A 134,421-nucleotide genomic window follows, 5' to 3' on the forward strand; every position below is an offset into this window, starting at 1 on the left:
TTTTTTCTGTTGGCACATGGCGGCGATGGACTGCTGAAAGCGAAAATCTGCAGTGGCGGTTTCCCGAGCGAGCTGAATAAGCAACACGTTAAAGCTAACGCAAATTACAACGAACGCGTTTCACAACGTAACACAAACTTGCTTATTTCTAAATTTGCCACCACGCAACTCTTTCGGAATCTTCGTTCTTCGTACCTGATAATAAGAACCACCACGACGACGACAATGGTGAGAGCGAAGAGAATTGCGGCCGGCGTTGCATCGCCGATCAGCGTCTTCAGTGTCGGTCGTGCTGGTGAAAGGGAAAGCAAGAAGGCATACACTGTGAACTCGACCTGTTAGCATGTTTGTGTCTATAGGCTGTGTGTAATAAAACAATTCCACATACTCGTTTATGCTTTCGCCTTATTAATACTCCAATGTAATGGCAATTCTCATGTTCGGAAAATTATTACCTGGAACTTCTTACCCGTATAATCACTAGGCCTTTGTGCGCGCCGAAATGTTTTAAAACAAGTTATCACAGCGTGTGTCGCCCCTAAGAAGGGGTAAAGCAGGGTTCACTTACCTCTTCCCTTATTTTCTCTGCTTGGCTACCATGGAGACGCCTTAAAGCGTGATTGATTGTAGGGTTTAACGCAACGAAGGTGATGAGGCACGCTGTAGTGGAGTAATCCGGATTGATTTTGACCACCTGGAGGTCTTTAACGTGCGCCGAAATCTCGTACTACGGGCGTTTTACTGCAAAGCAGTATATGTCTCACATATACTGCAAAGCAGTATATGTCTCACCCCCCCCCCCCCCTTTTTTTTTCTTTTAAATTGGTAAGAGATTTGCTCGGCGCCGTTCCGGAGCTCCTCCTCGCCACCACCGACCCCTCTTTTACAACGGTTATCACAACGATTATTCCCGTCGCCACGAGTGATGCCTCTTTCACAAGTTGCGCAGTCGGTTGACAGCGGCGGTAGCGCCGTAATCAGATGATTACGGAGAATGTACACCAGCGCGAATGGGTGTAAAGACGCCTGAAAGCCGCCGCCACCGCCGTCGCCGAGAAAGTAGCCGCGGCAGTTGCCGCTACAAATTCCACCCCGCCCACTAGCTGCGCGCCCCTGCCGGTTGAAAGCAACTTGCCACATTGAACGCCGGTGTGAACACATCATTCTTCTTTAGCTTGAAAGCCATTCCAAGCAACATTGTCGCGTCGGTGGCCCTCGTTGACCAGCTGGTCTTAGCTCTTCTCGCGGAAGAATAATAATAGATCTTAGTCTGGTCGCATATAAAGTCTCTCTCCATTCGCCAGTGTATTTCACGCCTAATTAGGCACCTATCCCCCGTTGCCGGTTTAGGCGTGCACGGGTTGGGATGGAAGGAGGGGGAATCCACGCACAGCAGGGATCAATGCCGCTACCGATAACATGCCCGTTGGGGTGGTGGGAGATTTAAACGTGGCAGTCTCATGACTCAATGCGCCCAGTCAGCTGTACACCGCAATCGAGCGGTTTGGGTCTGGGTTGGTGTGTTGCACAGACAAAGAGATGCCTACGATTGGGCAGAAGAAAGGGACACCCACGTGTGTTTCCACTAGTATAGAGGTCGAAGCCTTCGAGGTTTTAACTCGCTATGCCCCGCACGGGGCACCTTGAGTAATCTTGGTGACGGTACTGGCGATACCGCGGACCCCGAGCCCCCCAACATAAACTTGTCCTACCGTGGTGATGTGTTTTTAAGGTGAAGGGTAGAAACCTCTAACGGTGGCCGTCGGAGCCCAGGTCAAGCTCCGGCCGATGGGCTCCCTGCCTGTCTACCAGGCAGGGAGCTCCGGGACCTCTTTGACTACCAGGGTAAGGTCAAAGGAGAAAGTACCCCCGTCTCCCTGCTTTCCAATGTATCATATGGCATTTTCAAACCCCCCCCCCCACCCCCCCCCAGACGTGATCGGCCCCCGAAAAGGGGCCGCACCGAAGTTTCCTTTCCACCCCTACCAACTATCAACGTTCCCAAACATGACAACTATCCCCGTTTTAAGTGCGAATGCACTTCTTAAGCGAGCCTGAAGCGTCCGCCGCCGTCCGCATAGCAACAGCTGCGGGTGCGCGCGCTCCTCGTCTTCCTTCCCCGCACGGGGCACCTTGAGTAATCTTGGTGACGGTACTGGCGGTACCGCGGACCCCGAGCCCCCCAACATAAGCTGTGACCTACCGTGGTGATGTGTTTTTAAGGTGAAGGGTAGAAACCTCTAACGGTGGCCGTCGGAGCCTTGGTCAAGCTCCGGCCGATGGGCTCCCTGCCTGTCTACCAGGCAGGGAGCTCCGGGACCTCTTTGACTACCAGGGTAAGGTCAAAGGAGAAAGTACCCCCGTCTCCCTGCTTTTACCTATGCCATATGGATAAATCAAACCCCCCCCCCCCCCCAGACGTGATCGGCCCCCTAAAAGGGGCCGCACCGAAGTATCTTTTCCTTCTTTGCCTTCTATCTCGCTCCCAAAGCCAGATAACTACCCTCGTTTTTTGATCATGGAATCTGTGGACAAATCGAAGCCGGTTTCCTCTCAATCTGTATTTCTTGTTTCTAAATACCTTGAAGGTATCATCGGCAAAACATATGACGCCAAAAAACTCAGAACTGGTGAAGTGCTAGTTGAAGTTAAAACCCAGCAGCAATCCACAATCCTCCTGAAACAAACCCGCATGGCAGATCTGGAGATCAGGGTCACACCGCACCGCAGCCTCAACAGTTGTCAAGGTGTGATCTCTGAGGCAGATCTCCTAACCGAGACAGAGACTGATCTGCTCGAAGGCCTAAAAGAACAAGGCGTGACAGCAGTAAGGCGCATCGTCATCAGGAGAGAGAACAAAGAAATAGCCACCAAACATCTGATCCTGGCTTTTGACCGCTGCACACTGCCCGAGCATGTCAACGGAGGTTTCATCCGTTGTTCTGTCCGGCCGTACATCCCGAACCCGAGGCGCTGTTTCAAGTGCCAGAGGTTCGGGCATGGTACCAACTCCTGTCGAGGCAGAACAACATGTGCCAAATGCGCCCAGCACGATCATCTCTCTGACAACTGCACTGCAACCAACTTCACCTGCCCGAATTACCAGGGTCCACACGCAGCATACTCTCGTGCTTGTGAAAAGTTTCATCTTGAAAAAAAAATCATTAACCTTAAGACAACCGAAAACATCACCTTCCCGGAGGCGCGAAAGAGGTTCGCCTCCTTCCCTCTGGGCAGGTACGCCGACGCAGCTCGCCGGGGGGCGGAGCGGCGTTTGGTTTCGGCGGGGACCCAGTACCGCGAGTCAGACTTGGTCCCGCCCCCCCCCCCCCCCTGGGTTGCCTTAGGCAGCCCAACCCGCCTCCGCACCGCTCGCTCACCCAGCAGCGGCTGTGGTGGCAACGTCTGTTGGGGATGCCGCTGCATCCACTGCTTCCTCTCCACCGGCCCAAAGCACACGCAAGGGCACGGAGATGGAGACGGAGGCAGTCGCAGCGACCCCCTCCCCCGCCTCACTGCCTGTGCCACCTGTGGTGCTCCCCACGCCTTCGGCACTGGCAGCGCAGGCAAGGAACACCCGAAAGGGTACCACGTCAAGGGGGCCCAGTCCGCTGGGCACCCCCTTGCCATCAGATGACGACATGGACGTCGAGCCCTTCCGGCTTTCATCGCAGCGGAACGAACGGGCTGCGACGTCCAGGTCAGTAGAGAAGGTCAGAAAACCCCTTCCAAGAGTGCAAGCCCCGAAAGACCCTACATAAATAATCACACTCCAGTAGCTCTAACACATCATAATGGGAAGAGAAAACATTGTTCAATGGAACTGCAGAGGCCTTCTGAATAATGTTGACGACGTGCATGAGATTCTGCATGCCAATCAACCAAGTTTAATGTGTGTCCAGGAAACACATCTTAATTCCAAACACACAAATTTCTTGAATAGTTACCTGGTATACAGGAAAGACAGGGATGGCTGCACACACTCTTCTGGCGGTGTGGCCATAATTGCCCGCAAATCCTTAGCATGCCACCCGGTCACCTTGAACACTGTCCTTGAGGCTGTAGCAATTCGAACAATAATATTTAATAGGTTGATAACGGTATGCTCCATATACATTCCTCCTGATGTCTCACTTTCGAGCTCTGACTTCGAGGCGCTGGTTGACCAGCTGCCCGAACCGTACATCCTTACAGGCGACCTTAATGCTCATAACTCTCTTTGGGGCTCTTCTCGCACGGATGCCCGAGGTCGCCTAATAGAGAAGTTTTTAACATCCTCTGGAGCATGCCTTTTCAACAAGAAACAGCCTACATACCATAACACAGGTCACAACACATACTCACATCTTGACTTGGCTATTGGTTCTGCAATTCTCTTTCCATGCCTTGAATGGGGCGTGGGCACAGACCCATATGGTAGTGACCATTTCCCCACTTCATTAACGCATATAGGTACAGGCCCGAGCAGTCCATCTTCCCATAAAAGGTTTAATGAAGCAAGAGCTAACTGGAATACATCTACAGAGACATCCAAACTACACCACACATCCATAGGACACTTACACGTTGAGGAAGCTACCCAACTGCTCACGGCGCACATCCTCGACGCCGCCGAAAGGTCCATTCCCCACGCCTCTGGTGCCCCGCGCAACCAGCGGAGGCCGTGGTGGAATGAGAACTGTAGGCGGGCGCGAGAGGCCCAGAACAAGGCGTGGGGTATCCTTCGTCGGTACCCCACGTCGAGTAACCTCCTCTTGTTCAAACGGGCCAAGGCGTTCGGAAAACGTGTGCGCCGTGAGGCAAAACGCGATAGTTGGCGTACATTCATAACATCAATTAACTCCTACACAGACACACTGAAAGTATGGACGAGAATACGTAAACTCAAAGGACAACAAACACACAGTCTGCCTCTGGTCAGCACAACAGGGGACACACTCGAAGACCAGGCTGACACACTCGCACAACACTTCCAACACGTTTCTAGTTCAGCACACTACACAAACACTTTCATGAAACACAAACAAACGGCCGAAAAGAAGCCTATACTAGATAACAATAGGTCAACATCTTATAACTCAGAGTTTTCACTGCATGAGCTGAGGGCTGCTCTGAGCACGTGTAAACCCTCAGTTCCAGGCCCAGACAACATCACATATACAATGATACAATACCTACACGCAGACACTCTTCTAACACTCTTACACCTATATAACAAGATATGGCTTTCGGGGCACATTCCAAACTCTTGGAAGGAGGCTATAGTTGTAGCTTTCCTGAAGGAGGGAAAGGACCCGTCGTCTCCCTCAAGTTACCGTCCTACTGCCCTGACGAGCTGCCTGTGCAAGCTTCTCGAGAAGATGATCAATCGCAGGCTCGTGTATTTCCTCGAGTACAATGGTCTTCTCGAGAGCTGCCAGGCAGGCTTCAGGGCGGGGCGATCCACGAACGATCAACTCGTATCTCTTGAATCGTATATAAAGGATGCCTTCGTTCATAAACAGTATTGTGTAACTGTGTTTTTCGACCTCGAGAAGGCCTACGACACCGCTTGGCGGTACGGGATCCTCAGTGACCTAAAGTCATTCGGTGTCTCGGGTAACATGTTAAACACTCTTGTCAGTTACCTGTCAGAAAGAACGTTTCGAGTGAGAGTCGGTGGTGCACTCTCAAGGGTTCACGTGCAAGAAAATGGCGTGCCACAAGGTGGTGTGTTAAGCTGCACTCTCTTCATAGTAAAAATGAACTCTCTTGGTAAGGCACTGCCACCCACAATCTCTTATTCCATGTATGTAGATGACGTCCAGATATCCTATAAATCATGTAATATGTCAATCTGCGAACGTCAAGTCCAGCTTGGTGTAAAGAAACTTGCCGGCTGGGCAGACAAGAATTGTTTTAAATTGAATCCTGCAAAAAGTTCCTGCGTTGTGTTCTCCAGGAAGCGTGGGGTCCATCCGGACCCAGACATTCATCTTAATGGCGTGTCGCTTCCTGTGAACAAGGAGCACAAGTTCTTAGGTGTGGTGTTTGATCACAAACTCACATTCATTCCCCACATCAAGGAACTTAAAAATAAATGTCTCAAAACAATGAATATACTTAAGGTTCTCTCCCACCAATCCTATGGTTCCGACAAAGAACTCTTGCTTCGCTTGTATACTGCTTTGGTTGGGTCTCGTTTGGACTATGGCAGTGTGGTGTATGGGTCGGCGACTAAGACAGCCTTGCGAATTCTTGACCCAGTTCTACACCTGGGCCTTCGTCTTTCGTCGGGTGCTTTTCGCACTAGCCCTGCTGAGAGTCTTTATGTTGAGTGTAATAAGTGGAGCCTTGAGAACCAACGAACATACATGGACTTGCTTTATGCTTTTAAAATTTCATCGCTGAATAATCATCCTTTTTATCCTGTCTTTAACGACACATCCACATCTCTGCTCTTTGTAAATCGCCCATCCGTTCCTCTGCCCTTTTCACTTAGAGTGAAAGAGCGAGCCTCGGATCTCAGTGCTTCGTTTTTAGATGTGTACAGGTCATCCTTTTCAAACAGTTTACCGCCTTGGCAAGTTCGTCCTGTGTCGTGCGACCTTTCTTTTATGAAACTTGACAAAAATCGGGTACCGCGAGCTGCAAGACTGCAGCACTTTCTGTCTCTGCAGTTTAAATACCCACTTGCAGAATTTTATAGTGACGCGTCTAAAACCTCCACCATGGTCTCCTGCGCTGCTCATGGTCCGGATTTCAGTGCAGCCAGAACCATGAGCGTCCACACAACAATTTTTTCAGCAGAAGCATATGGAATTTTACTGATTGTACGACACATACTTGAAAATCATATTCCAAAGTCTATCATCTACACAGATTCCTTGAGTGTTGTTCGCGCACTGTCCTCGCATACACCCCCCAAAAACCACATAGTTAATCTTGTATTTAACACTATAATGTCTGTGTATGCGCAGAAGCATCAGCTGCTCCTCTGCTGGGTCCCAGGACACGCTGGGATCGCTGGAAACGAGTTGGCAGACGAGAGGGCAGCTGCTGCTGCACTCAGGAACACTGTAGACATAACAACCGTACCATATACAGACCTCAAGCCACACATAAGACAACACTTGCGTAGAACATGGCAAACACACTGGAGTGAACAGACAGACAAGTTACACGCTATAAAACCACGCTTGGGACCATACACCACTGACACACGCAACAGACACACAGAAGTCGCCTTGGGTAGGCTGCGGATAGGGCACACCCATGCAACTCACTCGTATCTGCTGACGGAATCTTCTAGACCCCAGTGCAGCAGGTGCGGAGAGGCCCTATCCGTAGTGCACATACTAATCACATGCAAGGCACTTCACACAACACGACACAAACACTTCAGAGAACTCTACAGACAACATATTCCCCTACATCCATCGTTTTTCCTAGGTGATGATGCCATTGTTTCCGTGAAACGTGTGTTTGAGTATTTGTCTGACGCCAAGTTTTTAAACCTCATTTCCTATCACGCATCATGAAATCTGGCCCTATACACCAGCCATGCTCATTGTCGTTTTGTGACTTTACTTTTGTTTTTGCTGATTTTACTTAGTGTTTAAGGTTTCACCCCTATCATCAACTATTGTTTTGGCGCTCTTTGCCCCAGTTGGCCTTGCGCCATAAACATCCAACGATCATCATCATCATTTAACTCGCTATGGGACGGACGCATGGCGCTCGCTTGGAGGAAGAAGAGCGGAAATTTAAGAAGCGTCAGCCCGAACAGAAGTGTGAATGGGAGCGAAACCCACGGAAAGCCTCTGCTGCCGCCGTTGCCGCTTGAAGTTCCAGCTGGTCGTGTAGCTGCGAATCCCTCCCGAATTCACAGCAACTGACCCGCTTGGAACGCCGACGTGGGCCAATATCACTCGTTCAGCTTAAAGGGCTTTCAGAGCGACATGTTCGACAGTACCAAATTTCACTTCTAAGAACCCGCTCATAAACGGTTGCCGGTTTATGCGTGCTCGTGTTGGGGGTGGAGCGTAATAGGGGGAAGGGGGGCGGGCACGCGCAGATATAGGTTTCACACCCTTACTGATGACATGTGCGTTGTGTTGGCGTAAGGTTGAACGTGGCCGTCAAATAGCCCAATGCGACCGGTCCGGCGTCAGTGGATTGAGTTGGCGTGTTACACAAACGGTAAGATGCCTACAACGAGGGAGGGAAAGAGACAGCTCTGCGTTTGTCCGCAAGGATAAAGCTCGGGTCTGTTCCAAATTTCATTCACGTAATTTGCTAGGAAGTATTCTCCGTCATAAATTACCCTTCCTTCCGTCATAAGTACCGTAACCTTTTGCTACGGCAAAAGGTTAGCGTACTTACTCCAGGGGGTTATACGAACGATCCGAACTTATGCTATTCCATTCCGTGCGAGCCGGTGTTGATAAATATTCCGTGAATCAGGCGCGCGTAGCTCTACCTTTGTCATGTTTCGGCCCATCGGAGCCTCGGCCATCTCCAGGCTGGGGCGGGAAGCGAGTGTGTATTCACGCCAGGTTGGCGCGTCACGTTAGGGAAGTGAATACGACTCTGGATGTGATCGCCAGACGAGGTGAGATGGAGGCTTCAACTTAAGGTATACGCATAGCCGGGGAGTCGCGCTTGCACGATATTTGAAAGGGTGCTTGTCGCTTCTTCGCTCGCGGTCGGCGTGATGGGGTCTGGGTGTACGGTGTAGCCGGGTACACCGGCCGCTGGAGCGGTGAAAAGCATTTCTCGTTCCGGCGGGGAGAAATAATAACACTCCAAGCCAGACTGCTCGGCCAAACAAACATTGTCGGCGTCGGCCACGGCTTGCAGGCGTACCGTGGCCAGCGTGAGAGCGCCTATACCGCATCCGCGCCTCGCTCCTAGTTTGTGACGCAATAGCTACGTCACGAAAAAATGAAAGGGAAGCGGGGGAAAGAAATGCCAGCTTTGTTTGCTTATTTCTTAGCAAATAACGCATCGTTGCTCGTCGAACAAAAACAGAGAGAGCTAAGAAACGCATGATCTTTCAGTTGAAACATCATTCAGTCTTTAGTGTCCCTTTAACGACGCGCGCTCTTCCCGGAATCAGGGCTCTCTGGGGTCGTGTTTCGAACGGCGCGGGACTTTAGTGGTGACCGCATGCTTAAGCACACACAGCGGGGCGTTCAACGTCATTATTCTGGCAGTTGTTAGATGTGTTGACCGAGAAAGAACACAATCACAGTTCCCACTCTCTCCCTCAAATGTGTTTCTTTTTTCTCAGTCCCTTCGATTGGTATTTGGAATCTTTTCGCTTGTAGAAGTTGATATCGTGTCAATGGGCTCTCTCTCAGAAGTAGCAATACCAGCCGACGAGATACACGGGCGTGAAGGAGTACGTATACACTCACGTTTCTGGCACAATCCCGCCGACGTGGGCTCGAAGGGCTTCGGGCAGAGGCAGACCTCATCGATACAGCGCATGGGGTCGCTCGTGTGGCTACACTCCTGGTGAAAGCGACACGGCTCGTACAGGGACCGCGCTGCGAAGGACGACGCAGAAGACGTTCATTTGATTGTAGAGCTATTTTAATTTCGAAGGTTTAGGTAAGCGTAGGCAATTCTCCGTGATCCCACTGCCCTTCCACCTGCTTAGGAGTCGTGGTTGTTAGATTTTCAGTCGTCGTGTGCACAGCATCGAAGACATAAAAACAACTCCCGGAAGCTGAAAAGATCACTGGGAAGGTGTTTTTTTTTTTTTTCGCTTTGTGAAGTTTGTAGAGGCCAAGCATTGTGAGTATGCACTGGCACGGAGGAATATGCAGAATGTGCAGCATGCCGTTTTCTTTTACTCTTTGGTTTGTCTCAAATAGGCATTTAAAATTTATTGTGTTAATGGATCACCAGTCTGTTAGTTAACACACTTTATTGCTGATAGGCAGAGTACGTATAGTACCTTTTAAGTTCGGGGCGCAAGGGGTCCTGCATGTGCGGTTCAGTGGAAGCCATCGTCGGTACGCCACAGCCTGTCTACAAATACAGCCTATGAAAGCCGTCAAATTCTGTTTGTTTAAAACCATTCAAGCTCTGAATTTAAAAAAAATCTTTTCTGTGTGCTTTCTTTAATATTAGGACATCATGAGCTTACAAACGAAAAATTAAGCTTGTGCTGCAAGTAATTAGCGATTTACAAGCATGACACCTAATTAAGTTATCAGGCAAGGAATCTTATATTTATTAAAATCTGTTTTGCTTGTTTTCATAACCTTTGGAAAGCATTAAGCCCACATAGAAAAAGAAAGATAATGTGGGTAGTGCAACAATTTTCAGATTTACAGCAATATAATCAAACTAGGATATCGGTCCTTGGGTCACCCTGGCGTAAATTTGACCATCACTGCAATGCATTCCTCTTTCTAGCGTTCAGGGTTATCAAAAAATGAACAATGGTGATATCCATCGAAAGTGGCATTCTTGACAGACTATTTCTCAGAAAACTTGCTCTTTTAGTTTTAAATGCAGAGCATTTCAGTAACTCACGATGTCACCCGCGTTGACGCCCGTAGTCGTAGTCCGCACCCCTCCCCCTACACTATATAAAAAAAAATACTATCCGGCACCTAGTTTCGATCCCTCGACCCTGCGGGCGGAACGCAATGTACATGGTGCTCTACCCACTGCGCCACAAAGCCGACACAGAATGGGAGGCTACGAACGCGCCTTATATCCTTGACTCATTCAAACTACGTCAAGAAGCTGCTGATACAACGCATTCACTACCACCAACTCCCCAAACACTAAACGTTAACGCAATACACCCACCCCCTGTGCGACGCATTTACTCGAGTCCCCCTCGCGGGGAGATGGGCCCAATTTTTTGTTCTCAAATTTCTAGAAATCTTTTGTTTCATGTCCTAAATTTAGGATGCCAGGGCCGAAAGGCTGAAGAGCGAAAGCTCTATTACTCCAGGTACGAACAAAGAAAATGTATGGTTCCTCGTGCCGTCAATCTGACCTTCAGGCTCACCCAAGGTCAAGCCAGAGCATCCTGCAGTTGCGCAGTGAGAGCGTTTAATCGTTCATTCGTTCCAAGGGCAGCGTAGCGGAGATGAAGTTAGGGAGAAAGAGGGAGGGTGCGCGCTATCAGAAAATGATACAGCGAGGCGCTGTGTGCATCCAAGTTCGCTGTCCGTTCACGCCTTCTACACCCCCGACTGCGTCGAGCAGAGTCTGTGTCCGAGCTATCGGTACAAACTTGATTTAATCGCGCTCAACCACGCCATTTTTTTTTTTTTTGAGTTCGAATCGGTAAGGATGTGTGTCGCTCCGGGTGGCCATTTTCCTGCGGTGCTGCTCTCATTTAGGCAACGCCTAACGCTCGTTCGCCACTTTTCGCTAACTTTGCCCTCGCAAGCTTCGGCGTCTTGTACAACACTCATTATTTTCATCACCTTCTAGCACGCGGCACTTCCGCTCTGCTTGACTCAACCTACCTTGCACGTTTCTTACTCTACGTAGTACGCCACTGCGCCGATGCGGTTCGAATCCGGACACTGTCCGCATAATGCGGCCCCTTATGGTTACAAGTTACTATACAGCCCCCTTCCCCTTAAAGTAAACGGAGGCACAGCTTGGCGTCGTTGCCCGTATTGTTCAACCCAAGGAGGTTAAGCGTCGGTACCGGCCGGTGGTACATGTGCCCTCCACTTTCCGGAAATACTGCCAGGTAGTGCAGGGGATAGAGACGATACGCCAGGAAAACGCGAGGAGATAAGGCAACAGACACGAAAATCGGAAGCCGTCTATATGACAGGTTGTACACACGACAGGCACAACTTTCTGAGGTCAGGGTGCTGCCAGAACTGTCCCGCTAAAACGCGCTCTACAACGAGTACGTTTGAGCGCCTCACCCTGGACGCATCTGGGGATTCCCCTGATGTCGACCCTGACCGGAGTCTGTGGCTTGCAGGCGCAAACCCATTCCACGCACAACAGGCCATGGTCGGCAGCGCAGTCCCCATCGTTGGTGCATGGCAGGCCCAGTCCGAGCTTCTGACTTGTCGCTGCAGTGTTGAAAGGGTTGCATCACATAGCTACATGTGCTTACTTGGTAAACGAAGAAAAAAAATCTGATGACCGCCGCGTGAAGGTATTGCGAAGTTCAGCGAAAGCCTGAAACTGCAATGGCGTAACGGGCTCATATTGCATCTACTGCAGCCGTCTGCTGACTTTAAATGACGCATCACATTATTATGCTCGTTTCAGGGATCACGGCAAGATCGCAATAACGCCCTCAATGGCGCGCACACTTGTGCTCTCACAAGGCCTCCTCTTCTGTGTTATTTCTTGCGTGGACGCCCAATCCTGAGGCCCCCTCCGACACTGAGGGGCCGACAAATTGTCACAGTAACAGGGCACATGTGTAGTGATGCGCACTAGGTGGCTATAGCAACAGATTGCGCAACAAAGTCTACCTGTCTGTTAAGTCGTGGACAATCAACGGTTTTCTAGCTGGGCTCTACTTCACTGTACCTGGGGTAACGTTCAAGAACTTCAGCACAAGTGTCCTGCTTACAGGTCACGCAGTAAAGCGCTGGTCACTAAGTTACAAAATGCTTGTGGAATATTTAATAAGTTACCACCTCGCCTTCGCCTCTCGATTTCCTTTTGCCGCGCTGTAGCTTAATTCTAGCATTTTTTGCCGGAATTTCTTTACCTCATTAATTCACTGAGCCACCTGTCTCCATTTTTCTTACCTCATTAATTCACTGAGCCACCCGTCTCCCTTAGTCCTGACTCTCGGTAGACAGTCTGTTAAGTTTTAGTCGTTCACGGCTCTTACGGATAAATGCGATCAAATTAGCATTTACCGAACTAAGCCAATGTTTGCACAGGCATCGTGTTCTGCCGTTTTTGTCTCAATGGCTTACTTCCTGCGCACAGGTGATGATACAGCGCTTTCAAGAAGCAGGTTTTCTTCGCAGTTACAGCAGTGGAAATGCTTAATTACCGCTATATAATCTGCCGCATAAAAGCAAGGGAGGCTATTTGCATGACGTGTCTGCTGCGTAGAGCCAATGGCAGAGGATCGTTTTCTGCAAGCGACAATGCCACGTCCGCAGTACCGCCTTGCACAAAGGACAGGAGAACGCCTTAGGACTAATCTCAAGCGCGGGGCATCTTTTTTTTTTTTTTTTTGTCCCGGCATATTGTCGTAGCTCATCCGCGGTCACGGTGTCATGCGGCGTCACGCACCCAAAAAGAGGCTTCGACAAGATACCCGCTTGTCCCTCGATTCAGCCTTCCGGAAAACAATTAAGAGGATACATGGACGAGAGGTTTATATAAGCAAAACCGTTCGAAACTCCTGGAGCCTCTGGCACTGGTCATACATGTCCCCATTATTTAGCGCAAAGAGAACTGCACTTCAATTTGAGACAAAATATATGGACTTAACCGGAAGTCCCCGCATTAATTTAGTTCGGGGTGCTCGTTGGGTTAGTGTTTCGATAGCAAGCGAAAAAAAGTAGCCACGGAAGAAAAAAAACCGACGCGTTCAAAGCAGCGCGGAAAGGCTCCAGCACGTGTGATATGAAGGAAAGCACAAAAAGAACAGAACTCGCGCTCATGCTGTTGAAAGTAGAACAAGAAACAAACGATAAAGAAAAGGATGCGACCTGTCCCATGACAAGGCGCACGAGCACTGCGACGGCGGGAAAATTTAATCGCATTGATCAAACCTCGGTTCAGTTCGTCAAGAGGGTAGTGAGACAGGGATGCTAAGAGCGGGGAACGGCACCACAGACCCGATGGCGAATCATTGCTCCGCACTTGACAGCTTCCACGTTGGGAGGAACTGCCTAACTTTTTTATTATCTCCGGGCCCTTTTTGTAAGTAAAGGGGACAACACACTCGTTTCAAACATTGTTTTCTTCTACTTCCAGCCTATTGCCGCCTTGGCCCAAAGTGGTTTATGGAGAACTACTCTGCACCACAGTTAGCTATGAGCAGATAGCGCGAGTGCCCGGCATTCACTTGAACAGTTTGCGTCCGAAATTTCAAGATGTTGCCAGATTACACACAATTCACGGTTACAGAAAATTGCGTTGCGCGCGGTTCGTCGCCAGCCAGCTATATAGATGCCCCCTCATAGCGGAAAAATATAGTGACTGGTGTTACACCTTCCTCATTCTTCACTCCTATGCACTCGCGCCGAAAATTGACGATTGTGTAGTGGCGGCATCGTATGTCTTTGGCCCCGCTATCACCATCATGAGGGCGGGACACCATCAACACCAGCGGCGCGTGGCCCTGAACGATCATGCGCCAGATCAGGTGGAACACGACGGCGCCTGTCGGCGTTGACGTGACAACTCGTAGCTTTAGAAATGCTTCCCGGCGAGAGGGTATAAAGCAGAGCAGGCAGATGGATTGGCAGCACGACTTAACGCTAATTTTCGCAGCTCCTATTTGGCCTTTCTATAAGTCAGGTCACGCACAAATCATGAAGAACAAGATCAACAAACCAAGATCAAAGACTCAAGAATCAAGTAAAGTTCAAGAACAAGAACAAACAAGACAAGACGTCTACCAAGGATCCAAGTCGACAGTGAAGATAAATTTTTAGAACTAAGTGTTCTTAAGGTTTAGTGTTTGTTATTTTTCTTTTAATACTTGTGGATTTTTCTGATTTTTCGTTTCAAAGAAGGAAATTGTCCTTTCATGTTAAAAAAAAGAAGCCCGCTGATAGGTTTCCCGTTCCCGGGCGGTGGTCGCTGATCTATCTTCTCTTCCCCATTGCCCCCTCCTTTTCCTGCCCCAACCACCTTTCTACCACTACCTCAACCCATATTTCTACCCCCTTCCCTTCTCTCCCTGCGATACATATGGGGTGCAGGCTGGGAACCTCTTTCCCTCTCACAGTCACCCCCCCCCCCTCATTCACACACCACATTTTTCTTTTCTTGGGACTCCGATAGTGTGATGCGGGGATTTCTCTCGTTAGAAGCAAAAACGAAACCTACTTGCTGTGTTTTCGTTCCCATTATCTTCCACGCTGGTGCGATTGACTGTTGTCGTAGTTCTCTCTGTTGGCTCGTTGTCCGATTCGTCAGGGAACCTGAAAAAAAAAAACGAGGGTGAAGCGTAACGAGTCGAAGTCGGCGTAAATACCCTATTTAGTCTGACGACGTGTCATTTTGCGCACAACTCGAGCTAAACGTCGAATTCAGGAAAGTTTACGAATTGTATGCAAACGGTCGTTATCAGGTAACTGTTGAAAAGGTTTCGAAGTTTGCCAATACAGACAACAAAATTCTACAACGATTTTTTCGAACAATCAATTATTTCAAGTTGACCGTCATTAGAAAGTCCATTTAAGAGCCAACTAACTGTGAAAGCTGCTGGAATTAAATAATCTTGGCAAGAAATAGCCGCAGACAAGTCAGAAAAAGTGCGTTATAAAATTGTTTAAACTTGGTTGACATCTCGTCTGTTGGCACCAACAAGTCCGCGCGCATGCGTTTGCAGTCACGGTGAGGCGAATATTGGCGGTGAGATATTTGAGTGGCGCCCCCTGGCTCCTGACGTCTGCTTTGAGACACGCGCCGCCGCTATCCCCTCTTTTCTTTTCTTTTTTTTTTCTTCTCTCTCTCTCTCTCTTTCTCTCTCTCTCTCTCTCTCTTTTATTCCTGTCTTTCTCTTTCACACCTTTTCTATTCCACCCCTAACCTCCTCCAAAGTCTTTTCACCCTATTCCACCCCTATTCCACCCTATTCCACCCTATTTCTATTCCACCCCTAACCTCCACCAAATCACTTCTCTCTCTCTCTCGTCTGCTACACGCCGCTTGTAAGGGCATCGCATCCTGTATTCTTTCAATGCCAAACGCATCGCACGCTTTGCAATGGGAGTGACTGGGACACCTGTTTCGCCACATGTCGTAAGGTGGGGCTCCGAGCATAACCGGGATTTCCAGTCGTGTCTCAGACCATCACCGAATTCGAGAGAGGCTTCTGCCCGGTTGCCAAGGTAACCGATGTTAGATACCGCCGAAGTAACTCGGCGCTAAGCACGTTTTGTGCGTAGCATTCTTTTCTGAGTACCACCAAATCCAGGACCGTGTAACGTCATGCATTTCCACAAAAATGCAGATATCGCAGAAGTCCCACCTGTAATCGTTATAATAGCGTAAATGGAGACAATTGGTCAAAAAAAATTTAAAAACTAAGTAATCACAAAAATATAAAAAAACACCACTAATGCAGATTTCGCGCAAGTTCCCCCTGTAATCTTTATAATAGCGTACGTGCAGATCATTGGACGAACGAAATTTTGAAACACTAAAAAAACATAAAAAATTGCGGAAAATGGCGAACCGTGTAACTCTCTCCACAATAATTCTTTGCCGGGCATTCTTTGCCGAGTACCCCAAAGCCAGGACCGTGTAACGCCCTGTATTTCCATAAAAATACACATATAGCGGAAGTTCCACCTGTAATCATTATAATAGTGCTACTGGAAATAATTGGTCAAAGTAAATAAAACCAGAAAATAAGAATGTAAAAAAAATTATAGAAAAAGGTGAACCGTTTAAAGCCCTTCATTTCCATAATAATGCAGATTTCGTGAAATTTCCACCTGTAATCGTTATAACAGCGTAAACGAAGGTAATTGGTCGGACTTGGTTGTAAAAAAAAACAACAAAATATTCCGCTGTAAAGAACTCACACTCAAGACAAGCGGCATAAGAATGCTACGCATTTGTAGACAATTCTCTGAATTTCTGCAGAATGTTTTTACCTAAACTGCCACTTTCCACCTCACATCGCCCCAAGATTAACCGCTCACGTGAGTAAAGCACTAAGAAGGGTAGCAGTTGGGAAAGAGTGGTCGGAGTAGAAGGAAAGGGCTTGGTTGGCCGCTCGGTGCTGATGCGTTTGGCATGGACAATATACAGGAGCAAATGGTTAGGGGCAGCAGCGCCTGGGCTAGAAATGGCCGTTCTGACGCCTCGGTGCAATGAAAAGCGATTTTCCAATAATTCGGTTTTTTTTCCCAGGTTCTGCCACCTCTGAATACTTTCAAGCTGCATCCCGCACAGGTTCGCAACGCATGAGGACAGAGTGAACAATTTTCTCATGAGCGTGTGTAACTCGCCCTTTTAAGCTTATTTGCGAGGTTCTGTGCCAAGATCTCCTCAGTAAGTATTCAAAATGAGTAGGCTTCCCTAAGTATTTTTGAGATGCTCTTATGACGACTCAACAATCTGTAACGCTATGCACCGAGTAGCGGGCCCCTACACGGGTATCAGAAAGCAGGAAATAAAACCTCTGTCTTCTGTTTCTTTCGTTGTCGTTGATTTGTATCAGAAAAATGTTTTTTGTTGTGTGACCGACGCTTTAATTTTTCTCCGCCATCATAAACGTCTTCGTAGAAGGTTGTGCGATTTTTGGAAGGCTCACATGGTTTGCGTGGAAATTTCCTTCAGGCTGTGAGGCATACATGCTTTTCTTGACAAATTGACTTTCCTCGTGGCTGCGTGAATTCGCATGCAAATTCAATTAGAAGGTTTGTGTTACGCCACTGCAAAACGGCGCAGACGACGTTGTCCAGAGCACTCAAGGGCTGCTTTTGAGGCACGAATTTCTATCTCAACCATCGTTACGCTACTCTCAACCCGAGCGGTAACTTGACGTGATTACGCTGTTGAAGGCTTGATGTACTCGCAAACGACCGCAATAAATAGTGTACGGGCCGGTTTCCAAGAATCGAAATCGATGAATATGTGCTAGCAGCGTAGAGAAAAAATCCTGGCCTACTCCGAGGGGTGTTCCAAAAATTAAAGAAAATTATTCTTGCTCTCTTAAATGCAATTCTGCTATAATCTGAATATGCGGAAAATATGGCTGCGGGAAATGTACCGTATACATATCCCTCCAGGTCTCAACAAACAGTGTTACTGTATTCTTACCTTATAAATGACAGGCAGACGTGTGCGTGTGTACGTGTGGGTGTGGGTGTGTGTGGTGTGTGGGTGGGGGTGGGGGTGGGGGTGGGGGTTTGTGCGCGTGCGCGTGCGCGTGCCATAGCGGAAAAACATGTTATTGCGGCGCACCTCCAGAAAAGATGAAGACCGACTAGCACTAGCTCCTCTCCGTTCTGACGTTTTACACTCCGTACTGTTGTTTTATAAGAACACAAAAGCAGTAATTAAAAATGGGTGGGTCATTCTTAAGTCTATGATTTCGTTTACACCTACAAATATCAGACGAGCTTGAAAGTACGATTTATTGGTAGATGAAGCTGATATGGCGCCGTGCCCTGTATACGAGCACAGCCTCCGAGCTTGAACCGCGACCACCTTATTAGTATCGTGCTCAATCGCTAATGTTTTGCTCAATAAACCTCCATACTGGTTAGAAGTCAGGTATAAAACCAGCAGGCACATAGGCGTCTGCGCACACACACAGCACGTTATTTCGAAGTCAAGCTACATTTCTTATCCCCATGGTGCATGTGGGCATACTCTCATGCCATGATACAACTCTTTCGAGCATTCGGCAAGGTTACAAAAACTATTCTACCATCTCGTAACATACAATTACCGGCAATCGTAATGCCTTCTGCCAAATCCGACAGCCAAAAAGGCACGTAATTTGTTTTTGGCTTGCTCTTGTGCTGTTGACGGTTATAACTTATTAGCACCTGGCTGTTCCCTTTGTTCGAAATATTGCTCGATACGAAACTGAAGCCTAGGTCCAACTCTTCGCGCTCCACACAGGACCGGCTTCGCAAGGAATGGGGCGAGACCGGAAATGTTTCTTCCAGAGCGGTATTGAAAGCTGCTTTAAATCACGCCTTAAGCTCTTTGTTATGACAAAAAGTTACGCACACGAAAACTCTGGTGAGGACAAGCATAAAAATTCAACCGAGCTCAAAGAAACATAGCAAGCCCCAGTGAAGCAGACGACAAAGGCAAGAATCCCTAAGCCGACGTCACGGTGACGCGGTTCCTAGCGCCGCCCGTGAAAGGGCTCACCACCAATACGGAGCAAGAGAGAATGAAGGATAGTACTGGGATTAAAAATATAAGGTGCTGATGCCTTGACCACGGAGTCCGGACACGCGCTGTTCGTGCGTGCGCTGTCACACATGAACAGCAGGTGGTGCCGGTGGCTCAAGCCAGCGCTCGCACACCACGGGCGTGCTTGCGCAGGGTTCAGCCTCCGCCTCCCGGCCTCTTGTGCCGAGCTGGCCAACCACCGGCGGGGAGCCACGCTTGCGTAGTGGGACCATGCAGTCAACTGATCGAGTCATCGGCAGGATGTCGTAGAGACCAGAGTGTGCGCCTACGTACATACATGGCCTCCACGATGAGCAACGGCGAGGCGTCAGAAATGAGCGCGGAGGCCGTTGTATGCGTTTTCACTACGTCGCAGGGATCCCGAGGCATTGCGAACATTAGTCCTAGTTTCGCGACGTTGGGTGAAGATGTGTGTTTACACACATAGCTGAATGCTGAGTTAGCAAAAAACAAGAGAGCGCCTCTCTGTTGCTAGGCAACGCGACGGCAAGTAAAGATCGGCACGCCTGCTAGGAGAAAGAATTCCGAGCCGCTTGGAAAAATGAGAGCGTGCCTTTGTTTCTAGCAGAAACTATCCTTGCATGGCGCTGCCGCTGCCTCGTTTGTCGGCCACGCGATAATTAATACCTATGGTTAAACCGGTTTGATTCAGTTAGGTTTGTTTGGATATAAGACAGATTGCAACGCCGAAGTGATACGTGCCACTTGTGAGCGGCTCGCGCTAAAACACGGGGACCACTCGCTACACTGCAGTCGCAGCGCACTGATGGCTTCTTGTGCAGGTGTGGGAATTGTGCCTAGGGGCTTAAAGTGGCCATGCAGACAAAACACAATTTTGGTTCATTCGAAAGATTGCCTCGTTGGAATCATAATGACATCACTTTTAATGCATACTTCGCGCAAATAAGCTACATAATTATAGGAAAAAAGTAATGGCCATGCGACCCACTGGCTCGTTTATCGCAGCAGAACCTATGATGTTATATTCCAGCTGAGGCCGGGAAAAGCAAACTCAAATTAGGCAGGGCTTATAAGCTTGCCGAGCGAGCTATTTGCGCTTAAATGTAACGCATATTGATTTTACAGCAGTAAAAATGGCGCGGTAAACAATTAAACTTGAGAAAATACACGTAAGCATAGAAGTACCGATGCGCACTGCTGTTGGTACTGGGCGCAATATGCTCGTTTTATGTGCACAGCTGTCCGCCGCTTTGGAGTTGTCAAACACGACACTGGCCGATTGGCGTAAACGACGTTGTCTTACGTGTCCCTGTTTGTTGAGGATACCCCATGTTTCCCGAAACTATTACTTTCTACAGTAACAAAAACAAGCTAGGTAAAAACAAAATTACCCCACCTTCCCGCGAGGGGAACCCTGTGGAAATTCGACGCATCTTGGGCGGCTTTACGCTGACGAAGTTCAGCATCGGCCGCTCGCTTCTCGCGTACGGCAGCGGCTTCACGCTGACGAAGTTCAGCATCGGCCGCTCGCTTCTCGCGTACGGCAGCGGCTTCACGTTGACGAAGTTGAGCATCGGCTGCTCGCTTCAACCGTTTGCGTTCGGTATCACGTTTGCGAAGTTCGGAATCGGCTGCTCGCTTCAAACGTTTGCGTTCAGCATCACGTTCACGCCGCTTCGCAGCCTTGTCTTCAGTGGTGCTAGCAGTCCTGTTATCACAGTGATCGGTGCTTGTTACGGTTGCGCGGGCGATAGCAGAATTGTTAGGCTCCATTCAACGCATCGATGGAAATCGGAACGCCGGTGCTGGAACGACCGCGGCTATGACGCAACGTGGCGCGGCTATGACGCAACACAATCCAACACAATCCACTTTAATCCAATCCAATCCAATCCAAGCCAAGCCAAGCCAATCGAATCCAATCCAATGCCCCTCGCGAGAGAGTGTTCGCCATTGGAGAGGAGAGGGGGTGAGCGGCGGAGAGAGCAGCTCGCGCGGCGAGGAGAATGGGGGAGGGGTGTGGACGGACAAAAACGACGACGTATGGAGGGACAAGGCGAGTGAATGCGATGCAGTCGCATCTAATACAGTCAAAAACAAAGCAACCGCGGACAACGGTCCGTGGCTGAGTATGGTAGCGCTATTTGGGAGGACTGACGGCAAGCAAGGCTGCAGAGCCGAATGACGCAGTTGAAGTTCGCTTGAATACGCTCATTTATGACTTCATTGCTTACGTCACGGAAACACGATTTACCGGGACAATCAAAATTTTAACCTAAATTGATTAATTTCTCAGTGAAGATGGCATCATTTGCCGCCGGACAAGCGCTGCGGGCACTGTAAAACACGAAATCTTTCGAATAAAAGCTACTATCATGACCGTACGCGATAATATTGCATTACACATCTTGAGGACCAACCTAAAAAAAATAAACCCAACTTACATTTTGTCTTCATGGCTCCTTTAAAGCTTGCGTGCGTTACTGGCGCGTTGAAGAAGAAACGGGTAATGTGGAGCTAAAGCGAAGCGGTTGTTTGGGTTTTGGGTGCTGTTACAAATCGTCGGTGTGTGCGTGCGCGCGCGCTTGTGTGCGTGTGTGAGTGCGCATGCGTGCGTGTGTGCGTGCATGCGTGCGTGTGGGTGTGCGTGCGTGCGTGTGTGTGTGTATGCGTGCATGCGTGCTTGCACGTGCATGCGTGCGTGTGCGTGTGCGCGTGCGCGAACACACACGTGCACATGCCCACATACACATGCGCGCGCGCGCCCGTGCGTGTATGTGCGTGCGTGCGTGCGTGTGTGCAAGCAGCTTCTTAGTTTCAATCTAGGCTACGTTGGGTAGACCAAAGTAAAGACAGCAGTGGAACAGCCAGAAGAAGAAGAACTTAAAGCAGTCATAAATGTCGTTGTGCAGTAATAAAACGTTTGGTTAAGTACATTTCACTTGTCTCTGGTTTCACTCTTTGTAAAGCTCAGTGTGAGAATTCAAGTTACGTCGCATTGGTAGTCAGTTGGGGTGCCGTCTTCAGCTTCGCAGTCCAACTACGTTCACAGCGTGGATTGGAGCCCAAATTTTTTGTATTTTGCCGAATTACATCATTTGTGAAGATTAGCGAACTTTTAGCGAGCTTTTAAAGCACTGAACTTTAAAGCAGCTAACTTTATTTAGCGAACTTTTAAAGCAGCGAATGTAGGCGAAAAAATCCAAATAGAAAGATGCAAAGCAGTTTGCAAAGCTTCCGAACAAATAGTTTCCGTAGTATTTTTCAGATCACTCATGCATGATGTCGCAATGAAAAAAACATCCCCCTCGCGAGGGGCACGATCAAATGCAGAGCATTTCCGCGGGGGGCGCGCCTGCAGGTCGTATGGATTACGTATTGGTTGTTGTTGTTGTTGTAATTGTTGTCTTCCAGCGTAGACATTGTCGATGAAGTCGATGGTGAAACGTGAAACGTGCCGTGAACCCCCTGCCGCGGCTATGACGCAACACAATCCAACACAATCCACTTTAATCCAAATCCAACGCAATCCAAGCCAAGCCAAGCCAATCCAATCGAATCCACTCGAATCCAATCCAATGCCCCTCGCGAGAGAGTGTTATAGCGCCGAAATCGCGCCACCACACGAACGCGTGATGTTGACGTCACGATCACGCCACAGATGTTAGCGACCGGAGAGCGCACGAACGACATGTGTGGTTTAAGCGCGAAGCGACCGCGGCGAGAGAGCGCTATGCGAGCGCCCCCACCTGTTCTTGCGCGCGAACCGGCTGTTTCTCAGCGCGAACCCAACGCGGCGAGAGAGGGTGTTGCGCACGTCCCCACCTGTTGTGCGCCCGAACCGAACGCGGCGAGAGAGGGTGTTGCGAGCGCAGAGAAGGCGAGGAGGACGCGGGGGAGAGGGCGCTCCTGTGGCCGACGGTTGAATGAGTCAAGGATATAAGGCGCGTTCGTAACGTTCTATTCTGTGTCGGCTTTGTGGCGCAGTGGTTAGAGCGACGCGTACCTTGCATTCCGCCCGCAGAGTCGTGGGATCGAAACCTGGCGCCGGTAAGTATTATTTTTTTATATAGTGTAGGGGGAGCGATGCGGACTACGGACGCCAACGCGGGTGACATCGTGAGTTACTGAAATGCTCTGCATTTAAAAAACGTGTATTTTGTCCACGTGGCCCCTTTAAAGAAGAATAACTAAGCGTGGCTCTACTGCTTTTTCGTGATCAAGGCGAGTACTCACAGAATGTTGTAGTGGACGCGAGGGTCCGCATAGACGAAGCTGGCGTGAAAAGCAAGGACGGCGAGCAGGGCGCGCATTGGGACCTGCAGAAGCAACAAAATGTATTTGGCATTTCTGTCAGCTGTAAACATGTCTCTGTCAAAGAAAGACGCGAAGGATCTGCGTCAGTCACTGACGCTCCTTGCGATGCATACATGATAACACAAGTGGCCAGTGTCTGTCCCGGGCCACCGGAATCATGTGCCGTACCTGCAGTAGCCGGGGTGGGGGGCTACTCTCGTCTGTAAAGTAGTCAACCCACATGAGCTTTACATGAAAATTGGTCAGGTATCTGCTTGATTCGCTGCATATATGACGACTGGGGAACTGCGCCAACTAATCCGCCTTCGTCCACATCCCTCTCCTCGCCACTTGTTTACTTCATGAGCCTTCCGCCTTCCCAGCTTCACCCCTCCAACCGTTTCCTCCTTCTTGCCACCCCCTTTTTGGCACCCTGCCCCTGTCAAATCACGGCCCATGGCCCTGGGTGTTTCGTCCTAACCCTGCCACAAGCCAAGGTTAGGACATTGTAGGACACTGGTCGGTCTCTGGAAGGTTGGTAGCAATTTGTGGTTGGTCCACTGTGGGTCATTAATTGGCAGCCACAGACAGACAGACAGACAGACAGACAGACAGACAGACAGACAGACAGGCAGGCAGGCAGGCAGGCAGGCAGGCAGGCAGGCAGACAGACAGACAGACAGACAGACAGACAGACAGACAGACAGACAGACAGACAGACAGACAGACAGACAGACAGACAGGCAGGCAGGCAGACCAAAATTTACATCATTTATCAGGCCCACGAAAGCCTGTGGCCTCGCAGGAGGCGCCTAACTGTACCACATGAAGATCGTGAGGCCGCCGCCTGCTGTTTCTCACACCATCCTGGTTACATAAAAAGGGACCTCATAAAAACCCCAACGGCAGTAGTTTACTCCGCTAGACGGCTCGGACGTGACCTCAGAATGTCGCGTAGAGGAACACACGAGTTGTTTTTCGGAGATAAATGCACAGTCAACCGCCGCTGTTAACCGCAGAGCAGCTCAAGTGGGACAAGCTCAAAGATTCAACAAAGCGATTGTTTCCCTTCAGAACCCGGCAGCTTCTCCAAGACTGCGGAAGTTGGTCTGATATGTTCACCACTAGAACGTGAGGTGAAACCACAACACGCTATTGTTCTTCCTCGCAGCTACGAGCTAAAGGTTTAGTAGTAGCGGGGCTGTAAGGATGCTATCAGCAAAAATGATGACCCTGTTATCAAAAAGCTTTCCTGGGGATTTCGAAAGTGAATTGTACAGCTTACTTGGAAGGTGAAGACCGGCTAAACATCCGTGGCCTCTAATCTTCTTCCTCTTCTTCATGCCCGCGCACGGAGTCGCGCGTGGCAGGATCTAAAATTTAGAATACATCTATTCTTCGATTTCATCTTCGACATAACGAAGATGAAATAACCACAACCTAACCAATGGTCCATAAGAACTCCGTTTTTTACTCTCTCTCTCTCTCTCTCTCTCTCTCTCTCTCTCTCTCTCTCTCTCTCTCTCTCTCTCTCTCTCTCTCTCTCTCTCTCTCTCTCTCTCTCTCTCTCTCTCTCTCTCTCTCTATCTCTATCTCTCTCTCTCTCTCTCTCTCTCTCTCTCTCTCTCTCTCTCTTCTTCAGGACGAAGTTGGTCAGCAGCTGCACCGATTGCTTATAGGTAATCTTTAACACGCACGAAAAAAATCCGCTTTCTCGTCGTTTGCAGCATGGACTGCCAGCATGGCTGTCATTACCCTACCACATTGCTCCGTGGTATTTCTGGCCATAAGCCTTAAGGCCCGTTCACATTTGCGATTGGAGCGACCAAAAGGGACAAAAGCGACGCGATTTCTGTTGCTCTTGACGCACGGCATTGCTTTTTTCGCGTCGCCTTCGTCGCTCTCGTCCTTTGGCGAGGGTCAATCTTTGTCGCCGCGACAAGAGCGACAAGAGTGACCTGAGCGATGCGACTAGGGCGACAGCAATCGCGTCGCTTTTGTCGCTTCATTCGCAAGTGTAAGCGGACCGTTAGTCGTAGGTTCATCTTCGGCATCATTTGTCACAAAACCCAACACATTCCCTCTGGTGGACTGGCCAGCGATCTTGACGACAGCGACCAGATGCTCGCGCCAGGTTCACTAGGTTTCATTTGGCTGTGACGTCACCGTGCACACCCACAATTCACACGTACCCACTCAGTCAGGTTGGCCAACGATAACATTAGCTGACGCGACTAGGTAACGATCATTCAGAAGTTCGTTGCAAATTCACCAATTCCCTTTTGCCCCGACGTCAACACAACCACCCACACATACGCTTTCACAACTAAAAGCTGATGCTGAGCATTCCGACATCATAAGAAGCTTACGTGCCCTGTAACTTTTTTCAGCGGTCCAATTCGCCTAGTTCAATCTGCCAGTTGTCACTCCCTGTCGGTGAATGAAATAGGGACATAAACATTTCTTAGGAGGTGTGAGCGCGAAGGCATTATTAAGGCGAAGCTTCCTAGACCTCACTGAAACCGATTTTGCACAGAAAGCACTGCAGGAAAGCAAACTTCACACAGCGGGAGGACACATGATGGTGAGGATGATGAAACTCGAACAGGAAAGCCAACTTTACACAGTGGGAGGGCACGTGATGAGGGTGATGATGAAACGCGAAGCTTTCTCCGATACTTACGCTGTCGACAGTGCAATGAGCCAAAGTACAAATCAAAGACAACGCTGAGCTAACAGAATAAGCACAATCAGATGACCCAATCACAAACTAATAGATAAAAAATCACCCCTTCACATTCTGTTAGCTCCCCGTTGTCGGAGATTTGGACATTGATTGGAGTGTGGACTACGCATTTGTATAGGAGTAAGCTTCACGTTTCAACCATCTTTCTTCCAGAAAGGAGCGTTAGATTTTTTTGTCTTTTCCCCCGCGCTTCTGAGCGCTGCTTCAAATTTTGCTCCGCGTTTAATGTTGTCGAGGTTTCCTACAGGGTGTGTACTTAACGCACGAGGCCAAGCCCCTCGTTGCCAATCCCCTTGAGTGGGAATGCTGCAGCCGCAGCCGAATGGATTGGCGTCGATATGCCGAATAGATCGGCCACATACTCGGAGTCGCTCTCCCGAATTACGTAATAGGAAAGGTCTCTAATACAGCCCTACGCATCTTACGCTCCGTCCAGCCCCTCGTATGCGCAACGTGCAAATAATCTGGACAACGGCCCATGCATCTCTCCCAGGCAAACCGCGAGCACATGAGGCAGCCCGAGGTTTCAGCTCCCGGGATTGCCCTGCTGGCTCGACCAGGGGGCTACGGACAAGCTGGTGACGTACCGGGACATCACTCAACACTATCGCACGGGGCAGCGCATACCATGCCCAATAGACGTCCCTCTGTAGCCTGGCGTCAGCTGCAGGCTAATTCATTCCCCAATCTTTCATTATTCAGCCACATTTATCCCGACCTTTACAATGATCAACGCAAGTTGTGCACCCAGCGAGCCACGCTCACTCACATGATTTGGGCTAGTGATGCTTAGCCACGAACACAACGAGCACGCTTACGAATTGCCAGTGCGGAGCAGTGGGAGACCTGTTTGCTTAGCTCCGATCTCGAAATACAGATCAAGGTCGTCCAACTGGTCGAAGATGCTGCTCGCACCCAAGGGCTGCAGGCCGCCATCTGAAGGGAAAGGATTCAGGTAGGCTCACACCTCCCCTTCCTCCTTTCACCTATTTTTTGGGCAAAATAAAGTCATCATCATCATCATCATCATCATCATCACGTACTCGGACAGGGTAGGTATGCGGCGAATCGCATTGGCTAGGCGTGAGAGCATTGCGGGTGAGCATGAGAGCATTGAGAGCGGGTGAGCATTGCGTGAGAGCATGCTGAGGGTGGAGCCAAATGGTAATCCCTCAACGTTGAGCCTTAACGACTAAGCAACGTCGAAATAATTGTACGCCGAGATGGACCGGTGCCAGGTGTTGAAGTTTTCCAAGTCCAGCGCATTCATTTTAACCACGGAGCTGAGACGGCGTTGGGGATGTGTACCGGCCTCGAGTTCCAGAGGCCACGAGTTCCATTCCCATCCAGTCCCCATATTCTCCTAGTCTTCTTTTCAACTCAATAACTTTACTTTTATTATATTTGTGTCGCGGCCCTTTCGGGGCCGTTTTAAACTGGACTGGTAAAAGGTTTATTTGTCTTTTATGAGTGGTTGGTCGGCACTCCACCGGGGTCTTGTGCCACGTGCTACAGTTACCGACGAAGTCAGCAGGGGTGGCAGTCTTCGTCCAGTGCTCCAACTGCCTCTGCTGCTTTGCGTGCCCGCTGAATCCGACCGACCTGGTCTTCACGACAGTCGCTGGCCACCAGTGCCTCCCATTGTTCAACATTAGAGTTTGTGATGTTGGGGACAGCCGTGGTGCTTTGGCATTCACATCTGGTGTGGTAGAGGGTGGTGTTCAGGGTGTCGAACCGGAACCGGAACCGAACCGAAAACCGGAACCGAACCCGAATTTTTGCCCGCAACCGGAACTGAACCGGAACCGTATTTTTTCCGCCATTTTGGAACTGAACCCGAACCGGAACAAATCGAAGGAACCGTTCCGAACCGGTTCCGGGGCCTCAAAAATGCGATTTCTAGTTTTCCATTTCGGTACCCTACCTTGCGTCTGAAGATATTTTGCCACTCTCCAGACAGAACCATGAAATATTTTGCGTAGTCTGCAGTTCTCAAGGCCCATCATGTTCTCTTCTAATTATTGCCCTCAATTTAATGTAAAGTTGTCCGTATATACTATCAGTTTGCGCTAGGTACTGCCCATCTCTCCCAATTATCTTTTACATTTAGCATAACTTGAGTTATAACGCACATTGGGAGGCAACATATCATGGAATATTCTTCATGGTTTCTACATACATGGTGCTTAAATTCGTGTAAAGTTTTCAATGTGTTGTTAATTCGCATGCATACCTGTCCACTTGTGAAGGCCTTCAGGGACACCATCAACAATAAATCCATATCTTCCACTTATTCTAGTTTGAATGGGCAGTTATATACAAACAGCACTGAGACACCAACACTCGACGTTCTCAAAATTAACGTCAATTTTTTCTTGTATACAGTGCCGTTGTGTCCTTTGGTTACTGCTCTAAGAGAAAATGAGATATAAAACAATGGGGAATCCTAGTTTCCACTTTTAAAGTATATTTGATAGCATTTTCATGTTATCTTGAATCTGTTCAACTTTTAACACGAACCACGTGGTAACACACGTGGTTCGTGAATCAAGAGTTCGAGGCGCCTCGCGCGCACAATCCCCAGGTCTCTCGCTTGAAAAAGTTCGAAGACACCCAGCCGTGCTCAGACGAGTTACACTCGACGAAGCTAAATAAATAAATAAGAGGCGGATGGACTGAAGTCGATTAGTGTGGGTTAGCGGGTAGACTGGGGGGAATTAGGTGAGTGAATGAGCTAATGTGAATTAGTGGGATTTGGAATAAAGGAATTAGCGGGTCAGTTAAGGCATATTCGACGGTCGTAACAAACATGATATCTTTGGGGTCCTTGGCATTTAGAATTTTTGCAGCGTTCTTCTTCTCGACCAATCAGGAAATTTTGTCACGCACAAAGTACCCGCAAAGTTATATGACGACGCCTGAATGCTAAAAAAGGTATTTCTTTATGCCCGTATTGCGCTGTTATGTTTTTGCTATATTAACATTTACATCTCGGACTAAAGTTAATAACTAATTGCCTAATGCATATTTTATATTCATCAAAGGGTTTTTAAAACGTGTGTATATATATGAGGGGAGACAGTTGGAAAGAAACTAAACTCCAAGAAAAAAAGGTAGGAACGATCAACTGGTTTGATGCAAAGACGCCTGATAGCATTCATCAATGCCTTCTCTTTGTGTTACCGTTCTGCAGCCTCCCACACGTGTAGCATCTCAACCCCCGAACACAGCCAACTCTAAGCTGAGGGAATGGCGATAGCACGTGCGCTTAGCCAAAGCGGCGCCAAAACTCTCATAACAGACTCTTAGCCCAACATGCAATCGACCGTTGGCCCAACTTTGCCAACGGTCGATTGCATGTTACAACACTTCTGATGATCAATCAGATACCACCAACGTGACCAGTCACGATTGTATGGGCACCAGCTCATACTGGCATCCCCGGCAAACAAGATCACCAACCTCGTGGGTCGAGATTTGACTCGCTTAGCCAGCGCTGATGAAGCCCGGCCCGAGTGCATGCATCCTGCAGTCACTGACCAGGAAGTTACTCAGCACTATGGCCTCTTCCATAGAACGTATTCCTCCCAGCACAAATTGCTACCGATTAATCAGGAAAGGTTACTCCGCACCCTGTGGGCATACACCTTCCCACACAACACCAGACTTCACCTCTTTGACGGGACACAACTCTCTCCATTTCGTTGCTTCTGTGGAGAGCCTGGGAACATCATACACATAGTAGGCGGCTGCGACAAGTGTACCGTGGACCCACGCAACCTCCACGTTTCCATAGAGATTTGGCAGACAACCATGGCCAGCTCAAAGGCCTGGAAGACTAGTTGCTCTTGATGGAAACGGCTGTCGATTCAGCCCCCTCGAATGAGGTCGCCTCTCTGAAACTTTGCCTAGATTGAATTAACTTCATTTTCCTCTCTCTCTCTCTCTCTCTCTCTCTCTCTCTCTCTCTCTCTCTCTCTCTCTCTCTCTCTCTCTCTCTCTCTCTCTCTCTCTCTCTCTCTCTCTCTCTCTCTCTCTCTCTCTCTCTTTCTCTCTCTAAAGTGATCATTACTGCTGCTTGTGACTTCACTTGGCTATCATCTTTCCTAGAGCCCAATTGCTGTCACCAGTCGCTGAAGGGCCATTAGCAAGTTCCTATCTCCGGTGCTTCCCTATCCAATGCCGTCCTATACACGCCGTCCAATGAGTCTTTGTATCCATTCTTTCTTTCTAACAGCTCTGTTAGCAGATAAAAGATGAGCAGAAGAAAATTTCTCTAAATGCCACCTCCCACTCTTGGCAGTCGGCGCCACATACTCGTCACACTACCATAGAAAACATTTTTCAGGTACAGTTAAAGGACCTCTTCAACACTTTAGATAAACTCGCCGCGGTGGCTCAGTGGTTAAGGCGTTCCCGGCCGCGGCGGCAACTTTTCTGATGGAAGCGAAGAGCGAAAACGTTCGTGTGTCCGAAATTTCGGCGCACGTAAAGATCCCCAGGTGGTCAAAATTATTCCGGGGCCCTCCACTATGGCGCGCCTCGTCGTCGGCGTTGCGTGGGCGCGTTAAACCCAACATTAAATAAATAAATAAATAAATAAATAAATAAATAAATAAATAAATAAATAAATAAATAAGCAGTAAATAAAAAAATCAACACTTTCTATATACGCTGTCACTCTTCTTCGCATCTGGAAGCACTATGAAAACTATAGCTATTGCCAGCAGAGAGCAACATTGCGTGATTTGCTCTTCGCTGCAGATACACCTTCCGTTTCTGCTTCGCTTTTGTGGCTTTTTTTCTTAAGTGTCTATCAAATGCGTTCTATTCTGCAACTTAAGAAAAGCCGGCAAACAGCCGCTACACAACTGTAATGACGTCATTCAGCGGTCGAAGAACGCGAATACCGGGAAAGAGAGAAAAATATTTTGAGCAAGTTTCTGTGTTATCTGACGAGGAGATAGCAGTAATTTTTGGCTGAGGCACATTGCGACCCCATAATTTAATGTGTTGGTTGACTACTTTCTGCAAGCACTCAAGATTTAGAAAAAAGTTGAAAAAAGTGTTGCAGGGTCGCATTAGTTTGGCGAAGGCAAAATATTTGGACAAAGGAACCTTCATTATGACTTTGTTTTTATGCCGACTTGATAAGGAAACGAAAAACGAGCAAAAAAAACTAACAGAAAAATCACGCCTGCTTTTTTTCTTCGAACCCGTTTGAACCCGCTTGAACCGGTTCGAACCGGTTCGAACCGGAACGGAATGGTGCTCTGGAACTGAACCCGAACCGAACCCGAAAGGCTTGAACCCGAACCCGAACCGAACCCAAAAAAATTCCGGTTCGACACCCTGGTGGTGTTACGATTCGGCCAGCGCCGCCGTACTGTCCCGCATCACTCCTCGGCTGTGCGGCGAAGCTCCTGCGTGCGCCTTCGAAAACAGGCGCAAGCATGTCAGTAACAAGTTGCGACCAGCCGCGTCAGACGCTTCGCTCTCGGCGCATTTCAAAACTTCGGCGGTTGGCGGCGAGGCTCGTCTCCACGCTCTTCAAGGACATAGAGGCCCCGTCGATCGCAACGGAGTCCTCTCTCCCCTCTCTCGGATTCAACGTGCCCGAGGCTATGAACGGCTTACGAACTCTGGAAAGAGTGTTGTGTGTGTCTGTGACTTTCGTGGCGTGTTTCCGCTTGTTGCGTTTGACCGTTATCGCTTTTGGGTATAAATAGAGCTGCCCAAGCGTTGTAACTCATTCCTGTTAGAGCAGCGAATCGATGTTGTCGCTCTGCTCGAGTCCTGTATTGTAACCTCGCCCGTCGGGGCATTGTTCTTTGGCTTCGGCTCACCTCTCGCTATGAGGTAAACAGTTTACGTTGGCCTATCAGCTCTGGACCTCTTCACGGCTGCAACAGCGGCTGGCCGCTCGCATCATACACGCTACCACTTGTATGTCGGAGACCACGGAGCTCGGATCGCTCGGATCGGGTGCCCCCACTCGGTCGCAACAGTGGGTTTGTGATTGCACAATGGGCATGCGTCTGCATATCGGGTCGGATAAATTTGCTCAGCATGTTCAAGTTTGAAAACTTGCCTGTCTGCAGCTGCCCCCAGTCGGTGGCTTCTGCCCTCGTCAGGGATGCGTGTGGCGGAGGGTATCTTTTCATGATAACCCCGTAGAATTCCAGTGTGGCGGAGTATTCCGGGCGGGACTGGGGTGGGCTCTTCGATGTCGGAACCGTCGGAGCATAGCCTCGAGCAACCCTGTCCGCGACCTACGTTCCCCTCTATTCCTGACTGTAACGATGCCCACAGGATACTTTGTTGGATATTAGGTGGGGGTTCATGGTGTTTGGGTACGCCGAATTTAGCCTGGAAGAGTACACGGAGTGCCCGGTGGATTACTCGTCCATTCAAAAAGTGTCTACAGGCTTCTTGCGAGTCGAAAATTATTGTAAGTGACCTTCCACCGCTGCCAGAGAAGCCTTCCACCGCTGCCAGAGCAACACCTAGCTCCTCAGCGTCTGTCACGGTACAATGACGTAGCGAGCCACAGGTGATCATACGGAAGTCTTAGTCTATGACTACAGCCACCCCATTGTACTTTACATGGATCTTGTGTGGCTACGTCCTCGTACACTGAGTTGTTCTTGGAGGAGAACGTGCAGCGTATGAAGTCCACTCGTGCTTGACGTCGGCCTAATGGAGGTTGGGGTCCACGTTTTTAGGCATGAGAGCCACGTGGAACTTCCGGCGGATCTCGTCAGGAATGTCTGCTGTCTTCGACATTTCTCTGGTTTAATCTGTGGGCCCCAGCTGGCGCAGGTCCGCGATTCAGAACCTGTCCAGCAGCAGTATCGTGCACTTCTGCAGCGCCACTGCCTTGCCAGATGTGCCTACCCGCCGCCGCACCAGAAGCTCACCCGAGAGAAAGCTGTAGCCTCAACTACAGACTAACACATACCCCCTCCTCCCCCCTTAGCTTCTGCATATCATACACCCCACAATATATCCACCAACATGTCAACACTGCAGCGCACATACAACACTATACCACCCCACGTAGCCTTGCAAAAACACACCAGCAGCCCCCATTGTTCGCACCCCAACCCTCGAGCAGTGGGAGTCCACGCTGTGCAGTTGGTACCCTGAGGACAAGCGACAGCGGGTGAACCGGGCACGCAGGACCGCAGCTGCCGCTTCTCCCGCTTTCAAGCGCGAACCTGTTTTACTTTAAATAAATGTTTTCCCGCCACCGAGAAATTTAAAATCGCCGCTCGTTTCTGCTAATTTTATCTACTTAGAAAACACTTCCGCACCCTTGTTTACAGCGGGAGATATATTTGCCTTTTTTAGCGAAATGCGGCGGCGAACGCCTGCAATACTTAAAGTTATAATGTTCCTTAATATACAAGAGTCAGTGGCCAAGGAGCTTGTCGTGCGATTCGCACTCCGGCAAACCTCCGCACGTGGCTGCCGTAGGCAGGGCAGCCAAAATAGGAGGCAGTCAGGAGACGCCGAGCGAAACACGGAAGTGCACAAAGGAATTTATTATATATCCCCTCACCCCTCCCACCCCTTGGCGCTCCCGTAGTCCTGACGGCCCACGTTCGTTCCGGCGATCACAGACCGTTCCACTCAGTCGCAATGGTGGCCGAAGTTGGGTCAGGGCTGGGGCGAAAGAAAGCAGTTAAAGTTTAAATTAAATTCGTGAGCATTCATACAAGCACTTAATAATGAGTAAGCCTGTACCTATGTCCGTGCGTAACGCTTCGTGTTACTTCTGCCTCCCACGAAAACATTTAAAAACGCTCTAGGCCATTCGCTCTTTGATATCAGGTACCTTATATTGCCCCTTACCAAATTGCTTCCCACAGCAAAGCCGACTTAATTGGGGCTCGGTGTATAGCGTTTCATAGGGTTGTGGAATACAATGTATGTATGATGTAAGGCCCTGGGGCCTCCCTAAAACATATCCTCGCAGCAAATCTTTAGTGCATAGTAGTGAAGCCAACTTTAAGGGGACCCGTTTATAGCCTTGCACGGTACATGTGGGTCCTCAAAGAGGTAGTTAATAAAAATACCTACTTCGATATCAGACTTTTTACATGGCACATGAAAAAATGTCTCCCCAGCAATGCACGCGTATGTAGTAGTGCAGCCACTGTATGGAAGAACGGCTTAGGCATTTATACCGCGAATACCACAGCGGAGTTGCTGCAAAATGATTTTTTTTTCTTAAATTTGGAGCAGGGTTTATAATATTGCCTTTATCTGATTAAACATGCTTTATTTAAAATGTTCGAGGTGAGGAAAACAGTTATTGTAATTTTTGGTAGTTAATTTGTGCCGAAAAGCGTGTCAAATTTGCTAGTTACGCCAGCCATGTCAAGTAAATAATGAAGTGCTGAACACAGGAAAGCTTTGCCATTCATAAATTAGAATAAATGAATATGAAGTACACAAACAAAGAAATGCCTGAAAAACTAAATAATGTAAAAGAGTACTCGTTTTCACCGCATTCCTACAGAGCTGTAAAGTTAAAAGAAATTGTATGGATTTCATTTATCCCTCATTCCAAAGATCTTTATGGGACGAATGAGCGCGCAAGCTTCTATAAAAATTATTCATCCATAAGATGTTAAAGAGAGATTGCGTGACATGTGGTGCAGCAAAATATTTTGGAAAGAAAATGTACATAAAGATCTCAAACCACGCGAAAGGTAGAGAAAACAACACATAGAAATCTTAAATTGGGCCGGGCCTCCTTGTAAATTCAAAAGTACCAGGATTTATAATTATACACAAGAATGTTAATGATTTGCGGAATCGCTGTGACTTAGATTACGGGGGATTTACCCGCCGAGCTCCACCTGCGCTATCACGCGCGTCGTAGTGGAGGGCTACGGAATAATTTTGACCTCCTAGGGGATGTTTAACTTTTGCTGAAATCTCGTCACACGGATATATTTGCTTCTCGCCTCCGTCTGAAAAGCGGCCCCCTGGTCGGGAATCGAATCCGCGTCCTCCGGCAGCACCGCTAAGCCTTATAGCCACTGAGCCACCGCAGAGGGTAATCGATGCGACTTAGTGGCACCAGTTTAGTAATGCGAAGGCAAGGGTTCGAGATCTCCCTGTAACCTCCAAATTAATCTTATAGGCGCCGGACAGAGCCCAGAGGGCGACACGGAGCCCACGTCACCCAGCGCCCCCTTTGACAGATATGCGCAACACTGGGTCGGTCCCCGCAAGCCGTTACGTTCCTGGCTGGGGGCCCCTCCTCTTTTTGCAGCGCGGACGAACCATATCAGTCGCCCCGTTTGGGTTTAACACGAAGTAAGAGATTGTATCGTAATCCTGCCACACAGTGTAGGTGAATGCACAGGGATTTATTCGGTTGAATTTACGTATGGGAAGGCGTATAAACGCCGCATATGCGTGATGCGCAGAAGAGAAACGCTTGTAAAGCCTGCCTGCGGCAAAACTTTCTCAAGATCAGAATTTTTGCTTCAAAACGAAAACGTAATTTTATTGTTCAATCCACAAAAGAGGAGGCTTTGTCTGCAAATGTATCAGACGTTGCGCGATGTTTCCGCGCAAGGTATTCCATCCATGCGAGTGCAGTTGCGGCTGCAGAACTACTATCTGGACCACGGTGTTACATAGGGGTATTTGATCGGAATGTGATTCTCCATACATGTAACAGTATGAAATTCACATTTGTTTGTGCATAGCGATAGTGCTGCCGCTAATAAGTGCCCGCTCCGCCAAGAAACCTTTGGGCTTCCAGGTGTAGCCAACAACGCCAGCTGTATATAAAAACACGCCCCGAAAAAGAAACTCTTCACGAGAAGACTATCACAAGAAATTCCATTGGGCGAAGAGGGGGGGGGGGGGGGTGTAAGGGTAGCGCATCGGAATAAATTATTGAATATTCATATTCGGGTATTTTTATCTCTCCACGCCAACGGGTCCGGTGTGAGACCTTTCTTAGAAAGATACAGTACCGCTTTCATTACCGTCACAACCTTTGCACCAAAAGTCACACGGGAAAAAATTAGTTCTCTGAGGACACGCCTCAATGGATTGGAGTGACCAGAATCACAACGGATGGGATAAATAAAGTTTGTCCTCCTCCTCATCCTCCTCCTCCTTGAGCCCAAAAATTTCGTCCTGCGTTTATATATTTCGAACTTTGATTGCGGCACGTCTTATCTCTATTTTTCTTTTCTTTTCAGTGGTTAGACGACAATTTCATTGTTTCTTTTGCAAGAGAAGGCGGTGATGTTATGATATCCAATCGCTCGCCAAACATTTGGGAACGTTAACGCCTTTAAGTAACCGCCCAATATGTGTTTATATGTATTTAATACGGCGATATAAGCACGTGAAATATTAGATGAAGCAGAGTAGAACCGCTGGGTGATAGACTACGCTGCTATACCTTTGTTTGGGGGCCCTCTTTGTTACCAAATTTAATGCGCACTTATGTGTATTTACCGCCTGCTAGCCACCCTACTAAAAAGCTGCTCGCACACCACGGCAGCATGTAATCCCCTCGCTTAGTGTGGGTTTTTAAAGATTGAGTAACCAGGCTTTGTATCTGCGAAAAAAAAGAGAGAAAAAGACTCCGTGAGAGAATGCAAAGCTTTCAAGCACGCTCCCCAGTTGGGTCAACCTACGGCTCGGCAGCAATGTGACAGCACTTTATCGACACCCCGTTTTATTTGGAAGTTTCCGCCTACTATAATACATCTCTGCATGATTTTGTTGCAGTATGTAGTAGATATACACGCAAATAACGTCCCGACATATTTTTGCAAAGTTCCGTTCACGGACGCTGAAGGCGGTCTGCGCGGCGGGACCGACTTAGAGTTGTACGGGTCTGCCGCGGCTGGCGCTGCGGTCGCCCGGCAAATTTCGCTGTCCGGAGCCTATAGTGAGGTTGATTTTCATTGCGACATGTTTATGATTGTCAAGATATACTTCAATTTTCAAAACGGAACAACTGCCGCACTTTAGCTTCTGCAAAAGCTGCGAAACGAAGCCTAACCAACTTAAACAACATTCATTCAGTGTATGACATCCTGGCATTGTGGCGGTTTTAGATTCTAAAAAAAAATGTGGTGGTTGATCCCTCTTCAATAGATTCTCCACGCTAAGACTCCGCTCAGCCTTGAAGATGCGGGTCGTGCGTAGGTTGTTTGCAGGTGCCGCGGGTCCTTTTTCTTTCAAGCGCCTCACGAAGGTTCTGCCTTGCTGGGCGGCCCGATGCCTGAGCTCGGATATTGCGTTCTGAGCCAGAAGGGGGCTAAACGCAACCTATTGCCTTTCCCCAGGGTATTCTATCATTGCTAGCACCGCAATTATGCGAATAAACAATGATACTAAAACGTTACTATGCGTCCGGCCATGCTCACTGTGAGTGCAAGCTTCCCTAAACTTTTTGTGTTTTGTTTTACTGCGTAAGGCAATTTTTAGGCTATCAGTACAGGCTGGTATTTGGAGGCAAATAATTCACGTTCGGAAAAAGTTTTTTTCTTGGAACCAGGCGTTCTCCAGGCATTGTGTGATGATGATGAGGAGGAGGAGGAGGACGCGGAAGAGGACGAGAATGACGCGGTGGAAGAGGAGTATGGGGGAGGAGGAGTAGGACGAGGAGGAGGAGGAATAACATTTGTTTTTCAAGGGAAACGCGAAGGGGAAAGGCGAATGGGACGTGGCCTCAGACGTGGCCTCCTTCCTTCACGCCCCCTATAAGCCCGCGCCCGGGAGATCTGGACCTCGAGCGGGGAGGTGGTCAGCCTATGCTCCCACTGCAGCAATGACGGTGATTGGATGTTAGACGCGCTCTTACGTCTTATACCACTATCGTCGGGAACGCCTACTTTCTTGTTTCCTCCTCACCCATAACTCAACACAAGACCCACGAACCTGGCGCCGAATTCAAACACAGGCTTACTACAACGTGACACTTCTACATCACATCTCTCCTACTGTGATGGAAGAAAAAAAAATCATGCGGCACTCAGCAGCAGATTTTCGGAAACTTTCGGTGCAACTCATACCATATCTAACGTGATAGTGTGCTCGCTCGTGTTTCTCTGGAAAGCCACCCAGGCGAGCTTGTGCAGGGGCATGGCGACGGTCTCCTCGAAGACATGAGACTTCAGTGCACCGACCCTGCGAGATGGAGGCAAAACTATGTTTACACAAACCATCACGGTTGCTGTAAATATGGGCCTCCAGTTCCGCTCAATGCAAGCGTGCACTCCGTTCCCGTGATTGCTTCTATATTTGAGTGGGGACACTGAGACAGACAGGAGGGTCACTTTTCTCCATAGCAAAGAGCAACTTCATGCTTCCGTTTGCATGCATAACGCTATCACGACAGGAAAGAATTATTACCAGCATCAGTTATCAGCAAATGCCAGGTGTGAGAACCTAGAGAAACCCCGGTTTTAAAAACCAGGCATTCTCTTATAGAGACGGCCTGCACCTCGCTTGTCGCTATGGCGGTATTTTCAAATGCTGCGGGACACTCTAGATTTCATAATTTGATGAAGAGCACGGACATGTAAGACATATAATGGCGATTGCACCTAATGCTTGTTAAATAATTGTTTATTCGAAAACCAGTTCAGTGTGCCGTCATCTGTGCTTTTTTCACTTAGTTGAAGCGCCATAAGATAGGATATGGCTACGACAGCCCCTTGACTGACACCGCGGAGATAATTCCGTATTGCGATCGCAGCGCGACGTCACCACGCCCGCATAATGTTATGGGTCAAGGGGGACTCACCTCATCACAATTCTATGGACTTGCTAATTAATGACCCATGGGCGTAAAAAGCGTCGCGTTCTGATACAAGTTTTACCAATTCACAGAAATGCTTCTAACGGCCTAGTCTGCTTCTTTTAGACATATATCCCTTCTTCGCGGAAATAAAAAAATAAACAAAAAACGCATTTTTGTTTATCTAGTTTTCACTAGATGGCGCTAACTGCCTAGGAAGCAAGGGTTTTATTTTTTTTTTTTTTTTCAGTACAGACGTTACATATCTTTAAAGTAAGCAAACTAGGCCGTTGTTAACGTAGATATGTACCGGCGAACGATGGTTTTTCAGTCGCTGGGTCGAGAAGTAGCAAGTCCCATAGGAGGCACACTTAATCTAAAGTTTTGTGATCAACGGGGAATGTACAAAAAGGAGAGCTTTCCCATTTAAACGTTCTCACATGTGCGGGCGTATGACCACAGTTAACCTTACCTGAAATTCATATCAAGTTAGGCAAAACCACCTCTTGATTGATTGCAGGGTTTAACGCGCCGACGCAACGCAGGCGATGAGGCGCGCCGTAGTGGAGGGCTGCGGATAAATTTCGACCACCTGGGGATCTTTAACGTGCGCCGAAATCTCGTACACACGGACGTTTTTGCTTTTCGCCCCCATCAGAAAAGCGGCCGCCGCGGCCGGGAATCGAACCCGCGACCTCGTGCTCAGCAGCGCAACGCCTTAGCCACTGAGCCACCGCGGCGGGTGCAAAACCACCTCAGTATCAGTTCAGCGGCGCATATCTTGCCTCAACTTCACTTGTTATTCGCCAGTGCTGAAGAAGCTTCTTTTTAGTGCGCACAACTTTGGCGGCCGCTTCTGTAGTTTGACACCGTCGTCGGCGTCGTAACCGAGAGAACGAAGGCAAAGAAAACGGCGGAGGAAAGTGTGAGGGGAAGAGCAGAATGCCGAGCCCGCACGAGTCGCTCCTCGGCGGCGACGCATTGCGAGAGTGTGAGCGGGAGGTAGTGGGACATGCTGGGCCGTCGACAGCAGTGGGCGAAGTCTTCATGAACTGAAGACCGATGAAATTAGGCTCAGGTCCACAGGAATGACAATAAGCTTACGGTTGATCGAGCAAATCCAGTTCGGGGAAAGAAGGGGGCGAAGAATTAAGATTGCCGTATATTTTGCACATATTTTGTGGGGTGCCGGTGTTTTCCTCTCACTCGCCAAACGTTTGGAAGGCGGCAACACGGTGTTTCTCCCACGTACGTCGCACACCACTCCAAGAGTGTGTTGCGTTGTAACCGTTAACGTGATCATTGTAACGGTAAAGTTGATTCGCTTTAGCAGCAGAATTTGCCGCTTTTTGTTCCGCTTGTTGCCCAACAGAATGGACGTTTCGTCGCCGTCACTGCCAGTGCATCCTCTCTTGCCGCCTGCTCGGCCCTGCATTCGCTGCACGCTGCAGCGGAGAAACGGCGTTCCGAGACGCTGTGCGAGGGGCGCGTCGCCCTTGCTTTGTTGGACTACACGTAAACCCCAGCAACACTCCCCGCACGTGCGCTAACGTTCTGTGTCCGCGGATTGACGGTGCAAATTTCGACGACGTCAGACATCTTTTGTTGACGTCATAATATGCGTATACACCAAGGAATGCAGCGAACAAGCAACTTAACCAGCAGGCGAGCGGTTGGTTGAGGGCGCGACGTCGCTGCTGACACTGCGTGGGGAAACACCGCGCACACGCGAGCGCAAGACAACGCTGAGATCGGTTCATGGTGGAAAGCTTTTCCATCCTCAATCGGTCTCTCCACTACTATGAGAACGCTGATTCTCCTCGACGCTAGTTCTTTTTATTGACAATTGTTGCTGCTTTTACCCAATTAGATAGACCACTTGTTTTGTTTTTATAAATGGAAAAAAAAAACAACCTCCATATCTACAAACTACAGACAGGGACGAATTAACACAGCGATCCCCTTGAACAGTTGATGCCGCATGCAACCCGCGCACTATAGTGTGCATCAGTTGTCATGAGACAAGAGAGTAAAGCAAAACTGATGAGGTGAAATCATGACATTTCATGGACCCGCCGCGGTGGCTCAGTGGCTAAGGCGTTGTGCTACTGAGCCCAAAGACGCGGGCTCGATTACCAGCCGCGGCGGCCGCTTTTCTGATAGAGGCCAAAAGCACAACTCCCTTATGTTCGAGATTTCGGTGCACGTCAAAGACCCCCAGGTGGTTAAAATTAATCCGCAGCCCTCCACTACGGTGCGCCTCATCACCTGTTAAGCGTCGGCGCGTTAAACCCCTCTAATCAATCAATCAATCAATCAATCAATCAATCAATCAATCAATCAATCAATCAATCAATCAATCAATCAATCAATCATGATATATCATGGTTCTATTTCACCGCTGTGCTAAAAAGTGCTATGTATATGCACAAGAGCCACTAACTTTGCTGAATAGCTGTATGAAAAGGGGGAAATACGATTGCGAGCGAAAAATTCCCCATTCACAAAGGCAAAATATGCACACCCATGAGCTAATATGCAGGATTCATGCAGGGGAAGAAAATGCACAGAATTTTTGTGCGAGCTCGTTTGTTTGGTCTCTAGTTGTTGGTCTAGGTTAGAATTCTTAATATCAATTTTAGGAGCAGTATAGCAATTCCGCAGCTGCAGACCGATTTTATGGGCAAAAAAATATGGCCCGCGAAATGTGAAAAATAGCGTGGGAACGCGCTCGCAGTTCATACAAGTATATAGATGTGCGGCGATGTCAATCGTGGCGCGCCTATGGTCGTTCCCTTGTACACATACAATGAGCGAACCTTCGTTTCAATCTCTCTGCCTCCCAATATCTCCCTTTCGAGGTAAGAATTGTCACATGTAGCGCATTTTTCTCCACGTGTCAAGGCAACTGACGGCGGCTAACAGCCACACAGATATGTAAGTTTTAGAATGTGTTGGAGCGCACTTTAAACTTACATACAACCTCAGCGTCACTCATACTCGCAACCTGAAATTGAGGCCAAGACCTCGAACGCTACTCAGCTGGTCGCGGTGTCCGACGACTACAAAGTTGCATCTTATCGGGAGGTTTGAGGTCCATCTGAGCTTGCAAACGTCCCATGCTCTTGAAACTTCAAAGGCTTGACAACCCAAGGCCCATGTCATTCTTCCTGAACGACTGGAGGACCCTTAAAAGCTACGAAGTCATTCACAAGCCGCAAGCGGGAATTCTTTCCGTTGCTCCCTGCTACAGCTGGTGAACCCTCGGCTGCGTGCGCCATAAATCTTGTGTGTTTGTGGTCACGACGCTGCCACGCTCAAGTGTCATTCTGACTGGACACTGTTCACGAAACTCCGGATGTCACATTGTATGTATAAAAAAGGGTAGCTGCAAATTTCTTACGCGACTGGTCTTCGTTTCCTTGCCGTGTTAGAAACCACCGTGAAGCCCGCGGGAGCCTGGACCGTAAGCCGGAGCCTCGCTGTCCAGCCGTCCTCCTCGAAGCACGGAAAGGCCGCATGGGCGCGCAGAGGATGCAGGCGCATCCGGACCGTGCTGCGTACGGTGAGATTGCGAGGCAGTTTGCAAGGCTATCTGCCCAAGAGAAGGTTACAGTGTTTTACCTGATTCTAAGTGCAATGACTAGCTCACTGTGAGAGAATCCTGTCGACATGCACTGTACTGGTAAAACGAGAAAATGGATTGACGAGGACGGCGTAAGATACATTTGCGTACGCAAAAGTTCTCAGTAACTTTCCAATGGCGAAATGTATATCGACCCCTGCGAGATTAGCGCTGGCGCTCCCTAACGTGCCCTCAACTGTTCTGATCTCTGTCCTTGTAAGAGATATTGGCGGGGACGCGTTCGAACCGCAATGTGCCTTGTATATCACTACGGACAGATCGGACCGAAATCTTCACAACGTACAAAATCTCCGAAATGCTACCAAAAATCTTGCTCCTAACAAGTGTCACGGAATTAGTCTCAATTAGGCGGGTCACACTAATTTTTCTCAAAGTGGCTTGAGCCTTAAGAGTTGTCAAAGCTTCGGAAGTGAGCTGTTTGGTTCTGTAACACTTCTGCCGCGTGGAACCCGCCATTTTTTTGTACCATGATGTGTTTAGTCATGCCAAGACAAAGGGGAGGGGGTCTAACCCCTTTCCTATTTACAACAAGAGGTGCTCGAGCCCCCTTCCGAGTCCTCCACCTCCCCTCGCCCTCCGCGAGCCCATTCGCACGGACATTTCGCCTAAATGCATCGTACGGAAGCCTACGTTTCGGCGGAAGACGCCTTCAAGCACTCCCCACGTCGCCAATAAATTAAAGAAAATGTGTTGTTGAGTGTATTACGGCGTTGGATTAGGATTAGGAAAAACTTTATTTGTGCCTGCAAAACGGAGGTTTTTAAGCGACGCGACGCGGGCCCGGCGTCGTCCAAGGGCAGGGGTTTGAAACACGCGGCCCGCGGGCCGCATACGGGCCCCGGACCTTTCAACTGCGGCCCCTCCCGCTCATAAGTGTCTTCATTCATTTACTTTTATTGGTTTTTTTTATAGCGCACCCAATGCGGTCAGCATTTGCTGTAGCATCACCATAAAAGAAATATTCCATATTTCAGAATCGGCATCCAGATTTTAGTCACCCTACAGATCAGTATCGATATGTTCTCCAATCCTGGCGCCAAATTCCATTCAGAAGTGACCCGGCATACTTACAAGGTTTTGGAAAAGGGGTGTTTCTTTCAAATGGCAGCGGTAGCTGACATTTTGTTACCCCGCCTTTGTTTCAACCTTTTTTGCTGTTCCGGCCCTTGCGGGACTGAATTTCGTGACTGCGGCCCGCTCACTAATGTGAGTTTGAGACCCCTATACTGGGATTTCCCGGCGCAGCGCCAATGCTTCCCGCTGCCGGGTCGCCTGGTCTATGCTTTTTGAGCGCACGCCGGACTTAATTTCCGGACGGCCCAGAGTTGCGTGTCCTTGTCCTTACTGCGTGCAGCGTCCTGGAGCTGCGGCGGATAAGTCCTTGATTGAGCTTCGTTTGGACGCTCCAGGGAGGCTGCTGATGTGTGGTTACACTACTTTCTGAGCAGGCGTGCTGCTTCAGTTACAGTCGAAGGTATATTTGTAATTTATTTTTTCTCGTCGGTGTTGTCAGTCTCTAATGAGATAAGGACTTTCGTCTTTAAGCAAGCGTGTTTAAAAAATAATAATTTTGGAAAGTGCACAGTTCTATATCGATTATCGTAATTTTGCCGCAATCCTGTATAATTGCCAATGTGTAGGGTTCGGTGGCTTTGTCAAGCTGTCACTGAACGACCTCTGCCTTCGGCCTTCTACCTTCACATGTGACATGATGGCTGAAGTAACATTATTTTTATTATGCTAGCAAATAGCACCCTTGAGGAGCCTCTTCGTATTCCGCCTCTGTGCGCACGCGCAAACCAACGCTTTCTGAATTTGCTCCGTCGAAGCATCGTGTATCCACTATAAATGAAAGGAAGGTATAATTCTTTTGAGGCCAGTTTATATACTCACTCCGCGCCGATCAGGATGGGCGCTGTCCCGCTGGTCGGACTGCGGTATTCGTACTCCACGACCAGGGTGTACGTCTTCCCCTCGATCAGGGTTTCCCTCACGCACACGACTAGGAAGGTCGTTCCCGGGATCGGAGTCGCCGACAGGATATCGAGGGCCCTCTTCCCTGTCCTGGGCGCAGCCGGTTCCTCGATGAGCGCCATCCTAAACGCGCTTAGCGTGTGGGGGTCGGCCCGTAACACGATCCGATCCACGTCATCCTTGGGCGTCAGCGGGACGTCGACGCGACCTGAGATCTTCAATCCGGAAGCTGTACCACCTTCGGGGAAAGATCGGAAACCGGGAGTTCGTCCAGCCTGCTGACGGTAACATGCGTTAATTAAGGCACCTTCCCTGCTGGGGACTAACGCTAGTAACCCAGTCGCAGCAGCGCAGTCTTGGTAACAAGACATTTCGGTGCCTTACTTCGCATCGCGGTCCTCTTTGAGAGAAAGTCCTCTGGCCTAATTACAGCATCTGAGCCCCGGGCTGTACCGCTTTTAGAATCGTGCCTAACCATCAAATGACCCAAATGCGAAGTGGCCCTAGCGGAGTTGGCATGAAGTGGTCATGTGACTACTCAGGGAAATTTCGGGCTTTTAATTAAGGCGGTGTTGCATCTGGGAAAGCGTACCCGAGCCGAGCTCCGTCGCCTCCGAAATGCGTGTGGTCGCGTGGTGAAGCGAGCGGCCAACCAATGTTGCTGCCCTGAAGACCAGAAGCCGAAGACAAACTTAGCTTGTTTACTGCATGGCGAGAGATGAGCCGAAGCCAGGCAAGAACAATGCCCCGACGGGCGAGGTTACAGTACAGGAGGACTCGAGCAGATAGGCAGCATTGATTCACTGCTCTAACAGGAATGAACTACAGTGCTTGGGGGTTCTTATTTATACCCAAAGCTCTAACGGTCAAACAAGCGTTCCCTCTTGATTGTGCACACAACGCGAAGGTACAGACACACACAACACTCTTTCCAGAGTTCGTGAGCGGCCGGTAGTAGCGGCGCACACTGAGTCCGAGAGACGGGAGAGAGGATTTCTCCGCAACGGCTTCCGCGTCCTTCAGACAAGTCGAATCTGCCAACGCCGAAGTTTGAATCACGCAGAGAGAGAGGACACAGCGTTCCGGACTTTCCCGGACATGTAGCGTCGCGTTTGGATCCGTCGGCTGCAAGCGTGAGTCACCGACAGGGAGGCCTGCTCGAAAGGCGCACGTAGTAGAGGCTGCGCCACACAGCCGAGGAGTGCGGCACAAAGCCCGAAACAGAGCGGCGGGCTGATTCGTAACAGCGGCTAACAGGCTTCCCACAGCCCCAATACCACAAGAAATGACGATACCAGATCTACCTCTTAATGTCATGGAACAAAATATACCCTAACTTATACCCAGCCCTCTAGTTAAAAAATGTCACAGTCGCCAACAGTCCTGAGATGAAAAAGACTTTCATCTCTGGACTTTCCCCACCGTGAAAGAATGAAGTCCATCCTACACTGATGCCGCCTGGTTGCGCTGAGCAACACGCGAACACTGAAATGCCGGCGACCATGGTATTCTGACGCAATTCTGGGCCATAACTGTGAAATAGGGGCAGCGAACCGAACAACCTTCTGTTTTGTACGCGACCCGCAAACTACGCATTCGCGAAGAGGCGAGCACCACTGAAAGAAAACACGCGTAACTCATTTTGGTACTACCTTAAACTGGCCAGCCATCTAACAGGTTTTTTATGGTGGCAGAATTTCGAAATATTTAACTCAACTCAGGACATTAGTGCTACGGCCGCAGCACTCGATGCTGAGCCTGATACTCACCCCTTATCGTGAATTTGAGGGCGTACTCTTCGGGCTGTAGTTCCGGTGGAAGGCCAGGATTTGCGTAGGTGTTATTGCACGGTACGACAAATTTCGGCTTGATGGCGACGCGTGCCCCGGGCAAGATCACGCCAACGGTGGTTGTCGTGTCCAGAGTCGTTCCAGCGGTGCCATGTGGCGACACCCACCGGGGCCCTCGCGTTGCAAGCCGAATTATCAGGGCCACGAGGATCATGACCGCAAGCATGGTCAGCAAGCATTGGAACTGGAACCAGCAGGTCCAACAGCTAAACGGCGTTTGAGTCGCCTCTTTCTCCTGGCCTTCTTTCGCGACCTGCGAAAACGCTCGCGGTGGCAAACATGTCGGTCACTGAAAGCGTCTGCTGACATTACGGACTTGCTGCCACCGACTTCTGACGCCACGAAGGGCATCCAGGGAGCGCATAGGGTCACAAAGAGCAAGGTTCGAATTACGCCGATTAGCAATAACGGAGTTACATCACGTATCAAAGCAGCGCATATCTGTATACCCTTCCCTTCTGAGGCGTTATTAACGCTGTGGTCGTTAGATCCGCGCAGGCTTGGAACGACAACAGGTCTGACATTGCGCGTGTCAGCGAAATTGCTTGAGCATAAACACGTTGTGCCACCTGCGCTGAAGTTTTAAGGCATATGGCGCTGCAGGCGCGACCCATGCTGTGTGTAGACGCGGCACTGGATTTGCAGTGACTAGCCAAGATTCGTTTATAGTTAAAGAGCTTTGGAAGCATAGTGAGCGTTGTACCTGGTAAAATAACACCACAATCGGCTGCCAAGGTCAAACGAGTCCCAAAAACAGCGAATTTATTTTTCGTCCCACGATCCCTGCAGAGAATGGTACTATACCTACGAATAGCTTCGACTGGCACGAGCTCCAGAGTGCGATAGTACCCAACGTCCAGTGAGGTTCGCCGAACGTGCAATGAGCTTTGAGTGCGCCAACGTGCACACAGCCGGGCAAGGAAAGTTGACCACGTTGACGGACTTCTTTGTCTTCGTTACGAACGCGGTTTTTGCTGCAACTAGAGAGCCGCGAAGAGGCCAACTAACGACGAGTTCAGTTCCGTTGCTCCACGTGAACGCGGCACGGCCCTGGGGCACTCTGGTATCAAACTACGTAGTGGCCGCAAACCCGAGGACGCTGCCCCAAGCGTGCAACTACACGTCGCACTAACCTGTCAAAATGGTCTCGGGATTCGCGTCGGCGTAAGTTTTTGTTTCCTCCGTGGTGCTCATGATCCCGGAAACTACCACTGGCAAGCTGGCCACGGCATAGATGGAGCCAAGGTATGTTGCCGCGTGTCTCACTGTTATAGCCGCCAGCTTTCATTTTGGACGCATGCTTAAGGCTGGTGGATCTAAAACACACCTTCTTGAGCCCCATTGAAAATCGTTTTGATTCCCGGTGCTTGGGACAGACAACCGATTTTTGTCGAGTAAATGTACTTTATCCCAAATGAAAGGGCTTCCCTTAAAGCACCTTAATGAGAAACGGTTTTGCTGATAACGCCCCAGAACTTTCTAAATCTAAATTTTTATATCTACGAGCCGTATGTGTCCTCCCAAAAATCATGCTGGCAACCATGACATACAGTAGCGCGGCAACATACTTTTGTATTCGAGATGAAAAGCGATATTTAAACATTTGTGTGTGTGCGTGCGTGCGTGCGCGCGTGCGCGCGTGTGTGTGTGTGTGTGTGTGTGTGTGCGTGTGCGTGTGCGTGTGCGTGTGCGCGTGCGCGTGCGCGTGCGCGTGCGCGTGCGCGTGTGCGTGTGCGTGTGCGTGTGCGTGTGCGTGTGCGTGTGCGTGTGTGTGTGTGTGTGTGTGTGTGTGTGTGTGTGTGTGTGTGTGTGTGTGTGTGTGTGGAGGTCGGCTGTGGAGGTCGGCAGTTTGATTCTCCCAAGGCGTTCTGCACAAGCCGCCAGCGTGGTCAATGCCAGAGGAACTGAGCTCACTGCAGTGACTGTTTTCACCACCTCCACCGAAACAGCTGAAGAGGTCACCACAACAGGCCAAGACTTTTTAACCATTCTTACTGACTGCCAAGCCACTTGCAGAAACTACCTAAATGGACGCATATCACAACCCGCCTTGAAAATCTTACAACAAGCGAAGCCGCTCCCACACTGCAAATAATTTGGACTGCAGGTCACGAATCCCTCGGGGGTAACGAAGCTGCACACGCCGCTGCCCGCGCTCCTTCACACCGGGCCGTTTTCCACGAGGGCCACGAACCCCCATCGGAAGCAACAGCTAAGCCCACCCCGCTGGAAACATACGCCGAAATACTCGCCCAGTACAGGAACGAGCGTCACAAATACCCATTCCCCCACCCGAGCCTCTCTCGTGATGAAGCTACTGTATACCTTCCGGTGACTACAGACTAACTCCTACCCACATAACACCCTGCTACATGCCATGTATTCCACCCTATACCCTGCCACATGCAAATCCTGCCCCCAACCAGGCATCCTGTATGGGTGCCTGTATCCCACCCTGTACCACATTGTTTGGGAGTGCCAGCAATCCCCTTCCTTCACCCCTAAATCCCAACACCCTACCTATGAGCAGTGGGTGGAGCTGCTGACCAGCTCCGACCTTCCACACCAGCGACGATTGGTGGAGAGGGCACAGATGGCCAGCATAGCCCAAGTCATCCCGGACTAAGGAAGCCTCCCACCGGGCGGGTGCCCTAACATCAGCACCTGGTCTAAATAGAGTTGTTTCATTATCATCAGCCTTCCGTTGCCGTATTTGGAAACTGAAATCGAATATTTCGGCAGAAGAAACCCGCCTGACTCAGCCAGAATCGTCAAAGCTCCTTTACTGGGTCTGTTTGGTCAACGCTGCCGTTGATACTGGGCATGGAGGCTCAGTAAGCCACACTGATATAGTACCTAGAGTATTGCTTGTCTTCACTGGTGAGGCGTGCATGCAGGCAACCGTGTGAGTGCGCCGTCGCTGGTTACGTCGGGCTCCGCGGAATGGCGGTACTTGTCCATGCTAAGCACATGACTGTGTTGCACGTTACCAACTCTACCTCAGCGAACGCAAAGTATTGCCTCGTGTCCACTGTGAGTGCGATTAATAACATCTCTGTTGACACCACCATTGCGAATCGGGTTGAAACGGAGCAGACGACGTACGCCGATGTTTCTTTTCTTCGGCGTGCGGGCGCAGCGGTACAAGCCGCGCCATGTCCGTGGCACATCGGCCATGTCTGTGGCCGTTTCCCCGTGTTGCCAAGCGAAGAAATTGACAGCTAAACTTTTCAACGAATACCATCTATATTCTACGCACTATAAAACTGAGAGCAACCCAGCGGAGGCGGGTGGCGTGTCTTAAAAATTCTCAAAATAAGGTTAAAGAATACATATGCAATTTAAACTTATACAAATACTTGTGTTCAAAGGTTTTCAATAAGTGAATAAACATTTCAGCAGTCACAGTAGCTGCTAGATTTGCGGGTCACGTGGCCGGGACACATACTGTAGTGTCAAGGTTCTACGCTACGCACCGCCACCGTCCAGATTTCAGAAAGTTTGGTGGCAAAATAAAAATTATTTCCGCCAGTCTGTATATAAATTTCTTGTGCTTACCGGGCTATATACAACGCTGGCTTTTGTTTGGGATAGAGAACATATACTCGAGGAAAATCGGTTGTCTGTCCCTCTCACTTATGCCGTTTCTTTTCGGATAAAGGCATATGCTCTACAAAAATTCTGCAGAAATTCAGAGAATAATATACTAATGCGTAGCATTCTTACGCAATTAGACTTGAGTGTGACTTTTTTCCAGCGAAATTTTGGGGTTTTTCTAAATCCTGTCCGAGAGATTACCGCCATTTACGTTATTACACCGATTACATCTGGAACTTTCGCGGAATCTGCATTCTTGTGGAAATGCAGGACTTTACACGGTTCGCCGGTCTCCGTAATTATTTTATATTATTCTTATTTTTTAGTTTTACCAAATTTTGTTCGATCAATTATCTCCATTTACGCTGTTATAACGATTGCAGGTGGAAATTTCCCGAAATCTGCAATATTGTGGAAATGCCATGCGTTATGCGTTTAGCCATTTTCGCTATTTTTTAAATATTTTTCTTATTTATTAGTTTTTCAAAATTTCGTCCGACCAATTACCCCCATTTTCGTTATTATAAGGATTGCACTTGAAACTTTCGCTGCATCTGCATTATTGCTACTGCCATTTTCAGTAATATTTTTGATGTTTTTTTTTCTTATTTTCTGGTTTCTCAAAATTTCGTGCGACTAGTTAGCTCCGTTTACGTCGTTATGACGATTATACAGGTGGAACTTCTGCGATTTCTTCATTATTGTGAAAATGCAGGGCGTTGCTTTGTAATTTTTAATTTTTTCTAAATTTCGTGCGACCAGTTATCTCCATAAACGTCATTATAGCGATTACAGGTGCAACTTCCACGATATCAGCATTTTTGTGGAAATGCAGGGTGTTACACGGTCCTGGCTGTCGGGTTACTCGGCAAAGAATGCTACGCATTAAAATCGGTTGTATCGGCTCACCGTTCCAGTGTCATTGAGTTGAACGGTTTGCAGAATTAGCCGCTGCTCTGGTTGCTGCGGTGGCTGCCGCACTGGTAGCGCAATCTGCCCCTGTTTTGGCGTCCAAACAACGCGGTACGTCGCGGGCATCGTCATCCACGCTGTGTCCTTGTGGAAGTCTTGACCAGGAAGCGAGACACTGGGCTCGATGCGCAAGTGGGCTGGGCCCGAGCACTGACCACGCCGAATGAATGTGCGCTTGGTTCAGAATACAGGAACTGGTGCCAGCGCGGGTTGTTCTTATTGTTGCTGTTGTTGTTCCACGTCTTATGGCGCATACCCACGCGGGGGATTGGCCAGGAATTGAGCAAGAAGGGTGCTAATTCGCCCGCTCACAACTTAAAAGTAGATACCTATCCGTTGGCATCCAGTAACAGTGCGAGATTAGAAGGAAGAATTGGCTAAAAATTGAAAGTTGCGGTTGAATTTGCGAGCCAGCTCGTGCCACAGAAATCAACTCGGGATCCGCGCGAGGATGATGTCAGTGTTTTTTTTACCAAAAACGCCAATATTTTTTCGTCAGGATTACTTACAGCACACTGAACGACCATTTGGAAAGCTCGAATCATTATGTAATAGTGGTAACAGATGCATTGCAACGTGAGGAGAGAGCAGGTGTGATGATTTTTAGATCACACCTTAACTAGTCAGTCTCGCTGCGTTTGCCAGATTTCCCTCCAATATTTTAAGCCGAATTCCTAGCGGTAGCACTGACCTCAAAAGAAGTACCTACGCAGCACTTTAATATAGCTATAATAACTGACTCACTATCGGTCTGTTCCGCTTTGTCTTTATCCGACAATTCACTCCTGATTCGTGCATTCAACTTTCTTGTGCCTTCCCATTTGCGGGGCATCTGCCTCATTTGGGTTCCCGGGCACAAAGGTTTACTCCGTAATGAAGACGCTGACTCCTTAATTGGCGCGATCGTCGTCAGATGATCCTTCGGTTAACCTTTGCCTTGTTCCATTTTCTGCAGCAGGAGCAAGGCTACGTAGATATCAACGCCTAACGGGAACGCAGGAAAAGGTCGTCAGTAATTTTGAAGATTATGCCCAATTAAAACATAATTGGAATCCCCGTTTTCGTGAATCTCGTCAATGCGAGTTCACATTAACCAGCTTCAGATGTAGGGTTCCCCAGCTGAACTTCTATATGCACACATCTGGTCTCGCCTCCTCCGCCCTATGTGCTGTTAGCGGTGAACATGAGACGCTAGAGTCCTTCCTTCCTATTACCTTGCCGTGTTTTTTTCAATGATGAGACAACGTCACCTAGGCAGGCCTATACAACGAACCGGACTTTCTATTTCCATGCCTTGGGGCCACATCACTGGGATAATGTCTCAGACGGGTCGCTGCAGCCATTCGTGCGTATACGCGTCCGAGACCAGGCGTCTGCGCTGTTAACTTCGATTATTGAGTCTACGTTTTCTCAATTTAAACCTCAACTTTCAATTCTTAATTCTTGTAATCATGCGCTGTTCCTGGATGTAAATGGTTAGGTTTCTAATTTGTTGTAAGCGGGCGCATTAGAGCCCTCCCTGTCCGATTCCTGGCCAATCCCCACGTGGGTATGCTCGATAAGACGAGGTACAACAACAATTGTTGGCAGGACGTCGGACGGCCAGAACGCGCGTAGCAAGACTCCACTGAAACTTTGCCAGAATAAAGATGTTTATCCTTCTCCGCTCCTGTTCAACATCTGCGAGAACATAAAAGTATAAGCAATTTGTTGAACATAAGAACAACACCGAAACTCGCACACGTCCCTTGCTCGCAGTATTCCTTTTCGAGATAGGTACAAGCCGGGCACTTCAGACGCGACGCAGAAAGACAATTAAACTCGTTAAATTAATATGCCGCACGTATTCCGCCCCTAAACCAACATGAGGCACCAAACCACCCGTATCTACAAAAATGATGCGTAAAATCTACTTCAGAGAACATTTTACTGTGAAAAAAATATCATTGCGGGGCAGGACCCGGGTCGTTCTGTTAGCAGATCGCCCTGTAACCGGGCCGCCACGCATCTGTATCATTAGGTTACCGACAACCGACCACTGACTCGACTTCACACTCGATCTACCGGAAAAGCATGTGCGAGACGATCTGCGACCCAGTACCAGGCGGTAGAGGCCTTCGTGGACGCCGGGGCCCAGGATGGCGTTTCATTTACTGTGATGCAGTGTCCCGTCTACCCTGACGCCTCTCAAACTTGCCTCTACCAAACCATCCACACCCTGCCCTCCCTACTGGCGGAGCTCACAGCCATTCGGGATGGCCTAGAGGCACACGCCGGCCCTACAGCGCGGCCCCGTGGGTTTTATCCTACATAATTATACGGTCTCCACTGCGATGATACCGGATTTATGCCGAGTATCCAACAATTGTACTATTTCAAGGGACATCCACCCACTACTAGACACGTACCCCTGCCCCCTGCTGTTGTGGGTTCGGCGGAAAACACTCCCCGCTCACATTGCAGCGGATAGGGCTTGTCACCCTACGTATATTCCTCGGCCGCTGCCAATGTTAACAACCCGTCCAACGGTCCAACAGAAAACTTTTTCCGACGGAAGGACGATCTGCGTCGCGCCACACGTGCCCTCATCCCATCGTGTGGAACGGACCTCCCCAGAAGGCTTGCTCGCTGGGAAGAGGTTTTGCTGCGCATACTTCGCGTTGGAGTGGCGCTTTCACCTGCTGTGGCCCGGGCGTGGCCACCAGCTACCATGCCCCGTTCGATGACACCTGCTTCTACTGCACATCTCCTGCCGAACAAGCTGATGCGGACCATCTAATATGGGCTTGTCCTTCACTGGACTCAGCCAGAAAGCGACACCTGAGAGGCGCAGGCCTCCATCCTGGAAGACCCCCCCACCTCCAGCGGTGGCTCTGGGGACCCCACCATCGCTCCCTTCTTGACTTCCTTCGAGAGACGGGTGCCCATCTCTACTTGTAAATAGGTTATTTTTATGCCAAAGGGAATTCTATCGCAAATAAAGAAAAGCTGCTCAAAAGAACAGGAGTGGTCCGAGGGAGCCAGTAGGTGCCGCTGTGTGCGTACACCCGGCCTGAATTCATCTGGGAACGGAATACCGCCCTTGCTTCTTCTAAGGTGGAGGGGACTAAGCATTTTATTCCTCCGCCGTCTCACAGCACCTCTAACTGCTGGCATCCAGGAAATCCTCTTCAAGCACCTGGATTATGTTGAAGAGCATGCGCCGTAGTCGGGATTGTTGGCGCTCTTGTGGGGCGAGCTACTTCTTCTCGTGGTAGGGCTGTAGCAGCACATCTTTCTCGACTTCCCTGACCTCATTACCTAATGAATTTTAATTCAGGCATATTGCGTAATCAGCTCTCCTGAAACACGTCTTATGTGTCAGCATCACTCAGGCGTTATTTGGATCAGTTGGCGAAAACTGCTTAGGTGCTTTTAAGGCAAAAGCATGGAGATACTTGCAAAATCGTACTTGCGTCTATTTTGTCGCTTTCGTTTCTTCACCCTGTGGCGTGAATTATGTCAGCAAGCAGGCTGGCACTCTCTACAGAAACCCTAGAACCAGGGTTATACGCGGCTGGTGTGTGCGCAGCTGTTGTACTTACGTGACATCACGGGCAGGTGTCACACGGAACGCACTATTCTACAACTTTTACGTTTCCAATTCACAGTTTTGTGAACTTTGTGAAGCTAGAACATTCGCCTCTCAACGATCACGATTCCTGGTCAATCACCCAAGTGGGTATGTTCCACGAAAGAACAACTTTTACTCCGCCGCTGACCACGTGCTGCTTCAATGTGGCCGGTAATGTGGGGGCGATGGTTTCCCAGGGCCAATCTATTTGGACATGATGTGAGGAGTGGGAGCAGCATTGGCAAGAGTCTTAATGAAAAATTTCTGACAAGCATGATTGAGTAAGGGTGCTTGATGCGAGGCGGCATCGGCGTGCGTGGAGAGTGTTGCTAGTTGCAGGCGAAAGCAGATTGGCAATACAGCAGCAGGTGGTTGGTCAGGCAGCTGAGAAGTTACGAGGAGGTTCTCCCGAGCCACTGAGTGCACGGGCTGGTTTCCACGGCATTTTTGCATCAAGAGTATGCCAACCATCTCCATGCCAGGAGAGTTTCGGTGCCTTTTTTTAGCTTAAATCTGGTCGACGGTAGGGTGATTAGAGAAGACCTCATTGAAGTATCTCAGTAGCAGTTTTGGAGTCATTGAGGATGCAAATGCACGAGGGTAGTGGGGACAGCATGTTGTAGGCTGTAGGGTCCAAAGTGTACGAAGTGTGCCATGCATCTCGGCCTCGCTCGCTCAGAAACGATTGATTGATTGATCAAACTTTATTATGCGAAGGAGTGAGCCCCCACCCTGGGGGGGGGGGGGGGGGGGGACCGTCGACGGGAGCGGAGCCTCATTCCCAGGCCCCGTACCGGGCTAGCAACTCCAACCCACGGGCCGCTAGGCTCGCGTGGACGTTTGCGGAGGGGCTGAGCCGAAGGATCTCCCATCGCTCATTAAGGGAAAGGGGAGGACGTGTGTCGGGTATTTGCGCCTTTAGTGCGGTGCTTTGCTAGTCTGGCAGAGCGGACACAGCTCGGAGTATTGGTGGGGATACATCTTGTGTAGTAGTACGTGTTGGGTGCGCCAGACCCTGCCTGTACGCCGCGTATTATCGTCTGGTCCCTGCGGGTGAGGCAGTGATGAGGCTCAGGTAGTGTTTGTCTATTTTCTCTGTACATTGTAATGATATCTCTATAGGTAGTGATTGGTGTGTTGACCCCGCCTCCGCCACCTCCCGTCGGTACATGTCTCGGGCGTAATAGTCGACGATGTTGTTGCCGACCAGCAGTGCCGGATTAGGAAACTTTGGGGCCCGGGGCTACTGCGTGCTTGGGGCCCTAATGATGATGATGACTATGATGATGATAATAATGATTCCGCTTTAATATGCGAAAATTTTCGAAGCCCATGTTATGCTCTCTGATCAGTGATATTATTATACATAATTTTACGCTTTCCGGAAACTAATTTCTTGGCTTGATGTCTAGTATTATACAAGTGATTTTATCAGGCGTAAAAATAATATGGTTTGATTGCCGGTCCGGCCGGTCCATCACAGATTCACAATTAATCGAAGCGCTGTGTCGGCCTGCACACGACATGGTACAGAAGAGTGTTTTCTTACAAGAAGCATATTTTATTAAAGCCATGAAGAGAAAACAAAAGTTTGTTTTATTCGAAAGATTAGGAGTTTCATAGTACCCCAAGCGCTTTCCCGGAAGCAAATGATGCTTTATTCACTGAAAAATAAGGCAATTTAAGCCAAAATTTTAAATCTCCCGCTAAAATTGCACATTTCGTCACGTGAACAATGGCGTCACATTTGCCGGTCTATGAAACAGATACTTAGTATGTTGACTCCATATAGCACCCACACGCGGGAGTCGACCGAGACGGCGGCCATTTTAGAAATACTAGTAAAACTTAGTGCACCCGCAGCCCTAGTCATGGAATCGCCTGATCCGGAGAACAAAACTCTCGCCGAGGAGCTCGGGCTTGCATTTAACAACCTCACACCACTTGAACGCTCAATGCTTCCAAGTGCACGAGCGGCAAGAGTTGTGGGATACGCGGTGGACGGGAAAGCGACCATTCCGCGATAGCCACAACAGACGGACGCCCAGCCGTCGGCACCGCTGCCTCGTCAGCCCCGTCGCGACGGCCGAATACAGACTGGTACGTATGTGCCGTATTTTCAATTTCAGTAGCAGTATCGCTTATGCCAGTTGGCCGGTGTCGTGTATGGAAAGCCGTTCGCTCGAGCTCTCTGCTCCGACCAGAAAGATTCGAGCGTCAATGCGCGGTGTGTACGGCAATTTTTTTCCCCAAGGTCAGAGCGCTTTGACGAAGTCGGCGACGAGCGCCAGCATGTCCGGGTCCCTGCCGTAATCACTTCCTCGGAAATGAAGCGAGCACACTCGTACTTCCTTTAGCTCTCTTTCTCCTCCGTTTGCAAAGTTCACAAAACGTAGCCACTTGCTTCGCCGAGGTTCGTCGTTGGGCAGCACTTGAAAGGAGATCTCACCAGCGGGGATGTCGCACTCCCTCGACGATTGGCCCGTACTACATGGGCATTTAAAAACACAGCAACGAAATTTCATTGTAAAGTACTCGAACAAACTGAAGTTTTCAGTGGTTGTAAACTGTAAACGAGCTCGTAACGACAGCAGCAAGCCAACACGACCTCCATACCGAAACCTGTGCGACGAGTGGCACTATCTCGTTGCTGCTCTGTGTTCCTTACTCCCCTTGTTTCTATTTTTACCTTTGCTGGTTGGCGATATGACGGCCAACCTCCTGTGAAGGGATTACGATACCAAGCAAGGTCGCGGCTGTGCGTGCTGGGACGGTTCGTTGGCCCCGAAGAGCCTTGAACCCGAAAATTCGTCTGCGCGACGGTGGCAACGGCGAGATGTCGAGCTCGGCCAGCCGTAGTTTCGTACGCATTGGCATACACGCTTGCGTGTTCGTTCGGAACTTCAACCGTTTACTCCACCGTTCTTTGTCATAAAAAGAATGTGCAGTATGTTTCACGGGCATTTAGCTCGCTATGCAAACTGTAAGCCCTGCCCAACATGCGTTTGCTTTTGCCGGCCTCCGCCAATCGCAGAGCATTCTCAAGTGACATCATAGGTTCTGTTGCGGAAAATGAGCTGGTGGGTCGCATGGTCATTTCCTTTTTTCCTAATTATGTAGCTTATTTGAGCGAAGTTTGCGTTATAAGTGGTGTCGTTATGGTTCTAACGAGGCACTCTTTCGAATGAACCAAACTTGTGTTTTCTCTTCATGGCTCCTTTAAGCCTGTAAGATTTTAGTTTTATTGTAAAGTTCTCCACCTGCATATATGGGAGGGCTCAAAATCCGCGCAGGCAGCTGTCACTCACAGACATCTGCCAAACAGTTCGCCGCCATGGCTTACGGGCCAAAATCTTGTAGGTTACCCGCGCAGACGAGAAAGCACGCGGCGGTTAGAACACGCGCCGCCTTTGAAGGAGGTTGGGAGGGCGGGGCTTGGACATGTCGCGCAACGCAATCTTCCTATCGCAGCACAATTAGCACAAAGACGATAAGCAGAAAAATGTCATTTTTTGGGCTGGGGAGCGGTCCGCTTCGTGCGTGGGTTTCCGCATGGCCGTCGAACTTTCAGCGGCGGTGAACTCCTGTTGCGCAGCTGCGATGGTCTTGCTAGTCGGCAAGCCGTTACACATTAACGGGTCCCCTTTGGGTTCGAGAACGACAGGTGAGCACGAGAGATGGCATCAGACAACAGTTTAATGGGGATAGAATGTCTCTGCTCACCCCCGCGCTGCTGCTCCCGTCGGTGCCGCGCAACAGTTCCAGCAGTCAGTAGTTCGTTGTCGATCGGTCGGCTCGTTGTTCGGTCGTAACTGGCAGTGGAAACACGCTAAAGCTTCTCGTATAGATTCGGGATCTACGACGGAGGCGAGCATGGGTGGACCTCTCGTTTTCGAGTCCTCGACACGTCTGCCGCGTCCACTGTTTTCCCGCGCTCCTTGGGGGTTCCTCTCCTTGTGTTGCCGCGCCCAAGCGGGACCAGACCTGCGGGCCGTCCTTTGGTCCGCTCCGTCCGCCGGCTCAGCCCAAAGCGAAAAGCGCCCACGGGGACAAACAGCTTACCGTCCCCGAGTCGCGGTGGAGGTCCGTTTTCAAGGCGGCATCGAAGGGGCCGCACGCAGGATGCGTTTTTAAGTGGACACAGCTTTCGTCAACCCGAAAGGAAACAGACGTTGTTGTTGTTTTGTTTGGCGTCCACGGCTGAGCTCTTCACACCACCCAGGCCTGCTGATTCCCCAGCTCTAAGGGAGCCGCTAGGGTCGGGCTGGCCCGGCGGCCTCTGCGTCCACACGGAGTGGCGCCTAGAGAATTACGCTACGAATGGAGTCGCGCGGACACGTAGCTTCCGCAACGCTTGTTGCTCAGATAGCCTGCAGAGGCTACAGCACAGAGGTTCAGGCTGAAGCTGAACGACCCCGCGAGTGGTCCACACAACCTTTAAACATTTAAATAACCATATATAGTACGCTGACCATTCAGCGAGAAATATCTAGTCGATATCAATCACGCTTATGCGATTCAACTAATCCACTAGCTTTATTGAACGGGTCGTCATCGCAACGAACTTCCTTGTCAAACGCGATACATTGAAATTTGTAGGAGAAACTGTGAATGAGCCCGTAGGTCAGTGCTTAAGTTGTCAATAATTACATATAACGTCCCTAAGGCTTAAACATTTTACAATGTTCTTCAGACATTATTTCATTATTCGCATGCCTGACCCTTTCTTATACCGAAACGTGCGCGCGCCGAAACGTCCGCGTACTTCGATGTCCGTGTACCATAAAGACTACAGGAATGACATGTGCCGAAAAAGACTGGAGCCGAGCTCGGGGACTTTTTTATGTGGCTTCTTAGGCCCGGTCAAGCTGTGTACCCACGACTTTTGGTCCAAGACGTCTTCTCATAAACCTCGGGAAAACAAGAAAGAGGAGCAGGAATAACTGAATTAAATTGAAACGGACTCGAAGGTTGTCAACCATAACGTGAGGGCCCCCCACTTCTCCCCACGTGTCACGAGTTAGTGAGCTTTGGTGTGAAGGGGAGGTTCCTACCTTCAACTTTCAATGCGGGCAGTCAAGATATTTTTTTTTCATATGATCGAGCGGGGCCCCTGACAGCTGGGGGCCCGGGGCTGCAGCCCCCGTAGCCCCCACCTTAATCCGGCCCTGCCGACCAGGGAGGATGTGCGCGGGGGTCCAAATCAGTTCGGCCTCGTTGCCTGGTGTTTTGTGTCGTTTGAGGACGCGAGCCGCCTCGGAGGAGACCAACCCTCCGCTGTAGTTCGCGTAGGAAATTTCTTGCTGTCTGTTACGACGTGCGTCAGCCCGGGTTGGATTAGTGCCAATGCGATCGCCATCTCTTCAGCGTTTGTTGCGTTTCTTGTCCGCGTGGACGCCACGGCGACGAGCCTGTCTCTTGTTGTTACTGCCCGGGCCTTGTCGCTTCCCTTGATCAGGGCGGCGTCGACGTACATACGTTGGGGTTGCCCTCCAGGCGCGTTTCCAAAGCCTTGGCGCGCGCTTTTCTCCTGTCGTCATCCTGTGGGAGGGGTTTTGTGTTGATCTGGCTTCTCCAATGTTCGGGGACGCCGCCGGACATTTCCACCGGTTCAAGCCTCCATCCGATCTTTTCCAATATCCTCCTCCCGTTTTCGGACCCACTCAGACACACCCTCAGATAGAGAGGTGCGCCTCCACGAGTTCGTCCACAGTGTTGTGGACCCTGTTCGGACTGGGCATCCCACCGCAGGCTCCAAGGTTGGGAATGACCTTCCCAGCGCCGGTACCAAGGTTGTGACTCACATCCAGCTCGTCACCGATGTTAAGAATCAGCCATTCCAACGCGGTCTCCGCTGTTGGGACTGGGCCCGCTCACCGCAGCCACCACTGTTGCGACTGGCCATTCGAGTGCAGCCACCGGTGTAGCAGCGTTGCTGTGCTCCGTCCGCTATCGACGTGGCGCAGAGCAGAGCGATGAAGTTCTCGAGCCGACAAAAAGTTGAAGTAACATTTATATACAGTATGTACAAGGGTACGCAAATGTTACATGGCTCACACAAAGGCCACAGCACCTCTCCACTCGGTGCCTCCGAAAATTGTCTCCGGAGAAAGCCGACGATACGTGATCCGGGCGGGTTTTATACCCCCGGAATCCCGTTGTGGCCCCAAGAAGTTTGAAACGCTCCAATCAGGACTCTCGCTGGCTGAAGTTTGAATTCCGACGAATGGTAGCGAAGCGGTTGAGTCAGCCGAGCCGCCACGACGGGAAAAGGGAGGGCGACGCCCACGCCGTCTCCGTGACCTTGCCTCCAGGAAAGTAGCGACATGCCCGTTGCTGGTCGTTCACCCGACGCCAGATTCGACCAAGCCGCCGCGACGGGGAAAGGGAGGGCAACGCCCACGCCGTCTTCGCGAGGTTGCCTCCAGGCGAATCGCAGCATGCCGGTTGCCAGTCATTCACCCAATGCATGATTCGGCCGAGCTGCCGCGACGCAAGGATAAGGGGACTGCGGCGCTGCATGTTTCAGCTGGTTTCAGCCTGTCCGCCGCGGGTGGTTCGGTCTGGTTTGGACAGCCATTTGGTCGACGTGTACGCAGGTAGTCCCTAGTAGGGCTAGCTCCTCTGCCGCAGCTCCTACAGCTCCTAGAGCTGGCTCCTGAGAAGAGAGCGCCTTGTGATGCGCGCACGGTATCACATACCAGGTGACATGCACCTGTCCCTGAAGGAGAAAGTGTATGACAGCTGCATCTTACCGGTACTCACCTACGGGGCATAAACTTGGGGGCATCACAGGGTTCAACTTAAATTGAGGACGACTCAGCGAGCAATAGAACGCAAGATGATAGGCGTAACATTACGGGACAAGAAGAGTGGGTCAGGGAAGAAACGCGTGTTAAGGACATATACTAGTAGAAATTAAGAAGAAATGGACGTGGCCAGGGCATGTAATATGAAGGCAACAAAACCATTGGTCATTAAGGGTAACAGAGTGAATCCCTAGAGAAGGCAAGCATGGCAAGGGGTGGCAGAAAGTTGGATAGGCAGCCGATACCAAGAAGTTTGCGGGGATAAATTGGTCGCAGTTCGCACAGGAACTGGGTAATTGTAGATCTATGGAAGAGGCCTTTGCCCTGCAGTGGGCGTACATATTCTGATGGTGATATATCTAACTGACACACTCTTTAATTCCAGTGCGGAAAAACTAGCTTGCTGGATCCCCTTTTGCCCCGCCATAACAGCGCAAAGTGCTGAATGCAGCAACTTCGGAGCACATTGAAGCTAAAGCCCCTCCATACTGCTTTCGTTCGCGGCAAAAATAAGCGGCCATGGACGTGATGAACAGGCTTTCATCATCATCATCATCACCACCAGCCTATCTACGCCCACTGCAGGGCTACAGTGCCTAGAATATACTGTAGCAGGGCAAAGGCCTCACCCATTATTCTCCAATGGACCTTTTTCCAGTAGCGACCTGCGCATGCGCGGGCTGCCGGTCCGCCATTCTTGGCAGGCGCCTCGGGCAAAATAAACAAAAGCGCGCCCCTCGGTTTTTTGCTTAGGGAGCGGCTATAATCTGCACGTTTTCTTTTTTTCTCTATGGACTCCTCGTGGTGGGTTGGTACGTGCATACAATAATGGCTTTCTAAGAAAAGGGGCGAAGACGCTCGAGACTTACCACGCTGCCAGCACATGGCTGCCAGTGAGGGGGTTACAAAAATGAAAAAAAAAAAGGGGGGGGGGGAGGGGGTAGCTTCGAACACCGCAGATTAGTCCCGAGAACGTTCGCCTGCTACCGTGACATTCATGTGAAAGGTGCGGGTGACGGGTCAGTGCGGGAGGGGCAGCAGGACCAAGATATTTTGTGCACGAGTTCTCCGAAAGCCAAACTTTCTAGGGGGTGTGCCTTACTGCCATTTTTAGTTCGCCGTGGCGGCCGCTAGAGGGACCGGTACTGGAAAAAGGTCCATTACCTCGGTCCTGTGCCAACTGTGACCAATTTATCCCCGCAAACTTCTTGATCTCATCTGCCCATCTAACTTTTTGCCGCCCCCTGCAGCGCTTGCCTTCTCTAGGGATCCACTCTGTTACCCTTAATGACCAGCGGTTATTTTGCCTTCGCATTACATGCCCTGCCCACGTCCATTTCTTCTTCTTAATTTATACTAATATGTCTTTAACACCAGTTTGCTCCCTGACCCAGTCCGCTCTCTTCCTGTCCCTTAATGTTACACCTATCATTTTGCGCTCCATTGCCCGCTGAGTCGTTCTCAATTTAAGTTGAACCCTCTTAGTGAGCCTCCAAGTTTCTGCCCCGTAGGTGAGTACCGGTAAGATGCAGCTGTCATACACTTTTCTTCTTCAGCGACAATGGTAGGCTGCTATTCATTATCTGAGAATGTCTGCCATATGAACCCCACCCCATTCTGATCCTTCTAATTATCTCTGCCTCATGGTTGGGATCTGGGGTCACAACTTGGCCTAAGTAGATATATTCGCTTACCATTTCCACTGCATCGCCACTTATCTCAAACTGCTGTGCTGTCCCGAGGTTATTGATCATTACTTTAGTTTTCTGCATATTAATTTTCAGGCCCACGGTTCTACTCTGTTCGCCCAGTGCGGAAAGCATGCTTTGCAATTCGTCCCCCGAGTTACTTAGCAAGGCAACGTCATCAGCAAATCTGAGGTTACTGAGGTATTCTCCATTAACCCTTACTCCCACCTGTTCCCAATCCAACGTTCTGAATACTTCTTGTAAGCATGCTGTGAATAACATTGGAGAGATTGTGTCTCCTTGTCTGACACCTATCCTTATAGGTATTTTACTGCTCTCCTCATTGAAAAGGCTTTAATGGAAGCCAGACAAGTACGGAGGGGCCCATCTTGCATTATTCTGGCGCAGGCAGTGGCCCTAGGCCGCTTCCCCTCAGCCGGTCAAGTCCACAGAGGACACCTACCTCGTTGGGCTGCTGGGAGAAGACCACGTGAGGACCTGCAAGGCAAAGACCTGAAGACTACGCCACGGATATGAGCATAGCCGGACAGCAACCAAGCAGCAGGTATGACATGACAGCCGAACGGACGGGAAAACGAACAGCTGGACACCTCACAACTTCATCTGCAGGATGAAGCTGTATATGAAACTAGTGAGGCTTTGCAGTGAAGCTGCACATGCCTCGGTTTCCACATATAGCGTGCGTGGATAAATCGGCATAGCCTGAAAATTTTTCGGCTCCAAGCGCTGGTTTTTGTTTCCTTCTTGCTCCTGGCATGACGTTTGGGCCGGTGCTCTTCCCGTACAGCTTGATGGGCTTTCAGGATGACATTATGGCCGGTGTGTAATGTCTAAGCATGTGTGCATCACCGGTTGCCCGTTCATGCGTGCACACACAACCAGGCTTCATGGGTGTCTCAAGGCCCGGTGTGACCTGACTGCTCTCCTTCATGGTCGAGTGGTTTGAGTTGGTGTGTTACGCAGACAGTAAGACGCCCACGATGCGGGAGGGAAACGGACAGACCCATGCTTGTCCCCCAGAATAAAGCTTGAGGCTTCGCAAGTTTCATTCAGCTGATTCGCTAGGAAACTCGCTCAATCGCTAATGACAAACAAACATGTTTTGCTACTTCTGGTAACAAAACACTCTCCACTGGTATGGTATGCTCACTAGGCCCTCCTTTTGATGAAACGTGTTCGTGTATTACAGGGTGAGTTGAAGCCATGTTCCATAGCCAGACCATTCGAATAGAAGTCCATGCCATACAGTTTCATACAATAATAACTAGAGAGGAAACTGGCGCTGGTGTCAATGCGAATTCCGAGACAGTGCTTACACTTCAATGGGAACGATGGGTACTTATGGAAGCGGATCGCGCACAATCGAAATGGGCCTATGTCTGTGCAAATTGTATTTTTTGTCAACAAAAAACTGTTATTGCGTGGTTTGCTGCTTACAAATTACATGGCGAACAAGAAAGTTAGCGACCAAAAACTGGTTTTGCACGAAATAAAATGGCACGTTTAAATAAAACGCATATGCAGAGTTGAGGAGATTTACGGAGTACGTTTACCCTTTGCCTGCCGCCAACTACAGCGGGACGCTGACTTTAAAAAGTATTTGTGAAAGTTTCGGTGCTTGTAGCTTTTAATATTAAGAAAAGTTTTGTGCTCCTAAAAAAAACCGCTTACCTTTGGAGAGGTTATTCTAGCCTGAATTATTAGTGACATCAAGCTGTGTTCTTATCAGCCACCGGTACTGTTGGTCTACGCCGTACAGCCGGCATTCACATGAAAAGTGTGGCTGTTCCGAGCAGTTCACAACCGCCGCCAGCTTCGAAAATACGTTGCTCTGCCGAATGAACAGCGCCGCAACTCCTAATTCGCAGGCAACTTCACCGCATACAGCGCCGTCATTTGTGTTTTTGTGCTCACTGTGCCGGTGATGAATTGATAACCCGCCCGATTCGCAACTCTGGCTATAAAACACGCACTCAGGGCGGCGTGAGTGCGTGAGCGGCATTCAGCTCAAGGAGAAAGGTATTTTTCAACGTTTCTTCTAACAGCCCGCATAGGCAAATGCGTTCACGCAAATCAAAAATGAAAACGAAACTGGCTGCACGATCCAATCCATAATAACTTCCACAAGCCACCCAGTGTCAATCCGAATCCAGAACTACTTATCACACCCATCGTGGCGGACGATCACAGCGCCAGATTCCTCTGTAGTAATTATTGTATGAAACTATATGGTCCATGCATCTGAAGTTTGGTAACACATAAGCATTTTCAACCATTCTCACAAATTCTACAGTGAACAACTCATGACTAATACTATACACGAAACCCATAAAACGTAAACCTCGTCAAATGCGTAAAACCTGGTACAATTTATTTCTCGCTATGATAATTACAAGGCAAATTACAGGCACTTCCCCCCTTCACAAACAAGTTACCTTCAGAGACAAACGTTTTGCCAGTAACTCTGTACAGTTGCTTTACACAGCAAAGCAGGAACCAACAGCTGAGTCCTTACATTGAAATCACCTTACATGATTAACAGGATTTTTGATGCCGTACTCAACAAAGCTCATTATATTCTTCTCGACCGCAAAAAAAATTGATCACCATGAATCAGGGCAGACAGTAAATTAAATAACACAAACGCTACAACAAAGTTTAACCGAGAGATCGAACTTCTCATTCCATCCAACACCCGTTTTTGGGCAGTGTTAGTGGAGCTAAAAATGTACAAAACAACGCCACTAACACATGCCAAAACGCCTAGTGTAGCTGCACATTCACGTACGTACACATACACGCATTCATTAACATATTCACACACTTATTCTGCACATGCTTTGTCGAGCCAAATGCTCTCGATGTAGACCGGTGGCAAAAGAAACACATAATTCGATAATTCGACACAAATATGAAACTTTGTAGTACCATTTCATAGAAATGAGAACTGCAGCCTGCCTGTGGAGGCTCTGACTTCTTAGTGACGCGTGCACGTATGCCTGCAACTTGAGCAAAACAGTTTTTGTCACCATAAATAGTTTCCGTACATACGGTACATAACCAACAAACATACGTGAACCAGCCCTTGCCACACATCATTCAAAACCGGGCTTATACCTTTACTGTGTGGCCTTTCCGGCCCTACAGCTGGCTGGGAAATGATAAATGACAACCACGAAATGGGATATTCCAAACAGCATTCAAGAAATGAAATGAGCACTGAACAATGATAGGTGAGAACACACAACAAATACTCGCAAAAAAAGAAAAAGAAAGAGAAGAAGAGACACGCTTCGCTAATCTCGCAATAATCCATCCTTTGGGATGAGGTCAATAAAATAGACGAAAAAGGAAAAAAAAAAAAACACTGTATACATACATTGTCTGAAAGAGCTTTAACTAGCACCCAGAGTCACTCGCACCATCCACTGCTCCCACAGCTGTTCGGCTTCCAACTTCTGTGGTGTGAGTGGAGTACTTTCCTTGTAATGTTGATCCGTGGTTTCTCCGCCGACAGAACTGGAAGAAAGACACGCACAGACTGTAAGGAAGCAAAATACCACACAGAAAATAAAACCCCTTGTGTCCAGTATCCAGCAACAAAGCACCAAGATTCTGGAAAAAAAAAAAAAAAAAAGTTCCGTAAATAGCGGACCTGAGCAAGCAAGTGTGGAGAGGGCATTAAAGTGGGAAAACTTTGTGAATGCATTTCTCCGAGTTCTTTGCCCCCCCTGAAGTGACTTGTCCACATTTTCCAGTGACGCTGGTAAACCGAACCCTAAAGTGCGTTGGTCGTAATTGTTCATTTTCTTTCAGCCGGTTTATGTGCCCGTTTTCACGAGAAAGGTAAATTAAAAACGGCCATATCCCTTGCTCCGCCCACTGCATTGTTTACCCTGTATAACCTGTGTATGGCCGAAAAAAAAAGTGACCATTCAGTATGAAATCAGGAAGGTTAAACAACTGAGGCGGCATGAAACCACGTTGCAAACTAGCGTGACATCACTGGTGATTTATTTGTAAGGCCGCTGAGGGTGCAAGTTGCTTCTTTTTCTTTCGAGGACTGCAGACAAACCACGGCTGTTATCTTCCACTAAATCATGAAATACAGGATCGCTTGAGTTGAACTGCACAAGGCAGCAAGAAATAGGAGTTCAACCAATTCGCTTTAGCGCCTCCTCAACTGTGAGGGGATATAAAGGTTTGAACTTTCCTCTTGGCGTAGTGCATAGTCGCTTCCCTATTGTGCGTGGGGTTACTCCACATGCCCACTTCCCCTTATGGGAAACTCGCACGACCAATGTGCGGTGGTCTTTGGGCCACATTGGGCAGTCCAGATCATGTGTGCAGGGGACCGCTTCACAGGGGGTGAGAGCTGATTGAATAGCCAGGGTGACATGCATGCTTTTTGCTCCTGGGCTTTCACTTATGCAGCGTCTGCCATTGTTCCCACTCATGCGAGAAAATAGTGCAAACCTTGTCAATCTTTTGAATGCTTTTACCCCGCGACTTCACACTCGACTTCACACTCCATTTTGTTGCTCGACCAGTTATGATGTCCCTACCGGTTGTCGTACGAGCTGACCATCCCTTACCGCTTTGACAGCTTGCGCTGTTAAAGGACAGCTTGCCCCACAGCGGCCAACAGGGCCCCCTTTTGCCCCTTGGCAAGTTGAGTTCAGCAGAGATGCTGTTGTACTGTGGCGTTCATGCATTAAACAGTGTCTTTTTAAGTACTACCTGTGCCCCTCAGACTAACTGCACATGTGTGGCAAGGGCTGAGCTGGCCGGAGGGCTTGGCTCATTCGAGCCTGTGGAGGACATACCGTAAAAACCCGCGTATAATACGAGGTTTTTTTTCCTAACTTAGCCATGTAAAATTTGTGCCTCGTATTATATGTGGATCCCAAAGTTTTCAGCCGAAAATTTGCACTTTCGGTTTCGGTTTCAGCGGAGGGTGGGCCATCTTGCGGTGGCGTTAGCTGGCTGCTGCTTCTCTCAGTCGGCCCCATTTTGATTGTTTTGACCACGGAAAGGATCGGCACGTTTACCGCAAGTCTATCACGATGTCGGGTGCACGAAGGCAGTATTCAGCGGCAATTAAAAGAAAAGTTATTTTATGTGTCGAGACCATCAGGAATTGCGCCGCAGGACGGCAGTTCGGCGTCACCGAAGGCAGCATTCGCGGGTGGAGAAAGCAACTGGTGCTTGACTGGAAAAAGTCTGTGTGGTGTCCGCGGCCTGAAGCACTGTTGGGGGTTCCCCTTCAGTGCTCGTGTTGGACGCCTTTCGCTGCCACCTGGCCGGTTCCGTGAAGAAGTTGTTGCGCGAACCCCGCATCGAACTCATGTCATTCCAGGAGGAATGACATCTCAGCTGCAACCGCTAGACGTTTGCATCAACAAGCCTTTCAAAGACTGCATCAGGTCCTGCTACCAAGAGTGGATGAGGTCAGGAGACCCGTAAGTGACAGCTACCGAATGGCTGACGCGGGCTTCTCTAGCGGTGCTTTGTGGCTCGATCGCGGATGCATGGGCCAGCATCCCAGAGGAGCTCGTCAGTCGCTCTTTTAAAAAATGCGGCATCTCGAACGCCCTTGATGGCACTGAGGACCACTTTCTGTGGGAAGACATTTCCAACAAGGCGACTTCAGGAGACAGCGGCAGCAAACCTGACGATGACTGAACGGACGTCGGGAGACAGTGCCAGCGAAAACTGACAATGACTGAAGGGTTTCTGTGCTCTCTACCTCGTAATATATGCAGATAAAAACTTTTTTTCTGATTTTGCTGTCCCCGAATTACACCTCGTATTATACGCGGGTCCGTATTATACGCGGGTTTTTACGGTATTTGCAGCACGAGCTGTATTAGATAGAGGTCCCAAAAGCAACAATGCAAGCCCTTGGTGGGCCCGACACATTTGAGTTGCAGCCCGCTTGCTGTGCTGCAACTAAAAAAAAGAAAAAGAAAAAAAAAAAAAAAAACCACAAGCATTAGGGAAAAAAAAAAACAAAAAAAAAACAGGCTTTTCTCATTTTTTTAACCGGATTATATTAAAAAAAAAAAGAAACACAACTTCTCCGGGGACATTTGTTGTGATCTGACAAATCTGTAGTGAGGGAAACGGTTTCTGAAATCATTGCCTTGACGCGACATCGTACGCAGATTTTGAGAGCGGAAGCTCTGCGGGACTTTGGTGACGCAGCACATAACAATTGTATTGTTTTATGTGTTAACGGAAAAATTTATTGGGCAATTCAGTTTATTAAGTGACTTGAAGGCGAAAGTCACCGATTATTAAAGACTTCTTCACTGCTGCATCGTTCTTGCGGTGCCTTCACGTTCACCTGTCGTATGGCACGCATCCGGTTAATTCTTGTTCCATCCTGGCACGGTACAGGGTTAGGGCTGTAGTCACCACACTTGGCCGCGGCTCTTGGTGACCCGGGTTCAAATCCCATTCAAACTCAAATAAGTCTTTGCATATTTTTTTTTTTTTACTTATGTTCTTTTAACAGCTGCCGTCATTTGGTACCATTCGCGTGGTCCCCAGCAACTACGGTCACTTTTCACGTCTAACGAGACATCTAAGGATTTAGCCTTCAGAAGTATGTCGAATTTTTCCGGATCTGTGCGAAAACATCTTTTTTCAATTTTTCATATTTTTTTGAACAAAACAAACAAAAAAAAAACATGAAAAGAAAAACCTGTTTTTTTCACCTCCATCAAAATTTCATGAAAACTTACAACTGTACACTTGCACCCGACTGCTGTGACTGTGACTGCCTAGTTGAGGGTGATGCAGAAGTGTCTGTGCCGCAGGCAGTTCAGCGGCTGCCCTGCAAAAGTGTAAACAAAATGGATGGGTGAGCAACACAACACCCACTGTGGGAACTGCTCATTCATTGCTTCACAGAAGGGGGGGGGGGGGGGGGGAAGGGGGGAAATAAGACAGGTTTTGGTAAAATTATTGACCTGTGCACATTCAAATTTCGCGCGAAAGTGTAAAAGTCAGGCTGCAATTACAATATTTTTGGAGGCAGTGCTTTGGTGGCTAACCTGCAAGAAGAAGAGAGAAATGCTTGGGCCAACCCCTCTTTCACCAAAAATGTGCGAGGACTGCACCAGTCCGCAGTCAGCGACGAGTGGCTCACGGTGATGATAACAAATCATTGCAACGTCAGCACGTCTGTGCGAAGATGCCACGTGGCGCTAGAGATGCGTAACATTCCATAACAAAGACCTTCTGTGACGAACCCAGGTGACGAACCTGTGACCTGTCGATGGGGTGCTTTTTGCATTGTGTGGAGCACTCACTTTTGCAGACAAACCACATGATGCTTAAAATACTAAGTCCGCAGCTCAGATCATTTAGGTCAGAGCACAAAAAACTAGCTTGACACTCTACACCTCTTCCATCCCCAATTTCAAAATTTAAAGAGACACTGAAGTGAATTGTCAAGCTTCTGTTTTTGCTTGCGTGCAGTGGCTCAAATAACACAGTTTTCATCGTTTATCCAGTTGATAAGGAGATATTTATTTTATAAAGCTCGAAGGAAAAGAAACTACCATGCGCGGTCTGCAGCGGCCCACTAACCAAAGATGCATACAAGATGCGATTTGATTGGACAATGTCCGAGATTAGAACACAAAACAGTTTCGGTTTCCGTACTGTGAAACAACATGCTTCGCATCCGACGTTATCCAATGCAATTTTACAGCTCATTAAACTTTGTTGGCACCAGTGGCAAGGAACCATTTTGAATGCTCATTTCAAACACCAAATTTTAATGAGCTGTAAAATTAGTTCCAAGTGGTGCATCAAAAAACTGGTTATCTTATTGCACTCACCAGGGTCCATAGTATTGGAAAATACAGTAGACTCTCGATAAACGGAACTTCAAGGGACCGAAAAAATTAGTTCCGTTTAACAGGAGTTCCGTTTACTGAGAAGATTTGCGAAAGTGCAAATTTGTGTTCGTACACACTTGTTAATACGTACTATTTCATGGAACTTTAAGCACTAGAAGGTGAATGTAGCTGATAGTTTTTCAGAATGCAAGAAAGCTACAACAGGTTTAGGCACAGCATTGACAGAGTTGATTTCGCAACAATGAGTCGCTGTGCACTACAAAATGCATCAATTATTTTTGTTTGAGTCCTTGCAACTGCATCTTCACGGAGGCTAGAGGCCTCAACTTCGCGAGTGCTTACGAGCCACCAAATCTGGAAGACGGCAAATTATGCGCGAATAGCACCATGATGATACGAACGAGGCGGCAGGAGCTGAGCCCTGTAACTTCGGCGTCTTGAATCTAGACCGAACGACTGGAACAAGAACTGCGATGTTGCATTCGTTGCGCTAACACGGCTGACCACTAACGAGACGAAGTTTACGAAGACAACGAGGCTAAAAAAAATCATGGAGGGAAAAAAAAAAACGAAACAGCCGTATCGTAAAATGCTGATTCTCATGCCAATGCGTTTCACAAGTTCCATTTCTGGTTCCGTTTACACGGTGATGCGGAAATTTTAGTTCCGATTACCGAGAGTTTTTTTACATTATCTGAACACAAAACCAACCAACTTACAGGCTACTGTTTCGTTTAAGCGGCAATTCGGTTTAAGCGATTTCCGTTTATCGAGATTCTATTGTATAAACATTACAGTTTTATGATTAACAGTCTTGTGAGTTGTTCATCCAAAAAAAAAATGGCTAATTGTCTCTAATTTACCTTGAGAACTAATTGACTGACTCAAAAAATAATGGCACATTTGAAATCAGTGGGGAAAACGCAGCAACAACTGGCAAGCTCCACAGAGTTTTCTCGAAAATTAAAAGGAGTTGTTTTATGACCCATGTCACCCCCCCATAACTGTTGAAAAAGACCACATCTGCTCTTCCTTTGCGGAAGGTGTGAGCTTTCACAGCTACTTCAGCGTCTCTCAATGATGACGAGATCGTTGCAGTGGTCTGCTGCGAACAGGCGCCACCAGAAACTGACGACGAATCCAACGAAAGCAGCGACAGCTGTCGCAAATCGCCGCCAGCACCTCTGCCAGGCGCACCTAAAGCTGCAGCGGGGCTAGAAGTGGCAGCACAGTACTTCTCCAGTGAGGAGAACGCCGTGCTGGAGCTCGTGGGTCGGCTCCAGTCATGTCGAAAAAGGTGCATCCTATCCCAGATAACTAATTATTTTAATGCTGCAGCACATAAATAAACACATTTCATACGTAACGTGGCCTTGTGTTTTTTGCACGCGTGCTGCTGCAATAGCCTCCCGCATTGCATGTGCGGTGAGGCGAAGCATGGAACGATTGACACTGTGTGCGAGCTGGTCTGTTCAGGCCTCACATCTCCACCCAGATGTTGGAGGGCAGGTGCTATTTGCGGGGTGTTGCAGGCGTTGCTACCTTCGCACTGTAGATCGTAGTCCGGAAGTGCGTGCCTTGCTTCTTCAGGTTCTCATCTCAAACGGACCATTGCGTATGCTGTACTTTCGCAGCATTGAAAGGGCACTCCAAAGGACGTGCAATACCACACACTTTATCACGCATGCGTTTCTAATACAGTCGAACCCCGCAATAACGAAACCGCCGGGGGAAATCCAAAAAATTTGCTTTTACAGGAATTTCGTTGCTGCGAGAATGAAACATAAACAGGAAAATCGGCCATAAGCCAAAATTTATTTCCTTTCCGAAAGTCGGTTATAATTACTTTGCGAGCCTTACCTTGCAGCAACTTCACAGCCCAGTTCTCACACTACAATGAGTGCTTCATTGCTAGTCGTCGTGCGCGCCTAAGAACGACCGGATCGTGTCAAATGCATTTAAAACAACCTGCAGGATCACCTTCTCTGCACGTTTTTCTCCTTGGCCCTCAGCACCGGGCATGTCAGAGCTCGCAAGCTAAGCCCAGCTTCTTCTGTTGACGAACTTTCCCACACAGTGCACCTGGTTACAATGCTGTTCACAGAACAGTGCGAGCACCGCTTTGTTGACGTCCAGAAAGGCCACAGCCGTCAATGTTTTGTTTTGAGCACGAGCGCCATTAAAACGTGGCAGCCTTGCTTTTCAAAATGGTAGAGCTAGGTTCCGGCAGTTCCAAACTCGTCGTCGCTATCCTACCTTCCTCCACTTGGGCCACTGACTTGGGCCTTATCTTGTAGCGATAAAAACTTCCGCCTTTGGGCTGGTGGAGGCATCTTACTGAGAGCAAGCACTCCGACCGCCGCACACAACAAACGCGCGCGTGCTGCTCAGTGGTAGCGAGCTAGTGCAGCCCAAGCCAAAGCCGCGCAAGCGCGCCTCGAGTCACCATGTGTCGCCCCCTGGTGGTGTTGCTGCGAGGTTGTCTCCACGACTGCCTGCTGCACGGCTTTTAGTAAACAAACATGGCGACGGCCATGCAAGCGTGCTTTCGCAAAAGTGTAGGCACTTTGAGTCTGAAAAAAAGAAACTTGAGCGCTTTTTGGTCACTGTTAGCCTCAAACAGGTGGGTAAAATGCCGGCGGGACTTGCAGGGAATTTCATTAAAGCGGGACTGCTTTCCAAAAACATTTCGTTGCCGTGAGATACGAAATACATGGGCGTCTATGGACGTTCGCCGGGGATCCTAAAATATTTCATTGCGGCGGGAATTTCGTACTCGTGAGATTTCGTTATCGTAAGGTTTGACTGTACTGGTTGAGTGCGCTGTACCGCCAATCAAAGGGACCCCCACTAGGTCAAACAGATTTTCGATCCCCTCGGAGTTCCAATTAACGAGGTTCGACTGCAGTAGTTGTTTCGACTAGTATTCCTCTTCTTGTGTGATCTTTCGCCTATGCCAACACAAATGTGTTGTCGAACCATGGCATGCTTTTACAATCTTTGCAGTGCACAGAAAATATCCTTCTGGTTCATGTTTGACTATGCTAAGTGTTTACAGAAGGCAAATGACGGAACACATGCACAAGACAAGAGCGAACTATCAACTACGTTATTCCCGAAGCACAAAAGGTTATATACTGTATTTACTCGCATAATCCTCGCACTTTTTTTTCGGAAAAGTCAATGCTAAGTTAGGGGTGCGAGAATTATGCGGGGAAAAAAAAAAAATCCGGTGCACAGTGTTGCCAATCTGCCTCCTGCCAATCCCGCTAAATGTAGCGGTCGTTTTTTGTACATGTAAGCTCAGTGTTGCCAACAGCAGCTATTTCCTTTTATTTTATTATTTGCAACGTAAACAGTCTCCCGTCGATCAGCGATCATGAAATTGCCGCCTTTGCTTTCTGGCGCGCGCCCTATCTCGTCGTCGTCATGTGTGTGCCCTACCCCAGTAACGCACGTTGAAGTCGGTGACGCCGAAGTGCCTGCCTGCGGCGCGGTTGCCGTGTTCGATCGCGTACTCTATTGCTTTCAATTTGAAAGCGGCACCAAGCACAAAACAAAAAGATCAAAAAGTTCTCAAAATGGCAGCGAGCTAGCCACCGTTGACGCGAGTGACTCACTGACTGCTGCTGCTCAACGACGGGACCACGACGACGACACGACAGCGGGCTGCGTGAACGCCGTTAGTTGCGCGCACGTGAAACCGGCTCAAGAACAGTGTGAGCAGCGTGTTAGGGCGCCTGTTAGGGAGCAGCCATGCAGGTTATTAGGGTGCCTGGATGGCCTTGGATACACAGCGCTTTCCGCCGAACGGAGAGGCGGCGGGGGAGGGCGCGCGTTGGAGAGCGCGTGCACCAAACAACCTCCTTAGCGTGCACCATGCGGGTTTCGCGAGCAGGCAACTTTCGCCGCTGCAAAGTTGGGGGTGCGAGGATTACGCGAGTGCGAGGATTACGCGAGTAAATACGGTATGTATGGGTGAGGGTGAAGCGCAAGAAAAAAAAAAAGGGAACTATTCTTGGTTGAGACTCACCTTGAAGCACGGCATCATTGGTCATGGAGCAGAGGGCGTCAAGCGGCAGCGACCACCACGAGGGCAGCCAGTCGACTAAGGTGTAAATCCTGCACACCACATCGAGTTCCCATCGACACCTGCACTTATTCAGGAGAGAGCCCAAAGCCATTCGTTTCAAAGCATGGCAGCATGCTGCCATGCTTACTCTTAACTGGCACACGAGCTGGTGTCAGAACGATATTCAGGGCATGCCGTCTGACACAGCAAGCCCAACAGTGACAAGCATGCTCATGCAAAACGTCGAAACAAAGTGACACTAGTGACAACACATCACAGTCCTAACTGACACAGTGAGGTGGTTATATGTGCACCCGGCACTCAAATAAGCCAGGAAACACCAGCGCTTGCAGAAATTCCCCGCTACGCCGTCCTGTGTTGCTCCTCTGGCGTCGAGACTTCGCAGTGCGCACATGCAGCATGCTTTCATGCTTGCTTACGTGGCATTTTCCTTGGCTGCTGGGAGACAAGTTGATTATGTGCAGTGTTTGGCACCACAAATCACTTCCTTTATTCACGAAAGTCTGTATTTTGTTGCTTTTACTCAAGGCTTTAATATGTGCCTTCCCTGCTCTGTAACCAGATAAGAAGCATTGTCTTGAGAGCAATGACGAAAATGTCAGGTGTGATCGCGATTTTCCAGAGCAACTTGCTCACGTCTAGCAAGCAAGAAAAACAACGTGCCTATTTATGCAAAGTAGTGCAGTAGTGCATTATTTGCAGTAGTGCATTATCTGTCTAATCATTGCAAAGCAAGCAGAGCAAGCTAGGCTCTGGCGAACTACACGTAGCATGACATAATAGGACTAACAAATCGACCCCTAGCGCCAAAAGCTGCACATGAGCAGCCTTTCTGTTGCAAGCAAAAATTAGGCCCGGTCTCAAATTTAAAAGGATTGCACATTGTGCACGACGTCTTGACACCAGAGGTGCAACATCCGATGACACGGCGATGCTTTTAGCCATTCCCTCATGTGCCCCAGCTTGGTACATAGCTGCTGGGTGTACATTAAGTATAAATTGGCAGCTGTTTGATTAAACTGCAGTCTAATCCCACTACAATGAAGTCCGCTTCAACGAAATATTTCCAAGTCCCCGTCAGCTAGCCATAGAAGTCAATGCAACAAAGTCCTCGCCACAACGAACAATTTGTCTGGCTTGCTTTCGCTTCAACGAAATTTTTGATGATTTGGGCTGGGTTTGAACAATTTTACAATAAAATAAGCATAGCGCCAGCTATCTGTAACTTTTTATACGTTCAGTACGCTTAGTTTCACCGACAACATGCGCGGTGCGCCCACACTGCCACCCAAAACAAAAAAAAAAACTCATAGGTGGACGCCATTGTGTGATGGTGATAACGATGCGGCGGGCCGTCTTTACACGAGGCGCAAGCCAGGGTCGCCAAGCCGGAGCTATAGCCAATCCGTATCCAGTTGAAATCGCGCGAATGTGCTGTGCTGCTGGCATGGCTGCTGGCGCAGTGCCGTCATGTATGTGTTGTAAGCAGCTGCCCTTGCAGTTTTCCTGCTACAATTCTTCAAAGTCAAGAGCAAAAATAATGTTTTCGTGTTTAGTTTTGAACCCGCGTCATCCTATCTTAGTTGCGAGCGGGCGGTCGCGATAAATGCAAACGCGCGCAGCTTGCCTGCCAAGGTCAGTTGCTGCCATGCCCAGTCAGAGGATAATTAAGATAACGGCGCCGTTCCTGCCACACGCGAGAGGGGGGCTTCCAACCACATAGCAGCTATCTGCAAGTAATCAGCTCGGTGGAAACGCCTTGTTGTACAGCAATACGCTTTGCGCCTGCATTTCCTCACCTCTCCCCTTCTCCTCAGTATCGCGCTCTTTGCGTGCTGGTAAAAAAAACAGATAACCATTGGTATGTTTGTTATCTAACTAAACACGACGTTACTGCGCGTAACTCTTTTTTCTAAACATTGTATTATGCTGCCAATGATGCGGAAATATACCGTGCTATTTTTCTTGCCCTTCCGTGGCGTGTTGGGGCAGATTTCGCCTCAACGAATTTTCGCTTCAACGAAATTTTTTGCATGTCCGTCAATTTCGTTGTAGCGAGATTTGACTGTATCTGCTTCATAAGAATATCACAGTAAATGCCTTCTTGATTGTACCATGGCACCAACTTGCACTGTTTGGCACTTCAGTATCTGTTCCACACAGAAGACGTTCTTTCAAGCACAAAACAGCTGCAGTACAGCATGGGTTAATGCAACTGCAATAGATAGTTAAGGCCTATGATGCAACAAAGTGAGCGCCATACCCTGCCTTGTTGACGCTGCCCAGTTTGGCCACCTTGTGACGACCTGCACGGGGCGAGAGAGAGCGGCACAGCTGTCTCAACATCCGAGCACCATTGTACGCTCGTCAGGACAAAGGTGCGGTGCTAGTGCCTCGGTTATTTTTCTGAAGAGCACTTCTGTCACGATAAGAACAATGCAGTCCAACCCACTTATAACAACATAATAGCACCCCTGAGGAGCCATTGTTATAACTAGGTTTGATAGAAAAAGGAAACTGTTGTATAATTTAATGGTTTTTAGGTAGCATTTAGTAGACTGGAAATGTAGCAGATTATTCAGCATGCACAACAATGGACTTCCCTCAATGTACAGGAAAGACAAATGCTTTTGTAGCGAGAGCTACAATGGCTGTATTCTCGCCCTTTCGTTGTGGCCGGTGGCTGCACCACGAGCTGAGCGGTCGCCTAGCAACCGCCGCAGCTGGCAGCGCCACTCGCCGCGCCATCTGGCATTACGTCAGAAAAGGAGCCGGTGAAAACGCGTTGCAACAACAGAGGAGGAGCCGGCGTTGCATTGTATATATAGAAGGGTTGGCTCAGTGGGATTTGTTGTCAGATATGGAAAGAAGACGCCAGGTCTTGTCGCCGGAACGAAACTAAGAGGAGGCGGCGAGCCGACGAGACGGAGGAAGAATGAGCTGCACACCTCGAGAAGCATCGTAATTACAAAGCGGCCAGGCGAGTGGATTCAGATGAGGATGGTTCGTCGCCTAGTTAGGCATCTCATGCCAGGGCTGAGGATCAACGACGGAATGAAACCAGGGGGAGGGAACGAGCTGCGGGGACAGAAGAAGAATGTGCTCGGCGTATCGAGCAGTAACTTAGCGAGAGGTAACCACCAAACCTAAACACTCAGACGTACGAAGCTAAATGATAAAGATGTAACCGTACAGAGAACCAATTGATTGATTGTGGGGTTTAACGCGCCGACGCAACGCAGGCGATGAGGCGCGCCATAGTGGAGGGCTCCGGATTAATTTTGACCACCTGGGGATCTTTAACGTGTGCCGAAATCTCGTACACACGGGCATTTTTGCTTTTCGCCTCCATCAGAAAAGCGGCCGCCGCGGCCGGGAATCGAACCCGCGACCTCGTGCTCAGCAGCGCAACGCCTTAGCCACTGAGCCACCGCGGCGGGTAGAGAACCAAGCTAAACAATAACATTACAGGGTGTCTAGCAAATTGCCGAATTCAATTTCTCTGACTTTTCCCCGTTTTCCATGACCATTTTAAATGAAATTCCCTGACCTGTACAACAGGCGTCGTTCTGTGGAAATGGTCCGTGAAGCATACAAAAAGTGTAGAGAAAACACATTCTATCATAGGGAATCCTATCATAAGGAGACACATTTGTTGCAAGTGCGCTATATTACACTCAAAATGCATTTTGATTAACTTCAGTTTGAGGTTTGCTTGCCTTCAGTTACGGCTTCAGAGTTTATTTCATCTTGCGGAATAGAAGCTTGAAGTTGCGCTTCAGCGAGCACCTGTTGCTTTTTTTCTCGTTTGTCCTGGCTCGACATGCAACGTGAACTGCAAGGTGCGTTTTTGCACGCGATTCGGGCGCGTCGGCGTTGCGCGTGCGATTTTTTCATGCCCGCGTCGACAATTCGCACGCGCAGCAGCTTCTGCTTTGCTCAGGAAACGACGCGCAATGTGCACGGCAGTGGGAGGAGCCTGACGACTTGCGCCAATGGGGAGCCGCGCGCCTCATGGCGGCAGTTTCGAAGCTCTTGAGACAGCCAGCTGGCTCTGTCAGAGATGTTTAGGCTTACCACCCTGGCAGGTGCTGCATGGCGCTTTCACAAGCGGCGCGGATGATATTTTATAGTACCGTTTTCGCCCACATTATAAGCTCCTTTGCTCACGAGCAACTTCGTGCATGCCTTGTGCAGCATTTTAGAGAGCGCTTAGAAGTGGTCGCTCGAGCTATCATCACCACTTCGCGGTCGAAGCTGCCGCCATGTTGCCGCCGCCGGCAGCATCGCGCGCAGCGTGCGGCTGGTTCCGCGGCAGTGTCAGCGCGCCTGTGACGTGCGCAGCACGTTTTCGAGAGCAGAAAACGCCTCATGCGGTTCATGCTAATCCATAACATGTTCCTTTTTGATTATGTAATTCTGGCTCCTGATGTCATAAGAAGTTCTTGCAAAATTAGCTCCCAAAAAGCGCTTCCTTTTAAAATTCGCTGAAAAAAAAAAAAGCGCATTGTGCGTGTGATTTGGGCACCACCTACATATTCCCTCTGCGCAAGTGCACCCAGCGACCTAAGCCAGCTGCGAGCTGCGTGAACCGCACGGCGAGTTTCTGCACGCGATTCGTGCGCGGTATTTTCACGGCCGTGTCGACGATTTCGTGCCTGCGGTGGCTCCTTTCCTGCACAAGCAAGTGCGTTTCTGCCTTATTAAATGCCTTGTTATTAAAATATGACTTTTCTTCGTGCGGTTAGAAGCGGTCGTTGGAGCTACCCATGGAGGAAGATGGAGCTACCGCACTACTCCGCGGCCGGTGCTGCCGCCATGTTGCCAGCGCCTGCCGCTCATTTCCGCGGCGGCGTCAGCGCGCCTCAGGCGTGCGCGGCGCGTTTGCGCTGGCAGAAAAACCAGAAAACGTTTCATGCGGTTCACGCTTTCGTCGCGCGCGAACGTATTGCGTGCGGTAACTTCTTGGGGGCCTCCAACACTGATTTCCCCCATTTTAAAACTGTGTGGACAGGCCCCGAAGTAATTTTCCCTGACTGGTACTACTTGATTGAAAAATTCCCTGACAATTTCCCGACTTTTCCCGGTGGCTCAAAATTCCCCGACTTTTTCCTGTTTTCCCGGTCGCTAGACACCCTGCATTAAGCGTACCTCTCACTACGCACACCCAAACATAACTGAGTTAAGCCACAGCCAATTTTTTAGGTAGGAGGGAGCATCTTCACAACCTCCAACCTCCCTGGCTTTTTATTAAAAAAAAAAAAGAATGATTGGCAGGTTTTATGTTATCAAAAGAACAGTCTGTTTGTTTTGCCTCGGCAGCATGACAGGACAGCACGGCACTTCTTTCACCCTTGCCTCTGTTCAAGTTGGCTCACACTGGCTGGATCAGTTGTTATAAGGGGTGGCATATGCAATAAGCAGTTTGCTTGACCGTTTAACACACGGTAAAGTTAATAGTGCATGACTGCGACTGTTCATTGTTATATACAACATACTATTGTAACCAGTAGGCCTACTGTTAAAAGTGGGTTGGACTGTAGCAGGAGCAGCCTTCTTTTGAATAAGTCAATTCGCTAGGCAAATTCTTAGCAGCTAATTTTTTTTAACATCGTTATGTTTCTTGAGCATTTTAGTAATCAAAGCACAGGATATTTCTTTGCTTGAACACTAAAACTATTCCTATGCCTGAACACTAAAACCTGACACAAAGGCTTCAAAAAATTATTATAGAGGCCTACTAACCCAAAACAACGATTAATGACAATCATGATACACGCAAGCAAAATGTGAATCACAACGAGGAAACGATGCTTCACCACAACTACGTAACAACCTTCGCAACCAAGTCGTCTTTATTTAAAATTTTGGTCCAGAGCAATAACTTCTCCAAAGCCTAAGGACATGATAAACTCTTCAAGTAAATAGCGAAGTGAAACATGTCCGGATAATAGAAGGTACCTTGCAATTGAAACTTCACTTGCACCCCAAGCACACACCAGTTTTTAACCGTCTCCAAAAGTAACTCCCCAGCATGTACAGCAACTCCACATCTCACACCAAAGACTGGGATGATATGGGCGGCAAATAAAACTGTGGCTAGCCAATAATCAGTTCAATTTAATATCGGATTCAAGATCGACCAAATGGTGTTTTCATGCACTTAACAGAGATTAAAGCCCTAAATGCCAGTTTTTGGGCAATACTATTAGGAAATTTGATGATTGCTTACCAGTGTTGAGGTCCCAGTGAAGTAACACGCTGGCAATGTAGCATGCTTGCTCAGTGTTGGCTGGAAGCCTGCACCATTGCAGCAAAAGACTCTCATTCAGCTCCCCAATGCACCTAACGTGAAAAGAGCTTAAATACAATAGCAACTCAAATGGTAACACAGCCAATGTGTCAAACTATTATTTACGGCCACATTGTGTAATACCCGTGCCCCACGTAACGAAAAATGACATTAGTGCTTTCAATGCATGCCTGAAGTTCTGATGCCATTAATTCGCTGCTAAACGGAAAGATCTAATGCCATTCGCTGTAATGTAATTTTTGGTTTGAAGAGTTCCGCACAATCGCCTTCATGAACACATTAACCCTTTCAGGGTCACGGACGTACATATACGTCCTCTGCAAACACCTTCAAAATGGTCAATAACGTATATGTACGTCATTGCTTGTATGTTTAAAAAGCGCGCCTTTGTTGCCAACTTCTCTTGCTTGGCATGTGCTGCCACACTGTGGAAATACGTCACATTATTTTCTTGTGCCGATGGCTCTTCTTTTCATTTTTTTACGATTCATTTCAGCAGCGCACCGGCTATCGCTTGCGCATCCAGTAATGAGGGGGTACGCTGGGTATCGCCCCCCGCGCGCCTCTTGCTTCTTGCGCCTGCCACACACCAAGGGCGCCTGCGAAACTGATGAGGCTCTTTTCTCCTTTTTTTGTATTTTATACGAGTGGTGCGCCATCTATCGCTCGCCCATCCGGCCGCGCTCGCGCGCACAGCGGCTGGTTTCGGTATTGTCCTCCAGGCGCTTCCCGCTTTTTGCGCCCGCGAAACTGATGTCTATCTGATTTAGATGCATCGATGCACAATGTGTCATTTTGTAAAAGTTGTATATAAGGTTTTTATTTAGAATTTTGCTTGTGTTACTCATGAATAAACCACATGTATGTAACAACACAAACGATTTTTTTGTCACTTTATTGTCACCCTAAAAAAATTACGATAATTTTTTCTCAAAATAGATTCATCTGAAGAATTTAAATCAGCAATAACAAAAATCGACCCTGGGGGGTTGCATTTGGCGAAAAAATTCGACCCTCAAAGGGTTAAATCTGCCTACACAACGTGATGAGCACCAAATAAAGCCAACGAAACTCTCAGCACCAGAGTGTTGAGCTGAGCTTCGAAATAAGACGATTTCTTGTGCACTCTTGGTGGCGAAGTTCTGAAGAAGAAGAAAAGTGCACTAAAACAGCGGCAAAAGGCAAAACATCGCGTCACTTGTTGTTTTGAATTTTTCAGATTTGGCAACCACTGGCAGGCCACGGGAGCTGCTGAAGCCACTTTTAGAAACAGCTTACACCCTTTTTTTTTAAACACTATTTTTCATGGTGTTTTCTTTAAAAAAAGAATTTTTAACCCTTGTAAAATGTTTTTCTCTACATTAAAAACCTCTGAAATATGAGTGCATTTCTTTTTTTGGTCATTATCACCATCAATCTAACACATTTATGGCTTTGCGTTTTCGTGTGTAGCACGGCCTGCCCAAATAATGTCTTTCAGTTTCTGAATTAAACACTTAATATCATTTGTCGTGTACGTGTGGCACGGCTATAAATTAACCAGACATGTGGTAATAGTGATGCCTGCCTTTAAAGCAAATACCAAGTGAACAATGAGTTTTTCCGATAATTTATAAGCGAATATTTCAAATAGTATCCCCCCCCCCCCCCCCCCTCAAAAAAAAAAAAAAGGAAGAGAAGCTTAGCAGTAGCCGCAATCACTGCGATTAAAACTCAACTGCCCAGTTATTTTCACTGCAACACACGCAGCATCCGATGAACTTCACCTACAAATGTTGAATCATTCTGAGACACCGGTTGGGGTCTCAACCGGCAAAATCTTTTAGTACTAATTGCTCCAGATTGAGTTCTGGTGCACAACACTTCACAGCCACAGTTGGGAGCCACCGCCACTGATACGCTGACAACAACGTGACCACTTGTGGTAACTCCAAGCCCGAGCGCTGAAAAAAAAACTTTCAATTCAGCATAGCTGTTACTATTCAGGGTTCAAACCAGGGTTGCCAGATCCTCGGAACAAAAAGTTGCCAGAAAATTGCCAAAAGCAGCTAGGAAAGTCGCCACCTTGAACTCAACGTTTCAAAAGTAGCCAGAAAATTCACCATTTTGAGAAAAACGATGATAGTAATTTCTTTTCGGTGTATGGTTACCACCTGTTGCCGGTCCATACTTAATACCGACCATCATTGGCCGGTTTTTTTACCATCGTGCCGCGATTCCTTGTTTGCGTTTTATAAGCACCAATTCAGCAACTACGACGATAAATGCGTGTCAATAAGCTGTGCAAAGACACGTGAGCAGAGAAAATATGCAGACGAGCGCGCTCCCGGAGATAGAGGGGGACCAAGGGGAGGAACAACACAAAGAAACGTTGCCGCCACGGCCAGGTGGCATAGTATTGCGAGTATTGCATAGTATTGCGCATGTACTTACATATGAATATCAAATACATTGTCATACACATAGCATACTTTTTAACATTCATTTGGTGGATTCAGATGCAAAGAAGAGCTTTTAATGGACGAAGTATGTGCAGTTACTTTTTAGCGCAGCACATTCAGAGCAATAACAAAAAGCTGAGTCATTTTCATTACAAAGTTAAGTTGATTTTTCTCTAGTGAAACGCTACAATAAATTGCATTACATGTAAAAAAAAAACGCATCTTTTTTTCAACACGAATTCAACCTTCTACATATGCCACCGCCCCGTCCCCTTGAAAGTCTGGGTTTTTTGTGGGGAAAGATGGCAACCTTATTTCGATGGCCTGTGTAGAAAAAAAGGCAGAAAGTTCGAGGGGTAGCGAGACGGGATAACAAATGTTATTCATTTGCTACGGATCAGCAAAATAACAGTTGTTCTCTGTTGCCTCCTAACAAAGCTAAAGTATGTTACTTTATGTAAAGTACTCAGAGTATGAAGCATCCCAAAAGTTTTCAGTGCACACTGTTTTTCATCCCTTTCACTGCCTCCTTACATTCCCGTGCTTTTATAAAATAAATCGTGAAACACGCTACCCCCCTCCCCCCCCTCCCCAAAACACATGAAATTTCAACCGCCTCTGAACTGCCTAAACATCACACTTCAAACTGAAGGCGTTTGTTTGATGCGATTCTTAAGGCAGGTGACAGATATAAAAAAGCGACACAACAGTTTCGCATTGTGCCTGTAAGTAGCAGTGTACGATGGTGTGTTTTGGGTGACACTTTTTCGTTACCATTTTCTTGTTCTGATTGGCTTCTAGTTTTATCTGAACCATGGAAAAGCACTGAACGACCAGAAAAGGCCCTCTTCCTCGAATATAGGGTGTCAGAAGAGTCCAGAAATATATAAATTATCAACAGCGCTCAAAGGAGCCAGAAAGTAGCCAAGTCACCACACTAGAATTTCCGTCACCACCAGTGCCAGTCGCCAGTTTGGCGACAAATCACCAAGCCTGGCAACCCTGGTCCTAACCGCAATGCAGTTTATACTACACAAAAATGATGGTCGCCCAAACTGCTCCAAGCTATGGATTAGAACTCTGTTTGTCAGCCATATCCCTCCCTTTTTTTTTATTGCATCTGTGCAGTTCCCTACATGCATACTGATGACGTATAAAACAGCATTCTCAGAAGTTATGGTACTTGTTTGCTTGCAAATGCCTTAAAATGAGTTCGTGCCAATAAATTCAGACTTTTCCCCCTCTTTTGCAACAAACATATCACCCTTTCTGACCATAAAAATTCAGCTAAAATGTGTCGCGGCCACACCGCATACCCACGATTAGCTATCAGATCATAAGCAGTCACCACGCCTGCTGTGACTGTTATCGCTTTTTATGATCCCAGGACTCTCTGGCACAACGTAGCATGACATTCAAACCAGGACAGCAAGCTTGTAGCGATGATATGATAGAGTGCTGCTTAATTAACCCTTTGACGGTTTTTGCCGTACGTGTACTGCGGCGGTTTTTCGTCCCGCAAGGTCTTTGCCGTACGGGTACGATTTTGAGCATCCGTTTGAAATTTCGCGCCATATTAACGATGCATGCTCCCTGGGAGGTGCTGCCACCTCCTGGGACTTGCAAGAAGTGTTTGAAATTTGATTGTGCTACCTTATTGCGGTGAAAAACAGAACTCTCTGGCTTCGGCGCGTTACGGCGTCTGTACGTGTCAACGCGTTTCGTGGTTTCAGTTTCGCCACGTGATCGCATCAGAGGCGCGCGAAACTTGATCGGCGCTCGCTATCAGGGGCGGCAGAAGTTGATTTCAATCTATATTGGCGCTGCTCTTATCTTGTTTATTACCCACGCTCACTAGGTATTCTTGCCCTCCTTGCTTGGAACTGAAGTAACCTAATCGGAGACTCCGTTGCGGGGGCGGCGGAAGTTGATTTCTATCTATATTGGCGCTGCTATTAGCTTGTTTATCACCGGCGCGCATGAGTTATTCTCGCTCTCCTCGTTTACTGGGTTGCCTTCGAGTTCTTCAGATGCACGGCAAAGCGGCGATATGGCCCAACGAACTGCCCGCTCTGATGACACCGACCACGATGACTCTTGTGACTCTGAGTTTGCTCCTTTCACCGAGTCTGAATCGGAAGACAGTCTTTCTTCGGAAGAAGACAGCTCATTTTCGAACATGCGCTTTATGCGTTCAGACTGCGATAAGGCACTGTGCGTAGACCCGTGTTTCAAGGAATACCACACTCTGAAATACCATTGAACATTTTTCAGTTCTAAGTGATGCTGACCCCAAAATACTGTTCCTGATAATTTTTTACCATTTAATCATGACTTTAGACATTTTGTACATTCCAAATCCGCAATAAACTAATTTGACCACCAGGGAAAGTTTTTTTCAAAAAAATCTGACCCTCAAAGGGTTAGGGAAAACACCATCCAAAGTAAGACATAAAAAATATAGACCAAAACTAGCCACAGGAAAATGTCGTACAGTGCTTCACATTGACAGTTGAATCCTCCTCACAGTGCCGAACAGTGTATTTTTCCTCATGTTTTGTTTTTGTTGTGCTCTTTTGGAACTGCTCGAAATATTTGAGGTAGTTACACTGGGCTGGTAAAACCCATTCCGCGCAAAAAACTAGTATGGATGAGCTAAGTGCAGAAAAAATCACTGGACAGCTCCCAGGACCAACCTGTGTAAGGTGAGTAAGGAGAGGCAAAAATGTAAACCCCACATGCCCTATCTGCCCCCTGCACCAAGCATCCAATCTGGAAGCGGCCCAAAATCCCTCGGCAAATTCCAACGTAACACATGCCTACAAAATCGTATTTTTGAAACTTTTAAATTCCAGGTCAGTGCGAGGAGACCACACTTAAATTATGCAGTCAACAAGGAACAGCCTAACTTTGCCCGAAAAAAGGCCAGCAACGTTCAACATTACACCATTTCAGGCTTCCTAAGGTGTGTATTTATATCTTTTAGGCATAGCTCTGATTGCGATAAGTGAACTGTGTACTGAAGGTCATTTTTTTTCTCACGCGCACACACACACACACACAACCCCTAACCCCCAAATTCCTGCCAGTAGCGACATTCCATTCCCAGATAGGTACAAGCCAGGCGCATCATGCATGTACCTCGCGCCGCCTACTGGCATACTTAGAACACTTATTCCGTTCTCTTGGTCAACTGTCTACACTGCCTTGCTTTTCGACGTCAGTAGCCCCATGGTAGAGTCACGGGCTTTGACACAACTGCAGAATTTGAGCCCCAGCAATGCTAAATTTTACGGGCGAAGCACCCTGCGGGCTTGGGCTGTCATCGTTTCCCGTCGTCTCCTGTCGTCACGCTAAATCAAGTTGTCAAACGACGGCCAACAAACAAGTGTTCAATAGATAAAACCAGCCCAAAATAAACTAACATGATTTAAACTAATTTAAAATACAAGAATAATCAGGATTTCATTGCATTAATAACAAAAATTTGTTAAATTCCGTCTAGAAATTGGTTTCTAAAGCCAGGTTTTCTCCTGTAAAGCATACTTCTTCGCATGCTGCGGCGTGTGACATGAAGACAACTTACAGCCAGTCTGTCTCATTTAATTGCTTGAATCTGGTTCAACGCAAGAGAGGGCACCACCGCCTCAGGAAGCCCGCAATTGCTCCTCCCACTGGCACTTCTTTGGCGCCCAATCAGCGCGCACCGGAAAAGACTTACAATCTTTGAATATGCTTATACACTGCATGCTTCGCCCCTCCCCAGGTTTCGCGTTAGTAGAGACGGCCCGGGACTTTTTTTCATGCAGAAGTGATTTGTCTGTTGCGAAATGTCTTCTTAGCTCAATTCTTTGTATTCTTTTTGTAAATGAGGGTGATTTGTTGCCTTTTAGGTAAGTTTAGGAGCGGGGTGCGGCATATAAACACGTTCTGCATCGCACTGGAAGTGCCAGTCTTGCATCCATCATGGAATGGGATAGCGTCTCCCAGCACCGTCATTACAGTCCCTTCAGGACCCACGCTTCACCCCTGCAACCAAAGTACCCACCTGGAAGCGCGGACTAGCAGGGCAAGCAGCAAAGTGGCCTGGTTCCCGTCAGAGGCCCCGGCAGCAGCGGAGGCATCGTAGTCGAGCAGCGCTTCGTACGCTAGGCCGTGTTCGGCACACAGGCGTGGCGCCAAGGCGTCTGCCACCTCGCCAAGGTCCAGCACCATCTGCATCGAAGTCTGCAGTGCGCAGAACAGAGCCACTTCATTTCCCTACACAGGCAGACAGGAGCTAGGGCAGCATGCGACACGAGAACCAACACTTAACTACGCTTTGAGCTCACTTTGGTTCGTTCAGCAGACAACCATTATCTAACTTTTCCTGCAATGGCACAGTGTACAGAACAAGTCGATGTAAACATTCTTCGCCAATTCAGGCCACTGATTTTTCGACAGAAAGAAGGATAGAAGGAAGTAAAATACGCTGTTGGGCTAGCTGGTTCATTGCTTAAGGAAAAACGAGCGCTACAAACGAGGACAGAAAAAACGAAGAACGACGAGACAGATGCGCTGTCTCGTCGATAGAAGGAAAGAAGGAAGGAAGGAAGGAATGAAGGAAGGAAGAAAGGAAGAAAAGTGACATCAGTGCTACCAGAACGCATGCAGTAAAACCTTGTCACAAGAGACACTGTTACAAGAAACGCTTGGTTGTAAGAGATATTTGAATGAAAACGATTTGATTTGTTTTCATGTTCACCATGTTAGCAACATTGCATACAAGAGACCTTGATTACAAGAGTCAAGTTTCCTGGGTCTCTTGAGTGTCTCTTGTAATGAGGTTTTACTGTACTTAACATCACCAGATAAACAGTACTTCTACCTCTACCACAGACAGGCAAAGGACCAGCAATCTTATTCAGTGTTTCCATGCTAAGATTATCCATAGTTACTTTAAGGGACACTACAAGCTGAGTGAATTTTGTGGCTAAGCGGCAGATCGTGCCTTTCGCCGCCTTTTCTGCTTCTGTTCAACGACAAACAATGCCATGCCTGTTTCGAAATAATTAAAGCTGGTAGTTCCAACTCACTCAATTTCCTCCAATCATTTTGCAATGCAAAAGAGCCCACCACTAGCCGCGAATACAAGAGCAACGAAATGCTGCCACGCAACGTGTGGAAAGGGCCCCACAATTTCCCCGCGTGGTAAGTGGTAAGGAAGATAGGTCTTGTTATTCTTGGTCAAACAAAGTGGGCTTACAGAGAATTTCCTTTACTTTTTGTATTAAATACTCGTCAGGCATGCCAGGAATATCAATAGGTATTAGTTCCATCAGCTGCTCTGGCGGCAGTCTCGTCAGCGTCTTTACAGTCAGCTATGCCATAGTGGCTAGGCACCCGACACACTGTGATTTTGAAATTTACCGTATTTGCTCGAATCTAGGCCGATACTTTTTTTTTTTAAACAGTTGTTTATGAAAGGTGGGAGTCAGTTTAGACTCAAGAATGCGGCTTTCCTTTCACCGCTACACACACACCGCCATCTCGCGGCCACAGGCTTGCAGCTTGCAAGTTTGCAGGCTCCATTTTGCTTGTTTGAACGTTGCGATCCCAGCTCTCAGCGTTCTGTGCTTGCTTGCTTAGGTCGCCGCATGACCTCGAGAAGCGCCCGTGTTCGCAGCACAATGGCGCCCAGCAAGCAGTGCCACTACACCATGGCTTTTAAGCGGAAGGTAGTTTTAGAGGCCCAGAGAACCTCAAACCTCCACGTGCAGCGTGAATTCCGCGTCAATGAGGAGAACGTGCGCTGATGGCAGAAGCAGCGGAGCAAACTTTTCAACCGCTGCCAGGCGAGTGGCCTTCACAGGACCCAAAAAAGGTCGACACCACTAGGTGGAGAAGGATGTTGCTGACTTTATCCGGAAGCAAAGAAAAGGTGGAATGCCTGTGATGACGGAAATAATACAGGCAAAGGTGAGGGAGATCACAAACATTCGAGGCGTCGTGGGTACTCGGTTCAAGGCCAGCAGGGGCTGGGTCACTTGTTTTATGAAGTGAGGTGCAGACTGCGACAGTGGACGCCTGTGTGCTAAAACCTACCCCCGGACTCAAGGAGAAGCTAGTCGCATTCCAGCACTTTGTTATCAAGAAGCAGCTGGAAAAGAAGTACAGACTGGGACAGATCGGTAACGCCGATCAGACCTAGGTGTATTTTGACATGCCTGTGGCCTACACAGTGAATGAGAAGGGCGTGAAACAAGTGAAAGTCAAAACTGCAGGCTACGATGAGCAGCGCACCACTGTGATGTTGTGTTGCACAGCCGATGGGCGAAAGCTGCCACCGTACATTATTTTTAAGAGGAAGACTCTTCCAGCGGAAGAAACTTTCCCTAAAACCATCATCGTACGAGCCAATGAGAATGGGTGGATGAGTGGAGCCCTCGTCGAAGATTGTGTTAAGACTGTTTGGCAGCTCCGTGCCGGGGCTCTGCTGTTTAAGGAGTCACTTCTGGTTCTCGACTCCTACCACGGCCACTTGACAGATGCTGTTAAGTCCATGCTTTCGGAGGGCAGTACTGACACTGCGGTAATACCTGGCGGTATGACGAGCCAGCTACAACTGGTTGACGTAGCCATCAACAAGCCATTTAACGACAGGCTGCAGAAACATTACAACGTCTGACTGACGCTGCAAGACCACGAACTTGCATTGACCGGGCGCATCAAGCGCGCTTCACTCAGCCAAGTGGCGAACTCGGCATGGGATGAAATTCTGGCCAAGCTATTTGTGCTGTTCTTACGTAAGTACAGCATCTCGAACCCGCTGGATGGAAGTGAGGATAGTGCGTTGTGGGAAGAGGACAGCGACAAAGAGGACAGCTACAAAGAGGGCAGCAATGTCAACGAAAACAACGACGAGTGAGCATCATACCTGCCAGATTCGCCGTGATGGCATTAGGGAGATCTGTCAGGGGAAGGGGGGGGGGGGATTAGAAGTAACACAATAGAATATTTTACATGCATGTTTAACTTAGTTACAACAGAGCAGGGTTGTAACTATGCCGTCTATACTGTGCCGTCCAAACTACTAACAACGTACACCGCTGGTCACTTGCTAAATCTTCAACTTGGCTGACGCCGCTCTTTTCGGGAAGTCCTATGAATTACTGTCACGGCTAACATCGTCCGCCTCTGCGACACTTCGCCGAAAGAACGTGACCGAGGGTTATCAGACATGGATGGTCGGAACAGGCTTCGATTTCTTTCGCTTTGCTGAACTACCTCTCGCATTCAGCGCTGCTGGAATACTGACCGGTTCAACTTCTGCGCACAGCCGAGTACGCTTTTTAATCTCTTCGCTGATAACGATGTCACATAGTGTAGGATTGCATTGCATCGTCAGGTAGCTCCGACGCAATGAGGCCATACTTGGAGAAAGATTTAGCAAAACACAGGTAGTTTTCGGAAGGTTTTTGTTTTGCTCGTACAATCGTACAAAACCATCAAAATTCGGGTGTCTCCCGGATAATTCGGGAAACCTGGCAGGTATGGAGCATTGAACATGCTTCGACGAGTGCTGCAAGCTTAAAAAAGTGACGTTTTAGCCCCAGTCCAATGCCTTTTTTCATTAGGCTTACATTCAGGCTTGTGCGTATATTCGAGCGCTTCGAATATTCGAACAAATATTACAGTATTCGAATTCGCTTCGACCCGAATTTGAAATTTCTAATATTTTGAAGTATTTGGGGTGAACGAATAACAAAACTGCGTACAAGTACTTCCAGGAGTTTTGGTTTTGTATGGCAAGCTGCAGTGCCATTGACGTCAGGCCTACATCGTGGCTACGTGCGGAGCCAAGACAAGCTAAGCCACATTCACAGCGTGGTTCGTAGCCATCTCACACACGCACATTTGTCAAGGTAGTCAGGGCTACCGTTTCGTTGTTTCCAAGAACAAAACAGTAACCAAACAATTTGTTTGGTTACCATTTACCGTTACTAAACAATTTGTTTGGTTGCCGTGTGGCACATGTGCAGTGAGCAGGGGTTGATCACACTCCACGCTTGAACTTCAGCTGCATCAGTTGCTTCAATCAGTCAAGTGACATGGCCAATGCGTCCACGGTTGCCAACCTTATATGGAACTTTTTGTGAAGGTCCCACCAGGCCAGGAAGCTCAGTGTCTCAAATACCACGCTATTCTGAAGACACCAGCGGGGACTACGATGACTCTGGCGATGCATTTAAAGAGGCAACCGGATGTCTTCGCGGAATACAAAAAGGAACGTTGTGCGCAGAAAAGCATGAAGACTACTGCTGTCGCTAAGCCTGACGCGCAACAGCCTTCAGTAGCCGACCGTTTCAAGCCGAAGCTAAAACATACGGCGCCAAAAGCACAGCAAATGACAAATGCCATTGCCGGATTCACAGTACGCGAGATGCCTTCTTACAGCGTTGTTGAGGAGTCAGGCTTTGTGGCCGTCATGAACGCTGCTATGCCAGAGTACGTTGTGCCGTCGCGAACAACGTTTTCCGGAGCAATAACTCTGGAGCTCTACGCTTCAAAGAAGCAAAACTTGAAAAGCAGCCTTCAGGTGGTGATTGACCGTGGAGTAGAGGAAATTTCAATAACGACAGACAGCTGGACATCGTGTGCTAATGAAAGCTCATTTCAACTGCATGTGAGTGCACTGGCATGTACAAAAATGGTGCCGCAAACTTGGTGCTCTTTCTGAAAAGCGTGATGAAGGAGTGGGCACTTCCTGATCCAGGTACGGTACTGTGTTGGTGTATGTTGTCACAGGCAATGGGAGAAATTTCACTGCAGCAATTACTCAGTCGTCTTAGATAGGCACAAAATGTTTTGGGCGCACGCTGCAGTTGTGCATGAGTGATGTCAAGCGGGATGTACCTGGATTTTTTCAACTGTGCATGAAGGCTAGCGCTATCGTTGACTGCTATAAAAAAAAGCTCAAAGGCTCGGGCGCGCATTTTGGAAGTACAAAGGAAAATGAAGCTGAATGCCCTCGAAGTGATGCAAGATGTTCTGACGCGCTGGAATAGCGAGCATCAGATGATGTAGTAATCATCACCAATCACCGTGGAGCTTTCGGAGTGTAATGGGGTTGATAACCTCACTGCAGCTGAATGAAAGCTGATGATTGCCGCTGTGAAGGTAATCAATCTACTCGCTCAAGCCACAACAGAGCTATCTGGGGACATATTTCCCACGTTGTCCCAAGTCAGTCCATTGCTGGAGAGCACTGGCACTGCACTTGCTCGACACGTAGCTCAATCAAATGAGTCGTCGGCAATTGCTTCAAGTGTAGCATGCAGCATCGAGGCAAGGTTTCCTGGTGTCAAGACATCTGAAGATACAGCCCTAGCGATGTTCCTAGACCCAAGATTTCAAGGGGCCATGCAGACAAAACACAAGTTTGGTTCATTCGACAGATTGCCTCATTGGAATCATATTGACCACACTTTTAACGTAAACTTAACTCAAATAAGCTACAAAATTAAAAAAAAAGGGAATGGCCATGCGGCCCAGTAGGTCATTTCCCGCTACAGAACCTATGATGTCATATGTGCCAGCTCAGCGATTGGCTGATGCCAGCAAAATCAAACGCAAAATTTGCACTTACATTTAGAGCACATTCCTAAGGCCCCCCAGCACATACGATGTCATTGCAGACATCACGAAACACACGATTTGGCGGGAGAATCAAAATTTTAACTTAAATTGATTAATTTGTCAGTGAATAAAGCGTTGTTTGCTTCCTGACAAGCGCTGGGGGCACCACAAAACACGAAATCTTTCGAATAAAACAAACAAATTTTGTCTGCATGGCCCCTTTAAGGATGCCTGCTACACAGAAAGGGCAGGGAAAAAGTGGGCCTGCTTTGTTCTCACCAGAGCAGCAGAGGGAACACTGCAAGTTGCATGCTGTGAAACATCAAGTGAGAGTAGCACAGGTTTAACTAGCTCCAAAGATGCTTCTGTGTGTGCTTCTGTTAGAATAACATCATATTGAATAATAACTTATTTTGAATAACATCATATACCAAAATGCTTCCAAACCCTGGGACATCCTAATTAGCAGGTAATTATTTTTGTAACCAGGTTGAAATTTATTTGTACTTTGTACAACTTCTTGTACTCGATAAGGCAATCCTGAATAAGGTGTTTACATAATCTGAAGAGCATTGTATTGCATTACTAGCGTGAAATTTCCATCGATTGTACATGAAAAAAGAAAAAAAGAAAAACGGCAGGGAGTGAGGGCAACCCATAAGAAAACTCAACTCGGCAGTGAAAGGGTTAATTATCACTTAAAAAAAGAAACTAACTTCCAATCGAGCACTTCAATTCCCATGCTGGCATAGTTGATGTAGCCACCAGCCCTCATAAAACGATGTGGTTTTTAATGAAAACAGCAATTCTCATTGATTCGTTCGACACCAAGTGTGGGAGCGTTATAATGCAAAACAAAAAGAGGAGAGAAAGGGAAGTACCGCTTGGGGCACACACACCTTCAAAGGTGGACCAATATAGAGGTGGACCGGCTCCACTTGCGGATGTAGCACGCCTGTGCTCGACCACGTTTCTCCAGGGTGGCTGGACCCAGGCCTACTTTGGCTGCTTGCTGAGCACGACTGATCTGGTATTGTAGCAAAGCACTGAAAAGTAGGATACCACAGGCATTGCCATTCCCTAGCTGGTCAGCCAAGCTCCGAGAATAACAAATCAGAGAGAGAACCGTGCACTGAAAAAAAAAAAAGAAGAAGAAGAAGAAGAAAATTCCAGCACTCTCGCACAGAAGCCATCATTGACCAATAACGATGCCAAATACACAGCACTTGCAAATATTCTCAGCTTCTTTGAGCCTCTGTTTAGCTGCAAATTTTGCACCCACTGCTGCTTAACTGCAATCCACTGAACTGATGCCACAGGTGATAATGTCATCAAAAGATCAAAAGTCAATGTGACATCTTAACTGGAAGTGACATCCGTAAAAATCAGGAAGAAAAATCCTTATGATGATTCTCACAGTAGTGCTTTGCTTTTTGAGGCTAGAGCAGGTTGCTTAAAGAAGAGCTTTGTGGGGAAGTAATACACAAAGTGATGGGGTACCATGCGTGGGTTGCGGAAAGGCAGTACGTACAAACAATTTGGCACATTGCGCTGGATTGCGATTGTATCCATTCAAATTTATACGCGGTAAATACTCGCCTTCCCAAAGCTTTAAAGCAGCACAGAGACAGTAAACTTCAAGGCTGTTAGGTGACTAAAGGAAGGTAATGATGCCGGTGTAAGAAGGGCACAGAGGGGAACACACATAGCCTAGGACAGCTACCACTGGTATTGGCAAAAGTTCCTTTGGGCAAGCCATTAATAGCACCGCTACAATTAAACATAGCCAGATTCTTTGGTGTGATGACTAATAAAATTACACCCCCCCCCCCCGGGGATACCACTAGCAGTCAATCAATCATTCATGGGAAGCCTGTTAAGACGGAAACACGCGACGGACATCATCACAAGCAGTCGTGAAACCTTGTACACATCACTTCAATTAGGGGGGGGACTTGAGGGCCAAAAACTTGCCAAAAAAATCAATTTTTGGTATTAATCTTAGTTGGAGTCTGCAGGTCCCATAGAATGTCCCTGCAAAATATTATAGCTGTACCTTAAGTATTTACGTGGTGTGTTGGGGCAGGTTTCACCTCAACGAATTTTTGATTAAACGAAATTTTTCGCATGTCCTGCCAATTTCGTTGTAGCGGGATTTGAGTGTATTTTATATGTATTTTATAAGTAGATAATGAAAAAGTTGCCGCCCGAAACAGAATGGCATAACATATTGCACAGCTCTAAACTTACACCACACAGACAACAACTGGCTGCATATTTGTGCTCGGGATGTTAAAATACGTTTCATGTGTAAATCTCAAGCACATAGACTAACAAAAATAACAAAAATGTCCTCAAGACCTGTGTCCCCCTTTAAAAGGGGCCATGCAGACAAAACACAAGTTTAATTCATTCGAAAGATTGCCTCATTAGAACCACACTGATGCCACTTTTCACGTAAACTTCGCTCAAATAAGCTATATAATTAGGGAAAAAGGGAATGGCCATGCGACCCACTAGCTCATTTCCCGCAACAGAACCTATGATGTCATATGTGGCAGGTCTGTGATTGGCTGAGGCCACCAAAAGCAAATGCAAATTAGACAGGGCTTGCGAGCTTGCCGAATGAGCTATTTGTGCTTTTTAAATTAAGGGCACATTCTTTTTATAGCAGAAAGAATGGTGGGGTAAACAGTGGAAATTACAAAGTACTGATGCGTACTGCTGTTGGTACTGCGTGCAGTATGCTTGTTTCAGCTGCATAGCACTGCGGCGCTTTGGGGTTGTGTCAGACGACACTGGCTGATTGGCGTAAGCGACGGTGTCTTCCGTGACCATATTTGTCGAGCGAACACCGTGTTTATTGAAACGATTATTTTCTACCTTAGCCAAAATGAGCCAGGTACAAATACGGTCAAAAAAAAAGCAAAGGAAGAAAACAGCCCTTTGTGGTATGGTAGCGCCATCTAGGTTTAACAGTAAACGAGGCCCCGCAATCGGTTGTAGAGCGGTACTTGTGATGTCATTGCAGACGTCGCGATAACACCCGATTTGGCGGGAGAATCAAAATTTTAACTTAGATTGATTAATTTCTCAATGAATACAGCATCGTTTGCTTCCGGACAAGCACTGGGGGCACTCTAAAACATGAAATCTTTCGAATAATTCAAACTTGTATTTTGTCTGCATGGCCCCTGAGTAAGTTGCAAGTAAGTTGAGTTAAGTTACAAGTAAGCTGAGTAAGTTAGAACTGAAGAGTATGCAGTGCCACAAATCGTTACAGTCAGCAAGGGTGAGGCCTGCGCATCGCCTCTATCATGCTTGGCCCCACTCTTTCCCGTACGAGATGCAAACCCCCACCAACCTGCTTGGCCCCGGCCCCGCATCTCCCCGCACCGCTGTCGGCCCCCATGATGCCATCGACGTTGAGCAGCAGCAGCTCCTGGCCCATGGGCAGCAGAAGCCGCCCCCTGCCCAGCAGCTGAGGGGGCTGCGCCCCCGATGGGCACGAGTAGCTTGCGTGCATCGTGTCGTCAGCACCACAGTCCATCGGGGGGATGCCCTTGGAAATCCGCGGAGGCTTGGTCACCAGCGTCACGTGCCACTCCTCCTCTTCCAACCTGGACGTGGAACGCCATCCTTGCCAGTGAGTGCTTTTCAGAGCGACAGCTCTACGCTACATCTTTCAAGGTCATTCATCCCGTCGCAAGTGACCTTCAGCCGCTGGTGCACAAGCTGCTCTTATCGCTTCGCTTGCTTGGGGCCTCGCTGCTGCGGCACCATGTGACTAGGCTAGGGTGAAATGGCTGCTTCCCCTGGGCTTGGCCGCTCGGCACCAGCTGGGCCTTCTGTGCGAGCGCCTGAGCATGCGCGAAGCTTGTGACTAGGCGAGGGTTTCACGGCTGCTTTGCTGCGCTTGGTTCTTGAGTCTCGCCATCGACGGCACGCCGGCTGGGCTGTTTGCGGGCGCCCGCCAGCGCAAGCGAAAGGATGAACCCAGTCATCATCCAGTAGACATAACTATAGATGGTATTCGTTGAAAAGGTTAGCTGTCAATTTCTTGGCTTGGCAACACTGGAAACGGCCACAGACATGGCCGATGCGCCACGGTCATGGCACTGCTTGGGCAACTGCGCCCGCACGTCGAAGAAAAAAAAAAAAAAAGAAAAAACACCGGCGTGCGTCGTCTGCTTCGTTTCAACCCGATTCTCAACGGTGGTGTCAACAGAGATGTTATTTATCGCACTCACATTGGACCCGAGGCAATACTTTGCATTCGGTGAGGTAGAGTTTGTTGACGTGCATCACAGTCACGTGGTTAGCACGGTCAAGTACTGCCATCCCGCGGAGCCTGACGTAACCAGTGCCGGCGCACTCACATTGTTGCCTGCATGCACGCCTCGCCAGTGAATACAAGCAACAGGGCAGGCTTCAAAATCTCAAGCAAAGGCAAAATTTCATGAAACACCATGTGCATAGAAGTGTTGAACCTGAGCCGTTTTTTGTCACTGTCATCACTTTCGCTGTTATTGTTTATCCACAGACCTCTTTGAATGACTTCTAATTGCATTCGTACTGAACAAGCCGAATCTATTGTCAGTCCCCCAAATCTGCACCTGTTCTATTGTTGTGCTGTCACGTCACCTGCTACTGAACACTATGACGTCATTGTTGCAAGTGCCATGCTGAGATAGCACTGTGGCATCAGCTCCTACTCTGAAGAGCTGGGTTCAATTTATATGCTTTTGTACAAATGGATGTGCAGAGAAAAAAAGGAGAGCCCCTTGCCTACAGGAATGGCAAAACAAGCCGCACATTTAAGGTAAATCTTAGGGCCACTGACATGTCTGAGCAAACAAAAATCATAAATATCATAAATATTGGGCGGCACAGCTTTTTGTCCGTTGCAAAACATTGTCACCATACGTTACTCACGGGGTGCCCTTTCAGATGGGGATTATTCTCAGCGGAAGGCCATCGGCATCCCGCACATAATTTTTGGCCTCTGCTGAGCTTGGGTCTCCACATCACTCGGCCTACAGGAAAGCTGGGATGTCTTTTGCGCATGCCAGAGCAGTACCGATTGGGTTACTCTCAGCGTGCACCGCATTATTAGCTGTTGACAAATGTGCCGCAACAACACGTTCCTTCTGGAAGCACAACCTGTCCTCTACTGCAAATCAAATGGCTCTTCCCTGCTAGATATGGCATTGGCAGACGTTATAAGTCTACTGATTACACACTGTCCCCCTTGGCTTTGAAACAGAGAGTTTGCTCTTCACGTGGGCCAACTCATTGTGTCAGGTGGCTCGATTTCAAGCGGAGCCACCATTTTACGAGAGTGCCAGCCAGCAGTGTCTGGCATAAGAACTCCTGCTCAGGATATAGGGCATCCTATACTGTGCTCAAGCTACCCTTCCCTAGTGTAGGGCAATTTGCAACGATGCAGCACCAGCAACCACCATGCCAGATGTCTGGTGTTTGGTCTTCAGTCGGGCCAGCCCTACGTGGTTGCACCCCGCCGCAAGGGAACCCTGCTGACATAGTTGTCAAACCTGTGCATTGCAGGAACTGTCCCAAGACAGTTGCTACAAATCACGAAGCATTTTTGCTCTCAAGAAGTTACTGACATGCTGGCCAGGGCAATTGGCTGAAGGTTTGCCAATTGCCAATGGAAGTGTTAGGGCTTGTTGATTCATATCACCAAAAGAAAACAGCACTCAGGACGGGGTAAAAATTTGCATGTAGCCTCCTTTTTCCTTGCCTCTTTCAACAACACTTTGACGCTTCTGGGACTCAAAATTATTTATTTCGATAGATCTGTTTTAGCTCAGCTGTGCTCGCAAGAATATCACTCATCAAAGATGATGGACCTCTTGCTCTAGTTGCAAGCTACAGCAAGCATAGCTCACTAAAGTACTTCAGAGTACTTTTTTTTTTTTTTAAGTGCGAACAAGGCTCCCGTTTGGGGGGCTGAAATGACATTTCTCTTGTGGTCGGCGTCTTATTTTTATGCCTTCTATGACCATTCCTGACCGGACAGGCGTCCGTCAATGCCTCGATTTTGTGTATAGGTGCCCCAAAAATTAAACGAAGCTTGGAGATTTTGAGGGGATTTCTTCACCATGTGCCTAGCCAGCAACCTCTAGGCGAATTTTCAAGAAAGTCATTCTGGAATAAAATTGGGCCGCACATATTCTATTTATGCTGGCAGCTGCACAAAATAGAAATTATTCTAATTTCAACGAAGACTTGCTTTGCTTACTTTTTAGGGCACCTGTACCTCAACTGCAACACAGTTGGACTCAAGCAGCCGAAGACCCAAAGTGGGCATCAGCGTTTTTGTGTTTGTCTTTTAACTGGCACTCGACAACTGTTTAGACCTCATTCTTTCCTGCACGGGAGAAAGCCTCCACCATTGAAGGTGAAACAAAGAATGCAGGCAGCATATTGCTCGCTTCACAATTATCAGCAACGATAAGCCAAACAGGAGGCCGTGTTGGTGTGAGACTTGTACGAGTGATACGCAAGTGATGCCTCCCTCTTGTGCAGGGCATTCCTCGGGACTGAAGATGGGTCCCACCTGGAGTAGCCGGTGACCAGGACCCAGTCTGGATTGGAGACCCACTGGCTGACGCTGAGCCGTAGTTGGGCTCCCAGGCTCTGCCCGCCAAACAGTGGCACCTCGCGGGTCTGCGTGGAACAAGGGAAGGAGGGTGGCAAGGGGTGCCAGAGAGTGAGCCACCCCAGAACTGAAAGGAACCTCCAGCTTTTTTTACGCTGAGGAATACAGTGAAACTCGTTGATACGTTTTTCATGGCAACCAGTAAATAAAACGTATTTTGCGAAAATTGTATGGCCCACAGATGCTAGAAAAGGAGGAAAATATGCGTACTCAGTCAGCAACTCACTTTCACTGAGCAACATTGAAGCAGCTGGTCAATATGTGCTGCACTTTTGTCTTTTCAATGTCTTTTCAATGTTCTTATGAGATGTAAAATAAGAAGCTGCCGGTATTCTTCACACTGCAGGACACCGTTTTGCACGACAATCAGTCTTGCGCCTTAAATTGGTGAAGTCAGCCGTCGGACGCTTGGAAGTCTTCAAAGATGAGGAACAGCACAGTGTTGTCCACTTTTTCACGTATGACTGGCCCGTCGACGTTCACTCCCGCCACTCTAACATCGTTGAACCACGTAAGCAGAATGTTTTCTATTTGTTCATGCTTCGCACCTTGCGTTTGTTTCACAGCAAAGCCAAAAACTTGCAGCTTTTTCATGCAGTAAGCGTCGCCCAAATTTCCATAAATATCCTATCTCTAGCGGCTGCATTCCTAACGCAGGAAAAGCAATCGCAAATGTGTGGTCTTTCTGCTGATTGTTGTGCTAGTTCACGCAGCGCTAGAAGTGCCTCCTGCAACCTTGTTTTAACCTGTAGAATAAAAGTTTCAGTTTATTTTATATCTTTAGTACCTATATTGACTTCCCTGACTCTTCTACCTCCTTTAATTGGCCTTAGATTTTCTACTAGCATACCAGTCACTGAACTGTCGCATGTGCACTTGAGTGAAGCTACTTTGACTTCATAGACTTCACTAAGCTTGATACAATCAACAAACTTCACAAAATAAAGTGTACAAAGCCTGTCGTGGCTTAGTTTCAACTTAGCGAATGAATTGCAACGACCTGCCGGCGGCCGCTGACTAAATGCTATGTCGACTGATTTTGTCAGAGGGTCGGCGAGCCGCACAGTAGCGCAGTCAAGCCAAGCCTGCTCAAGTAAGTGTCACCCGAAACATCATAAGAAATCGGCAAGGAGGATACGAAGAGGAGGACAGCACTTTCGAATTAATTTTTCTACTAAATAAATTGATGTAAACGCATCGAGAGTGGTTGAAACACGGGCTAGGGACTCCAGACTACAATCAGCGCGAGTGATCCCGCAATGTTTACAAATCACTTCAGTGTCCCTTAAAGGCCAACTGCACTCAAATTTCACCTCGACCAAATTTATTTTTAATGTGTAGTAAGTACCCCCAAATCAGCTGGGACACGAGTGGTAGCCCTGTGAAACGCCTCGTTAATCAGTCAGAAGCGTTTAAAAAAGCTCCTCCACAGACCACGCTGCATCTGCCGGCGGATCACGTAAACAGCCATGACGCGCCTGTGACGTTCCAGATGACTGGGGCTTCTTCCTCTAGCCAGCCACGCAGCTGGAGAACCGGTTAAGCCGTGCTGCGCAAGCTTCACTCATGTGCTGCCCCGTGCGCGTGTAGAGCTTGCGCACAGTCTTGCTCCTGAGTTGCTGACTGTCCGCCCGCTCGCTGGATGACTGCCACGTCACTGCAATGGCCGCACTTTCATCGGTTTCGGTTTCAAAAGCCACCGATTTTTGCTGACCACTTGCAGCTTCCACGCACGTGTTTCAGCTGTTGTATTTTGCATGTTGCTTTCTTTTTCTGCAGACTATACGGACATAGGGTTTTCAAGAGGTCAAAATTTTGAGTGCAGGTGGCCTTTACGCACCACGAAGCAGAAATAACCATGATTGGTCGCCTTTTTCCTGTGCACTTTCAGTATTGTGTAACCGCCGCTCCTGCATAACCTGCCCTGAGTCAACACTGACCCTTTTCGTTACGTAGAAAGGCCAGCAAGATGTTCCTACCATGTCGTGTTCTAATCTCTTCTTACGGTTGTCCTATCAAACACCTTGTCAAAGATCACAATGGCACGCACCTAAACACTTTCTTCCACTTTCTGACTTTGTTTTCCCACGACTAAGAGATTTTCAAAAAAAAAAAAAACATGAACTGTTTGCTGCAGGCAGTTCTCTTCATTTCCTTTTCACTCTCTGCATGTCCACATTTTTACTCATTTCAGGAACTTGAAGACTTGGCTCCGCTGATGAATGCATCAATCGTTAAAGCTATACCACCATATGACACTGCATTGAAGCACTGGAGCCTAAAAATTCCAAATGTTCAGCACAGCATATGGTGGTTTCTGTTTACGCTAAAATATTTACTATCCCTTTGTAAATAAAGTTACGAAATGTTTCATCTACTTTTCATAATTCAGAGTTCAGAGTGAAGTTGTAAATTTTACAGAAAGCCCATCTGCTGTCAATATCTTGGCCTCTAAGAGACAGAAATGGACCGCTTCATGCCTGCCTGCCAGAATAAAAACTCTAGTTCTTCCCCGTTTCATTCAGCTAATTCCCTAGTGTAAGGGTTGCAGGCGTCAGCGACGCTGCAAATTCGAAAGCGTAAGAAGCCGCGGTTCCCTGAAGGGCGCCTGAAGGGCTTTCTGGCAGCCAGCCTGTCAACAGCAGGCGGCCTTTGGATCATGCCGCCTGCGCGGAGACGAATTGTATTGATCCTCAGCTGGGCGATATCATTGTTTTGAACGGCGTGTTGCAAAGCACAGTACGAGCGTGGGAAAGCGTGGGTCGGATGCTCGATGTGCTTTCCGTAGATATGGCGGTGGTCGCTTCGGGGGCCGTCTGCGCGCGCGTTTAGCCAGAGGGACGGTTGTAAAACAAAGTGGCCCGACTCGCCTCTGATAACGGGGAGCAAGGGGCTGTCAACCGTGCTTTGACGGCGGCCGATTTTGGGCCGTGGTTGGGTCTTTGTTGGCCCGCGCGCACACTAAGGAGGTGCGAAGATGGTTTGTTGGGAATGCGACGCCGCGGGGTTCGCGCGCCCCATATGGTTTCTGCCGAGGATCGCCTGTGAATGGCGGGGAGCCTTGAGGGCCCGCTGCGTTCGTTAAGAGAAACGGATACGGGTCACCCCGTGTTTGTGGTGGCGGTCAAACTTTGGACAAGGCGTTATACGCGTAAAGTGCGGGCGTGGGAACGGGCAAGGGAGGCGGCGTGCGTAGAAGCTTGCCCCGGGCGCTGCCACGTGTTTCCTCGGATGTTTGAGTGTTTGTTGTATTTGTTTGGTTTACTTTTGATCTCTTCCTTGTTTTTCTTGAGAGAGAGAGAGTGACCAGCGTTTGAGGGTTACGGAGGGGCGTTGCCCACCGTAGTTTAGGCTCGGATTTACTAATCCATCCTATCAGGTGCCCAGGAGATGCCGATTGGCCTGTGTATCGGGGGTGGGGCATAAGTAACCCATTAAAACCACGAGACACAAGGTCTCGGGGTCGAATCCTCAGGGTTTAATGTGCTATGCACGGCCGGCGTATTTCCGGGCTAGCCAGGTCAGGCTAGGGAGGATCTCACCACTTGGGTAGTCTTAGGTCAGGGTCCGTTGCTGACGGGGGTGCCGCGGGCACAAAGTCTTAGCTGACCTAGGAACCCACTTTATTTCTTACTGTCTACTTCAGTCTGTAAATATCCTGTATGTCTTCCGTGTAAATATACAGTTTTAAAACCCTCAACAACTCTCATCGTCGTCGTGTCATCAGTGCCGTCACCATCAGGAACCAACGCAGACCATCAGAAGTCTTCTACACGCCCCAACATCGGCGCATCGAAGCAAGTAACAACGAACCGTAAACCTTTACTCCTAGGAAGCATGCTCAATCAGAAATTACAAACGTGTTTTGTTTCATGTGTTCCTTCTTAGCAGAGTGGAAGGGCACTGAATTTTTAATATCCTATGCTTTTTAACTCTTTCGCTACCGCCGGAAAATTGACTAATTTTAGGGGTCCAAGAAAACATTTTTTTTCCTGCAAAAAAATTGGTTAGGCACTAATTGCAGGAGCACAAAATGCAGAATATTTAACGGCATTTCTAATAATACCAGTTTTTTAAAGGTTTTTATATATCATAGTTGTAAAAAAAATATCAAAACCAAAATTTTTGTAAAGTTGTCGAAAAAAATGATAAAAAAGGAGTTGTGTATATCAAACCACCGGTAGTAGAAAAAAATTAGAATATACATTTTGTAGGAAAACATTTAAAAAACACACCCTAGAAAAAATGTCGACTTGCGGGGAACAGTTTGTAAGATATAAAAAAAAAAATGTTAGCATGCACGGTGCTCGTGTCATGCGGTGAAGCCCAACCTCCAATTCAAAATGTGCAATTTCGGGTGGTTTCCTGGAATAAATCTGGCGGTTTGTCATTATTAGAGGCACCAATTTGCCCCCACATAACATAAAAACATCTTGTCAATGGCTGACTTTCCATTTACAGCGAGCACAATATTTGGGACAAGCACGCGATGTGGAAAAAAAACATGCATGAAGTTGAAAACGGAACGCCGTGGCTGATGCTTGTTGTCGTTCACGGTCAGTTATCTCTCAAAACATAAAGCTGAGCTTTATTATCATCTTCTTACGCGCAATTGCAGCCTTGCTCGCAAAAATGAGGTACAATGAACTAGAATCGTGCCCTGCGATCTTTGGCCGAGTAGCAGTTGCGCGCTGAAAAAGATCAGCACAACGAGCCTCCTCTATTGCAGCGCCACCTAACATTTTTCAAATGAAACAGTACAAAAACTTATCAGAAACTCTGTCCGAATAGACAGTTCAACTAAGCAGCAACATTAGACACCCGGATATACCCTCGCATGAAAACGAAACTGGAAGGCGAACAGCTGGCAGTGTAAGGCCGGTTTGAAGCGCTGTCCTCGGCGGAACAGATATCTGGCGACTGGGTGTGACCTTTTGACTTGCATCTGAAGTTCTTATCGCAGAAATCGGGTTAGGGTGGGGGGAAATCAGGAGCGCCGTGCTTTGATCGAGGATCAGTCGCGGACGCTTCAGGCGCCATGGCAGGTAGCCTTGAAGTTGGGTAACTGCGTAGTAGCGCTAAATATGAATTTCGCGATGCAGAAACGAAACCGAAACTGTTGTAAACTGTTTGCGAATGGTCCTGGGGTAAGTAGAACTACCACAGTACTTAGAACAACGTGCGCAAAGGTAATAAAACTGCCTAAAATCATAAAGTAGCTTTGCAACCAGGCACTGCTTGACATTTTCAGCCGATTTCTGGGATTATTACTGTCAGAGCGCGAACCTGACGATTGAAAATCGTTTGCTAGTTCTCCATTCACGCCCTGATAGCAAAAAACAAGCGCTGGTGCAGAGTAATTACGAGTTGTACGCATTCTTCGTTGGTAGCCGTGACGCGCGATGACCACGCTCCTTTTCCACACCCAGTTGATTCAAAAGCGTGTCAAAAATCACGTTTCCGTTGCAAAAATGAAAACAAAACTGATTTTGAAAGGCCATTTTCTGATCTAACTCCGAACAGCTTTACTTGTTCGAGAAACGCCTGGACCGCTATGAAAAGACGCTCCCAAAAGTATCGATCAAATTGATCGATTTTGATAGGCGCGGTAGCGAAAGAGTTAAGTCTCCCCACAGCCTTATTGGAGTCTACTTGATGGCAATTTCAGGTGGTCTGTTGAGTGAGGAACAACAATATGTGCCGGCCTTCCTTTAATTTTGAGCAGCAATGAAGCCCAGCTCCTACGCAAATGTTAAAATAAACCTCACACCTAAATGGTCCAATACCTCTCCACCTTCAAACTTGGTCCATTTTGCGCAAAAGAAAAATCCACTGCCTGTTGTAACCCCATCTACCCTTGCCCCAAGGTGGAGCGCGTTTCAAATGCATGCAATCTATTATTATGAGCACAGGTGGGGGCAAAATTCAGTAGCAGAAAAGCAAAAATTAAAGCCGCTCCATTCAATGTGAAAGCTCTCGGAACTGCAGAGTAGTGATTCACGCCATGATTCAGCGCCATTATCTGCTCACTGCTACCACCAATGCAATTCAAATTTCCCGCCTTCGCAGTTCTCGTGCACCCCCTACCTGAAACAGCGCCAGCGGCAGTTCTGTTCTTTTTGTGCTTGCTTTTCCTCCCGCACGTGCCGGTGTTGTGCGGTCACTTTTTTCCGCCTAAAACCAACCAATTACGTATATTTCGCCTCAAATGTACCTGTGGTTTTCTTTGCGCAAAACAGGGAGATGTATGACAAGTGCCAGCGGTTCATGAGTTTCGAACGCTTATGGCTATATAAACCGCTTGGCTTTCGAAGCCTCTGGGTTAGGCCACGACAACGAAACGCCATGTGGCTCTACTTAGGTCCAGCCAGCGAGCTACGATGACAAGTCGAGCCCCTAAAGTTCTCAGCACTTAAAAAAGAGAAGGGCCCAAAACAAAACTGCAGTGAAAATACTTGGCTCCCACGAGTTCTAGCAAGACTTCTTTTTCCGCAAAGTTTATTTTACGGGTGCAACGTCTCCCTCTGCAACAACGTGCAAGACACTTAGCAGCTGCAGCAAACAGCGCATGCTCGGTTCCACCTCGTTTCTCACTCCCGAACACCCCAATCATGCGTTCAGAACACCCCAATCAGAGAAGAACAAATGAGGGAGGGAGAAAGGGGTGCTACCATGATTAGCGGTTTCCCGGGGACGAAGTACCACCATTGGAGCAGGTAGCAGCACGTTGGAGGCAGCACTCGCAGTCGGTCAGGGTCGGCCACGTAAGACAGCAGCCACTGCCCGTCCGACAGGAAACCCAAGAACACCGCCCTGGGAGGGATGGGGGGGGCACCAGGGAACACGACCGGCAAACCGTCTCGGGCAACAAATTTTCGCAACGCTAATTACCAACGCACCAACATTGTTGCCAGTGTTCTCTCCAAGCCATCTCCAACCCCTTATTATAACCCTGTGTGAGCTGAATCTCATTTCGGCCATCCAAATAATCAGGCGTGATCCCACCACTACTCTCCGACATTTTACCTCATCCCTTGCATGAAGCGATTCGTCTATTTATCTGCTCCCTGCATCACCTGTCGTGCTCAACCTCACTTCTTTTGTCTTAAGCTTAGCTTGAATGCCTATCACTCTAGCTATGTGTGGTGTGTGACTGAATAGTAGAAGTGATGTTGATTGTCTTTTAGCAACAAATTTTCAACATATATGTTAAAACTTTTTAATTATTTTTGGCACCACTATGCACTGGTAAAGTGGTGTTCTTTGAACCACTGAACTTCGTTTTCTAAGTTACCGTTTTCTACATGAATATGTTTTGAAATCCGCAGCCCATGCTTGTACAGCTGGCACAAGGTGAGGCTTTTTGTCGGTCTTTCCGTCATCAGTTTCAGCCCTTACATTAGCGAGTGACATTCCAGGTGTGTTTGTATTTACTACGCAAATAGAAGTGTAAGTCGTAAACCAGCGACATCAATGGCTGACTGTGACAAAGGCACATTTAAACATGGCTGAAAGCCGGAATTTTACAGCAAAGCTCAACCGACCACATGACCATTCCAGCTTTTTGTTGAATCATCTTTTAAACTTAGAGGCAAGTGTGCCTGAAACCATAAATGCTTTGAGAGACAAAAAGAACAGAACAATAGCTTATGTGCTTACATGCGATTATAAATACACACGGAACGAACACATAAGGCTCGATTTGATGATTTTTTTTATTGTGGCGTTTAAAGCGCCAATGCTACACAGGCGATGAGGCGCGCTGTAGTGGAGGGCTCTGGATTAATTTTGACCACCTGGGGATCTTTAACGTGCGCCAAAATCTTGAACACACGTGTGTTTTCGCTTTTCACCTCCAGCAGACAAGCGGCCGCCGCAGCCGGGAATCGAACCCGCGCCCTCGGACTCAGCAGCACAACACCATGGCCACTGAATCATTGCAGCGGGTCACATGGGACTCAATGGCCCACACCTATGGCTGCCTACACGAGCCCCTACTGTCAGGGTAGAATTTCAGTCGGCTGTCGACACATGAAACATATCCACCATGTAGACTCCTCTGCCTTGTTCATTTCTAGCTTTACCTTTCAAGTGTCCTGTAGGCGTTAAGGGGCTGGTGAAGTGCTTTTCAAAAAAATTTTGTTGGGGGCATTACATTATGGTTTTCTTGGCGCTGAATTCGAAAAACATGTTTATTTTATGTGTAAATACACCCAAACCATCTTTTCTCGTCAAAACATACGACCCCTGCCCGCGGGCGCGGTGTGAGCCCTGGCTGTCTTTCGCGATTGGCTGGCAGCAGATGACGTCATATTCGGAAATGCCGGCACTGCAGTGACCACTCGGCCTGAAGATCTCATTCTGTTCCCTTTCAGATACAGGCCAGAAGGTCCTCTGGTGAATGGAGGGCTCACACAATCTTTCCTTGGAATAGGAGAGCGTGATGGAAGTATAAACGCAATAGGTTCGCTCGCGGTGAGCTTTAGAAAGGGGTTCTCCCCCGACGACTCATGGCCGACTTGTTTCTCGGGTGCAGGGAAGTTGCAGAGATATTGGTTGGCCGCTTTCACTACCAGCGCTAGTCACAATTCCTAGCACAATTTTTCAACCCACCAACATCCCCATCTTCGAATGTGGAACTTTTTTTTACATTTCGACAGGCGGCAACAAGCTCTGTGCAGCGGCCTGCGATGCGTACAGGCAGTGCGGCCGCCGCCACTTGCTGCGTTGCGCAGAGGTGCTGGTGCCGGGTCGCTGCTCAGCCAGTCTCCGGAACGTGGCATTGTTGCACATACGCATGTTTTAGAATAAGGGAGCCGAATGTTGGTTGCCCCCCAAAAGGTAGAGGAACCAAAGCGCAGCACGCTGGTCCCCGAAGAGCTTTAGAACGCCTTGCCCAACATCTCCAGCCGGCTCAGGTTGCACGGAGTCGCCGCTGATGTTGGGAACTTTAGGCTCAGCACCAAGGCAGATAGTTGGTCGCTGCTATCTCTACAATTGCGAATTACTATCCTTAACACAGTTTTTCACCACACTATCGTCCCCTTTCTTGCATGTGGAACCTTATTCCTACGTTGATAGTCATTCTAGCGATCGGTGCTGTGGTCATTCTTGTGCGCAGGTAACGCCATCCATCGGCCTCTCGCCGCATTTCATGCTCGGGCAGGTTCGTTTGCGGCCGTCGATGAGCCTCCGCGACCGTTCGGCGCTCCGCATCACTATACAAATTCCATCACCTCTTTCGAAATCACCTTGGATAACAATCCCTAACACAATTTTTCACCACACTACCATCCTCTTTTGCATGTTTACCTTGCTTTTCGCGACGGCCTTGATTCTGGACGGCAGCGAAGAGCGGTCTTTGCCGCAGCATATGTGGTGCGAACTGTTTCGTGCGCCGTACGGGCATACACGACCAGCGAGTGTGCGGAGCGCTTCCGCGCGCAGAAAACGCTTCATGCTTTCAGCTTGCTTGATTTCTTCTTCAAATCTAGCTATTCAGCTAAGCTGTCGTCACAGCCAACAACGTTAATCGGGAAAACGAGCAAGAAGTTTGGGAAGCCCAGAGCGGTCCCAAAAATTTTCTAATTCCCTTATAATAATGGATCGGGAACTTGGGGTGCCTCCGTATTTGTTTGAGCCAATCGCTTCGCGTATGAAGCACAGAGCACCCGATGACACGGCCGGCCCCGCGACTACTCGTGAAGGCAATGTAGTAGCCACGGGTGCTTGGGTAGGAAATCTCTGATATGGGAGTCGCTTTAGGGAATCACATAGTAGCATTACGGTTAAAAATTGACGCGGAAGCAAGTTCAGACAATGATGATTAATAAAGTGCAGATTACACGCCTGCTTAATTCGGATCTTCGCCCAGAAAACTGGGACACAGCGAAGCGGCGGCGCACGTCGCTGGCCGTCTTCCGAATATGACGCTACTTCCAGTCGCTGACTCTCAGTTTCTCGCTGTTCCGGCGATGCGGCAGGGAGCAGTGGGCGGGGCTTAGGGTCAACTTTAACGAAGAATACCGCTGCTCCCAAGCTAAAAATGACAAAAAGAACTTTACAGGCATAAACTGACTAATGTAATAATTGTAAAAAGCAGAGTTTTAGCCGGTTTTAAAAGCGCTTCAGTAGCCCTTTAAGGGGCTCAGCCTAACAGTCGTTAAGGGACACTAAAGGATGAATGACTTTTCGTTTTAACAGAAGGGTCACACTGATCACAACATTTTTCAATGCTGCTCCAGATTTCCTCTAAAAGTAAAGTTGCTTCGTTTATACAGAAAAATCAATCTCCCTCCGGCTCACAACAATGATGGTTGATGTGCGAATCTTTCTTGCGTGCGAAAATCAAATGGCAAACTGCCAAAGTCAAAGTTCAAGCGTCAACGATCAAAGTGAAAACTGCCTGCGAGTCAAAGTCCAAACTCAGACGACAGGAAACTAATCTCTCGCGAGAAAGCTGAGCGCCCCCCCCCCCCACACAAACACCCACGTCGACCATGCCAGAATGTTTCAATTTGATAGACGGCGGCTTCACAATGGGAGAAACCCAGGTTCGATTGTTACACCAGGAAGCGTGTTTTCTTGCTTCATCATCCTCATCGTCATCATGTGCCCTCCCATTCTGCAAAGTTGGCTTTCCTGCAGTGCATTTTGGTTATGACATCGCCATCAGTGAGACCAAGAAAGCTTCGCTTTCTTAGCACAGACTTATGGACAGCGTTTTCGGCACGCTTCACTTACCCACTCTGAAGCACGTGGTGAGGCACTAATCGGGCCAGGGGGCAGCTCTGGGTGGACAAGGAGGGCCGCCTGTGTCGCTCTCCCCAAAGCTGCAGCAATCGTAGCGCGGCCATAAGCATCGCTCCACTGGGCACGCTCTTTACGGAAAAGCCACTGCCCCCAGGTGCACAGCAATGCACAGCAACGCACTCCACGGCAAACATTTCTCCCCCCCCCTGGTTCAGGAGGACACCCCACACGTGCATGCAACAGAGCCGACATTCTTCTGTCTCAAACAGGGACTTTCTCATCAACTGCAGTAAGATCACTGATAGCCCTGCACTGAAAACCAAGAAGCAATTCTCACACAGGGACTTGTGATCACCTAGGCCTCCAATTTACGACAGCAAGTTTACCTCGATTTTTAAATGCAACACATTATCATCATTACTATCTGTAGATGAAGAGAAAACCGATTGTAATCGCCATCTGTCAAGTGCAACTGATCAGACTGTTTTGAAGGAAACAGGTGCTGGTAGCACGGTCTTTAGACCTCAGACATGTACATCAGCAAGTGAAGTGATGGCTTCTAAGCGCTTAACAATTTCTAGACTCACAATGGTGTCATTCCCTTCGACCACACTTACGTAGTTCTGCTAACTTTGGGCGAAAAGGAAATTGCCGAAGGCTTAACACCTGAGCATGAAGTCGCCAAAGACTGGGGATCCATGACCCAAGTACACCTAAACTTGGAGCAGAAGCATCCAAAAACACCACACAGAAGAGCCTGCCTTGCTTTTCACTTCAGTCGAAATGTCATCGCAGTAATCAACAAAACCAATAACACTAAAATACCGAGGCGCTCAGTTATGATAGGTAAAGCTTTGACTGCTTTATAGAAAGAGGCTAAAGTCAAGAATCAAACTGGCCTCTATATCAATTTATTGCCACGCCTAGTACCCAAATATGCCAAACTTAACAGCAACAACAGCTCGATAAACTGGAAAATGACGAATAAATACAAACTGTCTTCACTACCACCAGCCATTTTCCAATTTACGGCTTGCGATGTCACAAACTATGCAAGCGAATCAGTAGACTCAACAAAAACCCTATCTACAAAGAACTGAGAGCCGGCCTGCATTCCTTTTCCGAGGACGTACTACTATTCCCGGACAGACACAGGTATTCTAGGAGAGACATCTTGCACCTCGTTTTGCAGTTTTTGAAGGACACAAAACTTTGTGAACCTTGGTGATTTACAGTGAATAGTTTTAGATGCGACCGCATCTCATTCACTCGCCTTGTCCCTCCATACCGCGTTGTTGTCTGTCCAGACCCCTCCCCCTACACTATAAAAAAAAAATAATAGTTAGCGGCGCCCGGTTTCGATCCCACGACCCTGTGGGCGGAACACGAGGTACATGGTGCTCTTCCCACTGCGCCACAAAACCAAGACAATCAAATGCAATGAACGCGCCTTATATCCTTGACTCATTCAAACTACGTCAAGAAGCTACTGATACAACGCATGATAAGGCAATGATTAACACTTGCAATAAAAGAAAAGAAGCTCCCACTTACAGCAACAATGATGGTGTAAAGGTCGTTGCGACAGCGAAGCCCCAAGCATACCACTTAGAGAGATTGACCAAGATTGGCCAATAAAACATAATAATCATACGCGTTCCCGACATGTTTCATGCGATTTCAGAATCAATCCAACGGAAACACCAAGTGAACCCCACGATGCGTCGCATCTACACAGGGTTCCCCTCGCGGGGAGGTGGGCACAATTTTTAAAGAAATGCTGCTCTTGCGGGACAGTTCCTGTCACACCTGACAAGGCTAGGTTAGCCAGTTCGCTAAAAACTACTAACTCACTCACCGTCTGGACATATACACTTGTCAAGGTGTCCCTAGGGCGTATGGCCACTTTTGGCAGGCAGCCAGTTCAAGTGCTGCGAGAACTGACGCTTCCTTACCCATGATTCGTTATGTCAAAAGAGGCATTACCAAATGTGAGTGAAATTAGAATGAAAAATAAAAACACAAAGTCTACATTTGATTTAAAAGTAAGAAAAGTGCCTTTCATTACCACAAAAACACCGCGAAACCTACCGAAAGCCCAATCTTGTGTTAAAACAATGACTTCATTCACTTTTACAATGTCCCTGTAACTTTTCTTGCACCACATTTTTTTGTCAGCAGCTTCATCAGTCTGCCACAGTTGAAAATTTTGAGTTCTCACTACACAGTAACATGCTTCAACGGTACAGCTAAGCAGAAAACACAAAAGAGAGCCCAGAGGAAATACAAAGGGAAAAGAAAGCAAACTGACCTCCCGGAGAGTGAAGTGATGCAGTACTGAGCTCTTTTTGGCCCGCCTTGGCTGGGATCCGCTTGGTTGTGGCTCCTGTGCGCAATACAGGACATGGCCTCAGGGGCGAAGCCCCCACAGATACCAACACAGTACCAAGAAAGGCCACAAAGCAAAGATGGCATTCATTGAAAAGTTTAGCTGACAATTGAATTATTTGACAGCTAAACTTTTAGAACAGACAGCTAAGCTTGCCAAGCGACAAAATTATTTCTCCGCTTGGCAACACTAGAAACGGCCATGGACATGGCTGAAGCACCACAGACATGGCGCGCCTTGTGCCACTGCGCCCACACGCCGCAAAAAAAAAGAACACCGGCATGCGTCGTCTGCTCTGTTCCAACCCGATTCTCAACGGTGGTGTCAACAGATGTTATTAATAGCACTCACATTGGAGTCGAGGCATTACTTTGCATTCAGTGGGGTAGAGCTTGGAATATCCAACCTGAGTCCTTCAATGCCTTTCTGGTCATGAAACTTCGCCGTCACGCTATGGGAGAGCTTCGTTCGCTGCCGCGCCGCGGCGCTGGTGTCGATTGGAGGGCAGCCGGGGGCATGGTCAGAGCGCGTTTAGCAGGGAACGGACCACGGAGTAAGATAAAACAGACGCTCGCCGCATTATCAGCAGTGCACTTTCGCTGTAAGTGTCGTGGGACGCTCAAATGGACTTATCATTTTGTGAGTGGTGAAAAAATTTGGTGCGAACGGGCATGCTGCTACTGCGTTCCTGCCTGCCAGTCTGGCTACAGAGCAGCGGCGGCCGCCCGATGCCCTCCGATCTGCGGTGGCACCACTCGCGGTAGCCTTTGTCCCCGTACGAGACTTGGCCGGGAGTTTCATGACCAGAGAAGCATTGAAGGACTCTGGTTTAACACATATCATGTGCTCATAACAAACAGGTACCGCCATCCCGTGGAGCTTGACGTAACCAGTCACGGCGCACTCACATGGTTGCCTGCATGCGTGCCTCGCCAGTGAATACAACCCATAGTGTAGGCTCCTCTGAGAAGGATGGAACATCTCTGAGTGGGAACACAGAGGGTTGCTAAGCTCCGTAACCCCCCCGCTGCAATACCTGTGCAATGCGGGAACTTTCAGTTGACTACTTACTTAGAAGTGCGCCTAATAGATAGCCGATGTACCACTCAATAGACAATGCATTTGAAGGCCTTCAAAACAGCGGCGTAGTGCAGGTATTGCATGGCGAGAGTCCAAGCTTCCAGAACTGTGGAAATGGATAAGACTTGAAATTTTTACACGAAGCCTAACTGCAGAACATCGTGAAAACGTGCACAGTGCAGGAGCAAAAAGATCTCCATTGCGCTCAACTCAATTCAAGCAAAGCTGGCTGCGATGCAAAAGAAAAAAAAAAAAACAACAAACTTTTGGAGCAGAACTTAGAAAACCAAAATTATATTGTACTTTGAGAACAAAAAGAGCCATTCAGTAACTGAAAAGTCAATTACAGTACGTCTTATTAAGGGGACTATGAAGCAATAACAATCGGATGGCTCTTTCGGAATGACAAACATATGAAGTTCAACACAAACTAGATAGTTTGGAAATCCGAAGAAAGGAGGGGTTGTACTTTCCAGGCCCTTCCACAATAGCCCAAAGGCGTTACATCAGCCTGCCTGCGCAAACCAACTGATACCGGAAAGAACAAACGCAATGCAAAAAGGATTTGATTGATTGTAGTTTTTAACGCGCCGACGCAATGCAGGCATGTCGTAGTGGAGGGCTCCGGATTAATTTTGACCACTTGGCGATCTTTAACGTGCGCCAGAATCTCGTACACACAGCGTTTTTGCTTTTCGCCTCCACCAGAAAAGCGGCCACCGCGACCATGAATTACAAAAAGGATTTGTGGGTTTGCAAAATGACCTGGGGTTTAGACATACAACAGTGCTTTTTTTTTTTCCTTGTAAGAAGGCAATTAACGAATGGTAACAATATGAAAGCTGGCACGAAACCAGCAATGATTCACTGATGGTACACTATTGTAGCAAGCCTAAGATATTGGGAGCCTGCTATTTCCAACAGTTGTTGCTGTTATCTATGTGCTGACATTTTCAAGCAGTTTTATAGTTTTAGCAACAGCATGACGACATCACCAGTAAGGGTCACTTTGCCTTGCAGAACGCTGCACTCAAATGGCTGAAGCAGTGCCTATGCCGTTACATTATCAGTTCACCATACTAGGTTTTCCTGTTTAATTAGAGACAGCCCTACTCGCTGCTGCCAGATCACCACATCTGGGACAGGTTCAGTACGCCAGTTACTTTTGGCTGTTCCCTGAACAGTCAGTCACAAGCCAAGGTGAAAAAAGCGGTTGGTTTGAAACTGGCCTTTTTTTAATCCAGAATTCTCAAGCAATGGCAGCCTCAACGCATGGAAGGACTGATTATTTTAATGAGGCAAGGATTCAAGGTCAATTACTAACTTTGTAAGCATAAAACAAGAAATTAGACCAATTTTCCGCAGCTTACAACTGGCGTTTACTGTCTAAAAAGATGAGTGCAGACGAGTCCAGTTCCAGCCCCCATCTTCGATGCTTAATTTTAGCAGAACGAATATTTAATTTTCCAAGAAGTTACGTAAATGTGCTTTTAAAGTTGGTTCACCAGTTCTCCACGTGAGGTTCTTTTTTTTTTCCCTCTTTTCGCCTCGAAAATGTTTTTGCAGGTCCATAAACTATTTCACTTTCTTCCCCCATCTTAACACCTTCTCCACAAATAAAATCTTTTACTTACTCCCTTTCGCATCTGGACCTCTCCGCATTTGTCTTCTAAATCTAGATTTGCCAGAGCACCCTGCAATGGCCCCAAAAAAGCGTAATTACTCCAAATGCATTCGTTTGTCCTCAAACTTTTCCTATGCTTCAGTAGAGCTTTTTTCTAAGTGAGAACAGGCAGTGAGGTTTATTCAGTGTGTTAACAAATTTTCTGCCTACTTCTCTATGTTTGCAACACTGTGTTTGCCTCTCACCTCCATTGGAAAAATGGCAACTTCAGGCCGATTTCAAAGCCAGTGACTTAATGCGCAGCAGGACAGCCATGGGGATCCTTGGAGAGGTAAGGTTACAGAAAGTTGTCCACCTACAAGATTTGGACAGCTTCAGCAATTACAATATGGCATTCTTAACTAGTGCAAAAAAAAAAAAGACCACATATGAAAGTACGATTGCATTGACTGTTTCACAAGGTAACTTTGTACTTTTGGATTTGCTTGATATCTCTGAACAGCCCTTTCACTTGTTGATTAACTTAATTTCCTCCACTGTCTTTGCAATCTGCACCATGTTGTTGAATTTGCATCAGCAGTTACTACAGATTTCCACCCACACCTTTGTGGCAGCCGCTTGATCCTTCCAGGTTGCGAGAATTGCTAGTGGCATGTGCCGTTCAGTTACATTATAAATACTGTGTCCAAAATCACGTCACACATTCTTGAAACTGGGATTCTATCGCTGTGTCTGAAGGTATGTTGGACATACCATGACCCCAGGGGCTACAGTTTTGTCAGACATACGCGGATCACACAGGACGTCGGATGTATCCAGGATTGAAAGTCTGAAAATATGTTGGATGTACCCACTTAATTCCGGTACCGGCCCATCGGACGCACTTGATGGTGCATTCCAAACAGTCCAGAGGACCCACACAATCTGCCTCACAACTCACGGTGACAGTAGCCCGTCTTAATTTTTTACCCAACCGGCCAAACTGCTTCTGCTTAGTGACTAGTCAGTCACTGGTAATTATTTATTTGCTACATCTCGCTTTGCCAGCAGTTTAACAGTGACTCCGGTCAGTCAGTCAGCAGAATCGGTTAAGTCGGTTGGACAAAAATCAAGAAAAACTGCTCTAACCACAAGTTGTGCAGTAACACCTCTTGACTGCTCGGATTTCCCGAGTGCAATCGATGGACTGGCACTGGCATCCACCAGATTTTAAACTTTAATCTTCTAGTCCAAGGCAGGTGAGGAATACCTTTAGCTTCTACGATGCAAGTACATCCAATGTACCTTTGGCCTCTGGGATCCAGGTACGATCGAAACACCTCTAGACCCTTCGTGTTACAAATGACATCCAAATCTCTGGAGGCAGCAACATATAATCACAATGGAATGGCCGGTATGCGTCACTGTTAGTAGAGCTGAATGAAAATCGCCAAGCGATGGTGATTATCTTTCTAATAAGGCGAGGTATTATTATCATTGGAATACACATCCCGAAAGCTTACTTCAGACGCATTTAGACATGAAGGTGCAATCAAGACGAAGGATGTCCAAAATAAAGGCGAATACGTAACGGGTACCTTTTGTGTCAAAATACAGGTTACGTGATATTCTATACCAAGGCGTTTTCAACATCTCGCTGTGCTTTGTAAAACGCGCGAAAGTTGTGCGAGAGCTTGAAACCTTTCGTCGGCTTTTTGTACCGTACGCTACAGTTGAGTTAATGTATAAACGTTACCTTCGCCAGTCTCTCTCTTTTTTTTTTCTTTTTTGTCATCAAATGCATAGTGATGGAAACACCGCCAATGTGTACACGGGAGGAAATCAACAGCAAGACGAACGCATTTCGTTCCATTCTGCGCTATGTACGATTACCGTTGCCACGTTAAAGTGGTTGCTGCAACTCATTTTCGTAGCTGTTGCAAGGCACATTTATGGTCCCGTAAAGCTATCGTCACACATCTGAAAGCCCAAAAACGCGTTGGCTGAACGAGCGTCCCTAATCGACGCTGCGCATTCGCTAGCGGGGTTGGCGATTATTTGGGTACTGTCTACGCAGAACAAAATATTGCACATTAATAGTTACAGCTTTCAGAAATGTGTACGTCTGACGACAACATGTTAAAACTAACTCAATAACAACTCGTCGGCAAGTTACCTTACGAGGTGTTCGATCCAAAGCTTGCCGAAATCCAACCATGACGACGGCGGGCGGCTGCTTCAAATGATGGCGACTGCTATCTACGCGTTAAATACGCCGTACATGCAAGTTCTAACGTGAAGGCATTACTTCCATATTTTAGTGTGGTGTTTGCAGCGGCACTAAGAAAACTATGCGCCTCTACAGACGCGGTCCTGACTTCCCGCGTCTGCTTTGCAGGATGGCGAAAACCAGCCGTTGGGCCGGGAAGCAGGGGCCGCAGTTTCGTACGCAACAAATCCGTAATGTGTGTTGTGCGTTCTCAAATTTATAATAAAACTAAATAAAGATATGCAAGCCTATAGTTATTACTATTTTTTTAATTCAACTCAACATAAGACAAATTTGGATTGGCACCGCAACGCGAACATAGGCGGTCCTTTTCGAACGCCTTTTAAACTGCATTCACGAAATCGTGAGGATTTTGCAGACACACGTGGGAATTAGAGTACGTGTGTCCCTTCTCAGAAGAGATTTCCGGGCTAAAAGACAGTAGCGCGTATCACAAGGAAAGGAGCTAGGGAAGGATTCAGGTGGAGAAGAAGAGTGGGAAAGGTACATGTATCGTTAGCTGTGCTGTCTTGAAGGGGGGGGGGGGGGGGGGGGGGGGGGGGAGGGGGGGCGGTTGTGAGTCTGCTGGCAGGTCAGAGGTGTCATTATCACTTGCTTCAAATGCTTCACAGCACTGAGCGAGTCTGTATATGTGCACCTCCGTGATGTTCTAGAGTGCACTTGCAGGCTGCAGCATTGATTGCGTCATGTACAGCTTGGACCTCCAGTAGGCAGCGGGTCTGGAGTGTCGGTAGTGCAACTGCAGTGGCTAGAATGTAGTGCAACGGCGCGAGCCTTTAATTTCCGGGTGTGCAGCAAGCAACATCTATGTGCAGCCACTAAAGCCCACAAACCATGCTCGCGCACGTAGGACAATCAGTATCCGATCGCCCCGTAATTTTATTCACGGAAGTTTTCATGCCATTAGTAAAGACATCAGTTCGCAGTTCCCAGAATGAAAATGTCCTGCCTTTCTTTTTAAAAGACGACACCATTAAATAAGAAATCTTCGGTATATCTGTTGATTCAACTGATTTCCGCACGACCGAAAAACCAGCCGCGTTATCTGCTTTCATCGCTGAAAATTGACCCTGGCTTGGTTCATACATGTTCAGCCCACACACACAAAAAAACTAAGACACATTGATGCAAGTAAGTGCGTTACCGAGAGTACCTGCGTTCTTTGAATTAGGAATAGGTGAGAAAATGTTCCATAAGCCAGGGGACATTATTCTTGAGTTTCAAAAAACAGACTGGCTTTACTCAACAATGTTTAAAACAAAACACAAGAAGTTTCGCCACCTATGCGGGTGGCATCGTCACTAACAAACTTACGATTCCACCCGCTGTTACCCAGTTGGTTACTGACGATGCCACCCGCATAGGTGGCGAAACGTCTTATGTTTTGTTTTAAAAGTTCGCTCCAATAAACTTGTTTTTTCCTTCAAGACAGGGGCGTCGTGTTTGGCTACGTGACAATGTAGTGTAGCAAGAAACGGCAGGGAGGCCCATGGAGCCACCGATGATAGTAAGTGTCTTGCCGCGAGCTTAGTCCGGCCGCCATCAGATGTTATCTTGGAATGTCCTTGGTCAGGGCATGTCCCTAATAGATGGTGAAGATCTGCCGGAGTCGTTGCACGGGAGAAGGTTGAGCATTTGACATGTGTACGCGGTAGTCCCTTTTCCATCCATGCGTGCAGCCAGGAGTAAGCGCCACCACCAACCGGATCCTTCGTAAAAGGAGGCAACCTCTTCCATCGTGGTAAGGTTGAGGAGGAGAAGAACCGAACATGAAGGTATACACGGAGCACGCGTTCGGCGCCGAAGGTCCTCCTTTGCAGCCATTCGTCTGGCCCATGGGTCATTTGGGAACTCAACGGGGGATGACGGGTTCGGGCGACAATGTGACAGGAAGTCAGCCCGTTCATATGCAATATTGGTGTGACGAGGCCTCATGGCACAAGCCTTTGGCTATATTTTGCTGTGGATCTGGTAGATTCGTTCGCAGATGATGGGAGTCTGCGAAACCTGTTTGAGGTAATAGATCACCTGCGTAGAGTCGGTACAAATATTTATAGTGGGCAAGGTTGGATTGGAAGCTGCTGCACAGAGCAGGGCGTCGGGTATAGCCTGCAGTTCCAGCAGGGTTGGGGCGCACGTTGCAGAGGCGTAGGGAATACGGCCTTCTGTGCTATACTTTGTCCCGAATCTTCTGCACTCTGGGAACTGCTACCGCCTTTGCGCGAGAACAGGGGATACAAACTCCAGCGGTGTCAAAACAGCCGCAGCTATCGGTGTTGAAATGGGAGTGAGGAGGATGCGCACAGCGTCCACGAAAGGGGACAGCACCGAGCACAGGTCAGCAGTGTTTCGGACGTCTTCTGGTTCACGCTGATGTGGCAGTGAATCCCGACGAGCAGACTTTGAAGTCCGCGTAGTTGGAGCCGTAGCCGGGGTTATCACAGGCGACTGTTATAGATGCAGGTGGTTCCGTGTGCATTGGAGTGCCGCGTACAAGCTTGCCGGAAAGTCCTCCTCAACGTTCGTGAAGATTGAGAGCGAAATTGAATTTAATGGCACAATCATCAATTGCAATCGCCACATGAGAAGCGAGGGGGGAGGCGAAGAGCGTGAGAGGAGGGCGGGGGAGAGAGGAGAGGGAGCTACGTTGTGGGGACGCAGACCCTCGCCAAAACCAATATTTTAAAGCTTTTTGTCTGTTCCCCGATATCTGCAACAAAAACGAAATAAAGATTGTTTGATTAATTTATTCAATAATTGATTGAGAGGCGGCAAAAGACCACCTTCTTTCGACGAGATTTAAAGCGACGGAAACAGACCCGCGGCCAATTTTTTCTCGGTTTCTCAGCCTGGACCGGCAGCCGAGCCAAGGCCTCCCCGGGCTGGCGGGCGTTCCTGGTTGCCCGTCCACCCAGCGGGTGCTCTGGCATCTGCATCTAAGTTCGATCTACATCTCTAGGGCAAGGTGTCCCAATTTGAGCACGACTCAGCTCTGGTTTGGTTATACAGAAGCACAAAGAACACTGCTCCTTACGTCAGCACTTGAAAGGAAGCTGGAAGCAAGATGCTAGACTTTTATTCAAGCGCGCCTAGTTCAGGGCTCTTTCCACCTGGGAGAGATGCAATGGAGAAAGGCGACGGGGCCCCCTATTGTGCAAAGCTGGGGTGAGGTTCCCCTATTGTATATAGTAATTAAGCTCAAAATATCAATGAACAAGCAACAAATTATTTTGTAGGGGTGGTCTCAATATAATTACGTTTTGAAAAAGCCCGCTATACGAGTAACGCATACGAGTAACGCACAAATCCAGACGACGACTGAAGTTCAGCCGGTAAATGCGTGAATGGTGAATGGTACAGAAGTCGTCGCGTTCTTCTTTGCTGTTGAAGAAACGACAACGCAACGTTATGAGAGGGCTGTTTAGTCGAGCAGCCTTGTGACTGGGTGTCTCCGCAGCACGATGCCTCCCTTTTCGAATAGAATAGAATAAAATAGAATAGAACAAATCTTTCAAGGAACCATGAAGACAAAACACAAGTTCGTCTCATTCAAAAGACGGCCTCGTTAGAATCCAAGGAGGTTAAGCCATCTCGGCTTGTGCGCCAGAGTTAAGTGACTTGCTGTTCGTCCCCGCAAACCGCGCGCGAGGTGAGTGCCGAATTTACGAGGGGCAGGAGGAGGCAACCCATCGTCTGTCAATCGCGGTTCGGACGTGCAACGCATGTTGTGACGTTGTGTTCGTTCGAAACGCATCTCTGGATTGTTTGGAAGTTGAATAAACTGTATGCGTCAAACCCGGGCATTCGGCTCAGGGCGTTCTTTGCGATTGTACGAAAGAAGTGCCACGGGCTTCAACGCTTTCTTTATGGAACGTACTCAGGTAAGAGAATATTCATGTCGTGTTATGGCCGTGTTGCATTCAATACAAACGGTTAAAAGTTTGTTTACACTTGTTTCGTTTGTCGTAAAATGTCCAAGCACTCCGGCACACCGCTGGCAGATCAGCCGGCGAGCCGACGCTGAGCAGACGACTCATCTCTTTGCCGGAAGTGCGTGAAAAAGCCGCCCAATAGCAGGATGTCTAGCTCATGACGAACATCTGGGAATTGATCATGGAGGAAAGAAAAGCTTTTTTTTTCCTCCATGGAATTGATGATGTAGACATGTGAAGATGGCGGCGTCCAAAAACACGATGGAAAGGGTGAGAAAAAAGCGACAAACTTTGCAACAAAAGTGTGAGCTTTCCGCTGCGCGTAAAAGAGTAATACTTGGCACAGATGATGTTGACGACCATAGGCGTGCGCACAGGGGAGGGCAGGGGGGGCGGCCGCCCCCCCTAATCAGCTGAAGGGGGCGCCAAATTTGCCCCATGCCTTGCCGATGTAACACATGAAAGTAAAATTTCTGCTCAGAAATATTTTGTGTGTGTTGCAATTCCATCACATTGAAATAAAAATTTTATAACCATCCCTCTTTGCACTGCGTTCGCACCGCAAGGCCTTCAGTGAGAAGAGGTCGGGAGTTGCTCTGGGGGGGGGGGGGGGGGGGGGCAGCGGTAAGACTTTGCCCCCCCAAATTGAGAACTCTGCGCACGCCTATGTTGACGACCCAATCTAACGATTGCGCTAGTCAATCTAGTGTGCTCAAAACGCCTTTCAGGGCCCCTTTAAGTTACTGAAAACGAAATAAGATTTAGAATTGAACTCGCGGAAGATGTGATAAAGAAAAAGAAACGTCGGAACGCGGTTTGGAATCCATGTACTTCAAAATTGAGCGTCTTTTCTCCAGAGCGACGCGTTAGACCACTCGGCTACAAAACAGCGCGGAGCGATACACCTCCTTTCTTTGCGGACTACTTGTGTAGCCTTCACAGCGTTGCACTTGATGTATGAAATGGAGTATAGGAGTAGAAAAAGAAACACCACAAAATACACGGAGCATGTATGTCAACCCCGTAAATCAAAAACAGCGGATCGAATCTGAGCACGTTTGCTGAGCGAGAACAGTTTGGAGGAAAGAGAAATTGGAATCGAAAGGACACAAAAGGTGCGCAACCGCTAGCCATACATCGTGCCAACCCTCGGTATCACAAAACGATCACGTGAGCGAAAATATAAAGTATCACATGGTAGTAGCAGAGGTCTGCCAGACGCAGCGATGGGGAGACCGAAGAGGATCCCACTCCCCAAGAGGAAGCTGCTTGCAGGGAATGGCGTCGCGCTGGTAAGCGACAGCCCTCGACGCCGAGCGGACCCGGCAGAGCGAGCCAAAGACGAGGCCGATCCCGAGTACGCACAGCGACAGAACGCGAGAAACTGGAAGAGCAAGCGGACCGTCGACGAAGCCGACCTTGACAGCCGCCGAGAACGAGCAGTCCCGTCAATCCATGGGAGGCGCGAAACGCCCGTTTCAGCGCGATTGGATTGAATTGGAGAAACCATTATTTGTGACTGCGGATTGGCGTTTTTAAACGCGGAGCGTTTCTTAGTCGCACCATAGTGCCTAGAATTTATTCTAGGCACTGTAGTCGCACGATGTCCCTGGACCGTCGGCGGCGGCGTCCACGCGCTCACTGCGCATGCGCGTCGCGGCGAGGCGCAGGTACGCGTCTCTCCCCCGTACCCTCCTCGCTCTCAACAACAGGTGCAGCGTTGTTGTCCGTCCGCACCCCTTCCCCCTACACTATATAAAAAAATAATAGTTATCGGCGCCTGGTTTCGATCCCACGACCCCGTGGGCGGAACACGAGGTACATGGTGCTCTTCCCACTGCGCCACAAAAGCGACACAGAATCAAAGGCTACGAACGCGCCTTATATCCTTGACTCATTCAAACTACGTCAAGAAGCTGCTGATACACGGCAGCAGTTGCATCAATCTCGTCTTCACCAGTTGCTGCAACGCACGACCACTGCTTTAAGACCCCTTAACAGTACACTTTAGCGACCACAAAGCCGTCGTTCTCAGCGTCCAATACAACGACAACAGCAACAAATAAATAAATAACGACTTACAACAACCTACTCCTTGCCTTCACTTCTTGCGTCACAAAAAAAAAGAAAAGTTGGGCCCATCTCTCCACGAGGGGGGACTCGAGTCGCAAAATCACGAAAGTAATAATTAATATACGAAAGAAATAATAATAATTAATAGTAATAAGCAATAATAGTTAACACATTCACTACCACCCCACCACCACCCCCCAAACACTAACGTTAACGCAATACACCCACCCCCTACGCGACGCATTTACTCGAGTCCCCCCTCGTGGGGAGATGGGCCCAATTTTTTTCACGCCGTGACGCAAGCCCGGACTCGGTCTGAGCCGTCCGCACGCCGTTACCGGCTGGCGAGTCTCGTGCCTTTCGGGCGCCCTCAGGACCTGCTGGACGGCCCAGAGTTGACGTTCGCGGTCGCAGCTCTTCGCGGATTTTCGCAGCCGCGGCGGGAAGGTTCTCGATGCCCCTTCCTCCGGCTGTTTTGAGCAGTCCCACTGAGGATGTGGTTCTCGTCGGCCGTCTCCCTACGGCAGACCTTGCACCTGTCGGCCGGGTACACTTCTGGGTACATTTGATGCATCAGGGCCGGGGTGGTTAGCGACCCGGTCTGTAGCTGTCTCAGAAATACGGCCTCCGCCCAGCCCAGCCCGGGTGCGGGGTGGGAGAGCTCTGCGAGCCAGGCGGTAGGCTTTCGTGGTCTTGCCGTAGTCCGTCATGCGGTCTTTGGCTCCGAACCACGTGGGACGGTCGGTCGCGGGAGGCGGTTGGTTAGTTCACTACCACCCCACCACCACCCCCCAAACACTAACTTAACGCAATACACCCACCCCCTACGCGACGCATTTACTCGAGTCCCCCCTCGTGGCACGAGCTCGCGGCACGAGCTCTAGCTCGTGCCGCCGCGTGTGCCGTCTCGTTGTGGTTCGCGTTTTTCGCCGACGCACACTCGCCCGCATGCGCCGGGAACCACTTGATCCTCACTCTTTTTTCCTGCAGCTTGACTCTACGCAGCACGCGCGCGGCCTCTTCACATGTAGATGCGTCCCTTGGCGGAGTTGCGCACCGCCGTTCTCGAATCGCTCAGCACCGTGCGGCAGTCGGTGTCGGTCATGGCCTGGGCGATGGCGACCTCCTCCGCGCATTCCGCCTTGGTGCATCTGACGCTTGCCGCCATCCGCACGGCACCCGTGGCGCCTCGATGACCGCCGCGGCGAAAACCTGTCGTTTATATTCGGCCGCGTCCACGTACCGCTCGTTTCCGTCATTGGCGTGTAGGTCGATGAGGGCCTTGGCCCTCGCATCCTGTCTCCCTTGTTGTATTCCGGGTTCATGTTTCTCGGTAAGGGGTCTACCCTGATCTTGCTCCGGATCTCGTAGAAATGGAGAGTTTGGCGTTCTCCTCGTCATGACGCCCGAGACCCAGGTCCTCGAGTATCTTCCTCCCCGCCTTGGTTGTAGACAGGCGCTCGAGCTGAGCCGCTCGTTGCGCTTCCACGATCTCTTCGGGCTTATTGTGTACTCCTAGCTCCAAGAAGCGGGGCGTGCTCGTGGTCTCGAACAGGCCCAGCGCCGACTTGCAGGCTTTTCGGATGATGGCGTTGATCTTGTTGCGTTCGTGTTGCAGCCAGTTGTGGTAGGCCGCTACGTACGGGATCTGGCTGGCAACGAAGGACTGGACGAGCCTGATCAGGCTGTCCTCCTTCATGCCGGCTTTGCGGGACTCGACTCTTCTGACGAGACGCATCGCGTCGGCCGCTTTGGCGGTGAGACGTGTGACGGTCTCGCCGTTTGTTTTGTGCTTCTCGATGACCATGCCCAGGACTCTGATCTTGCCGACCTCGGGGATCGTCTGCCCGGACCGTGTTACGATCTTGATCTTCTCGTGCTCTCGCCGCTGACTGTTTTGGGCGTTTCCTCTTCGTGGTGGTATTATCGGGAGCTCTGACTTGCCTGGCGAGCAGACAAGGACGGAGCCGTCGAGATGGTCTTCGATGGCGTTGACGGCCTCCTGCAGCTTGGCCTCTTATCTGGGAGTCGCTGCCACCAGTCGTCCATATCGTTATGTCGTCGGCGTAGATGGTGTGCCGGACCCTCACTTTCGCAAACCTGTCAGCCACTCCTATCATTACCAGGTTGAACAGTAGCGGCGACACCACAGACCCTTGCGGAGTGCCGGTGCTTCCGGGCTTCTTGTGTTGCAGTTATATGTCGCCAGCTCGAGGCTCGGCATTCCTGTTCGTCAGGAAGTTCTTGATGTAACTGTAACTCCTTTCGCCCATGTTGAGCTTGGAGATTTGGGACAGGATCGCCGAGTGCTTCCCCCTATCAAAGGCGCTCTACAGGTCGATCCCCAGGATGGTCTTGTCTGGCGAGATTGCCGGTGTCGTCCACGATCTCGTTCTTGAGCTGCAGCATCGCGTCTTGTGTGCTCAGGGGCTGTCTGAAGCCGATCATCGTGGCGGGGTACAGTCTTTCCCTCTCCAGGTAGTCCTGCCACCGGTTCATCAAGACGTGCGGCGACCTCTCGACTGCGCGCGGTTTCTCGATGGCGTCATTGACTTACGCGCAGCTGGCTGGTCTAGTGGCGGGAAGTCGCTCTCCCACGACATCTGGCTGCTGACCTTCGGCGCTACCACTGCCGCTTGTGGACGGCGTAGGGTATTTTGAATTTGGCTTACCAATCTCTGGCGGCCGTCGGGTGAGCGCTGCCGCAAAGTTTGCATTTGGGGGTGCACTTGTGGTCTTCTTTGGGGTTTGCTTGGCCGCAGCCCCTGCAGGTCCTGTTGGTTGGCGTCGGGCATACGTCCTTGCGATACCCGACCCTACCGCACTAATGGCAGACGTCAATTTGCTTTCTGTACAGGTGGCACGGTATGAGCGGGACACCATACTGGACAAAGTTCGGTACCTTGGGTCCTCTGAAGGTTACGATGATTGTGGTCGTGTTGCCTATTCGTTTAGCGCCTACGGCGAGTTGGCTTCTGTCGTTGACTATGTTGCTGTCTAGTCTTTCGGCGCTTGCATCGACAGGGATCCCTCGGATGATGCGCTTCACAGTGTCGTACTTGCGCCGTGCGGTACGCGCTGACTTCAAAGGTCTTGTCTTGAATATAGATCGTTTGAAGTCTTGCGTAGCGGACGGCATTTTCTTCCTTTCTCTCTTTCGAGTTTGGCCACGCGTGCCGCGTCTGCGACCGTCTCTGGTTCGACGCGAACCTCTACGCTGAGTCCGGCGCGCAACTTTGAGAAGCGCTCTTACGCATTTCAAGTGCTGCGCGAGGCGCTTCCCGAAGCCTCGGACCACGACGGAAATGTGTGCGTGCACGATGTGCCGGGAATCTGCTGAGAGGAAATAAGGTGCCACGGTTTATCACGACGAACGTCTTCCCGTACCCCCCCTTCAAGCCGATCTCGTTCCCCCGGCTGCACGACGTGGAGGAACGGATGGTGTCTCCGAGAATCCCCTCCACGGATATTCGGTGACTGACGAACGGCTACGGGCGGTATGGCATTCATGGCCAGGCGATAAGTGTGCTGATCGACGTTCAGGAGACACTAAAGCTACTGCCCCACAGTGTGCCGGAGGACGGGGCCATGGACATGCACCTAAAGCGGCTGATTGCCAAGCCAGCGCACAAGTCCGGGATGGTGACGAAAAGCGAGATTTACACCTAACTGGAACACGTGGTCGAGACTCCGCTGTACTGGTTGTTCGGCGTCAAGGTTGACTGGGAGAAGCTCCGCCGGGTAGACGAGAGGGATGAGCCGATCAATGACGATGAGATCGAGCGCGAGGAGGGGCTCAGCAACCTGAATGACCCCCTGCATCTGTCGTACGCCCTGAACTCTGCCACAGTCTTTGACGACGCTGGCAGGGTCCGGTTGCTGGACGGCCGGCCTTACTTGAAATTGTACCGGGTGATAGCAAGATGCCAATCTCTATGCTGCACGATAACGACGGCGAGGAATTCTCGTTTCCCCAGATATACTTGGGCGAGGCGCGAAAGATCATGTCTCTGCACCCACCCCGTTCGCCCTGGCCAGTAGCGAGATTCGCAGAACCGAGCGTCCCGGCGTCGAGCAAGCCTACTCACGTGCTGTAAACGGCGACAAAGGTGATGAGTCACGCCTTGGTCGAGCGATCCATGACGTTCCGACATGAGCGATCCATGACGTTTGCAACAGCAGTTGCAAAAACGAGGAATTTCGCGAAGACGCCGTGAACCGATACTTGGCCTTCATGCGAGGGGTGCCCAATACCATACAGTACTGGCAGGGGAGGAAGCGGAAGGTGTTTGCTATTACCAGGCAAGTGGGCAAGCCCCGCGTGTTCCTGACCCTTTATGCCTCCGAAGTGCATTGGGATCGCCTGATAGACGCCCTCGAACGACTGCGAGCCGGCAGTATACCGGCAAGACTGCGCGAGAGATCGAGTCGCTGACCAACAAAGACAGGGTAGACTTGTGCAGCAATGATCCGGTTGCTTGTGCGATTTACTGCGAGCGGATATTCAGCGTGATCCTGACGATCCCAATGGACCTGCGCGTCTCACAGTTTAGACGATGCTCCGTAATCGACTACTTTAAGCAGGTCGAGTTCAGCAGCGCGACCGCCCCGACGATCACATTTTGCTCTGGCAAAACGAGGGTCCGTGCGAAGAACTGACGGGAAACATGCCCGAAACGATCGAAATGATCTAATCGACGTCGCTCGACGTGACCGAGCTCAAGCGCAGTCGAACCCAGATGCGCACGCGCGCGCACGCACGCACGCACGCACGCATGCACGCACGCACACGCACACGCACACGCACACGCACACGCACACGCACACGCACACGCACACACGCACACGCACACACACACACACACACACACGCCCACGCCCACGCCCACGCCCACGCACACGCACACGCACACGCACACGCACACACACACACACGGGTTACAAGCGGGACAGGACTAAGTGTCGCCTCAGAGATCCCTTCATGCCGAGTCCGAGGACCCGGGTGGTCGTTCCGTACTCGCCCACCGAAGACGGGGCAGAGCGCAAGCTGAGGCCGAGACGAGGAGCACTACTTAGAGATTCTGCGAGCTGGATTCATGCTCGTAGATTCATGCTGGATTCATGCTTGAATGCTTGAGCGCTTGAACGTTCCACATGCTGGAAGAGCACGGTGAGATGTCTTACCCGGACTCTCTGAAGCGGCTTGGGCTCAACACGCTTCAGGCGGTAGAGATGTCGGTCAAGGAAGCCGCCCGGTTTCTCTGTCCGACAATAGCCGCGGACAGACATCCAGACTTGCTTCCCTAAACAGCGGCGGCCGGCCCGTAAGGCTAACTTGGAGCTCGAGGAACTACTCCCATTATCGACTGACGTCTGACGCGATAGCATCATAGAAGCATGTCAGGCTCCACCTGAGAGTTTGGAAGACGTGTGCCTGCCCGGCTACGTCAGTAAATAAGCTGGGGCAACGCGGGCGAGTACAAGCTCAGGCGCGAAGGGAGTGATTCGTTACCACCACTACAGCCCCGAAGACGTGCTCAACACCCAATGCAAGCACGTCCTTCTGTACGTGCCCTTCCGAAACGAACATGTGGAGGCGCTGGACAACAACGTGTTCGTTAAAACGTACGTCGAGAAGATGGCCGACTTTGTCAAGATGCAAGCGAAGTACGTATACGACAAGGACAGCGACTCTCTGATGGAGCTGGCTAGGAGCATTGCCGAGGCTGAACGAACGTCCACCGTGGACAACGTTGGCTCAAACCAGCATCGGGTCGAGGCCGGCGACTGGGGCGTGCTGAGGGGCGTGCTGGGAAAAGAGGCCGTAAACAAAGTCCTGGACGAACCGTCAACTTTCTTGGCGGTTCGTAAGCAAAATGGGCACTGCAAAACTCAACGAGATAATGCGACTGACAAATGTCGAGCATGCACGAGTTCCGGGAGGGGGAGGGGTTAGCACGTGCGCCAGGCTGCGGGAGGGGTTAGCATGTGCGCCAGGGTTGGAGTGAACTTGCCGGTCGAGAGAGTAGACTTGGTCAAGGGAGGCGGGTACGAGCAGGGTGACGCCTTGGCCCTGAAGTTGAGCGAGAGAGAGAGAGAGAGAGAGAGAAAACTTTTATTTGAACCATGGTTACTGAGGGTTGGTGGCGGCTGGGCGGAGGCCAGCCGCGACTTCTGTAGCTCTGCGTACCAGGGCCTCTTGAATCTCCTGGCTAGAGCTACCCAACGCCTCTCTCCATAGCTCGCTGCTGGAGATTTGAGGGAAGGGGTCGTAAGGGCAAGCCCACGTGGAATGCTCCAGAGTGGCACGTTGGCCGCATTGGGGACAGTTGGGAGACGGGAATGATGAGGGGTGGATGTGGTGCAGACGAGCTCTGCAGGGGAAAGAGTCTGTCTGCAAGAGTCGCCAATAGCGGGTTTGGTGAGGTGTGAGGGAGGAATGGGCGGGGGATAAAGTACGACGAGAGAGTCGGTAGTGCTCCACGATGTCGTTGAACGTGATGAGGCGTTCTTTGGAGGAGCGCGCGCCATGTCGGGGGACGATGCTCACACCAGCCCGGAGTGTGAGATCGCGGGCAATGGCATGGGCAAGTTCGTTTCCCGGCAGGCCAGTGTGAGCCGGGGCCCACACCAACTCCACCATCTTTTGAGGCGGGTTACTCTGGATGATGCGGAGGGCTTCAGAAGAGATGGTCCCCCGTACAAAATGCAGCAGAGCAAGCTTGGAGTCCGTGACTACCTTGGGCGGGGTTGGACGTTGTGTGAGGGCCAGCGCAATGGCCGCTTCCTCCGCAGTCGTGGGGGAGGTAGTTAAGATGGTAAGCGTGCTGAGGGGGGTGCAAGCGGAGTTGCGCGTTACCACCAGAGCGTAGGCGTTGTGATGACGGTATTCCGCCGCATCACAGTACACCGCTTCCGGCCATTTTGCCAGTTCCCGGTCCAAGACGCGTGTACGGGCTTGGCGGCGCGCCGAGTTGTAGACGGGGTGCATGTGTCGGGGGAGGGGCCTTGTGAATATGTTTTCCCGAATTTCAAGTGGAATATGAATGGCACTTTTAGCTTGTTCGGACAGCGGAATGCCTTGAGTAGCGAGAATTGACTTGCCCGTTTCTGTTAGTTCTAGGCGGTTTCTCTGGGATGATAAATGGGCTTCAACTAATTCGGTGGCGGTGTTAAAAACTCCGAGCTGGAGCAGACGATCCGTGGATGCGTTAGGGGGTATCTGCAGGGCAGCGCGGTAGACCTTGCGGATGAGGCCATCGATCTTGTTCAGCTCGACCTTGGACGCTCGTATATATGGCAGAGTATAGAGGAGGCGGCTGATAAAAAAGGAGTGCACTAGGTGGAGGCGGTCCTTTTCATCTAGTCCATGGTGTCGGTTGGCTACCCGCCGAAGAAGTGCAATAATTTGGTCGACATGAGATCCGAGTTGTTGTATGAAGAAAGCATTGGATCGATTCTGCTGGATAAGTAGGCCGAGGATTCTGAGGCGGGAGACTTTAGGGACTGTATGACCTTGTACCGTTATTTCAATTTGGGGATTTGTAGAAGCACGTGTACGAGGAGGGAGGATTAACAGCTCGGATTTGGAAGGGGAGCAGGTGAGTCCGGCCAAGGCTGCCTGAGAGCTGACCGCATCGGCGCCTGCTGGGAGAGTGCTTTCAATATGTCCATCATTACCTCCTGGTACCCAGAGTGTTATGTCGTCCGCGTATATGCCAAAACGAAGGTGCGGGATCTGTTTGAGAGATTTGGCAACAGGCAGGATGGCGAGATTGAAAAGCATAGGGGAGAGGACGGCCCCTTGGGGAGTACCTCGGCTGGCCAGATGGTATGGGCCGCTAGTGTGTGGGCCCAGGCGTATGGTGGCTGTTCGGTCACTCAGGAAAGCTCTGACATAGTTATAGACCCTCAAACCGGGGGAAATGGCTGAGAGGCCGACCATTATTGCCTCGTGAGTGACCATGTCGAAAGCTTTCTTAAGGTCAAGCGTCAGCACAGCTGCATTGTCCACTTTGCTGGGAGGTTGGATAATTTCGTTAGATACTTGTAGTAGTAGATCTTGAGCAGAGAGTTTAGGTCTGAATCCAAGCATCTCTTCCGGAAGGGCTTCAGTTTGAATTACGTGGTGGGTAAGTCTGGCTAGGATGACGTGTTCCAGCACTTTGCCAACGCAGGAGGTAAGCGAGATGGGGCGGAGCTGATCGAGGGCTACAGGTTTGCCGGGTTTCGGGATGAAAGAAATTGCTGCTGTACGCCAGTCTGGGGGGAGAGTGCCACTTCGCCAGTAGTGATTGTAGTATTCGGTTAGTTGTGTTATGGAGGCGTCATCTAGGTTGCGGAGCATCTTGTTGGTGACAGAGTCGGGACCGGGAGCTGAACCAGGTTTGATGGTTTGAAGAGCCGTCCTGACTTCTGCTTCGGTGATGTCAGCGTCGAGTTGGTCGTTATCTTCTCCGCGATAGGCTGGGAGTTGTGTTTTTGGTCCTTCCGGTATGTATAGGGAGCGAAGCTGGGTCATGATTTCGGAGAGGGAGCCAGGGGTATTGTGCATGAGTTTCTGTAGTTTTTGAAACTGGGCCGTGCGTGTGTTCCCAGGGTTGAGTAGGTGCCGTAGGAGGGTCCAAGTTTCACGCATACTGAGCGCTCCCCGCATCTGGTCACAAATTTGATGCCACTGTGCTTGGGCCAACTGTTTGGTATGGCGTTATCGAGTTCAGCAAGTTTACGGCGGAGGGCGCGGTTTGTCTTGTTGAGCAGCCAACGCTTCTGTATGCTGCAGTAAGCCTGCCACAGGTGTTGAAGCCGGGAGTCCACTCTGTCAGAGGGGATATTCGGGTCAAGGCGGGCGCTGGCTGCTTGGGTGTCTTGTAAGAGTTGCTTGACCCAAGTTGTGTAGTTGTCCGCAGCCGGAGGTGTTGCAAGTTGAGGGTGGGATCTGATTTGGCGGAACTTGTCCCAATCCGTAATGTGAGTATGCCGGCCTGGGGGAGTGTACTGCTTGGCGATGGAGACATCCGATTGTAGAATGTAGTGGTCACTACCCAAGGTGTATTCGGTGCAGGTCCATTGCAGCTGTTCGACATCCTTGGATAGGGTTAAATCGGGGGCAGTGTTCCTCTGCACACTCGTACCCAGACGGGTGGCCGTGTAAGGATCTGATTCCGGAGTGAAATTACCTTTTTGAATTTGTTCCCACAATAGGCGACCTTTTTTAGTGGTATAAGCATAACCCCATGACGTGTGAGGGGCGTTGAAATCGCCGACAACGATGAGGGGTTGCTTGGATGCTTTCCGGGAAGCTGCAGTGAGGAGAGAATTGAACCTGTGTTGGTGCTCTCTGGGGCTGCTGTAGATGTTTAGAATGAAGATGCTATTGTCACCCTTGCGGCGAGGGAGCACTTCAACGAAAATATGTGGGATTGTTGTCTCGGTGAGGGATATCTGATTGACTACTAGGTTGCGTTGGACTAGAATGGCTGTAACATGGTGACCAGTGTCTTGAAGGCTTTGGTAACCCGGCAGTTTGACTGCTATCCCAGTTTCTTGAAGAGCGATTATATCAGGGGATTTGTCTTGGGATTGGGTGAGGAGCAATAGGGAGTTTCTCTTTTTCTTGTAGCCCCGGCAATTCCATTGCCAGATACGGAGCATGCTAGAAGTCTTGCGAGGGGTCATCAGGAAGATCAGGGAGAGGTTGCGAGCTTGCGGATGGGACCGAAAGGGCGGCAAAAGTCGTTTTGGTTTCATGGAATTGTGTGAGGCAGGCGTGTATCTCTGCCTTTAAGGCTTCTACCATTGCCTGTGTGGTAGCTTGGTTAGCCAATAGGGTTTGATGAAGGTGGATGTACTCAGCTTTTTGCTCGGATAAAGCGTTATGGCAAGTACGTTCAACGGCTGAAATCTGGTCGACGAGGGAAAGTTGGCTGTCGTCAATGGGAGCAGTCGATTCTGTTGCCCGTCTCTTGGAGGGAGGCGATGTGTTGGAGTCTACCGACATTGATGGGGGAGGAGGAGGCAACTCGGTAGAGCTTTGTGTGGAAGAGTGGGGTGGAGGGGGGTTAATTGGCATTGTGGAGGGCTGAGCGGCATGTTTGAGGGAAAGGTTTTCTTGTATTAGCATGGCATTTTCTTTGCGAAGTTGTGCCAATTCTTGTCGAATTGTTCGTAGTTCTTGAAGAAAAACGTTAGGAATGTTGGGGGGATTGTGCAGCGAGCTAGAGAGAAATTCCCTT

The 134,421-nt window shown here is 48.9% G+C and overlaps 1 protein-coding gene across 6 annotated transcripts; it reads right to left on the minus strand.

Moving 5' to 3' along the window:
* Window positions 1-65,393: 65,393 nt before the first annotated feature.
* On the minus strand, window positions 65,394-118,301 carry LOC144169277 (uncharacterized). 6 transcript variants are annotated; one of them, XM_077698354.1, is made up of 14 exons: window positions 118,073-118,301; window positions 116,158-116,267; window positions 113,131-113,205; window positions 110,811-110,899; window positions 106,739-106,880; window positions 99,966-100,075; window positions 96,747-97,002; window positions 94,282-94,428; window positions 87,813-87,991; window positions 81,243-81,310; window positions 77,274-77,316; window positions 74,951-75,069; window positions 69,793-69,884; window positions 65,394-66,562 (listed from the first exon to the last, which is right to left on the minus strand). In XM_077698354.1, the coding sequence occupies exons 2-13, from the start codon at window positions 116,161-116,163 to the stop codon at window positions 69,832-69,834; spliced, it is 1,287 nt and encodes a 428-aa protein (XP_077554480.1). In that variant the 5' UTR covers window positions 116,164-116,267; window positions 118,073-118,301; the 3' UTR covers window positions 65,394-66,562; window positions 69,793-69,831. The 6 variants fall into 6 exon arrangements, with proteins under 6 accessions (XP_077554480.1, XP_077554481.1, XP_077554479.1 ...); XM_077698355.1 differs by having other exon boundaries at window positions 116,158-116,234; window positions 118,068-118,301; XM_077698353.1 differs by having other exon boundaries at window positions 118,068-118,301.
* Between the last annotated feature and the right edge of the window lie 16,120 nt (window positions 118,302-134,421).

Source organism: Haemaphysalis longicornis, unplaced genomic scaffold (genome assembly GCF_048455015.1).
Source record: "Haemaphysalis longicornis isolate Haplotype H1 unplaced genomic scaffold, Haemaphysalis longicornis Haplotype H1 scaffold_2, whole genome shotgun sequence".
Classification (NCBI taxonomy): domain Eukaryota; kingdom Metazoa; phylum Arthropoda; class Arachnida; order Ixodida; family Ixodidae; genus Haemaphysalis; species Haemaphysalis longicornis.

Coding starts and splice junctions, on each gene's coding strand:
- LOC144169277 (XM_077698350.1), bottom strand. CDS start 118,109: ATGGTTGGATTTCGGCAAGCTTTGGATCGAACACCTCGTAAG. Junction 94,429..96,746: donor GCGGGGCCGGGGCCAAGCAG/GTTGGTGGGGGT, acceptor CCTACTTTTCAG/TGCTTTGCTACAATACCAGA. Junction 87,992..94,281: donor ATATTGGTCCACCTTTGAAG/GTGTGTGTGCCC, acceptor TGCGCACTGCAG/ACTTCGATGCAGATGGTGCT.